General features: G+C 44.8%; 1 non-coding gene across 1 annotated transcript; it reads left to right on the plus strand.

Annotated features, from left to right (window-relative positions):
• Positions 1-110,253: 110,253 nt before the first annotated feature.
• LOC125621913 (U1 spliceosomal RNA) lies at positions 110,254-110,417 on the plus strand. The gene has a single exon (XR_007352625.2). It is a non-coding gene; the product is annotated as a U1 spliceosomal RNA (small nuclear RNA).
• Positions 110,418-144,179: the final 33,762 nt, after the last annotated feature.

Consider the following 144,179-nt stretch of genomic DNA (forward strand, 5'->3'; position numbering starts at 1 on the left):
CATGAAGGTGTGCCCCACACCATACTGTAGAGACATTTCCCAAAGCAGCATCTTCTCAGGAAGCATTAGATCCTGGTATGCTAACAAAAGTCATTCTGGAAGTGACATGGGCTAGCTTAAACTGTACGTGAGGGGTACAAAGCATAGTATATGTGATCACCATGTCCTGCGGGAGGCAGAATGTTTATTATCTAGCTTGCTTATTTCATTTTCACGCCTTTAGGCAGCAAAGCACTTCAGCATGTGCTTAATTTTAGCCTTTGAGTAGTCTTCTAGTGACTTTGAATGGACTCACTCATGTTTAAAATTAAGCCCACATTTAAGTGCTTTGCTGAATCAGCATCTGCCATGGGCGCTGGCTCCACACCTCACCTGAAAGGGTTAAGGTAGCTTGGAAGGGGCTAATTAACCTAGTACCTGGGGGAGAATAAGGCTGGATAGACAAACCCTAATGAAAGGTGGAGCTCAGCTGAGCAAATGCAGGCTGGGCTGGTACAAAGCTAGGAAACGAAGAACAGAAGGGGTTGTAGGGGAAGCAGACTGCAGTCGCTCCCTGGGAGTTGGACCCTGTGGTGGGCCAGAATACTGAGAAAGAGAAGGGAAGTAGAAAGGAACGCAGGGAAATAGCAACAGTGTCTGGGAGTAAGCAAACCATGGCTGCTGGATAGAGGGTTCCTGTGCTGGAATCCAGAGTAGTGGGTTTCAGCATAGGAAAAGTGGCATAGTTTTGATTTAAAGGATGGTCTGGAAAGGCAACCAGACAGTCAATTCAAGGAGACTTTGATACCACCAGAAGGGGAAAAAACATCAGGTGACCTGGCTGGAGGGCCAATCACAAAGCAGTAGTGCGCTGAGTCCCAGACAGTGAGAGGGGCTGTGGCGAGAGCAAATGACGGAAGGGAGCATCCCCTGAGCAGCCAGGCGGAGGAACCGTGGTGGTGAGTGAACCCTGTTACAGGATCTTATTTTTTCTCTAAGGGCTTGTTTACATGCATGAACTTTGATTTGTGTGCATTAAAATGACTTATGTACACTGAATGCAATTCTTAAAGAATACTAACTTGCCAGTTAATTCATCATCTATAATCCACTTTTGAAAATGTATTAAGTTCACTGTGTATTGTTAGTGTGGACTAATGCTTGTGTGCACACACAGCTCATTTGCACTAGTCTGGCAATCCTCCGACTGCTATCCCATGCTGCTTTGCACAATGCCAGGACTGACCTCTCTATTTACCCATGTGCCTTCTACTGCTCTGGGGTCATTTCACAACAGCCTTTCAACTGACTATATTCTAAAACTAACCCAATTCAACAGTCCTTATAGAACCACCAATATGCCAATAGACAGCCCCTCAATAAATAATGCAATAATAAAACAGCAACTACAGCTGCTCCAAATCAAGTGAGTTTTATCCCGGTCTGTCTCCCCAAGAATGCCCAGGGATAAAAGACGAGTATTGCAGCATGCTGAGAAGGTTAACAAATCTAAGCTCTGGAGGATCAGGTTGGATGGAAATTCTAAAGCTGAGGATTCTCTCCACAGAACGCCTTGCAGGGAGCCCCCTTTGGCAGGTTACACCACAGAGTTAAAAAATATAAGATAATTCAGAAAAGACAACAGTGTTACTGTTAGATGTGGGAACCTTAATTATTCTGGCCAACCTACTAACTGGTAGTAGGTTATCTGCTAGCTAATAGTAAATCATAATGTCCTTGTACTAATAGATTCCCCTCTGACATACTAGCTAATAGTAAAGCATACTATTATAATGCTCATAGATTCCCCCCCCACCCCCGCCCCTAGTATATTGTAGTTCTGGCCAATCTACTAGCCACTATCAACTCCCCTTTTTTTTGCTTTATGGAAATGAGATGGACTTGATTAGAGAGAGGACATGGTTCTATGAAATACTCTTAACCCCCCAAACATTGCAGCATTGTGTTGTTGACACACTTTCAGCTGCTCGTTTTGGAGGTACTTACTTTTCTAAATCTAAACTAGACCCTAGCGCACAAAGCCCTTCAGACCCACTGCATTCCCAGCTGTTATCAGCCACTAAACCACCGTGGTGCAGGTCCTAGTCCTGCCAGATCCATCACCTCTAACAGTGAGTGCAGCTGAGTCAACAAACTAAGATGGAAGGGAAAATTGACTAAGAGAGACTTTGAAAAAATCCAAACAAAGCAGCCGGCAAGATGGGCTGCTATCTGGTATGTGTGTTATTTTTCCAAACGGGCGAGCCAAAGTGTGAAATCCCCCTACATTCCCTGAGCACGAGCCTATTAGAGGAAGCGCTTTAGAGAAACGCAGTTAAGACGGTGAGGTTCACCATTGTTCCACCTCAAAGAATAATTCTTATTAGAGGAAGTGAGCTCTGGTGAGCCGAGAGAATATCACACTGTGCAATAGGGGGGAAGGGAGGCGAATAGTTTTTAAGCAGACCATATGGCGTGCTGGTGAATTTTGTTACATCATATAGGAAGATTGATGGGCCCGGAATACTCTGGGTAGGTTCCAAGCAAACCAGAGACCTGCTTGCCTCCTGTCTCCTAATAAAGGCTTTTGCTGTGTGAGAATGGCTATTCCTCCCTCTCTTTCTCTCCTAATGAATCACTCCTTTGTAGTCTTATGTGGCTCTTGTACTTAATGTGAACCAAGAGGCTAGTGCAGGAAGAAGGAGGAATGCACTCTCTTTCCATCTGACATGGATATACAGAGCCTGATCCAAAGTCCAGAGAAGCCAAAAGGGGCCTTCCCATTAATTTCAATGGCTTTTGGATTAGGCCTAGACCTGGCCAGGGGAAGGCAACATGTCCTTTTTTCCACTGCACCAAAAACCTAGCACCTTCCCCCACAGTTCTCTACTTGGTTCTGGGCTGGGGTAAACTGGCACTGGTGTCAGTGAAGCTATGCTGATGTACACCCGCCAAGGCTCAGACCTTTGGTCTTTGGAACAGACAGACATCTTTGGTTATAATTGGCCGTGTCTGGATTTTTTTTTCACCAGAGGATGTTATAAAATCTCTGAAGTTGAAAAGAGGTTCAAGAACCCTGCAATAGCAGATGTGGGGTAAAATGCCCCCTGCATAGGTCTCATCCTGATCTCTAATAGTTAGAGATTGGCTTATACCCAGAAGTGCAAGGTTTAATAGCCCTTCCAAATTTTTTGTTGTCATATGACACCTACTACTATGAAAAATTCACTAGGAATTTACAGTGTGACCAGATAGTCTTAGTAGCCATATAAATGTCCAATCCCTTTTTGAGTCTTGCTAAATTCTTAGCTTCAGCCAATTCCTGTGGCATTGAGTTCCATGGTCTAATCCCTGGTAGTATAAAAAACATTTCCTTGTATTCTTTTGAATTTCCCACCCTTTAATTATGTTGAATGTCACCTGAGAATTGATTGGAAGGGGAAGGTAACAGTTCCATTTGATAGAGTGCATACATCCTTTGATAAATACATCATTTTATGACTGTTCACTTTGTTCTTTCTCTCCCTGGAAGTTTTGTAAATTTGTCCCAGAAGCATCTTGTTAGGAGGCCTTGGCATGATACATCATGGGAGAGGCAGTCCAGCCAGGGAGCCTGGCTTAGAAAGGAGAAGGGGAGATGAGGCACTGAACTACAGCTCCCATGAGGCACCAGGGCAGTATTTACAAATTAAAGTATTTTAGCCAAAAACCTAAATATTTCAGTTTCTGGATTTATTTATTTTACCCAAAAAATCAATTTTTTCCCACTTAAAGCAGACACTTTTTGTAAAAAATTGAGTTTAGTCAACCCCCACCCCCCCAACAATTATTTTTCATGGAAAAAAACATTTTTGATGGAAAATTTTCAACCAGCTCTAATAGCAATGTTGGTACAGAAGAGCATTGGCAGCAAAACTCCATGGGAAAACTGGCACAGTGCCTCTCCCTCCTATTCCTGGCTTGTGTGACCGAGTCCCTCACTTGCATGGACATTAAAATCAGTTTGAGAGTGAGAAACGAGGTAGCTTCATATTCAATATGATTCAGTATCTAATAAGCAGTATAGCCAGCAGCAAGGCATAAAATGTTATGTAAGGCTTAGGGGAGTGACATTTCTTGCCCCGGCATTCTATGGTTAAGATGATACAGTTACTGAACTTGTATCTAATGCTGATTTTTGAAGCGGCATTTACCACAAGCCTTTCCATCCTTGAGGTTTTAAAGAACTCCACAAAACCGGGACTTCCTGGTTGACTTTTCAGCCTAATGACCCCCCCCCCCCCCCCAAGCTTTTCCTATGAGTTAAAAGTTAAGAGGTCAATTTCATATCCAGAATTTATTTACCCAAGAGAGCTGGGTGATTTCATAGATCATAAAAACAAAACTTCAAAAGTCATATTTTATTTCACAGCGGAGGTCTTTGCAGTGAGGTAAGGTCAGGTCAGGAATTCCAGGCCTGGGGGAGAGACATCAGTCCTTAAAGAACTGATTTGAGGTCTGCATTGGAACACTGCAGTGTTTCTGAATTCTCCCCATGTGGCAGCAGAAACAGTAATAGCAGAGTCTGAAAAACTAGCAGTCTGAAACCCTGGACAGAGAGCCTTTCTGGCATAAGGTGCAGCCACAGGGAAAAGCCAAAGCTGAGGCTGGAAGCAAGATGTAGGTTTCATTCTAGGAACCCCCTGAATTGTACCTGTGGGGAGGGAGGAATTCTCCCCTCTCCTGCAGCCCTCTGGCAGGAGCTAAGTACCCCTGGGAGGTCTCCTATGCTAGATCAGCCTAGATCACACAGGTGCTACAGGAAGCAGAGAAGTGATGGGACAGTAGCACATACCTGCCAAGTTTGGAGAGTTATAGGGACGCTGCATGGAAAAAGAATGGACTAGAATTGCCCTCTGGAGGGATTCAGTGGGCAAATGGTGACTCTTTTGCTAAAAAAATATAGGGCCTGTCAGTGGGGAGAGTGGACAGGTTTAATATGGGGGACGAGCCCCAAAGGACTGTGCTAAGCTGTGCTATGATAGTTCAGTACCCCAAAAGGCATATTGGCCAAATCCTGCTTTCTGAGTTGATGTCAGCGTGATGTCCAGGTGTCAATGAGTGCAGCGTTTGCATTAGGATAAATTCAGTGTGGCTCAAGAAATGGGAGGTGCAACTCTGCTGGAGTCATCACTTGTTCCTATTGTGAGAGCACTGGGGGTGTTGCTCACTCAGTGCAATAGCAGGCTTTGGTAAACCACAAGCATCTGGGTCCTGGAGCAAACGTTTGCGGAGTGTCTGGATTGACGTTTATATTCATGTTGGCTCCAGTTAGCTGGCAGTCAGTGATAAATGAATGATACCAGGAGCACTTTACAAGTTTCTTCATGTAAGCGGGGGAATAATCCCGCTATTGTGGGGAACTTTCCTGGCTTCTGCACTACCCCGGTGAAGTGGGTTAGCAAAAGGATCTGAGTCCTCACTCCCACTTCCTTTACCCAGTGTCCTCCCTGCCCTTGAGGACTCCCCTTCCACTCTTCTGGCTAGCAGAGTCCTCGTAACCCCAACAAGGCTGGGCCCAGAATTCCTGGGGGGCTCGACGCCCAACTCTGCTGTGGTCACCTAGGACGGGGGCTAGGGTGTCCCCACTCTGGGGTACTCTCTCTGCACTCTGACCATTACATACAAGTTAAAGCAAATGCAAGTTATTTAATCAACAATTAATTTTTAAAAGAATAAGGAAAAATGGGAAAGGTTAAAGGAAACACATCAACCCGCTCCGTGGCAGGGAACATCACAAACAGTGTCTCTGGAATGTCTGGGCAGTTCACAGTCTCTTCCTGGTAAGTCCTAGGCCTTCTTCTCAGGCCCTGGCTGAGCTGCAGGGATGCTGTGGGTTGGACACTTGCTCTGGTGGTGGCCACACGCTCTCAGGCTCTAAGTGGTAGGACCCTTCTTCCCAGTGTCGCGCCCGCCCTGTCAGGGTTACGATCCAAGCCTGGCCTGCAGAGCCTTTTGGCTGAGGCATCTCCCTGTGCTGGGCCCGCTGCCCAGGATCCCCCTCGGTCTTCCCAGCTGCTCATTGCACCCAGCTCCGGACTGCTCCAGCCCCAGTTGCATCACTCTGTCTCAGCACTGCTGCTGCTCTGCCTCCAGCTCCCTGGGCTGCTTCTTTGGCCCCTTTCCCTCTGGTTGCTACAGCTCTGCTCCCAGGACAGGGTCTGCTCTTTCTGGGCTGCTTTTCTGGTCCCTCTGGATCTGGCCCAGCTCTGCTCCCCAGCTTAGCTTGGGCCCCTGCTTTCTCCTTAGCTCGGCCCCACTCTGTCTGACCCAGGCAAATCCAGCTCACACGGAGGACGGGACCTCCCTGGCCTCCTGACTCTCTGATTAGCCTCCCCGTCCTGTCATTCAGGCTGACCTGGAGCATTGGCCTCTCCCCATTGTTCCTGGGGACTGTCAGTCTCAGAGTCCTAGTTTCCCATGGACCCTTCCCCTTTTAGTACTGGGAGCTAGCCAACCAAAACACCCCCACTGAATGTTAATAAGGGGGCAAAAGCCCCCTTACATTCAGTTATAGATCTGGTTTTTCCTCTCGTACAGCCACCCCTGCTATTCCTGTCCTGGGGCCTAACACAGCTCTTCTACCATACATCAGTCCTGACCTATTGTAGCTCCCGCTGGTGCAGCCCTGAACTTAGCACAGCTCTACCAAGGAACCTCAGTTCTAACCTGCAAAAGCCTCTCCTATTGCATTCCTAATGCATCTCTCTCATTACCAATAAAGCAGATTGAACCATGTAAAGGAGCTCTCAACAGGGGGCTGTGGGGCTGCACTGCTTACCCAAGCCAGGAAGAGGAGAGGGAACTCTATCTTTGCTCTCTAGCAGGGGAGGGGAGCTGTACTGCATGGTTCCCCTCCCCTCCATTAACCCCTGCTCATTACCTGCAGGGCCCTTCCTCTTCTAGCGCTAGGTTGCTGTTGAGCTGTGCAGTGCATTTGTGACACTTGTATATGGGGCTAGGATGAGCTCGCCAAACTCAGTGTTGATTGTCACCTAAGATTCCTCACCTCTTGTCTCTTACGACCAGAATAAGTGTTTCGAGATTTGTGATTTACTCTTCTACTCCTGCTTATGTAGCCAGGTCACCGTCCAGAGAAGAAACCCTTCCCCAAGTCTTGCAGCTGAGCTCCATTGCATTGCTCCTCTGCATTTTCCCTTTAGTATATATCTGCTCTTGAAAACTAAGGTGCTGTCTGCCTTAAACTAAAATATCTTATTTATACCTGGGCCACATGCAACAGCAACTCGGGGTGTCCTTAGGGTTGAGGTCTCCACACTAACTAGGAAAAACCAGTCCATGGGCTTTGCAGAGTCCTTTCAGCTCCATGTGGGTTCCTTGGGCAGATTGGTGAAGGCTAGATGAAGATGAACCTAAAAAAGGAATGATTGTTCCAACTGGGTTCTTTAAACAAAGGAAGTGGGAGGTAATGGTTAATTAACTTAGCAGCCAGCGTTGCTGCTGCCCCATGAAAATAATTATAATGAACCCCTGCAGCATTGGCTTTGGCCTAGTATTGAGAAGAAACTCATTGTAAATGAGAAGGCAAATGAGAAGAAAATCACACTGTGAGAAAAAGCTGCAAAAAGAACAGGTAGTGGTGGCTGGTGTATATCACTGGAAGTCCAAAGGCCTCGTTATCCGTTGCCCTGCACCATGTGCTGTGATTTACACCAGTCAAAACAAGAGCTAAGTGAGTGTAAACTGCTTCCATTCTGTCTGGGACTGTTCCTACAGTTATTTTGCACAGGTGTAATTGATAGAGCTGGCTGGGGAAAAGGGGGGTGGGCGGAATTGTAATGGAATCTCTTGCATTCTTAAAACTTTTGAAAAATTTGCCCCTCTGTATCAGAAAACAGGTGTGTGTGTGGGGGGGAGAATTGTGAAAATGTTATGAACACTTTACTTTATTCAGTTTATGAAATTTCATTGAAAAGTTGACATTTGAAAAATGTCCCAGCAGCTCTCATAACCGAGTACGCAATTGGGCAAGAAGGAGGAGAGATTCAGGCTCCAGGTGCAGGGCAGGTGAGTCAGGTTCCGGTTCTCTACTTCTGCATTCACATCGATCGAGTGGGTGTAAAACAGGACACGTTCAGGATGGTAGCATTTCACACCCACCTTGCACAGATGTGAGTGGCTGAGCAAGGTACACAAACAGTGGAGAATCAGAGCCCTGAGTTTGTGCTCAGACTAATACATAAATGACAAATGCTAGTTCACAATAGTAAGTGGAGCTGGTCAGGAATTTTTCAATGAAGCATTTTTTTTGGTCAGAAACTGCTGATTCCATAAAACTGTTTGTGGGAAAGGGTCGGTTTCCAAATAGTTCCCATTTCCAATTTCAACAACTTTCGGGGGGGAGGGGGAGTTTAGAAATTGTCCCATTTCCAAATTTTTTCAAAATGAAGAAATTCCATTTTTTGTTTCACATTTTCAGTGTTAATTAAATAAAAGGGTAAAAAGGCAGTGCAGACAAGCCCTTCAGGTCTCTTTGTCTTGCATTCATCGCAAGAGTGAAATGTAGTGCTGTTTTTAGAGTTGCAGTGGAAACAGCATCACACACCTCATCTTAAATATCCCAAGTCCACACTCCCTTTAAAGCATCTGATCCTGAAAAGCGGATGGTATATTTTGTTCTTCACATTTGCCAAAAAATGTTCTTCAAAGCCAAGCCAAGGTTTATGTGCCAAGTTTCAGCAAGAAGGGAACTTTTATCGCCATTATAAACCCTGAAAATATGGTTTTTATAAAGCAAGTGCCAACATAACCTTAAATATGGCCTGGCAAATGTAAGGTTTCAGTAACGGTCTTACCTGATTTCCAATGCACATCTAATGAGAAGTTCCCAAACAGGGAAAGGAAAACAACTAAGAATTTACAGTGTAAAGCCAGCCTGGTAATTGTATTAACAGTCTCTTATAAGCAGAATCAGGCTCCCAGCTGTAGCTGAAACCTATAAAAAGCACGCCATTAATTTTATTAAGAGAAGTAGCCATTTTAGTCGTCTGAAAGCTCTGGAGTCTGTAAAGATAAGGTGATGGACTTTTCTCACAGCTGAAATAGCTACATCTGGAAAACAGGTCTACCATTATACATTGAATCTTCAGGAAGCCCACCAGAAATGTATTCCAGCTAAATATATTAACCACAACTGCAGCCCTTGGCCATAAACCTACCTGTATTAGCATATGCACTTGGCATGGGAAGGACTGCATAGTTCCTCATCGGTATCAAAATTTTCCCCAGGTTCATCAGAAAGATCAAAACGATGGTCACTTTGTGGGTTGGGTCAGTGCAGGTAAATCTCTACATTGCATTCACATTGCCAATGAAGAGTTTAAAAAAAAAAAAAACACAACAACCTCCAATACCTCCCAATGTAACTTAGTTATTATCCAGCCTTGAGTTTTGGTTTTCCTGGCTGGCTAAGTGGTCATATATTTCATAAGCCCTGCTAATTTGCTGTTAAATTTGCTATTTATATGATCCTAGACTATTTGTTAGGCTTTATTGAATAGAATATATAATATAAATTTTTTTACTAGGAGCAAGTTCTTTAAAGGAGATGGTTTTTCACACCATCAAGGCCATTTTCTCAACTTATTGACAGCTTTATGAGCACTGCTGGAACAGGACCAGCTCACTTTCTTCCACAGCACTCCAGCTTTCCCTAGAACGAAAAAGCAGTTTTTAAATTAGGGCCTGGGAGCCTTCATTTCACTCCAGCATTCCCCAGGTACAAAGCAACACACTGGCCTTTCTATAGTTAATCACTTTTCCAGACTTCAGCCCACTAAAATTAGGTGGGCTCTTAGGTCAAATGTTTATTGGCCCACGGCCATCTTAGGAGTTTTATTTACGTCTACACATCTGTATTCGGCATGCATCTGCATTCTGGTTTTGCTCTGGAATTAACCAGGGTTGTTTAGAGTATTGAAAAAAACAAACAAGCTTATCCTTTTTATACAGAAAGGTCCTTTTTTCAACCTAATTCCTGTATTTAAAAAATAAAGTGGAAATCTTCTATTTATTCCCCTTCCCCCAGTTTATAGACGTATCTTTATTATTACTTTGTACTGGGGTAGCTCATATTCTCAGCAGCCCCCAGCTCACTTTCAAATCTGTTTATGGGAGTTTTAAAGTTTTGAATTTTTGTGGTTACATTTAAACTCCTCCTTGTCGTTATGGCATAGGAAGCCAATTCCTTCCTCTTTAAAGGGACGGTGGCTGCTTTATTCCTTTTAACATAAAAAGCAAAGGTATTCCAGTGGTGTCATGGGTTTGGCTGTCGTTCTGCATGGTGGAGTTGCCTTGTCTTTTTCTTTTGCTCTTTTAATTGTACTTTGCTAGTGAACTAAAACTGGGATTTTTAGAGCCTTGGGGAGTTAGGTGCTCATATCCCACTAAAATCCTGCAGGAGTTGTGTGAAAAGCGCTGCATACAAGTTGCCTGCCCACAGGCCAGATACACAGTCCACGCTCCCACACACCTTGATGGAGTGCTGACCTGGAGGGGCAGCCTCTGAGAGTGAGAGGGAAGATCAGTCTCCATAGACCATTCTGATCTTGGCCTTTCTGCTGATACTGCCAATGAAGGGGCCAGTTACAGTGGGTGGGGCTCGTCATGCAGATGATTTTCATGGGGATGTAGGAATTACCAGACTGGAGCAGACCTGGAGCCCATCTACTCCTGTTTCTAACAATGGCCGGAGTCAGCTGCTTCAGAGCAGGGAACAAGAAAGAAGATACAAGGAGGATGTGGGATAATCTACCCCCAAAGGAATCTTTTCCTAATCCCTCATGGGTAGATATTGGGGGTAAGCCCTGGAGCATGAGGTTTTAGCTACCTTCCGAAACCCTTCGTTTACAGCATTTATATTATAATTTTGGAATTGGACTGAGACCTGCCAGAGTGATGGACAGTCTGAGAACTTGCACAGAACTCATTTCACAGGGAGGTCACTGCACAGTGATCGGATAGTAAGGCACTCTGATGACTGCTGTGGACCTGGGCGGGCCACCCTTAACCCAGTCACCTTGCTTGTGGTAAAGCCTAGATGTGAATGCCAGTTCAGTGCTTTAACCACAAGCTCATCCATGGTCCAGGAGCATCTTTGCCTTTGCCTCTTTCCTCTGCCAGTCTCCACAAATGGGCTGACAGTCCCTTCTGGTGTGCTGTAGGCATGATGGAAAATGGTTCTGAGAAAGGAGGAGAGGTGAGCGGGGGTACAAAAGAAAAGGTGCCCATAGAGGGAATTGGAAGGAAGGAGGGTGTACGGGCATTTTAGTTGCATTGATTTTTTACCAAAATAATTCAAGTGTTCACAATTGCAATCTTTTCAGATCTCTGGCTGTGCAATTCATTTGCTTAAAAGTTGCTGATGACATTCTCCACCCACCCAGATAATGAGCAGACCCCCTTTATAGTGTGTCTGGGCCATGAAGTGATCACTCCTTCTCATCTGTTTGATGCATACAACTTGAGTGTGATGGACACAGTTCGGTAATTGAAGCAAGCTGTCAGTGACCCCAAATTATTTGTTTTAGGGATTAGAGCAAAAGTCCCACTATCTTCCAGTAGGTGGCAAGCATATTTTTTCTTTCTTTGGTGCTTTATACCTGGTATGCTAGAGTCAAATGAGCAAGCCATTAGCTGCACTCCAGCCTCCCCAGGGAAATGCACTCTGTTGCTTTATTTTTGTTTGAAATCAATAGCATAGCACAATGGAGTTTTGATAGCCACGCTTTCAGTTCCCTTGTTGCTGACAATGGCTGTCTGTCTCTCTCTTTTCCCACCACTACAGGACCAGACCCGTTGCTCTTCATTGAGCCTCTGGCTACCTGTTTTGTTTTGTTTTTTTGCTGCTGAACAAACCCCCATCATTCCCTCCCTTCAGCCTTTAGCATTTCGAGGATGCCTTGGAATGGACTATACTGAAAACCTCCATAGCTCCTTCCTGTCACAGGGCAACTGCGCCTTTAAGAGGGAGCGGGGTCCAGTGGACCTGTGGCTGGCCAGCTCCCTCTCAATGGGGCTTAAGAGAAGGCATCTGGGCTATAAAGGAGAGCTGCCTGGGAACAGATTGAAGGGGGCAGGAAGAGAGTTGCCCGAGAACAGATGAGGAGTTGGGAAGGGGCAGGCAGAGAGCGCAGGTGTGAGGCTCTCCCTGGGAGAGAACACTGGTTAGAGTGGAAGACTGGTGCCTAGGAGATCTCCCGGAAGAAAGGGAAGAGTTTAAGTTTGTGTTGCTTCATGCTTCTTTTGGACTTGGAGTGCCTGGCAGGGGTAGGACTGTAAGTGACCTCACCAGAGGGCTAAGTTGGGCAGAGCAATGGAAGAACAGCTAGGAAATTGAGGCACTGAGTGGTTGCTGCATGGCACAATGCTGCCAGGAAGTGCTTTGGTACGTACAGGCTATAACAATTCCCTACAAGAATGGACTTATTCTGGGGGCAGCTCTGAACATTGCTGTTAGCTGGAGGGGAAGTACACTTGCCACCAATGACTGAGGCAGCTTCTTTGCTGAAAAACCCAGCCTGGTTTCTGGATAAAGGCAATTCTTGTCTCCTAGATCCACTTGAAATATATTGACCTTGAGGGAAACGCTTTTGCCCCTTGCCTCCCTCTCTCAAAACAGTGAGCTCCCAGCCTGCCCAGAGCTGTGGGGCAAATTCTTCCTTACTGTGGCAGCTCACATCAGACAGAGGTCACCGTTTTATGGGAGCTAGGAGACGCTGTCCGATAAAGCGTGTATCGCTCTGGTCTGAAATGTGCAGGCGGAGAAACCAGAAGGAAATATTTCCCTCTCTGAGAGTTGTCTAGCCACAAAGGGCAGTATTAGTCAGGCAACATGACCTGGTCAGCCCATAGGTTTAGGGACCAATGTGGAGGGTGAGTTGGCCAGTCCATGGGTGGGGGCAAAGGTATGCCTGAGTTTTGTCCTGATCTGGGACATTTTTTCCCCCAAAATCTCAAAATGGTTGTGAGATGGAAAAATCTATTTTTTGACTGGTCTTGTAGCAAGACCCTACTTACACACCCCAGTTCATCCATGGTGTAATGGCTAGCAATCTGGACTCTGAATCCAGTGATCCGACTTCAAAGCTCAGTGCAACCTAAAAGTATAACTGGGTTCAAAAAAGAATTGAATAAGTTCATGGAGGATAGGTCCATCAATGGCTATTGGCCAAGACAGTCAGGGATCACATTCTAGGTGTTCCTAAGCCTCTGACTGCCAGATGCTGGAACTGGATAAAAGGAGATGGATTGCAGACTAATTGCCCTGTTCTGTTCATTTCCCCTGAAGCATCTGGCCCCAGCAACTGTCAGAAGACAGGATGCTGGGCTAGATGGACCATTGGCCTGACCCAGGATGGCCGTTGTTGTCCACGTTCATGCTCTTTGCATTGTGGTGTGGATGCAGCTGGGAGAGTGGGAAATGCTCCTGATAGGCCCCCTGCTCCTCCCACCAATCTGGTATGCTGGGATGGTGCAGAGATAGGTGAGGAAGGGGGTAGGGGAGGTAAGGTGGAGCTTAGCTGGTGTGAGCAGAGAAGTAAGATGAACCCTCTTTGGGCTATACTAAATTACTTCCTCTTGAAGCTGGGACTTCCTGAGTCACAATTCCTTCCCAGTGTCCCTTCTGGGGCAGGGTGGCTATGCCTTGGTCCATTCACAGGGCTAGGAGTTATCTCCATCACGACCCGAATGGCTTGTAACTCAGAAACCATTCAACAATTGTTTTTCAGACTTTGCAGAAGCATCCTCCTTTGCCAGCAGAGTAAATTTGGAAATCTACAGGACAAAACAATTCTCCAAGCCACCAAAGATGCAACCTTAATATGGAGAGGCTACTTTCTCTTCAAAATAATAGGCTAACAACCTGAACTCCTGGATCCAAACACTGGATTCTGGAGAGGTTCAAATCCTGATCTAATATGGATCTAACTTCTATCTCACAGAAATACAAAAGCAGACATTTGTGACCAATCCTGTTAAAGCTTCCTATTCCGAATGGGAGTTAATTAGATTCAATTTCAAAATGCTGGGCTGTAATTGTTGCGTGCAGAAAAGAGAGGCATCTCATTTTACTCCCAGCATAATATTAACGCAAAAGGGGTTTTCTGTTGTTTTTTGTTTCACTGCCACCACTAATGAATGTGTAAACACCTCCTGGCATAGATTTTCCAGTTTACTGGGGTCAGAGTTGACATCAATAACACGTGTCCCTGAATGAAGCGCTCCTTTCGTTAACCTTGTGCATCCACTAATTAGCAGGTCACTTGCAGGTCAGAGGTGTGCTTATGCTCTGCTTCTTGGATGTCTGTTGTGTTATTACAACAACTGTAAATGCCACATGTAGCAGACTTGTTGAGTGTGTTTGGAAGGCTGTCCGTATAATTAGGGTACATTATCCCAAGGCGGAGCATGCCAGCTGACATTCAAGAGGCAATAATAACTTAATTTTTTTTTCCCACCCTGAAACAAATTGATCATCAAGGAGAAAGTGTAGGATCGCCCTGCATTTTGCAACTATCTGGGTAGACGTCTGTTCCAGGGCAGGCAGCCCAGTAGCACAAATAAATAATCCTCCCCACCATGCAAGCTGGCCGCAATTGCTCAGCGCATGGGGTCGAATCTTCCTCAGTTATGGTATTGCCGACTGCATGTGTTCAACAGGCATGAATCAGACCCTCCCCGCCCCCTCAAAAGCATTAAATTAGTGTAGCAATCATGAGGTTTTTTTAAGATACATGTTGGATTCTGTGGTCTTTGGGCATTTAGGGTTCCGGTTTTCAAGTTTTTCTCAACAGCCAGGAGGAGGAGAGTTTTTTGGCTTTTTTTTTTTTAAAGAAAGCTGAGATTCTTACATTCTCACATGACTCCAGGAGCTGGGACTTTAAGAAAATCACTAACCATTGTAAGTGGTGTGTCTTTGCTCCCTACATAATGTTACATAGCTTGCAAACCCCCTGCGGGCAGGGACTGTCTTTTTGTTCTGTGTTTATACAATGCCTAGTGTAACAGGGTCCTGGTCTGTGACAAGGAATTGTAGCTGCTGTGGTAGTGCAAAGAATAAATTAAGAATATGAGGAAGCCACATGGATACAGCTGAGTTCCCATTAACCGTATTTACTAACTATATACAAACATAAAAAGCGTAGCTACATATGTGTGCACAGCTGCTCTGGCAGGGTTCTGGTGGCTTCTGCAATAGAAGACAACTTCTAACAATCTATTTAAAGGGATATTAATTAATTCTTATCCACTATAGCGAAATGAAGGACAAATTTACAAGATTTGACAACACTGTAGTTGAGTGATCTTCTTGTGCCTGGTTTTCCTTGTATCCATATTTACCCCACTGCAAACCATTAACATTTTGATGGGGCAAAAGCATTTTACAGTCCCGCAAATGGCTGGACAATGGAGAATTGAGCCCTTTTGCGTTTCATCTGCAGCAGCTACTGTGCTTGTAAATGGGGTGGGGGAAAGCCAGGAACAGAAGAGAGTGGGAATTCAAATTTTGTGGAGGAAAAATGCATAACATGCAGACAGACAGGAGGCTGAAATGTGAATATTTGAAGCTCCCTAAGGTAGCAAAGCTGTGGATCCTGTTTGGCTTGTGAAATGAATGAGAAAAGGAAAGAGGTTTATATTCTGTGCTCTCCCACAGGATCCCACTATTAATAAAATACATTTAAAAACAAAAACAAAAAAACCCCTGGAGGAACCAAAACTCCCCACTCAAGTCTGGCCGGAGGCCTCAACCCAGAGCCATCCAAACCGCGCAGGGCATGTTACTGGAGAGCTGGCCTGTGCAGAGGGAAAGGGATAGCCCACTGTGAATCCCAAAGGGGAGAACTTGTCTCTTGTGCATCCAGGAGCTGTGGAGCAGCTCGAACCGGTTGGGAAGTGAGAGGGAAGTGAACAGCTCAGAGAGTGGAGAGATTTGCTCCGTTATTTTCATTTCCGTTTTGCGTAGCCAGCCAGGCCCTGGAGCCAACGTGGCGAAATGACATGTTTTCCCGGCAAGCAGAAAGTGTTGGAAATCCTGTGAGAAAGCTTGCTCGTTAATGATTTCCAGCCCGGATTGTACGAAAGCATTGTCGGTAATGCAGATGAGCATCCAAACTTGGGGATGCTTTTGCATGCTGGTTGCGGATCTCTCTCTCAAGCTGTGCTGTGGCTTGCTGTGGAAAGCAGTAAAGAGTTCACACACTTTCTTACACCCAAGAAAGGTTTATTAAATAGAGGACACAGATCTGTTTTCCCCCGGGGAAGCCCAAACCTCTGTAGATCTTTCTAATGAAATGGGAGTTCTGTACTTCTAGCTGGAGAAGCAGCATGATCCAGTGATCTAGGAGGCAGAGATATTGATTCACCCTTCCCTAGTCTGCCGCAGACATCCTGAGTGACAAACCAAGTCACTTAGTCTCTCTGGGTCCAATTTCCTCACCTATATAATGGAGATAGCAGCAGATGTATTGTGAGGATAAATTCATTCAAGACTGAAGTGCTGGGATACTAAGCATATGGAGGCTACACAAGAAACCTTAGCTAACTGCACTTGATTGCACACATCTGATGAAGTGAGCTGTAGTTCACGAAAGCTTATGCTCAAATAAATTTGTTAGTCTCTAAGGTGCCACAAGTACTCCTTTTCTTTTTTTTTTGCAGATACAGACTGACACGGCTGCTACTCTGAAACCTGCACTTGATTGGTAGCTCGTGCAGCCAGTCAGTTCTTAAAGGTGCAGTACTAACATATCTCAGGTGTTACCTAGAACATTACACTCCCCATACTGGGGAAACACATGGACAGGTCGCTTACCCAGTATATTTACCTGTGTCTTCATGCAAGCATTCATTATTAGACATGTACCTGTCAGCTTGCTAACCAGGTACAGGTTTGTTTGGCTTCCATTTGGATTTCACTAGCATTCACATCTCACATTTCCCCAGGGCTATTTCTGACTTTTAGCACATTTCATCCAGCCTGATGTGTCAGCTTTTTTTAAGCTGTGAATTCAGAACTGCATAAGCCAAAGTAGTTAACAGGGAAGTGGTTGTACCACAAATAAGTGTTTTGTACATGGTCCTGTAGCACCAGTGAGTCAGATGATGTAACACCCTCCACAGAGCAGCAAGGTGTTCGTTTTTTTTCAAAGTGGAGTGTGACTCCACTGATGGGGTCAGCAAATAGGTGAAACTGTTTGAGGTTTATGGTTTTGAGTTGCACAAGGTAATGGAGCTGAACTTTTCCGAAGTCTGGAGAAAGGTCTGGGGCCATGGTTCTTGTTCTGCTAGGGAACGGCTGCCAATTCCAGATCAGGATCAGGATTCAAATCCTTTCTTACCCAAACAGAATCAGGAAGGTTTGATCTGTTGGAGGGCCGAGAGGTGGGGTGGAGAGATGAGGTTTGGGGGCCTGTTTCTGCCCATCATTTTCCTAGATCGATTGTGTTGAATATCTCCTCTCACCCATGCCCTGAGCAATGTTGATCTTCAAAATAGGGCAGAGTTTCCCATTCAAAGCAATTCACTGAGAAAAATAAAGGACAACATCTGGAAGGAAGGAAATGGACAGCACATTCCCGAGGAGTAGTCAGGCAGTACATGTCATCCCAAGCTGTTACTGTATCTGTGTTTTATGTGTGGGTTTCTAGTCCAATTCCATAAGAATATAAGGTATATGATATATATGACTGCCTCTTGTATGCTCTCTGGTATAGCCTGTTTCATGAGTTCAGCACCTGTCTGAGCACCATGGAGGCACATCAGCCCACATTAGATTTTCTACATGGTAAAATTTGTCAGCCAAAACCAAATATTCAAATGTGGGTCCCAAAGAGATAAAAGGAAGCTACTTTGCATCTCCAGCTGTCCTAGTAGTGATCACAGCAAACGCCTAGATGGAAATATAGGGCTAGAAGCATCCTTCATTTTTCTAGAAGTGAACTGCGGATGCCAGCCCATGGCTTATTGTTTTTAGCAACCAGGTAAGGGTGAGATCCTGGCAGGGGTTTGTTCTTCAAGTCACTGCAGTTCACTCCCCCTCCCAAAAGACATGTTAGCTTCAATTCAGATCTAAGGCACGTATCTTTCTGGTATCTAGGCTCTGATCGGGGTCCAGGAGAACCCTCTATTTTAACAACTGCACATTGCACAAACCATTAGATCCTGGAGCCTTCTCACCCAAACCTAGTGGATCTGAATCGAAGGCCCCAATTCAGCAAAGTAGTTAAGCACGTCAGCTGCTATAAATCCTCCCATGGCTTGGATCTTCTGAGAGGCAGAGGGGGCAAGTTGGGAGCGCACTAAACTGTGGCAATCTTTGCTGCCGAAATGATACTTTAGGGGCTCCTGAGGCTGCCTTGACTTGTGCTACAGGCTAGTTTGGGCCCAGGCTACCCCCAGCACTGGGGATGATGGAAAGTTGATTCAGAGCCCACTGGGCCCATTTTATCTAAACTTCCAAGGTATGACAGAAAATAGAAATATGTAACAATGTAGTGGAAAGTCAATGTCCTTTTAAATAAACCCCCCCCCCCCCCAAGAACATAACTCGAGCCATCCTTGCTAGGGTGAGTTCAAACAATCCCAAACTTCTGATCTTTGGTCCTTTCTGTGACTCAGATGCCATGTCTCCAGACAGTTGAACAACCTCATCAGCATCTCAGTAGGGTGTCTTCACAGCTGGAGAAGGTCAGATGTCCTAATGTTAATTGACTGTAAAATCAAAGTAAAAACTGCCTTTGACTCTTGCAAGGCATGCAAATTTGAATGGCAACTGGCTGGGGAATGCAGCAGGAGAAGGACCCCCTTCCCCCCCCCCGAGAAGCATCTTGCTCATGAGGGCTCAAGAAACAACTAAAACAAACGTCTATGCACAGAAGTTTTTATGCTTGAAACTCCGTATTTGAATGCCTTAGCCCTCTCTCTGCAGCTCCCCCCATCTACTGCTCTCTGCAGTACGCCATCTACTGGAATCCGACATGCATCCCAGGCTTGGGCAGGAAACTTTTGAGGACAGATCCTTAGCTGGTGTAAATTAGCTTAGTTGCACTGAAGCCAATGGAGCCAAGCCAAGTTATGCCAGCTGAGGAGCTAGCCCTCAGCCTCTGAGTTAATATTTCTGTCTAATTACACAGGTGCGCGCACACGCACAAACTGTTACTGCACCCTAGCAAAGTGCACAAGCACTCATGTCAGTAAACATGACCGGGAAGGCTGATCTTGCAACTTTAACTCAGCCCCTTGTGCATACATTATTATTCTATTCTGTGTAATGATAGAATCGCATTGTGGGTTTCAAATCATGCAGTGCAGTATGTGAAAGTCAAGGACGCAGGCCTACAGGGTGTTGAGCATAGGCGCTGAAATTTAGTTTTCCCGGGGGGGTGCTCCGCCCACGCTGCGTCCGAGGCCCCGCCCCCACTCTGACCCTTCCACGAGGCCCCACCCTTGTTCCGCCTCTTCCTGCCTGTGTTCCACCCACTCCCCCAAGGCCCCACTCTCGCTCTGCCTTTTCCCAACCCCGCTCAACCCCTCTCCCAATGTCCCTGCCCGCCCACTCGCTGCTCTCTGCCCTCCCGCAAGTGCCTCCCCCAGCCACCAGACAGATGACTGGCAGCACTCTGAACAGCTTGGTCTGGTGGGTGCTGAGCAACCACTATTTTTTTGCCTTGGCTGCTTGAGCCTTGGAGCACCCACAGAGTTGGCGCCTACGGTGTTGAGTGGCTTCAGCTCTCATTGACTTCCTACAAGCATCACACACGTGCACAGTGCATCTGCCTTTTGGCATGGTAAAGGGCTATTTGAAATTCTTTGTCCTAGAAACAGCTCAAATTATATAATGTGTGTGTGATTTGTAAACCATCACACCTTCAGCCTGGCTCTGAACAAGGGCTACATTTTCATAGAATTATAAAAATGTGGAAGTCAAGTCCAGCCCTCTGCACTGTGGCAGGACCAAGTAAACCTCACTGGCTGGTGTTTTTGTCCAACCTGTTTTTAAAAGCCTGCAATGACGGGGATTCCACAACCTCCTTTGGAAGCCTATTCCAGAGCTTTACTACCCTTAGAGTTAGAAAGAATTTCTTAATATCTAACCTAACTCTCCCTTGCAGCAGATTAAACCCATTACTTTTGTCCTACCTTCGGTGTGTTATACCAATAAAATAAAAACCAGCAGGATCTTATTAAAGGGGAAAAGGCAAAATACCATATTTATTGTGAATACAGAAAGAATCATAGTAAGCTGTTAGTTATAGCTATAACATTCCATTCAATCTCATATTTATTCACACATTCATTCATACAAACACACACACAGGTTCTGCAAGGTTGTTATCATAGTTACCAGCCTTAGAGTTGCTCATGCCAAGCCACTGGCCAGGTGGCCTGGACATGAGGAGGGAGCAGGGCCTTGTCAGATGCTCGTCTGATGCTCCTGGAAGTTGGTTTGCAGAATCAGACCCCAAAGTTCTCACTTTCTAGAGTCCGTTTTTATAGGAATGTCTTCCTATGCCAGTCTATGGGAATTGCTTCATCATGCTGTTGCTGAATCAGTCAGCAGATAGCACATTCCTGACAGCTCCGTGCTGCTAGATGTTATCTTGTTCTTTGGTTCTCCCATTCTTGAGGCTGTTGGGTGGATTCCAGTCTGCCCTCCGGGAGTCCTCTGGTTATTTCCACTTGACGCCTTCTTCAGCCGATGGACACTGGATTCTTAGGCTGGCACCTCCCTGATCATTCAGTTATTATCCACACCAAGCATCCATCCACATACATCCTCTATCTCTATTTTAATCACAATTGTTAATACAACAAAAGGGTGGGGAGTCTCTGGGTGCTGTTTTTGTTGTTACAGAGTATTGCTTTGAGTCTCTCTCTGTGTGAATTGCTTTGAGAACAGATTCTGTCTTAGAATGTACTAATGCAATTAGCAGCTTGCAAGTTTCACACACAGAGGGAGAGAAACAGTACCAAAAATCAAGAGAGCTCTTAATTAGTAATACCCTGGAATTTAAACTATGGGGAATCAAACTCATTTGTGATTTTAATACAGAACTTCTTTAATATGATCCAACAGGTCGACATGGAGAAGAAGTGACCACGAGCCTCTTTGTAGCAGACCTTAACTTATTTGACTGTTATCAGTTTCCCCCCTCAGTCTTCTTTTCTCAAGGCTAAACAGACCCAGATTTTTTTTTAACTTTTCCTCCTATCATTTTTATTACTCTCTCCAGTTTGTCCACATCCTTCCTAAGTGCACAGAATTAGACACCGTACTCCAGCCTCACCAGTGCTGAGTAGAGTGGGACAATTGTTTCCCTTGTCGTGTATATGATATTCCTGTTCATACACCCCCCCAAATGGTATTTAGCTTTTTTTCTGTCTGCACAGCGTTGTAGCCTCTTTCAGTTTGTGATCCGCTGCCATCCCCAGGTCCCTTGCAGCAGCACTACTACCGAGCCAGTTACTCCCCGTGTTGGAGTTGTGCATCTGATTTTTTTTTTCCCCTTCCTCAGTGAAATACTTTGCACTTGTCTTCATTGTATTTCATCTTGTTGACTTCAGACCAGTTGTCCAATTTGTCACGGTCGTTTTGAAATCTAATCCTGTCCTCCAAAATGCTTGCGGCACCGCCCAGCTTGGTGTCATCTGCAAATTTTATAAACACACTCCCCTCTCCATTATCTAAGTCATTCATCAAAATATTGAGTAGTACCAGACCCAGGACTGTCCCATGTGGAACCCCACTAGATATGTCCTCCCAGTTGGACAGTGAACCATTGAGAACTACTCTTTGAATGTGGTCTTTCAAACAGTTGTGCCCCCACCTTATAGTAATTTCATCGAGACCACATTTCCCTAGTTTGCTTATGAGAATGTCCATGTGTGACTGTGTCAAAAGCTTTATTAAAATCAAGAGACAGTATATCTACTGCTTTCTTATCAACTAGGCCAGTAACCCTGTCAAAGAAGGAAATTAGATTGGTTTGGTATGATTTGTTCTTGACAAATCCGTGCTGACTTTTCCTTATAATCCTATTATCTGCCAGATGCTTACAAATTGATTGTTTAACAATCTGTTCCAGTATCTGTCCAGGTATCCAAGTTCGGCTGGCTGGTCTATAATTCCATGGGTCCTCTTCTCCCCCCCGCCCCCTTACTGTTAAAGATCGGCACTATGTTTGCTCTTCTCCAGTCTTCTGGGTCCTCACCTGTCCTCTAGGAGTTCTTGAAGATAATTGCTAATCCTTCCAAGATTACTTCAGATATTTCCTTAAGTACTCTAGGATGAATTTCATCAGGTCCTGCTGATTTGAATACATCTAAATATTCTTTAACCTCTTCCTATTTTGGCTTGTGTTCCTTCCCCCTTGTTATTAACACTGATTGTGTTGAGTATCTGGTAACCATTAACCTTTTTATTATAGTCTGAAGGAAAATAGGCATTAAACACTTCAGCTTGCTTGATGTCATTAGCTGTTAGCTCTCCTTCCCTGCTAAGTAGAGGACCTACACTTTCCTTCATTCGTTTCTTTGCTTCCTCTGCTGCCCACCCATTGGCCCTTACATGTTGTGGAAGCAAATGGGAAGGTGCAGAGCCATGTGATAAATTGCTCTTTCACCACTACACTGGCCATCTGCCCACTAAGCCCTTTCTACCAGGATCACTTATAACAGCCAAACCACGCAGCGGCTTCAAACAGCCACCATTTTGAAAACAAAACCTGCCAGGGAAGCCTGCTTCCATTATGGCCCCAATGTGAAATTTCTTCCCAGTGTTACAGTGATCTGAGCCACAAGCAAAATCTAGCCCTTATTCAGTGCTAGACTAACGGTCTGATACTTTAAAAAATATAGATATCTAGATATGGGAGCTGCTTATAGCACCAAACATTTCAAATAGGCCTTTAACATAATAATACTTTCCTTGGCAGTTACATTAGCAGCAGGTTTCCCAGCCCTATGGAATTATGGAAACAGAGCTTCCAAACAGTTTCTGCCTCCTCTCCCCCCATGGTTGGTTTTCCACTATGGACAGTTAAATTGCAAAACATCCTGGATCCTTGTTGCATGAAAGGATGAAATCCAATCTTCCTCCGCCCCCACTCCCCAAATATGACAGAAGTTATTTGTAGCAGAAATGGAAACTGCTTAAAGAAAATGTGAAATGTGCTAAATATCTCTTTGCCAGATCACTGGCCACAGGATGACTAACTGTACTGCAGCAATTCCAAATGAGAAGAGAGCAACTGCTCAAGTGCACGTTGGAAATCTCTCATTTGTAGGTTCCTGGCTTCTTTTACAAGGGCCAGGACATTAGATGCAATTGGCAGATTCACAGCTTTTACGTGTGAAATATCATTTCTGTGTGGAGATGTCATTACAGCTGTGGGACCACCTGGCTGACCTTTCACTAGACAATATGTCACTCTGACACCCGCTGACTGAGATGGCAGCCCAGCCAATGAGCTGCATTGTTCAGAAGTTAACAGATGTGGTTGGGGGCAATACATACTGTAACAACTCTGGGCAGCAAACTCCTGGGATGGAGAAAGGGATGATGGGAGGAATGTGTCAGCTTTAACATGGTGGCTTATAAATAGGGGTGGCTACTGATGCATCCCCAGAGTCCAGGACATCCCCTTGGTTACATGAACTTCAGGAATGGTGTGGACCCTCCCTGACCTGTGTGGCCCTGCCCCCTGGTGTGACCTTGCTTGCACAGTGCGTGCAAAGTCACACCATATGCAGGACACCATTTTGCAGAGTGCCCATGTGAGTCCATGGCACTTTGCAAAATGGAATTCTCTGTGGATCCACAACGGTACCAGACAAAACCATGTCCAGTTTTTATCAGTACTGGACAGGGACAAACCTTAAAAAAGCAGGACAATCTGGCTTAAAACTGGACGACTGGCCTGCCTACTTATGACTCGAGGCCCTGGTTGGCATCTATAGGGAATTGCTCAGTAAAGAGAGGGATTTTCTAGGCACAATTAACTAATAGCCTTATTCAAGTGAATTCCACTGAGTGGAATTGGGTGAGGCCTAACTGGCTATTTGCTATAATCAATACTAGGACAGTTGGAAATAAAGGGGAAAATCCACATGCTAGTGCTCAAGCCTGCTAAGAGAGCTGAGTGATGGAGAGGTCTGCAAAGGTGAGGAATTCTCCTATCAGCACTGTGGAGTGGTTTGCAGAGTTGTTCCATAGAGGCTTATCTGGCCTAATGCCTACAGTGAAGCTTCTCTGACCCTAATGTATCCCGTCTGCAGGGGAAAAAGACCAGGGAATCCTCATAGCAGTAGCCCCTTCAATCCTGCCTTCCCCAAGTTTGCCCTTAACAGTGGCTCTCCTGCAGGCAGTTATCTCGGAGCTGGGCTTCTTCTGAAATCCTTGGGGAACAGAACTTCACACTAGTTTCCCCTGGGGAGGCTCTCTGCTCTGATAGAAATAAGTGCAGGATTTCCTCCAGATTGCACCTTGGTTTATATCTACATTGCACCGCAGTGGGAAATATTTCATTCTTTTCCATGCAAAGTAGCTTATGAAAACAGAGGCCCAACCTCTCTTTAATTAGCATGATCAGGTGACATGGAAAGGGGCTCAGGAGAACCATCCCCCGCCTGGGAAATCCACCTTTTCCCTTTCAATAAGTAAGATCGAAGATTGAACAGTTCTGGCACAACAAGTGAGAACAAAGAAATACCTACTGGACTGCCATCCTGTCAGCACAACCCTCTCCCTGAACTTCGCTCTTCATTCTCTCTTAGTTTATTATTTGACGTTAACTTAATTTGTGTTGAGCCACCCCAAAGAAAAAGCCCTAAGACTCCATGAAAAATAATCTATTTTAAATTATTTGTGATGTAGATTGCTAGCCCATAAATATTCCACTAGTACCTGGTGGGTTTTGCTATCGGAACTGTCCTGCTGGAATCAATAAACAGTTGATTAAAAACCTTGTTGTTTAATATATTCAGTAACCCTAATTTATTCATTAGAAACTTAATCACTTTCATGTCACCAGCTGCTGTGATGGAGAAAAGAGCTGTAGCTAATTATTAGCCATTTTATAAAGCTAATATTGAATTTCTAATGTGTCCCTGGTGGCCTTTACTCCAAGCAGTTTGTGTGTCCCACAAACGTGTTCTGGCACTAGGTAGGGCCAGGCATCCCGAACTCACAGCCTTCTGGGTAAACTTGAAACTTTAGTTATATTTGCAAAAGAAACACGTGCATACGGAGCTGGCTCCCAGCCAGCTTCACCAATGAAACTTCTTGATATTCAACAATTGCTGGCTAATGGACAACCAATCACATCTCTCCATTCCACCTGCTGTTCTGACCAAGATGGCAGGCTCCCAGCTGCTGAGAAAGAATGTGATCTAGCGAGAGGAGAGTTGTGTCCTTTGCAGGAGAACAGAGTCAAAGCTTATGCAATAAAGTAATGCTGATGCACTGGAGATGGGACAAAGCACACAGGGGAAAAGGTTCAGTGTGACTGGACTTCAAGGGTCAGGACACCAGGTCTATAGTATTTTTCTGCCCAGGTGGCACTTTTGCCCTCTACTGGTGGGACTGTTGGTCCTAAGTGAGTTATAAGCTTTGCCTCGGAAGGCATTCTCTCTGAGCTAAAGTCTGCAGTCCTTAAAGAAACACCATTAGCTTCAAAGCCACCTTTTCCTGCTGATTTTTGTAATAGTAAGTCTACAAGTATTAGTATTACTTATTTGTATGACAGGAGAGCCTATAGGCCAAGACCCCGTTGTGCTCAGTGTTATACAAACTTCTAACAAAGAGACAACGTCTGTCCTGGAGATCTTACAGCCTAAGTACAATGGATGGATACAACAGGGGGGAGCACAGGGAAGCAATGAAATTATACGGGTCAGTGTGAAAAGCAGGGATCACAGCACACCAGCTGCCTAGCCGTTGTTGAATTTTTGCAAGCGTCATGGCACAGAAGAGTTTTATCATTTCTAAGTGTGTTTGAATAATACCTGAGACCCTGTTCCTTCAACGTCAGTAACTTTTTGAGTGTGAGTGGTGCCATTAAACTCAAGACTGCATGCAGGCATGATGTCACCCCTTTCCATAAGAGTGGCCACTTCCCAATTTAGACTCAGTTGATATAAGTAGGCTTGGCAGAATTCAATGTTTATTTTTTGCTAATTTCAATGGATAATAATAATGTTTGTTTTTAAGCAGTTTTCTGATTTTTATTGATTTAAATTTTCCCAGTTGCTGAAATTTTGGGATGGGAATCAGACAATTATTTAATGACAGTTGACACTGAGATTCAAAAAGTTTAACTTTGCAACTGTTAAAATACAAGTTGTCAACATCTCATATCAAAACATACAAATAGCTGTAAATCAGACTAATAATTTCTCAAGCAGCATTTTTATTACTTTGCCTTTCTGTAAATTTCAATTATTATCAATGGAAATATTTTTTGTTGGTTTGTGTGTGTATGGTGAAATAGACGTTTATTGACATTGACTGATAAAAATCTTCTCCTTCCAAGCCTGTAAGCCAGGTGTATACCTGTTGAAATGTGTCTATGTGAATGGTTGGCAAAGGTTTAACTACACTGATGTATAAAATGTTTTCCTTAATCTGGTGCAACTTCTATGTATAAATAAAGTCTAAGAACCGTATAAATGAGCTAAGGAAATAATTGGTTTGGACATTTATAAGAACATCATCCAGATTCCAGAGCTATATAGTAAATTCTAAAAGCAAGAGTCTGGGAAGGCTTAGCAAACCTCATGCTCTAGAGAGTTTAAACCAATCTCTGACTACTGGGGATTAGGAAGAGACTCCCATGGGGGACAGATTATCCTACATCTACCTACTGTGAAGTTTCTTGCACCTTATAGAATCATAGAAATGTAGGGCTGGAAGGGCCCTCAAGAGGTCATCATGTCCAGCCCCCTGCACAAAGGCAGGACCAAGTAAACCTAGACCATCCCTTGTCTAACCTGTTCTTAAAAACCTCCAAAGATGGCAAATCCAAAATCTTTTTTGGAAGCATATTACAGAGTTTAACTATCCTTCAAGTTAAATTTTCCCTAATCTCTAATTTAAATCTTTGCTGCAGATTAATTGGATTACTTCTTGTCCTACCTTGAATAGACATGGAGAATAACTGATCACTCTCCTCTTTGTAACAGCTCTTAACGTATTTGAATACTGTTATCAGATCCCTCCTCAGTCTTCTTGTCTCAAGACTAAACATGCCCAATTATTTTAACCTTTCCTCACAAATTAGGTTTTCAGAACCTTTGATCACTTTTGTTTCCCTCCTCTGGACTCTCTCCAGTTTGTCCACATCTTTTCTGAAGTGCGGTCCCGTGAATTGGACACAGTACTCCATCTGACGCCACACAGTGCGGAGTAGAGCAGAACAATTACCTCCTGTATCTTACATACAATGCTCTTGTTAACATGCCCCAGGATGACATTAGCCTTTTTTGCAATTGCATCACATGGTTGACTCATATTCAATACGTGATCCACTATAACCCCCAGATGCTATTTGGCAGTACTACCGCCCAGCCAGTTATTCCCCATTTTGTAGTTGTGCATTTGATTTTTCCTTTCAAAATGAGGTACTTTGCACTTATCTGCTTTTGAAGCAGTTGGTGCTGGGCCGCTCTTGAAGCCTGGATGCTGACTAGATGGGCCGCGGGACTCATCTAGTCAGGCAGTTCCAATGTAAAATATTTCCCTTTATTATTGTCCAGCTTGTTTGCTCTGTGCCTTTCACAGCACTTGGTGACTCATTTACACCTGTGCCTGCAAACACTCACGCAGTTAGTCTCTCTCCCCTCATGAGTCAGTCCATTGAACTCAGTGGAACAATGCGCGGGGTAAAGCTGCTCATGTGCCTAAGTTTCGGTAGGATTGGAGCCTTTGGCGCTTCCCTTATTTGTGTAGGGTTTTCACACAGCAATGGGGTGGGAGAGAAACATTTTAAACCATAGGACAAGGGGATTTTAAAGTCACTAAAATTTCTGGAGGGACTCAGAAGCAGCTGTACACCACTTTTAACTTATTTAAATTGACCAAATTTCAAGGTGACCGTGTCTCTTTAAATCAGGAAAAATGCCCATTTCCTATTGAAGTCAATGGGAGTTTTGCTTGATTAAGGATGGTAGAATCTAGCCCTCTATTATATGATTCACCTTTAAAGTCTTCGGGGCTAGAGCCAGCTGCCCTATATGCTTTGTCCCCAGTTGATCGGACAGAACCTTGTTTTCATGGACATGCTGTGAAAAACAACAACCTGCAATCCCAGTGTGTTCTTCAGTTAGAAAGCATTTACATTGTTGTAAGCAGTGTCAGGATGAGCTCCACCCTGACATCTGGTGGTGAGGTGTGGCAAGTTGTGGAAAAGAACTTCAGGGGCCGATCTCATTTGCATAGGCACACCCACCCCGCCTAGAATGAGGCCATAGCTGCCCAAATGGTCACTTTGGCTGCTGTGGGATCCCCAGTGTCTCTGTTATTGGGGCAGGAAGAATAAATTGTTATTACCCTGATTATGGGAACTGTGGTTGGAACTGTACTTGGCCTTTTGTTATGATGGAGGGACTCACCATCAACTAAGTAGCACTCGCTAGGCAAGGGTCATGGGTTTTAAAACTCTGTGAATTGAGAGAGGCTGGGGACAAGTATTAATATTTGGTGGCATGGGCCCCTTGGTGAGGGCGTTACATGCTAATTGCACTTCCTCCTCTCTCCACTGTGGAATATCAGAGCTAATTTTGATTCCATTAGGAGTCTAGTTACAGGCTGCTGAGCTCACTTTGGGCTAATGGTGCACCAGCACTGAGGCTCCCCTACTACAAGCTGAATTCACCAAAGAGCTGAACTGACTAAGAGCTGAAATCACTGTGTTGTGTTAAGTAGTGGGGGAGCCTGAAGATATATTGTGGAGCAGTTTGCGGGACGGCTGGAGTGCCTTGTGGACAGGCTGGTGGAGCAGTTCGTAGGACAGCGGGAGCTGCTGGTGGGCTGCGGAGCAGTTTGTGAACCGGCTGGTGGAGCAGTTCGTGGGACGGTAGGAGCTGCTTGTGGGCCGCGGAGCGGAGCTGAGCGAAGGAGTTCGTGGAGCGGTTGGCAGAGCGGAGAGAAGCGAAGGCCTATGGAGCTGTGGGGCGGTCAGCTTCAGATCATGTAAGGTGCCTCTTACCCCCGTCCCATCTCCACCCAGGTTGGGAGGTAAAGCTCCGCAGATAAACTTTCAAACTCTGGGGATGCCCTGACCAGGGACAGAGACTTTTGGGTCATTGGACTTTTGGGACTTTGGGTGATTTGGGGTTGCTGGACTCAAGAACCAAAGGGAAAGGGGCATGCCCCAATTTGCTTGGAGTGGGGTTTTTTGCTCATGGGCTGTGTTATGAATCCTGTTGGTGATGTTTCCCCAACATAATGCCACATTGTTTCTCTCTGTTATTAAAAGGCTTTTTGCTACACTCAGACTATGTGCTTGCGAGAGGGAAGTATTGCCTCTTGGAGGCGCCCAGCGGGGGTGGTATATATTTGTCCCAGGTCATTGGGTGGGGGCTCGAGATGGTTTGCATTGTGTTATTGGAATGGATCCCCTAGATATTGAACCCGGCCCTTGTTGCTGCCAACTCTGACGGGCAGAAGGGTTACATTGTATTCTGGAAAATGGAGAGTGAAGGGCTGGTTTGTTTCCAGAGAGTGGCATGGCGGAGGAAGGCAAAACTGCAGTTGGGTGAATGAAAAGGCTTTCTCCTATAGGCTCCAGCTCTCTGAATGTCTGAAAGGGAGGCTGCCAGATGGAAAGGAACAAATCCTTAGATATTAAAAAACCAAACAGCCCCTCAAAAAAAAAAACAAACAAAAACCAAAAACCACCCAAACTCTTAGAAAATAGACTCATCTGCTCATTTTCAAAAATATGTTATTGAACTTGTTTTATGGGCTTGGCAAACTTCTGGCGGCATCTGGCTCAGCTGAATATTATACCTAATAGCCCAGGACAGCAGCGATTGCCCAGAGTGCTGTCTGCATTTATGCTGTGTGTGCTGTATTGGAGGGTTTTCATTTCATGCTGTGTGTCTACAAATTTGCTGCAGTAATTCCACTAAAATTAGCATAGAACTTTCACAAAAAATGCCAGGGAGAATAAAGAGAAGTCTCTCTCTAATATGTCTGCCTATACCAACATCTATCTATCTACCTTTTTTTTTGCTTTCCTCTTAAGATGCTGAAGACCCTCTTACAGTTACTGGCCACTACCAGAGGCAGTGTGCTAGTTAAGCTGGACAAATGGCCTTATCTGATTTATCCTCTGTTCTCCTTGAACTTGAGTTTCATTACACTGCCATATCACATTGAAGTCAATGGAGTTATATGGATGTAAAACTCATGTAATGGAGAATGACGGCCAATGTTTCAAGATGATATTGGGACAGATCCTCCACTGGTGTAAACTGCCATAGCTTCATCGACTTCAGTGGCTCTGAGGATCTGGTCCACTTTGTACAGGTGTAAATGGCAACTGTCAGGGTTCCCTCCCCACTCTGAACTCTAGGGTACAGATGTGGGGACCCACATGAAAGACCCCCTAAGCTTATTCTTACCAGCTTAGGTTAAAAACTTCCCCAAGGTACAAACTTTGCCTTGTCCTTGAACAGTATGCTGCTACCACCAAGCGTTTTAAACAAAAAACAGGGAAAGAGACCACTCAGAGACATCTTCCCCCCCAAAAATATCCCCCCAAGCCCTACACACCCCCTTTCCTGGGGAGGCTTGAGAATAATATCCTCACCATTTGGTTCTAAAATCATCAAAGACCCAAACCCGTGGATCTTGGAACAATGGAAAAATCAGTCAGGTTCTTAAAAGAAGGATTTTATTTTTTTTTAAAAAGAGAGGTAAAAATCATCTCTGTAAAATCAGGATGGAAAATACTTTACAGGGTATTCAGATTCAAAACACAGAGGATCCCCCTCTGGGCAAAACCTTAAAGTTACAGAAAACAGGAATAAACGTCCCTCTTAACACAGGGAAAATTCACATAAAACAAAAGATAAACTAATCCGCCTTGCCTGACTTACCTATATTGGTTGCAATACTGGAGACTTGGATTAGGATGGGTTGGAGAAGATGGATTTCTGTCTGGCCTCTCTCAGTCCCAAGAGAGAACAAGCAGGTAAACAAGAGCGCAAAACAAAAGCCTTTCTTCCCCCAAGATTTAAAAGTATCTTGTCCCCTTATTGGTCCTTTGGGTCAGGTGCCAGCCAGGTTAGCTGAGCTTCTTAACCCTTTACAGGTAACAGGATGTTGCCTCTGGCCAGGAGGGATTTTATAGCACTGTATACAGAAAGGTGGTTACCCTTCCCTTTATATTTATGACAACAACCAAGGTGTGGGGAAGTTGAGAATTAGACACTTGCAGTGTGCCCTACAGCAGGTGGTTTGGGGCCATGAGAAGAGGTACATGCAGGGACCCCTTTTCTTATGCTGTAATCCATGTTTAGAAATAGTGGGCCAGATCCATCCCTATGTTACTCTAATTTTAGGCTGGTGTGACTTCACTGAAACTGGCAAAGTCACACCCTCATAAAACTGGAGTGACCCAATAGATGGTCTAACTCAGTGCAAGACTTTAATAAGCGAGAATCAGATTGTGCTCTGCCCTGTACAGATGTTCAAGGGAGTATAAGGGCACTTTGAGACATAGCCTGGCTTCTTGTTTCACTGGCTCCTGCTGCCATGGCAGCACAGAGCAGATGGACAGCGATCTTAACCCGTTAGAGTGGGATTTGCCAGCATGGGAGAATCCTATGGTGTCATACAGCTGGCAAAGCTGGCTCCACCCCTCTCAGGTGACCCCCCTGGTGTAGGGAGTATGTCTGTGGTATTGCTAAGGGGAAGGGTGCTACTGTGCACCAACAATCCCCAGCTGGGGAAATGGCCTCTTGCAGGCTGTTACCACCTAGTGCAATTTACAGCAGCCCCAAGACTGCTCTAAGTTGTGCTGGAGGCCAAACCAGACCTCAGCCAGCCCCAGACTGGGGAGAAGGGACCTAACCAATGGAGTTACACTGGCATGAAACCATGCTCAATATTTCTTTGAACACTCCTGACCATATCATCAGCTGGGGGAAATAGGCCTAGTTCCATGGAGCTCTCACGAAGTTCTGCCTAGTTACCCCACCTGAGGATCTGGCTCATCTCCTATTATTGATTTATGCTGGATTAGCTGTTTTTCTTTTTTTTTAACAGAAAGCACATCTCCCTGTAAATGTGATTAGCGTGCGCCCTGCATGTGTGCCGACTCTCGTTCCCAAGAATTTAACACACTTCAGAGATTGATTTCTTAAAGAGGGGAGGCTCCTCTTTTGTTTGTCAGATCATCGGAACATTAAATTAAGTGAGTGTGGAAGTTCCCAGTGTCGCTGCTCTACACCATGGGCTGGTACTGGCATTAGAATATCCATAATCCCCTCTGACAGCCTTTCCAGTGCAATGCACTAAGAAAATGAGCTACTTACTTTCTTTACCCTGTGTATCTTTCCCTGTCTCCCAACCAAGCTGCCACTGTGGATTAAAAATCCCAGTTAGCAGCCCTGTTCATCTCATTATCTTTAGTAGCACTAATTGCTCAGCCTGGGACATGTTACTTAAAGACAGCGTCCGCCCGAGGAGCTCAGACGCTCCCCTGTGTCGTTGCTTCATGAGCTAATACTACTGAGTAGTGTGAGACGGAGTCCGTGAAATGCTGAGCACCTCCAGTAACAGGCTGAGTGTGCAGAGCACCCACAAAGAGAGCTCCCTCGTCAATGGACCAGCTGCCGGGTACTGCTGTGGTTGATCTGCATTGCTGTAGCAACACAAAGCAGCCACAGTGCAGGCTAGCTGGCTGTCCGGTCATAAAGGGAAGCCTCAGTTGGGAGAGGGACAGCGTTTTTGGCTCTGCACCAGCCTCCTCCCAGACCTCAGTGCAGCAGCACTCCCTAGATAAAGGAGACATGGATGGGTTGCCTTTACACCCAGGGATCCCAGATGCTGGAAAAGCCCTTTGGCGCTGGGGGCAGCTAGCTGGGCATAGTTTAGATTCCATTAATAGGCCCATGTGTTGTTTAGTCCCTTTCCTTTAGTTGTATCTGAGCTAACCATGAATAAGGACTCTGGGATCTGGCCTTCTGAATGGAGCTAGTCTGCAGTCTATGACACTGGGCTCCCATACCTTGTGAACTCACTGAAACCAATGGGAGTTTTGGGAGGTAAGGACTGAGGAAAAGGTGAGTAAGGTTTATGGTAGGTGGCCATGGGGCTGTGATACGAATTGCACCTTTAAATATCTAAGCCCCTCATCCACGCACAGAGATCAGCAGCCATCTTATTCTCTGAGCTCAGTGCAGGCTGTTACTGAGGAGACACCCAACATGTACTCTCTCTTGTGGTGATTTTCTACCCTGGTTCTTTTTGCTTTTCATATATTAATAGATTGTGAGGCCATGGGGAGATGGTCCACAGTCCACATGTTATACACCCAATTTGTCTCCGGAGGTGGAGGAAATGAATTGGGTCATGTGACTAAAACCAGGCCTCTAGGGGTTAGCAGAAGAGAGGCTTGTCAGTCAGGCTGAAGCAGAGAACAGATGCTTTGGAAAGATGCTACAGAGAGTGGCAAGGTTCCTGCAGGGGCCCTGAGTAACCAGGGGAGGGACGTGTTGGGAGCAGCAGAGCGAGATGGTCCGCTGACCTCTCGGAGCCACAGAGAGTTGGACAAGGTGGGCAGAGGCCTGTGGAAGGACTGCAGGTAGGAGAGGCCTAGGAATGATCACTTGGATTAGTTTGGGACTTTGAGGAAAGTTTGAATTATTTTGAGCTCTATGTTAATAAACCAGACCCAAAAAGGGCTGTTATTAGGAAACAGAAGGGGAGACTGAGGCAGGGTGCAGCAGAGCCACCCTTGGCAATGAGGGAAGCAGCCACCCTGTTACAGGCCAGAAAGGACCATTGTGATTCTCTAGTCTGGCCTCCTGTATAACACAGGCCATAGGACTTCCCTAAGTTAATTCCTTGTTGAAGTAGAGTTGTTGTTCTTGTAATGTACAAGAAATTCCATTCTCGGTCACATAACCCTTTTCTCTTTGTGCTTGGGGGGAATTTAACTAAAGACTTTGGCCCAGATTTACAAAGGCATTTTGAGTGGTTTGAAATGCAGCTATGTGCCAAGTGTGAATGATAAAAGCCCCTACATGAGTTAGGCACCTGAGTCAGGCGCCTTACCTGCTAAGGTGTCTTTCTCATTCCCAGCAGGCACATATCTACATCTTTAGGTGCCTAAATACCTTTGTAAATCAGGGCCTTCAGCATTTTTTCCCATATAAGGAAACAAAGAGCATAAACAGAGCAAAGTTCAGTTGATCCAGTATTAAACCACAATAGAACTGATCTCACTGTCTTCCCAAATGATATCACTCCTCAGCCAGAGGCTGTTACCAGGAGCAGAATGAGATATGCCAGTTGTAATGAACAAACGGTGGGCCAGATCCTCATCTGATGTAAACTGGAGTCGCTCCTTTGAAGATAAGAGATCTATACCAACATATGCCAGATGAGGATCTGGCCCTTTATCTTCAGTTACATTTTTATGGCTGATCCAGAATGAGAGGAGAGTATCCACTGTCAGATCATTGAGTTGCTGGGTGAAACTGAGGCAGCAGCCTTGTAATATGTGGGTTGGCCTCAGTAGATCCACTCAAAGTATGTGACTGATAAGGTGATAGCGCTCGTTAATAACGAGCTGCTCATGAGTGGTGGGTAGCATAGGCAAGGGAAGGCTGTGCCTCCCCAAACAGCCTGGCGTAGCCCTGCCCATGCTCTGCCCCCAGTCCTCCTCCTGCCTGCTTCCAATTCCCTTCCTGCTGTTCTGTGGCCAAGAGGTTGGGGCAGGCAGGCTGGGGCTGGTGCACACGAGGCCCAGGGCTGGGGGCTCTGGGACCGTGCTGCACGCCCAGTGCTCTGGGGCCGGGGGCGCTCTGGCTGCACCGCCCACCCAGCGCATGGGGGCAGGGGGTGCTCCAGTCGTGCCATCCGCTTGCCCAGCACACTGGGGCTGGGGCACTCCAGCTGCGCTGCCTGCCCACCCAGTGCTGGGGCTGGGGGCACTCTGGCCGTGCTGGCACTCCGCCTGTCCAGCACTGGGGCTGGAGGCATGCTCTGGCTGGTGGCCACGGAGGGGTGTGTGTGCTCTGGGCTCAGGTGGAGGAGAGGGGCATGGAAGGGGAAGGGTGGGGCCTCAGGCAGAGGGGGAGGGGACAGGGGCTAGCCTCCTCCAACAGCATGTTCACCCACCGCCCATGGAGCTGCTAAACTGGATGCAATTGCTGTGGCTCATCATTTGGTATAGAAATATTATGCTTTTATAGGTACATTACGCTGCTGTATTTTACTAGGCTGTTAAGATTGCGCACTTTCCCTTGCAGTAAATGTCAGTAAGGTTACAATAAAATTTAACGCAATATTATGAAAGTTGAAGTGCATCAGTATGGAATGATCATGTACATACACTAAAAATTCTTTACGATTGCTTCCTTAACCTTCTTTAGGAACTGCTTGTTTTAAAATACAGCCATTAAAAGGATCAAAGCGTAGAGGTCACCGTGCCTGCCTAGAGGTTCATTAGTATTTTCAGTTTAGATGGGAATTCTGTGACCCATTAGTTCAAGTAAATTAAACATTAACATTTCAACTTTGCCAGGGAAATTTCAATACAGCTGTGTATTATAATACAGGTGGTGAGGTCTCCTCGCGTTCACCTTAGCTTTCACGGAGCGGAACTGATTAGCAGATTGCTGGCCTCCTAAAAACAAGGCGTGCCCCATAGGGGTGCAGTTAGCATCAAGGGGTGGTGCACCTCACAACAAGCCCCAGTCCTTTCAGGGGGCTACTGTTAACATGACAATCCCAATCTCACTTCCCTTGAAAGCAAATCAATAGGCCCTGGCTCTTTCAGAAGAATTTCCTTGACCTCCCAAGGTCACACATAACAAGGTCAAGCAGCAAAGATCAAAGGCCCAGCTGAAAGATGCGTCCCCTTGCTGAGCTGGTTGCAGGGAGAGGAATCAGTCTTACCTTGAATTATTTCCCGAATTTAAGAAACTACCATTATTTACACATGCTCCAGTCACAGCTAAATCAAAATTAATCCTAAGAAAAGTTGAGTCATCGTGTTCCACATCATTCAATTCTGTAAGATGTTTGGGGGTGGGGGGGGGCAGTTTTCATGGAAAACTCAACACAAAACAGAGCTGGGTCTAAAAGGCAAATAGATTTGGGTTAAACATTCTTCAAAATCAAAGCTGTTTGGATCCAGGCACTGGATTAGGTCAAAAGAAAGTGGTATCCTATTTAGTGGTTTTTGTTGGATGCATTTTTTTTCTGGCCCTGTTGGTGCCACGATATTAGAGAGACAAGGTGGGTGAGGTAGTATCTTTTATTGGACCAACTTCTGTTGGTGAGAGACAAGCTTTTGAGTTTAGGCAGAGCTCTGTTTCAGGCCTGGGCTTATTTTCCCAGGTGCACTCAAAACTAGCATCAAGTATTTAGAAGTAACAGAATCACAGTTTACCAGTTTATCATGAGTTTCCCAGCTCAGTTCTGCAGAAGGTTTGCAGAGCCAGATCTGATGGAAGTAGTCAACAAATTCAGTCCTATTTCTGATCCGGAACTTCTTGTGAACCGATCATGATTTTTTCCGGTTCTTAAGTCATTTGTGAACTATTCATAACGAAAACTGAGGCGACTATATGGTATTAGGAATGTAAACTCTGACTAGTCATTTCGGTCAATAGGTATTTTTTCCTTTTTTCTGCTTGAGCATCCTCAGTGTTATAAACAACTTCTGATTTTATTTCATCTTGGAATTAATTTTGCTTTGTGATAAGTCAAATCTGCTAGGAGCCTGCAAATTAAAAGTTCGCAAACATTTGTATGGCCAGAAATTGACCATCCAATGTTTTGTGAACAGCAAATAACAAAGGGGGGGTGGGTGGATAAGCCAAATCACAAGCTAGATTCTGATTTGGCAATCTGTTCCTGAACAGGTTTTAATGCTCTTTGACAAGCTCTGTGCAGTTCAGATCAGCATCCCAATGCTTGGGCTTTTATCTGAAAATAGCCTTTTAAGGTGGGTGTCCATTACTAGTATCAGAGTAACAGCCATGTTAGTCTGTATTCGCAAAAAGAAAAGGAGAACTTGTGGCACCTTAGAGACTAACCAATTTATTTGAGCATGAGCTTTCGTGAGCTACAGCTCACTTCATCGGATGCATACTGTGGAAAGTATTTTCCACAGTATGCATCCGATGAAGTGAGCTGTAGCTCACAAAAGCTTATGCTCAAATAAATTGGTTAGTCTCTAAGGTGCCACAAGTACTCCTTTTCTCATTACTAGTATATTAACCTTGCAAAAATATACCACTGTATTGTGCAGTAAAGTCCCAATACATGGAGTATCAATATTCTATGTTGTTTTCTTGGGAGTGTTTCTGCACAATACAGTAGTATTTTTTTTAGGGTATCGTGTGAGTTAGTGTGAGCACAGACACACACACAGTATCAGTGTCCTGAAAGACACACATCTCTCACACCTTGTACTTGTGTTGTCATAAACCAGGTTCAGTATTTCCATTGGGTGTTTGCAGTGACATGGCCTACTGTATGATCTGTCAAGAAGTATGGAATTCAGGCATTTCTCATTCTGCTGAAAGCCCCAGCTGTGCTCTCTGTTTGAGGGGTGGGAGGGCACTGGACCTCTTGGGGGCAGTGACTGGAGCCATTCTGCCTGCAGGGAGTGATATGGGACAGAACTCCTCAGGCTCACATGGGGAGCACACCAAGGAGTAGTAACTGTGACACAGGGGCCAGAACCAGCTTCCCTCGCAGCACTGGCCCTAGTCCTGCACCTTGCATGGAAAGGGCAGGGTATGGCCACGTTCTCCCCCCTGCCCTTTTTGACATGGCTGTTTCATTTACTGCGTGCTGGATGATAACAAGAGAGGACTCCATGTTTCTAAAAACTAACCTGGCTCTTTGTTAAAAGAACTATTTACAGACATGCTGCTGCTGCTAGCATTCCAGCTATATACACACAGACTGACTTCCCAGTGCCTCCTCCAGATTCTTCCCTCCTGCAATCTGTGGTTCTCCAACCAACTTCCACGCAGGGTGCTACAATGGCTCGCTCTGCTAGCCATGCTAATGCTCCCTCAGTGCTTATGCTCACAGAGTTCAGGCAAGAGGAGGCGGACTGCTCCCTGTGCGAGTGTGCAGGGTGGGCTGGGAAAAATGTCCCGGCATCTACTCACCCCACACCCTTGCACATCCATAGAGCATAAGCTACAGTCTGTTGCTACATATAGCAACCGTTTAACAACAGGTACCAAGTGCTTTCTATGGCAGTTTTTCTGTAACGAGAATAGTCTGTGAGTGCCGACTTAGACTATTCATGCCCCTTGTTCATTACAGACGCACTGACAGTGTGCTCAGCACCATACTAAAAATGAAGGGAGGCACAGCCCTTGATTTGGGGGTGAGGGAGGGGCAGTGACGGACTTCCCCAGGCTGCAACCTGGAACTGGGGAACAGCTGAGCCCTCTGGCATACCAACCTGGGCTCCCTCTCATACTGTGAGGCTGTGACAAACAGCAGACCATGCCTGGTCCTGCACTCACACAAACTTTTACACAAGCAGGGACACACCCAGCTGCAGTTGCATGAAGGCTTGACCTCAGCCACTCATGAACTAACAATAGAAAGGCTTCAGCCAGATCCCCCCTAGCTCCCTTGCCTAGGACCCCAGAGCTGTACTGTCCTGCCCTAGTCAAAAGCCTGACCAGTATGAATTTATTACCCAGTCCGCACCTCCCTTAATGTGGAGAGGGCATGCACTCCACTGAGTAGATTTTTTGTTCACTGAGTAGATTTCTCATATACTTCAAACAGCACACTGTATTAAGTAAGAAATATAAAACATTATTAGGTACAGAAAGATAGATTTTAAGTGATCAAAGTAATAACGTACAGATCAAAGTTGGTTACCTAAGAAATAAACAAAATCGCAATCTAAATTCTATAAACTAGATATGGTTTGAATTAAGCAGCATCTCACCCTGATAAGAAAAAATGTTCACCAATCTTCCATACACAGGCAGGGCTTTCTTCTTTCCTGCCTGGGTCCCCCTTCCCCAGTTCAGACTTTGTTCCTAAGGTGTTTCCCAGGTGAGTTGTAAGGGGAGTGAGGCACCGTGGTGATGTCACTTCCCCCTTTTATAACTTCTTCCATGTGGAGGGAACTTCATTGTCCCAAACAAAGTTGCCAGCACTTTTTGTGGAAACATACAGGCACAAGATGGAGTTCAGGATTATGTCATCTGGTCAACTGCCCTTGCATGCTTCAATGAGTCATAGCAGCCATTACCCATATATTGGCTGAAGTGTCCACAGGAAAGCTAATCAGATGAGGCTAAGCTTTTCCTGTGGCCCATTGTTTTCACTGATGAGCCATTACCTTGGACAGTTACTTTACAATGTGCTGGCTAGACTGGATGTAAACTAACTTGTGGGAGTTACCCAGGAGCAAGCACATTTGAAATACAGGTGCATAGTCAATATTCATAACTCCAGATACAAAAAAGTTGCACCCGATGAAGTGAGCTTATGCTCAAATAAATTTGTTAGTCTCTAAGGTGCCACAAGTCCTCCTTTTCTTTTTAAAAATGATACATACACACATGGAGGATAATTATATTCAGCAAACCCTAACTTTTCTATTGACACCTCACATGACATCTTTTGTACAAGATGCATCGTAATTATATCACAATCATATCCTAATCATATCACTATGGTGAATATGGGGTGCAGAGCGTCACAGGGGCTTTTGGTTGGGCCTTTTTGCTCTAAGGTCTCTGTGTAACGTGGTGGCTTTGGAGCCAAGAATGACTAGTGACCTTGGGTACCCAACTTGAGACATCTCAAAGGGGTCTGCTTTCCCAAGAGCAAGGGGTCAGTATTTTCAGAGAAACAGGCCCCTTGAAGATGTCTCTGGTTGGGCCCCAAAATTGCTGTTCATTGTTGAAATCTTGGTTTAGGATGATGGATTCTTCCCTTTTTTCCCCAAGCACAAGTCAGTCTCAAACTGCTGTGAATGGTAGTTTGCTTGGATGAATTAGGTTCTTGTTTCTGTCATGTCTGCTTTTGGCTGTGCTTCTAAATCACAGTTTAAGAGCCTGTGTCAAGGATTTCATCTTTGGTAATTTACGAAGGGCTGCTGCATTTTCTGTGGCGTGATATTACAGATAGACACAGTTCAAAGTATCTGTTACCCTGTCCAGCCACTTAGTGCAGCGATGGGGGCTGCCTTTGTTTCCAGAAAGCCAGACAATGGGGCTAGGAACAGCAGCCCTACGAAATGGAAGAAAGGGGGAAAGGTTCAAAGGAAGGTGAAGGGATATAGGATTCCACTGGGGTGCACTGAAACAACAGCAAATAGAAGGGGAGGCTGGTGGAAGGGAAAACAGATGGCAATGAAGCCATTTCATTGTGCATTTCACACCTGTGGCATTCCAAGCAGAGCATCTCGTATGCGCACACACAGAAACACACGTGTGTTCATACACACACACACATGCTCATATGTGCATGCAGACCCACGAACATACAAATGTATGCCTACACGTGCCCACACAGAAACATACATATCTGAGTGCACATGCGTTTGTGCTCAGAAACATACATGTATGCATGCACATAGAGAAAAACACACACACACAAAATGACATCTGCTCCTTCTCCAAAGGAAATGGCTGTTTAAATACCTGCAAAGCCTGATCTCAAACAGAAATGAATGACAAAGTATGAGATGTCCTGTAGATGTTGCTCCCAATAGAAATTAAATGTCATTGAAAGGCCTTGTTGTGTTTGTCCTTTTCAGCCCATGTTTTCTGTTGTTTTTGAGGGTGCAAGGCTTGAGACAGTGCAGGGTAGTGTGGTATGTTAACAGCAGTGCTGTATCTCACATCAGTAGGGCTATTGCTCCTGTGATTTCCACCTTGCAAAGCACCAGGAAGGGTGTAGGTATGAGGGAGCCTCAAAAAGGCCAATGGCAAATTTGGATCAGATAAGCACCCTAATATTCATGTGTTGAACCTTGAAGTCCTTACTTTAAATGGCTAAAGGTGAGTAAGAACTTCAGGATATGGCCACAGTTACGTAGAAGATTTATCCAAACTTCTTGGCTGAGATTTTCAGAGTCCTAAGGTATTTAGAAGCTAAATTCCTATTCATTCATGTGGTGGGATGTTAGATGGGGTGGGATCTGAGTTACTACAGAAAATTCTTTCCTGGGTATCTGGCTGGTGAATCTTGCCCATATGCTCAGGGTTTAGCTGATCACCATATTTGGGGTCGGGAAGGAATTTTCCTCCAGGGCAGATTGGAAGAGGCCATGGAGGTTTTTCGCCTTCCTCTGTAGCATGGGGCACAGGTCACTTGCTGGAGGATTCTCTGCTCCTTGAAGTCTTTAAACCCTGATTTGAGGATTTCAATAGCTCAGACATAGGTGAGGGGTTTTTCGCAGGAGTGGGTGGGTGAGATTCTGTGGCCTGCGTTGTGCAGGAGGTCGGACTAGATGATCATAATGGTCCCTTCTGACCTTAGTATCTATGAATCCAAATACCTTGGATACTTGGATGTCTCAACACTCGTGTCTGTGAAACTGTTCTGTCTCATGGGGAAAGGCCAGCTCTGGCATTTGCTGCTACTTCTTGCTATTGGCTGGACTTGAGAACAGGTCCTGCTTTCTATTTAAATAATAAAAAGACTCTAAAAGAAAAGGAGTACTAGTGGCACCTTAGAGACTAACCAATTTATTTGAGCATAAGCTTTCGTGAGCTACAGCTCACTTCATCGGATGTTGCATCCAATGAAGTGAGCTGTAGCTCACGAAAGCTTATGCTCAAATAAATTGGTTAGTCTCTAAGGTGCCACTAGTACTCCTTTTCTTTTTGCGAATATAGACTAACACGGCTGCTACTCTGAAAAAAGACTCTAGGCACTCAGCCAGCTACCTACAAGAACCTCATTTCCACTACTTCATCATTGTGGGAAGCATACTCTTAGCTCTCTCCACAACCACTCTCAAACCCATTTGCAATGTGCCTGGAAAGTTACTGAATTTGGGATGTTTTGGACCATCAGGGAAGCAAGTTCCAGAGCCCTCAGAGAGACCTCGCCACCTCTTTTACAATGAGAGGGATCCCGCCTGAGAGCGGCTGCTGACCACAGTTGTGACACGGGGAGAGCAACAGGCCAGTCTCAAGCAGTACTTCTGCTCCTGGCCCCATCTGGAACCCAGGAGCGCAGAGGGAACAAGAAATTATGAGAGGAACAGGTGATTCCGTTGAGCTTTGGCTGGAGGTTGGGGTTTTTCTCATTTTACCTGCCCCAAGTTTCCCTCTCCCCATTCAACTGTCCCTTTCTGTAAATCATAGGCATTTTCTCCATCTGTGTCTTTGATTTGGCCTGATCCACCCTAAAAAATAGAACCTCTCCAGCCACCTGCATTGGAGGCCCGCACAGGAAGTGGAGTAGGAGCTGCTGCAGAGGCTCTCTATTCCACTTGGGGATTCCCATAGGCACTGGCACTCCTCCATTGGCTGGCAGAGCCAACTGTATGGCTGCTCTGTGCCATTGGCCAAAGAGGAACCAGGATCTGGCTCACTGGCTTAAGTGGAGTCACGGCTCATTACTGCTGCTGAGAGGTGGCTGGAGTTTTCTGAATTATCATAGAATCATAGACTTTAAGGTCAGAAGGGACCATTATGATCGTCTAGTCTGACCACCTGCACAATGCAGGCCACGGAATCTCACCCACCAACTCCTGTAACAAACTCCTAACTTATGTCTGAGCTACTGAAGTCCTCAAATCGTGGTTTAAAGACTTCAAGGTGCAGAGAATCCTCCAGCAAGTGACCTGTGCCCCACACTGCAGAGAAAGGCGAAAAACCCCCCAGAGCCTCTGCCAGTCTGCCCTGGGGGAAAATTCCTTCCCGATCCCAAATATAGCAATCAGCTAAACCCTGAGCATGTGGGCAAGACTCACCAGCCAGACACCCAGGAAAGAATTCTCTGTAATAACTCAGATCCCACCCCATCTAACATCTCATCACAGGCCATTGGGCATATCTACCACTAGTAGTCAAAGATCAATTAATTGCCAAAATTAGGCTATCCCATCATAACATCTTCTCCATAAACTTATCAAGCTTTGTCTTGAAGCCAGATATGCCATTTGCCCCCACTGCTTCCCTTGGATTTGAGTTGGCAATGCATTTTTTTTCATCAAAGATTCAATTTTTGAACAAAGCAAAACCCCCTGAAAAATCAGTGGAAATGTTTGTTGATGAAGTATTGGAGTTTTGACCAGCTAATAGATCTGGCTGAAATGTTTTGATTGAAAGATGTCTCCAACATTTTGGAAAAAAACAAAATATTAAAAAAAAAATCTAGCTAAATGTTGTTCTGGTGTTTTCCACCCGCTCTAATAGCAGTGCAAGTGGGAGGAGGGTCAGGCCCCGCTTTCCTATAAGGGGACTCAAACTCAACACCTCTAAACTATGGAAGAGTTTGGATCCGGAACCATTTGCAAAGTCCGCAACTCACACTTGTCTCTAGTTGTCCCATGAGTGTGTTGGGGAAGAGCAAAGCCACAAACGGTTGCCTTTGGAAACCCTTCATGTTTCTCTGCATGAGGAGTGCATTACGTCCTTCTTTTCCTTCCCCCCCCAACCACCAGCATGTTTACGTTTGAGACTTCTCTCTGCTCTCAGAGAGATCATAGTACTCTTGTTCCCCACGCCCTCACTCAGCCCTGTGGGGAATGTTTGCTATGTGAGTGTTAGCCAGCACTGCACAACAGTGTAAGGTGAGAGCTTTGGAACAAGGCACAGATGTCTTCTGTTACCAATGCTAATGGCTTGAAAGTGATTACACACAGGTCCCCATGTGAAGCCCAGAGGTAACATCTGACAGAAGCAGATGAAGGTGCATATGGCCTGTTCAGATGCTTTTCTGACACAGTAAATTCAACCACAGCCTTTCAGTACTGATAAGGATTCTGCTTATCGTAGAAAAGCCACAGTGGACACAAGGCTAGCATCTGTTCCTCTGCCTTTGCTGGTCCTGTGACCTGATGGCATGTTACAAAGCTGCAGGCACAACAGAGCTGGCCAACATTTTCTGGATTTCAAAACTTTGATTTTTGATTTACCTGATTTTTGATTTACCTGTTAATCATTCAAATGGGCTTCTGCGGGGAATATTCACCTCAATAAAGAGTACTATAATTGTGGAAGAAACGTGCTGTCCTTTATTCAAGGAATATAACTGCTGGATAAATAAAGAGTGAGAGCAAGTTTTAAGTGGTTACCCCATAAAAGTTAAAAGGGCCACTTGCAATTTGTGAAACTTACAATGACTGTTGTCCTCTTTACAGCCAACAGATGGAAATCATTTCAGCTATGGTGGATGTGAACTGGAATTGGCCTAAAGTAACAACTCATTAATGCCGGTGGGCCAGGGAACCCTTTTCCTAAACTGCTTTCATTGGGCATGTATAAGATGCTAAGGTTAGGACACAGAGCCATTGGCTATAAATGTTTCAATGAATATGACAAATCCATAATTACACAGAGACCTGTGAAGTGAGAACATTGACTGTGCAAAACAACAACAACAAAAAACAAAACCCCAAACTACTGCAAGGGTCAAAGATTTATTTATATAAAATTAGGATTTGTATTCATTTTGCATATTCTATATATGTGTGTTTCTATAGAATGACCAATCCATCTGCCTAATTCATAAATCATAAACTTCCAGACAGCAGTTGCAATAAAACTAGGTGATCATTAAAGTGGTATGCACTGGATATATTTTCCTCTTCCTGTTTTGGTCTGAGAGCTCATTAAAAGTCCACTTGCTTCTTGAAGTGTCTTGACACGAAAGGTGATGATGAATACAGTGACAAAGGTTGCTAATAATTTCAAACACTCTGTCAGAATGAGATGGTGACCGTTTAGGAACTTGTTAGAATGTAGTTATCTGTATTTATCGTATTCAGTTACTCCATAATGGACTTCGAATGGAAACAGAGCATTAAGCTGAGCAAGTATTTATTTTCTTTTTGGAAGTACATTTTAATTAAAAATGAGCTCTTTAAAAAATAAAGGTCTGGGCAGCTGAAAATTGCTCATTTGGCACCTCATGGCGCCCGTTCAGCAAAGCATGCTTAATTTTAATCACATGCTTGTGTCTCCTTTACTTCACATGTATTAGTGCTTTGCTGAATAGGGATGGAATTACTTATGCTCAAAGTCAAGCACATTCTTAAGTGCAATGCTAACTCAGGGCCTTCAAGACTGGAGACTTCTCTCTGTCTGTAGCACTGGGCAGGGGCAAGGTAAGCTTCCTTCTCTCACCCTGCTGCCCTACCAGGTCTCAACCTTGACATAGAAGGACCCTTTCTTCTGTGGAGATGTTCATTCACTCTCCATGGCCCATACAATCTCTACTGACACTGCCAATGCAAGGCCAAATTAGTGCTGGCTGCATGGGATTACTTGCCCTCTAGAAAGAAAAGGAGGACTTGTGGCACCTTAGAGACTAACCAATTTATTTGAGCATAAGTGAGCTGTAGCTCACGAAAGCTCATGCTCAAATAAATTGGTTAGTCTCTAAGGTGCCACAAGTCCTCCTTTTCTTTTTGCGAATACAGACTAGCACGGCTGTTACTCTGAAACCTGCCCTCTAGAGTGAACCCCACCAGCTAAGGGTGGAATTTCAAAAGCCCCAATATGAACTAGAGGTGAAACTTTCAAAAGCGCCTAAGTCCCATTTGCAATGATTTAGGCATTGACAATCAATGGGATTAACGACCCCTAAATCCCTTTTGAAAACAGATTTAGGCTTCTAAATCAGGTAGGTGTTGCAAAACAGCACAGCAATGCCTAAATGCTTTTAAAAATCTGGACCTAGGTGCCTAATTCTCATTTGCTTTTACTTACTGCAGGTTGGATACCTAATTTCCATAGGCTTCTTTGAAAATCACAGCCTGGATCTACAGTGGTCACAAAATGCTCCCCAGACCTAAACTAGATCTGAAACAGAGCCCTAGAGAGGAGAGGATTTCCAATCCCTTAAACCACCTCCCTACCACAACTGGTGTTTCCCTTTAAGAGCTGCAATGCTCTTTCATTAGCCTTGCATCTTGTCGGAGCAAGAATGCTGCTGCCTTCCTGAAATGCATTACTCATGCCATGTGAGCTCTTCATTTTCTTTCATTCGCTCGATGCTCTCAGATATAAAGTTACTATAAATCATGTTTTAAAATACGTTAGTGTAATGTTTCTAGAGCTGATACTAAGTAAGCTTTTGGGATCACATTGGCTCCTAAATCTTCTCTGAATTTCCCCATCCCTGAAGAATTTAAAGTATATTTCATCATAACACACATTTCTATCCTGAGATCCCAACCTCCCCTCTTTTTTTTTGTTCTATTGTTCATTTGTTTTTTTTAGTGGGTGATTGACGGCTTCTGGTGAACATTTGATGTCTGTGCAAGATTGCTCTTCTCTTTTACCACCTAACTCTGTAAAGGGAGCAGAAAGGAATAGAAAGGAAATGTGTTACATAAAGAAGTAGAAAGTGACAGCTGATCCCAGCATCTAATAATAGGCTGCAGCATCTCCTCTGGCGTTTGATCCGTAAAATACTTTTATTGCAAGGGGAGGGGGGGCAAGGTGACTGAGATGGTTCATCATTCGGGAAAGGAGCTGGGCACTTTTGTTTAATACCATGCACTAAAACAAGAATTTAACAGTGCTTTTTCTCCCTGGTTTACTTCCTGGTGGAGTGACACAATTGCAGGTCACAGAGAGCTCAGCGGTCAGTATATGCTCATAAAGAGAGAGGGGATATTTCTCCTCTGTTTCTATCAAATTTGATAGAAACAATTTGTTTCCATGCATAATGGTCTCAATCCTTCCCGGTGATGGGCACTCTGGCCTGATCCAGCCAAGCACATAGACCTGGGCTACGTAAAGATTTTGTACATGTATAACTATGTTGGTTAGGGGTCTGATATGAAATAGTTCTAATGGTATAACCTCTGCCGTGAATGCAGTTCTACCAGTAGAAAAGTGCCTTCTGCTGGCATTGTTTATTCCCCTTCCCATATGATGATATGGGTATAAGCACTTTTACACCAATGTAACTGTCCACATTAGTGGGTTGTACAGGTTTAACTATGCTGGTATCATTAAAGTGATACAACTTTTGTGAGTAGTCAAGGCCTTAAGCTTGTGCTGAACTTGAAGATGACTTTGTGATGGGTTTGATCACCCCTCTTTTGGGGTGCTACCTGATGTGCTGGGGTCCCACTGAACCTGTCCTTTCCACCAGCCTGGGTTTCCTCACCCTATTCTTGCTCTGCTAGGCTCCCAAGCCTTCTCTAGCACACATACAGGTAAGGCCACCCCCAGCTGCAGACACAGACTTCAGCTCTGTGTGGGAGGATTTAACTAGGGGATTTACCCAGTACTCACGTGCACACCACATTTGGGTAAACCCAAAATAATATTGTCTTGTGCTGTATAGAGATCTACATAGCGTAAACTCATGAAAATCGCCCTCTCTCTCAATGTGGAGAGAGATATGCTCAGCTTTTTGCGCCCTCCCCCCCCAGATATGAATTGCACAAACTGGATTTTGAAATAAACAAGAAAAAAGTTTAACAACTACAAAAGGTAAATGTTAAGTGATTATAAGGGATAGCAAACAGAACAAAGCAGATTACTGACCAAATAAAACAAAATACACAAACTAAGCCTAATACACTAAAGAAACAGGTTACACATAGTAATTTCTTACCCCAAATGTTGTTTTAGGCAGATTGTAGAGTTTGTGCTGCTCAGAGTTCCAGTTATGTTTCTTTACAGGCTAGACCCCTGTTCTCAGCCTGAACTTAGCCCTTGCCTTCCCCTAGCTTAGTTCCTGGGTTTTGTTTAGGAGCTTTCAGTAGTCTTCCTTCTTGGTCAGGAGGCAATGGAGAGCCCAGATTGCCTTGCTTCCCAGCCTTAAATAGAATTTACATAAGGCGGGAAGCCTTTGTTTCCAATGGAAAAGTACCAGCAGTGTCCAGTGTGGTATTTTGTATGGGGTGACATTATCACCTGACCTTGCAGTGTCAAAGCAACCATAAAACGAGGTTTATTTGCAATGTCCACAGGAAGAAACTCCAGGAAGATGGGAGATCCATATCTTCGAAGACTCATTGTCTTTTCCTAATGGCCTATCAAGGCTGATTGCTTACTGTCTGGTGGGCGTCTCCCAAGTACACCCACAGTTGTAATTGTTACATAGACAATATTCCTAATTTCAGATACAGAAATTATACATGCATACAAATTGGATAAACACATTCAGTGAATCATAACCTTTCCAATGATACCTCACATGACCTATCTTGCATAAAGCATATCTTAGTTATGCCATATTCATATCATAATAATGTTTCTATGAAGAATATGGGGGTAACGTCACAGACTTCAATGGGACTAGTCACATGTTTGAAATGTCATAGATCTGAAGGCAATATTATGACCATCTAACCTGACCTCCTGCATGGCAGTGATTCCTGCATAGCCTGGGATTGAACTAGAGTGTATCTTTCCAGCCCTGATTTGAAGACTTCAGATGATGGAGAACCTACCACCTCTCTTGGTACATTGCTCCAGTGGTTAATGACCCTCCAAATTCAGTGTGTGCTACAGGGTATTGCTGGATGGGGCCAATGTGCTCAACACCTGCCAGGACTGAGCCCAACATCTGCAAATTAACTCCTCTTTTAATAGAATTCTTTCTGTATTAGCCAGCTCTGAACTCTTACCCCCACTTGAAGATTTCTGACCTTGACTCACCTAGAGACTCTGGCAGAACACTGATTATACCCTGCCCTCCCTCCCGCCTACCTCCCTGCCCCTTACTTGGGATTGCTCTCTGCCTCTGAGCCCTGTCTGTTGTGTTCACAGCAAACACTCAGAGACGTTAGAGGAAAACATAAATACTCTTGCTGGAAGATTGCAATGTAGCACCGTTTTATTTCCTAGATTTCAGAACAATTATACACAAGAACCAAAAACAGAGGTACAGCTCTCTCCCCACCTTGCTTTAAGCTGGCTCTTTCCAGACCCACTGTGTGCTATGCTGGTTGACTGTGGCCCAGATTACGTGGCTTCCCTCAGAGTCCTCTAGTCTGCAGGCAGGACCAGGAAATCCCTCACACTTAAAGCCATAGCTTGCCATTATTAACCAGTTTCTAATATACTGCACTTTGTCTTCTTGTCAGCACACTCTTGTGTCTCACCCTGAACAATTTTTCCCTCACCACCACTTGCCTTTTCAACCATTGTCCTCTCTGCTCCTGTGCTTGTCTCTCAAATCCTTGTGCACACAGCCTAGTCCTCCTGCCTCTGTTTCTCCTCATTCATTGCTCCCTTTGCTGTTCACTAGTCCAGTTTCCACCCTCTCCACTCCACTGAATCATCTCTCCCCAACATGTCCATTGCAATCACTTCCTTGTAGCAAATTCCAAGGTGCACCTTGCTTCCCCTCTCTTCTTATCCTACTGGAGCTCTTGGCTGCTTCTGACACTGTCGATCACTCCCTCTTCCTCTGCTTTCTCTGGGCTCCTACAACTGTTCCCTACTGGTTCTCATCCTGCTTCCCTGGTGGCTCCTCTTTGGTGTGATTAGACCCTCCCATTTCCCACTCTCTTCAGCAGCCATTTGAGCAGTGACCCAGGGTCCAAGGTGGGTGGGGCAAGCCCGTGTTGCCACAGCTTCATGGCTGTTGTTACTCAAGCTATCTTGGAGTTAGAGACATTAAAGCTATCTAGGGTATGTCTCCATGCGCTGCTCACAGGGGTGTAGTAGCTGTGTCTGTCCCAGGATATTAGAGAGAGAAGGTGGGTGAGGTAGCTTCTCTCTCTCACCAACAGAAGTTGGTCCAGTAAAAGATATTACCTCACCTGCCTTGTCTCTTTATACAAGTGCTGTAACCACTCTTTCTGCGTGCACTGAAGGCATCCCCTGTGATGGATGATTACTGGATAAGAGTTTGATGATTGAGTGTTTCAACGGGGGGCCCAGCTTGAGACATCTTAAAGGGGACTCAGCTTCAGAGGGTGGGTGCTCAGCACTTTTTGAAAATCAGGCCCCTTTAAGGTATCGCAAGTTGAGGCAGCAAAAATCACTGGTTACTTTTGAAAATCTTGGCCAGTAATAACGTATCAGATGAACTTGGCCTCTTCTTGGGGTTTCCCGTGTGCTCTTGAAGATGGCAACGTTTGTCATCAGTTCGAGTTTTCGCATGAATGAGAAAACGTCTGGAGGTGGACTTTGTCGCTGGGTGATTTACGGATGAGATGACCGTGAACTAGCCTTCTGTTGCCCCACAGTAAGTTTGGTTCAGCAGAGCTAAGGGCTGCAGGTTCAAGGTGAACTAACAAAAGTTGTTATATGTCGAGACAGTCATCCCTTAACAAGATCCGATATGTACCTGTCATCCTGCCCCACTCCTGCCCTGTGCAATTTGAAATCTCTTAGAAGTGTATCAAAAAATCTCACATTCTTTCAAATTGGTCCCACAGGTTTCCCATGAGAACCCATGTCAGCTGAAGAGGCTGCATGATGGTAGAGAGCTGATACAGCCATTGAGTTTACTTCTGGGAGCTGAGAGGGGACCCCAAGCCCCTTGGTTTTACTTGACCTCCCTTGAAAATGATTGGCTTTGAGTGAGCAAGTGCTGCAATCTTTGCAATTTGATCCCAGAGCCTGTGATGGAAGTTTATGCAATATATAGAGTAAGCTGAGATAGGGATAACTCATAACCTCTGTCTGACCCTAGCTGTCCATCTCAAGTGAACAGGAGCTCTTTGTTTAAGGTTGGTGGAGCTATAGGAGGTGTATTTAGCTTCCAGTCATGAGCTGACGTTAAACATATGTGCCCGGAAGGATGCTTCTTCATTTATCTGCAAGTAAGTATTGATTAAGAGAAGAGTAAATCTGTGCAAGTATTGACCTGCTCTGTTGAACTGGTACCAAAACATCAAAGGTATTTTTTTTTTAAATAAAGCCCTTATTTGGAGGGGGGGGGACTTCAGATATTGTATATATAAGAAGTAAAGGGAACAAATAACAATCCACGAAAGAACCACCCAGCTGAAGGTGAGTTTGTTTTAGAGCACCCGGGGTATGTTGCAAAATTTCAAACTGTAGCGCTGACGAGGCGGAAGGAAGGTGATAGAAGGGAGACAGTTTTGGTGAGTATGCAGTGTGTTTAAATAAAGCCAAACTGTGGTAGAAAAACAAGCATTCATCCATGGAGCTGTGTGGTATCAGCACATTAGAACACCAGCCACATTAGAAAAGGGTTACCACTTACTGCAAGCGGTGGTCCCATTGTGCCACACTGAACCTGCTGGCTCCTAGCCTGGGATGCAATACACAATAGCCTTCTCTCTACTGGGAAAATGCCTTGTGTTAGAAAACATGTTAACTAGCACGTTTTACCTAGGATAATGTTAAATGTGATTTTGCTCTTTGAGTACATCTGCTGCTGCAATCAGAGATGTGACTGCAACACGTGTAGATGTGACCGAGCGAGCTTTGAGCCAGCTGGCTTGAATAACAATAGCAGGGAGGCTGTGGTAGCTGTTCTGCCCCAGAGCAGCCTATGCCTAGTGGCTAGGAGGGTGAGACCTATGTTCAGATCTCTGTTCCAGTGTGGGGATTTGAATCTGCGTGTCCCACATCTCAGGGCCCTAAGCGCTGGGCTCAAGGTTATAAGGGTACCTCTTTCTCTGGCCATTTTGTGAATGGCTCCAAAGTCGCCTTGTGAATCTAGCCTGAAAAAAAATCATTTTTGACTGAAACTTTTTGGCAAATTTGTGTCAGATGCACAAATAGTTTCAGGTTGAACCAAAAACTGCATTTTTTTGGTGAATAAATGATTCGTCTAAAAATGTCACCAAGCTCTAATGCACACATGCACACACACTCACACAGGCCCGCATGGATATATGCACACTCGCTGTCACACGCCATTTCTCACACACTAGGGATATTCCCCAGCAAGCTAGCAAGTGAGGGGAATGTTCCCAAATTCAACCAGACAGAAAGAGAAACTTAGCAACTGGCTCCGTTTTCAGACACATTTTATGGCTCAGTCAGTTCACGTCTCATAATTTGTGTCCGGTTTAGAGCTCCCAGACTGGAGGCCTGATGAGGAGGGTTGCAGGGTAAAAAGGGGATTATTGAGGGTGTGTCTGCATGATTTCCACGTGCTGGTACTTTTAATCCTTTGCATCAGCCAACAGCCTTAAAAAAGGGGGGAAAGAATTTACATGAGTAAACACTGCAACTATATCCCATCCTATTATATTAAAGTAGCTCTGGGGAATCCGAACATTTTCTATAAAAGGCAAGGTGCCTGGCACTAAAAATCCTTGTAAATGACTACCTTGCAACAGCCTCCAGCAGCTGTCCTAGCTGCCCAGATCCTGGTTAGCATTTGTGAATTAAAAAAGAACCAGACACGCTATTTGAAGCCAAACCACAGAATGAATCCCATGTTGTCAGAAGCGTTTGCCTTCCTTCTGATGGGTGAGGGGTGCTGTTGACTGGCTTGCAATTGACCAACAAGCTCACAGCAGAGAAAGATTGGTAAATCAGCTTTAGCTTGTTCATTCTGCAGTGCCTAGAGTGTGTTTGTATTCACCCCTCTGGGCTCCAGCGGGGGAGCAGAAGGGGTGGGGCCTCAAGCAGAGAGGGAGAGGCCGGGGCCTAGCCTCCCCCAAGGGCACGTTCACCCACTGCCCATGGTCAAGCCTCTGGAACTAGGATCCCACCTGTTAGGACCCAATGTGACGTCTGGCGAGCGACTAGAGGCGGACTCACTGTGCCGCCATGCCCATACACTAGGGGGAGTCTAGGTAGTGATGGGTCTGCACTAAACAATCTCTTTGATCCTGATGTAAAGCTGTCTATCTTTTTTTTCCATTGGAAGGATTTTTATAATTTATTTCTCCAGACCACCAGTGTTACTGGAAGCTGTCCTTTTCCAAAAGTGAGCTGTCTCGCATCTGGCTGCTAGCAGAAACTGAGCTCTCAATGGCTGCTTCCCCAAGTCTGCAGCCTTTTTTAGACTGTGACCATGGTAAAATCATTCTGGGTAAAATGTGTGTTTGTGCTTGACCCAAACAGCCAGTTTCAATCTGTTGATTGGTTTTTGTCCATTGGAATGGCTGGAGAAAATGGCCATGTATTTATCACATGACTCGTGTCTAATATCACATATGAACTGCATTTCATTAATACCCGAAAGGCCCTGTCAGGCTTGAAGGAACCCCACACAGTAGAGGAAGTGGTAGTGGGAGGTAAGGGTGGGGCAATACCAAACGATACAAGAGCAAAGGGGCAGAGTAAAGGGCTTAAAAAGTAAGGAGAAGCTTGGATGTGAGGCGGTGGAGGCTAGGGAGCTATTGGAGGAAGCCAATGAGTGGGAGGGGGTTTAAGTTCTTGCCAAATAGCATGAAATGTAAAATGTTACTTTTAATGAAAGGACCCAAAGGGCCAGATTCTCAACTGGTGTAAATCAGTGTCTCGTGACTGAAGTCGATGGAGCTACATGATTTACACCACCTGAGGATCTGGCCCAAATCCTGGTCATGCATATGTGCATCCAGCCACAAAGGGGGTAACCACTCTGACACGTCAACTCCTGCCATTCCTCTCCCATTAGAAGGGTTGCCTGTAAAGTTCTTTTCAGATTCCTTCAGTGGGTGGCTTTCACGGGGAGCCCAGCAGCCAGACGCTGTTGGGCAGTTCAGAGTCCGCTCCTCTCAGGTTACAGCATGTTATTAGGGGATAATCATGCCAAAATCACAGACTCCACAGAGTCTTTATCACGGGTGCTGACGTCAGTAAGCTCAGTCAGAGTAAGTTGGGGGTTGTTGGTTAAATATGTTGGGTGTCCCTGCTTGTTTATGAGCTCATGTTCCTGCATTTCCCAGGAGGAGCCATGTATGAGAGAAATCAGACCTCAGTACTTGTCCCTTAGCAGTCACTGGAGTTTGAGGCATGGTCAGATTAACACGGAGCATTTCCTTGCATAAAGAATTTTTTTTTTTTTTATTGTGCCTTGGTCACTGCTGGTAATATTTCTAATAATTACTTGTGACTCTATATGAAATCTATGGCCAGCATTTTGGCCCTGATTCAGCAAAGCACATAAGCATATGCTTAAATCTATCCCCATTGAGCAAACATTTAAGCATGTATATAACCTTAAAGCATGTGCTTACATCCCATTGACTTTGATGGACTTAAGCATGTGCTGAAGTGCTTTGCTGAATCAGGCCCTATGTAATTTCTTTAATTTTCTTTAGCAAATGGTAAATATACTAGCAATTGGCTCGACAAGGGCTGTCTGCCCATCTCTTTCTGGTGTGATAATGTAAAAATATCTAGTAATAGAAATACTTAGCCCTTCTCTAGTGTCTTTCATCTAAGGATCTCAAGACACTGTACAAACTCTTAGAGTAAGCCTGAAAATCTCCCTCTGAGGGATAATAAAAGATGAGATGAGTAGACAGAATTATCCCCCATGTTACTGATGGGGAAACTGAGGCACAAAGGGCAAGTGTCAGAATGAGGATTAGGATTTTTAGGGGTCGCTTGTGGCAATAGCATGTATGATACAGGGCAGATTAGCATACCCCGTTTCACAGGGGTGATATGCAATTTGTGAAGCGTTTCATATTTTGTAGATCGGACAAATGCAGGAAAATAAACCATTGGGGAGCATTTTACTTTGGGTTGGGGGGAATGGAGAGGGTGGCCTAACTGAGCTTTTTCATCTTCTCCATTTCATGGTATCCCTGTTTATTGCATCATTACCCCCAACATCATCCAGGGAAATGCTTCAAAGCTCAGAAAGAAAAGACGCCCCTTCTTCATCTCAGCGAGATTTTGGAACTGGCTTATTTATGATAATAGAATCTGATATTGGGAGCAAGGATCAAACTCCCATTTGGTGAGCACTGGAAAGCTTTTACTGCATAGAATAAACCTTTGTGATTTGGTTTCATTTTCTGAACACTTAGCAGAGCTGAAAGGGTCTTTATCTGAATGTGATAGACCTTGAAGATTTGCTGCTATACACATCAAAGGCTAAGTAGTTCTTGGCTCCAAGATATCCTGTACAATCTCACCTGTGAGTCTATATCCTTGTGTTTATAATTTGTGCTTTCTGGCTCATAGGAAAAGCAATGGGGGAAGTAATGGTTTAAGCTGAAGCTTTGATAACCCAAAGTGACTTCTTGGTGATATGCCGCAACAAAATATAGGCCTAGGAGATATACTTCCCCTTAGTTGGTTCCTTTTTGTTCCTAATCGGAACAGAGGCTGCATATGTATAGAAAATATCCCTTGTAAAAACAAGCTAAAATCACTAGGCTCTGAGTGTATTTAAGTGCTGAGAGATTTAGTAGTAGTTTGTCTGCCTGTCGTATGGCAAATTAGTTCAATGGCTGCATATAGCACTATTAACTAGAGCAGGCAAGCACCATTCAGAGGAAGCATAATTCATCCTAATAGTTGGCTAGTGTGCAGGTGTCATATCAGCAATAAATTAATATCTTGCATTATGGAATGATGGCAGTCACTTCACAGAGGAGATTGCAAATGAGGCTCCATTACAGTCTGCTGATTTCTCCAGATACTCCTCTAAAACCCACAAAAAAGCACTCACTGGGGTGCTCCACTCCTGCAGACCTCAGAAGGTCCATGGGAATGCACCTCTTGCCTTCTCTCCTCCCAGACCTCAATATTGCCCAGTCCCCATGCTCTGCAGTCCTCTGCGGGTCCAAATAGAGGGAGGCCTATGTGTGTATGTGGGTGGGGCAGGTGGGGAGTGATGGCTGATCACTATCAGGAGATAGTGCTGGTTGAAATTTTCTGAATTTTTAGATTTTGATCCCCCAAATTTGGTTTTGTTGGGGGGACAAACAACTCTGAAATTTTCAACAAAAAGTTTAATTGAAAATGTGTTTCTCTAGAGCTGTATGGAGGATTCCATTGCACAGAGGATTTCCATATTTCAAAACTTGGTTTTGTTCCAATTTGGAACAACCCCCCAATTTTTGAAATTCCCCCAGATGGGAATTGAGCAGTCCGCCTAGGAGGCTGCACGAGCACCGCAGACCCTGGAAACCCAAGGCCATTAGCCCAAGATCCATCCACATGGTGGGTTGTTCTGGAGCTGCAGACCCAGGAAGCTCTGGGGTCACTAACTCTAAGGCAGTCTGTGGGTGACTGATGAGCCTGGCAGGTGAGCTGGCAGGAAATCAGTCAGGTTCCTGATGAACCTGGCAGGCAGGGTTCCATTGGAACTCTGTGGAAATCGAACCATCCCCATGCAACTTTTCAATTTCAATGAATCAACAAAGTCCGATGAAACAATGTTTCATCAGAATTTTTCTGACCAGCTCTACTTATTGTTTAGCTTTCTCCGGCAATATTTATTTTTGAAAATTAACTATACTCACTCCTTTGTTTGGGACCCAAGTCAGATCTGAAGACAGACAATGCCAATTTTTTTGTCTGGTGCTGGCTTAGATCCTGTCAAAATCTTGGGAGAATCAGCCAATGGACACCACATCTGATACTTAAGGATTCTTCAATGATCACACAAAGGCATTATAAGAGCCAGTGGCTACAATCCAAAGCTAGAAACATTGAAATTGGAAATAAAGTGCAAATTTGTAACCGTGTTGGGATATCAACCGCTGGAACAATTTACCAAGGAATGGGGTGGATTCCCCAGGAATTGAATCAAGAAAGGACTTCTTCCTGACAGATATCCTCAGCTCAGCCACAAGTTAGGGGGCTCATTGCAGAATATTTATACTGAAATTCGATTACCTGTCTTATGCCAGAGGCCAGCCTAGATCAGTGGTTCTTAACTAGGGGTACATGTACCGTTGAGGGTATGCGGAGATCTTCCAGGGGATACATCAACACATCCAGATATTTGCCTACTTTTACAACAAGTGACATAAAACACCCTAGCGAAGTCAGTACAAACTAAAATGTTATACAATGACTTGTTTATACTGCTCTATATACTATACACTGAAATGCAAGTACAATAGTTATATTCAGATTGATTTATTTTATAATTTATGTGATAAAAATGAGAAAGTAAGCAATTTTTCAATAATAGTGTGCTGTGACACCTTTGTATTTTTGTTTGATTTTGTAACCAAGTAGTTTTTAAGTGAGGTGAAACTTTGGGGTACTCAAGACAAATCAGACTCCTGAAAGGGGTACAGTAGTCTGGGAAGGTTAAAAACCACTGGCCTAGATAAACAGTCCTGTGATGGGATATACAAACCCCACACTGGCCAGGAAAGGGTTAATGAGCTGCTGTGGGATCAGTCAGCCCCAACCCACAGCACCTGCCACAGGTATCTGACCTGGAGGGAGGGGTTAAAAGGGAAGTGCCCAGCTCAGCTGGGGGCTGGTTGGATCTCCAACCCTTGCTCTGTTGGAGAAATTGACTAGAGACTGCTGCCTGTTAGAGCACCCCGGAGGGAAGGTTGGTCTGATGCAGGGCTGTTGCCTTGGAGTTATTGCCGGTGACTTGCCTGTCATTGCTGAACCAGCCTGCTGCAGGTGGACCCCACTTGAAGGGGATGACAGGCAGATTAACCTCCCCCCCTAACCTTTTGTCTTGTCCACCTGAGTGGGGACACAGAAGTGGTTTGTTGTGAGCCCATGAGTCACCTGAGCCCAAGTCACTTCTGAAAATCTGTAAGTCTGAACCCAAACCTGAGCCCTGCTCTAGTCTGGAACCCAAACCTAATCCAGACCCCAACACCAGTTCTTCACCCAATGTGTACTAAAATCAACAGGGGAGAACAGACCAGTTTGTTTCATAAGCGGTAATTCTGACTTACACACAGTCCTCACAGATTCAGTACGGTTCTTAATTCTAGTCCCCCTAAAGTTCTGAGGTTCTTACTTTTAGATTCCATAGTTCTATGTTATCCTAGACCACACAGAGATCTTTTCTCTATGGTCCTTCAACCTAAACCCGCAAATAGCTCTTAAAGGTGATCTATTCTGTATCCCACAGAGCCCTTTCGAAGGTTATACGTCAGTGACCTGATTTTCAGCGGTGCTGAGCAGTCAGGCCTTTGGAGTCAATGAGTTCTCTCCTCTTCATTTTTCATGGACACAAAAAAATATGGCTCTTCAGTGTTTCTAATTACAGGATTTCACTCCTCTTTAGCTCTAAATTTATCACTGTACCTCACAGGCCTGGTGCTTAGGAGTGTTAATTACTGGCGTCAGGAATGCTGACTCATGAGACAGATCATTAAGAATGTCGCACAGGTTAAAAGAATAAGCCCTGCAATATTTCAAGCTTCTCCTTTTGCTATTGTTGCATTTGCTATTTCCCTGATTGGGGACTTTTATGGCACCAGCCAACGTCATACCTATGGAGTCTTTGGGAGATGGAAAGCTGTAGCCAAGACAAAAGGTGGAAGAGGTACATTCTTAGGCTCCAAATACCATTTTCAGTAGAGACTTTTTTAATATAGGAAAAACCGTTCATTGCAGGGGCAATGCAAATCTGCAGAGCAAATGCGTTTTCCAAGTCTGAAGATGATTACAGACGGTGGTAATAATACAGTACGCATATTGGGGGTTTGCTTGCTTTTAAGGGACACTTGAGGAATTCCTTTACATTCTCTTTATTAGAAAGACTAAAACAGTTTCTTGTGGCACATAGATTCCTAGATTTCAAGGCGAGATGGGACCATTGTGATCATCTAGTCTGATCTCCTGTGTAACAGAGGCCCCGGAACTTCCCCAGAGTAATTCCTTTTTAGCTAGAACAGATTTTTTTTTTTTTTTTTTTTTAAATCAATCTTGTTCTGAAAATTGCCTGTGGTGGAGAATCCACCATGACCCTTGGTAAATTGTTCCAATGGTTAATTGCACTCCTCTTTTTTTTAAAAAAAGCATGCCTTATTTCCATTTGACTTTATGTAGTTTCAGCTTCTAGCCAAATTTTAAAGGTGCAGGAATAATCCCAACCTTTGCAACTGCTCCTTTGGGATTTGAACCTGGGCCCTCTTGCACTAGAAGTGAGAATCATATTCCTAGACTACTTTCAATGCTTTTTCATATTGAATACAGATTATTCACAAGAATTCTTTAGTTGGGGAAGCAAGGTTGGGGGAGATGGGAAAGGAATGAAATTTAACTGTCAGGACCTTACCCTGAAAAAAGTTAGCACACCTAGGGGAAGAATTCTGCTGGTGTCCTAGAGTTCCTCTTTCCTCTTCATCGGTAAGGATGTGTGTAGAAAACACTGGACCTTCATCCTGCTGTGTGTCCCAAGAGAGCGCACCATGCAGGTTGGAGAGGGGAGTATGTACAGGAGGACCTTTGCACCCAATCCTGGACTGGATTCTTGCATAAATTAGAGCAGCCTGAAGGTTTGCAATGGCTGCCTGCAGCCCCCACAGATCTTTATGTCAGACAGGGAAAGGCATCATGGGATGAGTGTGGGGCAGGCTCTCTCTGCAGAATTCTTTTGGAAGGGTAGGGGGCCTCAGTTTCAGATTTTGCCCAGGGTCCCCCAAAACCTCTGTGTAGCTCTGGTACTATGTTTCTCAACCCTGACTCCATAGGAAAAGCACCACTCCAGGCCTCAAGCAAAAGCCCCATTAGCTTCACTGGTGAATTTGCCTGAGTAAGGACCATGTCAAGCTGCAGAAGTGGGGTATAAAGGACAATTTTGGGACTCCTCTGAAAACACAGTGCTAAATAGTGATTTTGTGTGTGCACCTGGGGAAGTATTTGTTGAGGTCTCCTTTCTCTCATGCGAGTATCTAGGCCCTGATTCAGCAAAGCACTTAAGGACCCTGGTTGTGGGGGCTGGGATTTTTCAAAAGCACCTGGGTGACCTAGGAGCACAAGCCCTGTTGAAAGTCAATAGGAATTGTACCCCTAAATCATTTAGGGGCTTTTGAAAATCCATAATGTTAAGGACCTGATCCAAAGCTTGTGAAAGTTGATGGTAGTGTACTCATTGACTTCTGTGGGCTTTGAATCAGGCCCTCATGCTATTTATTATAGACATTTCCTGGAGTTTTATCATTGTAAGGCAGTGATAAATGGGACACCACTTCAGTGTATTTTGTCTTGTAGTTTGTCGACTGACTGCACATGTGCTCTTTGTTGGAAACATGATTGACTTCCCCTAAGCTGAAGGCTTGTGCATGGACTCTGGAAATCTATCCTCCCACGCCCTTTTTTTATCCTAGTGATTTAATGCTCTTTTCTTCAATCTGGAGAGATTTCAGGTGCATTAAACACTTTCTGGTATGAAAATCTCTACATTCTGTCTTTCAGAGGGGTATAGACTAGCATAGCTTTCATGGAGACAGGCGGATTGCAGATCTGGCCTAGTATGCATTATAAATCCACCATGACTCATTTTAGAAGGCTTGATATTCTTTTTTTCTAGTTGAATTGCGGCCCATATTCAAATGTAACCAACATAAGCAGTTACACCATCCTGGGCTAAAACTGAGCGGGACAGTCTTTTTTGCAAATCTTTTTCTGAAGACAAAATATTCCTAATGCTTCCCAAGCCCCTTCCCTCCCTCTAAACCCGCTGAGGCATGAGTGTTATATTTAATTTAATAAAATATCTGATTTCCTTCCACCCCCCTCCCCCGCCCCGGCAGGCCTCAGCACCCTCTTCTTTCTGTTATATCCAATTGCTCCAGCACAGGAAACGGAGCAGTCAGGAAACTATTAGAGATCCCTCTGTAGGAACAGATGCCAGAGGCATTGACAGAAAACACCATGGATCCTCCATGTAAATCATCACAGAGTCCAAACTGTAGATTGTATCTAGCCAGAATTAAGTGTTTCATTGTGATATTTGCCATCCTTGGGGGAAATCCAATCTTGAGTTGCATGGGTGTAACGGAAGTGAAGTAAGTGGGGGTTGTGTGGGAATGACACATGGTGGAATTTGGCCCTTTATACCTTGAGGATGGATTTTGCCCTATTTTCTTTTACTTTAGAAATTTATTTCTAAAGTAGTTTTAGATCACCCAGCCCTTAGCTAGGTGAATTTCTTAATCAGTCCCACTTCTTTCAAGACACCTGTGCAATGGTGCTAGAATGTGTATTGAAATTTGCACCAAAGCCCCCTATGGAACAGAATATTAGACCTGCTCCAGGGTTTGTGAATCCGTCCCTCTCTAAAGGCTGTCCTAAAGAAGCTCCACTAATAATTCATCCAAGCGAGATTATCCTGAACTGGACAAGGCTTGTATTTTTGGAGAAGATCCTGTGGTTCTAGATCTGTTTACCGGTCGTGTGTGTGTGTGAGAGCACAAACTTGCTATCACTTCAACACATACTCTATCTAGAGTAATAGGTGAACCTCCAATGGATTGAAGGTTTGGGCCAAAATTTTCACAGCTGGGTTGCTAAAGTTAGGCTCCTAAATCCGTATTTAGGTATCTAATTAAAAGTGGCCTGATCTTCCAAGGGGCTGCATGTCACAGTGCAGGGCAACTGCACCTGTATTTCCCTTTAGTGGGCTAGCAAGGGCTTCCAACTCTCCAGCCCTTCAGGATGGAGACCCGTGTCTCTCTCCCTTCTGACCAGGGTATTTCCAGGCTGCGCAGTTCCCCACCTTCACTGTTTTCTTCCAAGCCCAGACAGGTTGCCGATTACACCTGCTTGCTTTCTCTTCATAGGTTAATATGTATAATTGCTACAGTTATAAGGTAGCACACAGCACTTTCTAGGTAAGCCTATTTTATTCTGAAGGTAAAAAAGCATTACCAAGAAAACATATTAAAACAATAAAAGAACCTCCACACATGCTGATAAGCTTACCAGAGATCATACAACCCTGACATGGGCTCTGGCAGGGCAGTCCTTCAGCACCCTGCCCAAGGGGATTCCTTGTGGTTACAAGCTTGTCACAACTTCAGCTCAGAACAAGTGCCCTGCCTTATGGGCCTCAATGGGCCAAGTCTTTGCAACCCTCCCCTAAGGATTGGGGTCCTCCGTGGACCAGGGGTTCTGTCCATTTGCTGGATCAGAAGGGAAGGTCTGTTTAAAACCAGGCTAGTTATTCAAAAATCCTTTCTTTGTCTGTTGGTCTCTGGAGAATCCAGTTTGACCTAGTATAGGTGCACCTCTTTGGGGGGGTGGGGGGGTTCTTCAGAAGGATGCCAGAGGCACTCCACTAGCATTCCCCCCTCCCTACTAGAGAAGGTAAAAAAAATGCCACAATAACACAATTGCACTTTTTAATTCAATGTATCCCAAAGGTATTACCCCTAATTCAAAAAGATTTACCTTAATTCTGTAAGTGTATATGAATTGCGTAAGGTTTGTTCAGGATATTGCCAGTTTCCCACACTGAAAATCTGCATCTTCTTTTAACTGCAATGAAAGCTGCTGGGTGCACAGGGCTTAGGTACCCAACTGTGGATTTAGGAGCCTAATTTTATTATTCTACTTCTGATGACCTGTGGCTATGGTTTTATGGTAAGAAAGAATGAGGGTGGATGAATGTGTATGTTTGATTTGTGTAGATCAGTGGGGGTGGCAAATGAGACTGGTGTGCAGCTGTGAGGGGCTATGTGTGTTTGGGATTATTGGGTGTGCTGGTTGGGTTGTTGTGTGGGACATTTTGAAGAAATGTGGCTGTTGGGGCACGTAATCCACTGTCTGTGCAGTCTCCCTCGTACAACCAAAGAAATTGTTACATGGGAATTAGCTGTAGAGTAAGTGTGGTGATTGGTTGAGCTACTTCTGACATTGTAAAGGTCCAAGACTCTTGGCATGGCATGGATACGTGCTTTACTGTAGAAATTGGCAGTAACAGTCTGTGAACCCTAGTGATAATTCAACTGGGTGATGTTCTAAACAAAGAGAGCTCTCAACCATGTCTGTAGTTGTTTCCAACACTTCCCTTTGGCTCAACAGACATTCTAGGCTGCAGAATGTCACTCTGTGTCAATCCTGGAATATTATTATGTCAATTTTTGAACATCCAGGTGCTCATTCTGCCCAAACTCCTTTGCTCTGGAATCTTTGATTTAAAAATCTTGCAAGATGAGGCTATTGTGGTTTCTGGTTCCTGGTTCTAACTGGGTTGGAAATGTGGAGGAAGAGCCCACTCCTCCTCCAAGCCATAACCTGGAAGGCTATGGAAATCAAACACAAACAACCAAAAAATGGACCAAACTTTCCTTATATTATACAGAGCTTCTAGGTCAGTTCAAGTTATGGATAAGGGTTATTATTTTACCTAACTTGTTTTTCAAGACATAACATACATGTAGATAATATGAATTAGGTTGTCATAATTCAAATTAGAATTCTGGCATTAAAGGGCCTAACTCTCTCATTTACACTAAGGCAACTTTCCATGCTAGAGCAGTGTAAATGGGCCTTAAATGGGAATAAATAATATTGACACCCACTTTAAGGTACCTTGCAGTGCTAGAATGGCATAAAGTGGTCTTAGTGTAAATGAAAATTAGTCCCCTTACATGCATAGGTGTCGACTTACTCAGATCCCAGGAGGTGATCGACCTCTGCTCCTCCCCAGGCCCCACCCCCACTCCACCGCTTCCTCCAAGTCCCTGCCCCGCTCCCACTCCACCCCACCCCTTCCTTCAAGACCCCACCCCGCCCTCCCTTTTCCCGCCTCTTCCTGCCCATGCTCCTGCTCCTCCTCCCAGCATCTCCTGCACCCTGTTGAACAGCTGATCATGGCAGGCAGGAGGCTGGGAAGGAGGGGGAGGAGCTAATTGGCATGGCAGGTGGGAGGTGTTGGGGTAGGGGAGGAGGGGGTGCTGATCTGCAGGGCTGCTAGTGGGTGCTGAGCATCCATTATTTTTTTTTGGTGGGTCCTCTGGGGCTGGAGCACCCACGGATTTGGTGCCTATGCTCACATGTACATTATGATGATATCATTATTTCTGTTGAAACCATGGAAGGACACTTGAAGGGTCCAAACTGCTAGGTAAATTTTATCTGTACTGATATTGTGGGTAGAGTTGGGAAAATATTTCCAGCGGGACATTTTTCTGTCATAAAATGGTGTTTTGTCAAAATCAACACTTTCCGTGGGGACCTGTTAATTTAGACATTTAAAAAAAAATTGAAAAACCTTTTGATTAGGTCAAAGTGTTCAATTTCAGCCTTTCCAGAAAAGAATGTTTTAATTTTTTGTTTCCAAATAAATTTCCAGTTAGAAATGTTATATTATAAATTATATAAAATTGTCTATAGCAATAATATAATATAAATTATCACATAACAATTGAAAAAGTCAAAATCAGAATGAAATTTTTGATTTTTTTGAAACATAACACTTCAATTGACCAGAAATGATTTTTTTCTAAAGTTCATTTTGTGGGAAATTTCTAATTTTGGTGTGGTTTTTTTTTCTGATTTAAAACAAAAAACAAATGTAGAAATGTCAAAATTGTCCAAGAAACAGAAATACAGTGTTTCAACCAGCTGTCATTGGAGTTCTGTAGTAACGAAGTGCCTTTGGATATGTGTAGCATTTTGACCTAAGCAAAGCAATCAACAGGATTAAACTACATTCTTTACTGAAGTCAACTCACAAAATACATGAGTTCCATTATCTGGCTTTGTATTTACCCCTCCTTCTCCAACGCCCCCCTCCCCCTTTCTTCACCTAAGCTCCCTCTAGTGCTCTCAAATATGTATTGCCTAGGGCTGGTTGAAAAATCTCTCCATAGAAACTTTTTTTTGGACAGAAGATAGGGTTTCAGTTAACACAATTTTTTTACAGAAAGTGTTCTTTCTTCTAAAACATTTGATTTTTCATCAGAAAATCAAAGACCCAAAACCAAGAATTTTCAACCAAAAACCAGTTTTGGTTTTGTAAGTTTTCAGCTGAGAGTTTTGGGTATTTTTAGTCACATTTTTCAGTTTTCATTTTTTCAATGAGAAGTGCAAATTTTCCACAGGAAAAAAAAATAACATTTTTCAACCAGCTCTTGTACTGCACTTTCTCATTTCTGCTGTTTGGCTCAGTATCGCCTCTAACTGCATGGACACAGTTTTGAAAGACTGTGGGAAAGGCAGAGAAGCTGTATGGTGCCCATTCACAAACCAAAGGCATTAGAACAGTCAATATTTCAGTCTCAAGCTGGAAAAAGACATGTCTCTCCTCTGTTTCAAACAATCTGAGTGATGGTATAAATCTGATTTCCTGGAATGTTCAGCTAATGAAGTCACTCTGTTCTCTAGACTTTCCAAAACTTTTCTTTTATGCAAAGATGCTGTCACATGCAGCCTAATGGACCATTTCAATGTGATAGCTGATGGAAGAACCTTACTGTTTTAATTTGGGAGGTAAGGGAATGTCAGACATCTGTGATGTTTGAATATGTCCCAGTTTCCCAGGAATGCTGCAAATTTAGTTCCCAGTGTAGGCAAAAAACAGTGTCCCAGCAATCATGATCTCATCCAGAGGGTTCATATAAGTGTATCCGAATAGGAAAAGAGATGCTGTGAGGCCCAGAGTATCATGGCATAGGAGATGGTGTCAGATGTGCACACTGAGATGAAGTCAGAGGAGGCTAGCAAGAGGCTGAATGTGACTCCTCAGCCTACAAGTGTTGTGGAGGAGTGGCAGTTGGAATGCTTTGGTTCAAGACTGCAGGAGGCTGAGCGGAAAACAGAGATATGATGATTAATGGGTCCAATGTGATTCCATCTGAGCGGTAGTAAAGACTTCAATTCATAGGGAAACTGAATGGATGACCCGCAGAACGAGCTCAGATTGCCAAGTGTGAGGTTAGGGGGAGGGGAGCTCCTATAAGCGAGGAAGTGAATTCTCCTTCACAATGGGTGATGACATTTAGAGCAATGGACAACTTTGAACTCCTTTGATCTGCTGCCACATCCTGTCTCAGGGAAGACTGAAATCTTGGCATTAGAAACAGTGTTTTGGAACATGAGGACTTGATCCTGATTAGTGTTGTTCATATGGCAGTGGGACCTAGAAGCTCAACCAGGGTCAGGGTCCCATTGTGCTAGGTGCTGTACAGACACATGGTAAGAGAAAGTGCGTGCCCTGAAGCGCTTACAATCAAAATAAGCCTGACAGACAAAAGGAGTATCGTCTCCATTTTAGAGATGCAACAAAGAGATTACTTGAGTTGCGCAAGTGCACAGAGGAAGCTTGTGTCCGACAAGAATTAAACTGAGAATGGAACCTAGCTCTTCTGGGTTCTAGTTCAGTTTCTTAATCACAAGACCATCCTTCTTGTCTAACTACAACACTCTGTGGGATCTTAGGTAGATTGTTGTAGCAATGTAGCAGCCCCATGCAGAGGGCCTAATTAGTGACTTTGTCGGGAACAATTCCAGAATACTTAAAAGTAGAAATCTGAAGATACATTATTCAATCTCACACACTCCTTGTGTAACTGTCTTGTTGACCCTTGAAGAACCAAGAAACCATAACTGGACAACACCCTCATCTCTCTGACGTGCACAGTGATCATCGTGAAACGTGCATTTCACTGCAAGTGCCTCAGTTTCTGTGCTTGTGCGAGCTGGCGGAGTAGCCAAACCTATGCCCATGTATCAGTGATAAACATTATGCCTGTAGAGAGACAAGGTGGGTGAGGTAATACCTTTGATTGGGCCCACTTGGTTGGTGAAAGAGACCAGCTTTCACACTTCTTCAGGCCTGGGCACCAACACATCTACAACAATTATGCCTGTAGCTCTCATAACATGTATGTAACTTTCATAGCATAGTTCCTCCTGGGATTAAAATCATGCACTGGATACCCATGGAAAGTTCCATGTGCTCACTTGCAAAGCAAATATCAGGAGTGGTGTATAACCATTACGTAACATCCCCCAGTCCCCACATAGACCTTGGGGCTCTGAGTCTAGGGGGCAGATAATGTTCTGGATGGATTTTTGTGCATGTTGAGATGCCTCAATACAAGGTAGTGAAACATGCGACCCCATCACATGGCGTGTCACTGTCTCAGATGCGCTTTGTCTTGTGTACAGGATGAACTCTCTTTCCAGTCTGATCCCCTGGTGCTAATGGCATTCCATATGGCAGGTACACACAGTTTTTAATGCTGTCTGGCCAACAGCTGTAAAGGAATGGTGAAGGTAGGGTTGTCACCCAACTCCCATAGGAATGAGCAGAGAAAGGAGGAGCTGTGGGAAGATCTGCATTGTGTTGGTCATGCCAGGGGATTAGGATGGGCAGTTTGGATGGCTGTGAGTGGCGGGGGGGACAATGTGAACCCATGCTCCAGGACCACCCACAGTCTCAAACATGACTTGTGGCAATGTGATTGAGGTGGAGCCCTATGAAAACTTTCCTTTCCTCCTGCAGAGATGAACTTTCTCTCTCAAGTGCCTTAAACTGAGAGAATGGGTCAGATTCAGAGGCTGTGTAAGGTGGCTTCAAGAAGTCTACAAGCTGGTGTCACATACGCCTCATCCCAGCCCCTCAGCCAGCAACCCACGCCAACTTCTCACGTACTTACATTACGGCCATTTCACACCACTCAGACATTGCAAAGTGGCCTTAAAGTGGGTTGCATCTATTCTAAGGCCGCTTTATGCTGCCAGAAGGGCCTTGTCTACATAGATTATAGGTTATAAACAACATTCCCAAGATGTGAATTTTAACCAACATAGTGATGCTAGTATACCCCCCAGTGGCTGCTCCCCTTCCCATATAAGAGGGACCTTCTGTAGTTTATCTTAGGTTGCTTGGCAAGGAGTTTAAGCTAAACTGCAAAAAGCCAGCTTTATACCAGAATAAAAGTGTCTCCATGGTGGGGAGGGGGGTGATATTGGTATAACTAGACCCATCTGACTGGTAATACTTTCCTGTGTACAGTCCTCATTTTCATGTATAGCCTTGTCTCATGGGAAAGTGTTACAAGTGGATTATGTGGGTCTGGTTATAATGGTATTTGCCCCCGACCCCAAAGTGGACACTTTTATTCTGGTATAAGGGTGGCTTTTCTTCAGCTTAACTTAAACCCTTTGCCAAGCAATATAAGCTAAATTGAAAAAGACAGTCTTGTACCACAGTAGAAGTATCCAGTGGGGAGTGTGTGTGTTGAGGTTAATATTAGTGTAAGAGTGGCTTTTTTTGGCTTAGCTTAAGCCCCTTGCCAAGCAATGTAAGCTATACCAAAAATAAAAAGCCACTCTCATACCAAAACAAGAGTATCCACACGTGTGTGTGTGTTAATAACATTATAACCCCACCAGTTTAAATTCACACCTTAGCTTACACCCCAAAAATCTTTGTGCCTGAGGCTTTGTCTACATGAGAATCAGGTTAGACTCCCTTATATGCACCAAGAGCCAATTTCACACCTATAACTGATACCCATAAGATATTGCCTCTGGATCCAGCCCAGTGTATGTTACCTGTACTCACTACCATTATACAGATGGACATCTCTGCTTTTCCCACCCCACTGGGTGCCTGGGGGACTTGGATATTTTTAAAGTTGTATATATATAATTAGGCTTGGAAGGATGAGATTTTTATCGGTAAATGTTGATTTTACCGTACATGTATGAAGTGACGAAAAATATTTCCATCAATAATCATCAACATTTACAGATAGGAAAGTACTGCTTGAGAACTTAATAGAGTTTGATTTAAGGATATTTACTTATTATTTTGACATGTGATATTGACAATTTCTGTTTTAATGGTTATAAAGCTTTAACTTCTTGAATCTCAACATTTATAGTCTATAAATAATTATTGTCTGACCCTCCCCTCATAATTTCCCACAACTGTGAAAATTTAAATTGATTAAAAAATGCTGAAAGATAAGCATCAATATTCTGTCAAAATTGTAAAAAAATAGAAACCAAATTCTGCCAAGCCTATAGATAGCAGAATGATTTTCCTATTGATTTTTCTCTCTGGATGTTCTCTCTAATATTTCAGCCACTTTAAGCTCAACCTCCTCTTTGCATGAGAATGAAAGGCTTTCTCAGGCCTGCCCAGTGAGAGTGAGTTTGCTTTGAGCTGTGTAATTTCTTCTGGGGCTGGGTGAGGAATGGTGGCTAGAGCTGCTGTTACAGTCAGAGGGGAAAAATAAACAGCAGAAGTTAATATTTGTGCCGTGCATCTGTCTGATAATAAAGTTAGCTGGAGACAGCATAGCGTGGCTTCTTTGCATGCATAATCTGGCACTCCTTTGCCCAGGAAGCACAAGGCTCCATTCTCCTTCTTTCCAGACAGGTTCTCCGAGGGTTAGTAGTGTTTTGTTTGGTTTTATGGCTGATGAGCTGAAACCCCCATTGGATTTAAAAAAAAAAAAGTGTTTGATTATGGCTCCTGGATCCTCTGACCTTCCAAAGAAGGTGGGGATGGGGTGTGAAACATTGCTCAAGGAATTCTATCTTGTCTTAGCTCAAACAGACCTCATCAGCATGTGACAGTGATTTATGGACCGGGCTTTGATTTCCTCCTTATAGAAGAATGTGGCAGATCTGCAAGTGGCGTAAATTGGTATCGTCCCTGAAAGGAATGGAGCTATGTTAATTTATACCAACTGGGAATCTTGCCCTACTGTGGACGACATGTCCTTCATCTTTCCCTGCTCTTCTTGCATATGATTCAAACGCAGGTTTCCTAGTAGATCCCAAATTGCACTTGCCCTGGGCTGCCAATGATCCTGAGGCCTACATCAGGTTGGGGAGGCCCCTCGAAGTCCATGGTTCAGCTGTGAAAGTAGCCTCCAAGCCCTGCAAAGCGCAGGCTGTTCTCCATGAAGCCAGAACTTTTCCTCCTTCACAGCCTGAAACATGTTGTGTGAAGCAACTTACACAATGGTTTTGCCAGCTGGCAGCAGCTGAGGACGGAAACCCTCTTGGTCAGGCTGCTTCCTCTCAAACTTACAAATATATTCTCACCACAGCTCAAGTATTTGAATCAAAACATTCATCGCTTGCTCATTCATCACAGCTTCCACCATCCATGGCTCAGCCCACAGCCAGCCTCCTGCTGATTAAACACATGCCAGGGCTAACACGGCTCTTTACCTGGAAATTCAGCTGCAGAGATGCCCTTTCCTAAATGCTTTCAAACCCCCCAGTTGTCATCACAGGAGAAATGTTACTTATTGTACAGTGAGGCTCTCAAAGCTGCCTAAGGGATTCAATTATCCAGTTAGTTTTTAATGGGAATTAAGCATCCCAGTCCTTTAAATGGCTCTGAAAATCTGTCTAAGGGCCGAGCCCTGTTCTGTGATGCCTAGGTGGTATAGGAGGGTTAAGCCGGGAATAAGGGTGGTACAGGGTGTCTCTTTCCCATCCCACAATTGTGTGTCTGGAAGGATGTCTGGATAATCCACCTACTGGCTCTTCATGGCCCCAAGTGGGCATGGCCTACTGGCTTGGGATGATAGTCAACTTCTAGCTGTTGTAGTCTGAAGTACTTGTCATATCTATCCTTTGCTCATCACTATGGTATCTGAGGCCTAGATACGCAAAGGTATTTAGGAACCTAACGCCCTTTGAAGGCATGAGTCAGAAGGCCTGTATTTTGATCTTCATCGAGATCCAAACTTTGCCAGTGTTTGGGTGGGCAGTTGGAGCTGGTATTTCAGTTCAGGCCCATCGCTGCTGCTGAGGGACAATATTTGGTCCAACTCCAGTACTTCTTAGCCATATTCAGATACAAGATGGCTGAATTTTTCTGATAAATTAAGAAATAGCCTTCTCAACTCTCTTAACTTCTTCACTCGCCCAAAACCCTCCTCATCCCCTTAACCAGCTTTCATCCTAAACATGATCCAAATCCAAAATGAACCTTTTAGAAAGACTTAAATGTCTCCATTAACATTTCCCCAGGTATTTTTCATTGCCATGAGACTCTGCAATGGTCTAGCTAGGAGTGGAAGGGCTGAAATATCTTGAGAGGATATTCTTATGGTGTTTTCAACATGCCCAGAAGAAGGACATATGGGATATTTCCCAAGAGCCTGACTTTGTGATATTTTCCACCCAGTTTTTCAGACTCAAGAATTTCAGAGAAGTTACCAAATTTTTGATGCTGAGCAGAACTGCTGGATCTTCTGGGTTTCTCACATCACTAATGGTAGATTTAGGCAACAAGACCTTGATTGCTTTCTTTTTATGCTTGAAAGATTGGCTCATGTACTTCTCTGTGAGTGTTAACTGGTGCACCACAGAGATACTTGGTTACACTAGATGGTTTCTAAAGGTGGGATTTTCAGACATACTCAGCATTGACCTAACTCTGCTCTCACTGAAGTCAAAGGACTGATGTCCGTGGGAGTGGAGTTACATTACCACAGAGTTGAAAATCCCATTTGTTAATGTCTCAATCAGGGCTAGCTGTATATTTTCCATCAAAACTTTTTGGGGGAGGTGGAGAGGAGTGGGGTGGAAAACTGGATTTTCAACTAAACTAAAATTTTCATGGAAAGTGTCTGCCGTTTTTGAAAACTTTCAGATGAAACTTCTCAGGTTTTGGGCAGTTTTGGACTAAAAAATTTTGGTTCAGATGAAAATTTTCAGTTTCTGTGTTTTCAGTTTTTCTTTGAAAAGTAAACATTTTCCACGGGGGAATAATGTTTTCCAACCAACTCTAGCCATGACAGCAAACTTGCTTCTCAGAATCAGGGTCTTTTCTCTTGTGAAATTTGTTAGTCTCTAAGGTGCCACAAGTACTCCTCGTTCTTTTTGCTGTTACAGACTAACATGGCTACCACTCTGAAACTGGTCTTTTCTCAATCACTCTTTTCTATATTCAGGCCTTATCCTTCTCTGTTCCTCTGAGTTCCTCATTTTGCCTGCTGATACCCTTTCCCTTCATTTGCTTAGCAATATTTGCAAATCAATTATGAGAAGTGGGACATTGCATTCCATGGTTTTGAGCCTGGCTCTATATTTTGGACTTGATAAACCAGCTTCTGATTTTGCATTTGTGACTGATTGAAATGACGAAAATGTGGGCACCAAATTAGAAGCCGGTTTTAAAAATAATCCCCTTCCTTTGCTATATGCTAGCACTTCGTCTGAAGAGCCCATCTTCAGCTGAGCAATAAGGCATGACACAGAATGCATGCCTGGGTGATTACAGTGCGGTTTGGGTGTTACCATACCCTGACAGCAGGATTGTCTGGCTATGTAGACTCCCTCTTCAGGCCCTATGCTACCAGCACTCCCAGCTATCTTCAAGACACCACTGACTTCCTGAGGAAACTACAATCCATCAGTGATCTTCCTGAAAACACTATCCTGGCCACTATGGATGTAGAAGCCCTCTACACCAACATTCCACACAAAGATGGACTACAAGCCGTCAGGAACACTATCCCCGATAATTTCACGGCAAACCTGGTGGCTGGACTTTGTCCTCACCCATAACTATTTCACGTTTGGGGACAATGTATACCTTCAAATCAGCGGCACTGCTATGGGTACCCGCATGGTCCCACAGTTTGCCAACATTTTTATGGCTGACTTAGAACAACGCTTCCTCAGCTCTCGTCCCCTAATGCCCCTACTCTACTTGCGCTATATTGATGACATCTTCATCATCTGGACCCATGGAAAATAAGCCCTTGAGGAATTCCATCATGATTTTAACAATTTCCATCCCACCATCAACCTCAGCCTGGACCAGTCCACACAAGAGATCCACTTCCTGGACACTATGGTGCTAATAAGCGATGGTCACATAAACACCACCCTATACTGGAAACCTACTGACCGCTATTCCTACCTACATGCCTCCAGCTTTCACCCAGACCACACCACATGATCCATTGTCTACAGCCAAGCTCTACGATACAACCGCTTTTGCTCCAACCCCTCAGACAGAGACAAACGCCTACAAGATCTCTATCAAGCATTCTTACAACTACAGTACCCACCTGCTGAAGTGAAGAAACAGATTGACAGAGCCAGAAGAGTACCCAGAAGTCACCTACTACAGGACAGGCCCAACAAAGAAAATAACAGAATGCCACTAGCCGTCACTTTCAGCCCCCAACTAAAACCTCTCCAACGCATCATCAAGAATCTACAACATATCCTGAAGGACGACACATCGCTCTCACAAACCTTGGGAGATAGGCCAGTCCTTGCCTACAGACAGCCCCCCAACCTGAAGCAAATACTCACCAGCAATCACACACCACACAACAGAACCACTAACCCAGGAACCTATCCTTGCAACAAAGCCCATTGCCAACTGTGTCCACATATCAGGGGACACCATCATAGGGCCTAATCACATCAGCCACACTATCAGAGGCTTGTTCACCTGCACATCTACCAATGTGATATATGCCATCATATGCCAGCAATGCCCCTCTGCCATGTACATTGGCCAAACCAGGCAGTCTCTACGTAAAAGAATAAATGGACACAAATCAGATGTCAAAAATTTTAACATTCATAAACCAGTCGGAGAATACTTCAGTCTCTCTGGTCACTCGATTTCTGACCTAAAAGTGGCTATCCTTCAACAAAAAAAACTTCAAAAACAGACTCCAACGAGAGACTGCTGAATTGGAATTAATTTGCAAATTGGATACAATTAACATAGGCTTGAATAGAGACTGGGAGTGGTTGAGTCATTACACAAAGTAAAACTATTTCCCCTTGTTCATTCCAACCGCCCCCCCGCCCCCACTGTTCCTCAGACGTTCTTGTTAACTGCTGGAAATGGCCCACCTTGATTATCACTACAAAAGGTTTTCTTCCCCACCTCCCTCCCACTCTCCTGCTGGTAATAGCTCATCTTAAGTGATCACTCTCCTTACAGTGTGCATAATAAACACCCATTTTTTCATGTTGTGTGTGTATATAAATCTCCTCACTGTATTTTCCACTGAATGCATCCGATGAAGTGAGCTGTAGCTCACGAAAGCTTATGCTCAGATAAATTGGTTAGTCTCTAAGGTGCCACAAGTCCTCCTTTTCTTTTTGTGAATACAGACTAACACGGCTGCTACTTTGAATACAAGACATGAGGCCAAAGGCCTAGTGGCTTTAACCATCTGACAAGGGCAATGATTAACCTGAAATGCTCGGCATGGGGTATCTGGCTGCTATTATGAAATGGAATTTATACATAAAAATAAGGCATACAGTCATGGGCATTTGCTGGACATTATAGACATGATGTCATTAGCAACCAGTCAGAAAGTTCCAATTACATGCAGGTTTCTAAAGCCGTAAATAAAGAGTAACAGCTGACAGGGTGATAAATAGCCCACACCTCCTCATGCATGGTAAGATGTCTCCAGCACCCGAGGAAGTGTGACTATCCATTCCCTAAAGCTGAGACTTCACTGACAACATGGATTACGCTCCAAAAATCTTTCCTTTTCTTGTAACACAATGCTTCCATATTCATAACTTTCCTCTCTTTACATACCCAGAACACATTCTTGTACGGCTTGTGGATTTTCCTTCCTGATCTGCTTATTTGAAGCCTCTGGAAACTTTTTGCAAAATCTGTGACAGCCGTCAAAATAGTGAAACATGCCCCAAGGTATAAAATTCAGAACTAGATTTCAAACGTTGCCAAGTTTGAAGGTATTTGGATTCAGGGGTTGGGTTTGAACCATTATAGTCATTGTGCTCAGATGTGACTTTCCAAGCTGGATCCAGATTTGGACTCCAGATGCTTCCAAAGTTCAAGGTGATTTGGATATTGGCCCATCTCTAAAAGTCTAGAAAACGTCACAGACTTTCTGATGGTAAATGTAAGTAGCCCTGAACCATGTAGTTATTCACCTCATAATCCTATTGACTGGAACAATTATTAGACAGTCAGATTGTTTCCTCTTTTTTTATTAGATAGACAACCTTAAATCTGGCATTTCCTAACTCTTGAGTGCTTAACTTTGCAACCTTGATATTCTTTTGATACACTTTATTTTGTTTGTTTGTATAAATACATATGTAATTGCTTATGCAACCTGCAGTTAATGCTCAGAAAAGGAAAAGATTTGGGGCTTTTTTATTTAGTGGTGGAAGTTTAACTAGTTAATAATAACACACCATATTCATGACCGTTTGCTTTTATTAACTGAAACACCCCAGGAAAAATTTCAAGTTATAACCTCAAAGGTAACATTTATTATATAACAGGAAATATTAACTATGTTAAAACAAAATCCTTACAAACCTGAGGTTTATTGAGTTAATTTCCCTTAAAATTGGCAGACAAAAAGGCCAATATAAACACAAGAGTCAGATAGGATGGAAAAATGCTTCTTTACTTCTAGGTAAGTGGACCTTTCCTGTTAAGTGTATGGACTGGTTGGTTGTGGAAGCTATTATTTCAGGCAGGAAATGTATCTTTCATCAGCAGAATGGAAGCCCACGGCTTCAGCTCAAGATGGTTTTAAAATGGAATAAAGTATTCAACTTTGTCCCATTTCCCCTCCCCACTAAGTTGAGAACTTCAGAAATTTCCATTCTCTCCCACTCTCCTTGTCCTGCCTGAGCACAGTCTACAAGGCAGGTATAGAACAGCAAGACTGGACAAACTCGAATGGAGTTCCTCCATCTTCTAGAGGAGGAGCAGTGAAGGTGGCGAGCTGGGTGACTAAAAATGGTAGCCCAGTTGAATTGGTGGATCCAGGAAACACCAAAGTCAGAAGCCAAGAAGGCCGTAAATGCCTGATTAAATCCATTACACAGAGCAGAACATAGAAGGGAAGCAAAAACTAAGATCTCCAAGGCCAACTAGGTGATTTAGAGACTCATTAAAATTAATGGATACCTAAATCCCCTAGGCAGCTTTGGCAATCTCAGCCATTGTGTGTGTGTGGTTTTTTTGAAAATCACACTCGCAGCCACTTTGGGTCTTAAAATAATTTTCAGTCAATACACAGAAAAACCCAGACTTCTGAATGGTTAGGACTGGTCCAAAATTTGTGGAAAAGGACATTTACTGAGGTAAAGTATAGATCAGGCGAAGTGTGATAATAATCAACCTGTACTGATTTAAACAAATACCTCTTGTTCCTTCTGGCCTGACTCAAACATCTTTCAGCTTTGTTTTTTTAAACACAGTAAAAGACAAAGTTCTTTATAAAAAGAAAAGGAGTACGTGTGGCACCTTAGAGACTAACCAATTTATTTGAGCATGAACTTTCGTGAGCTACAGCAAGTGAGCTGTAGCTCACGAAAGTTCATGCTCAAATAAATTGGTTAGTCTCTAAGGTGCCACACGTACTCCTTTTCTTTTTGCGAATACAGACTAACACGGCTGTTCCTCTGAAAGTTCTTTATGCAGCTTTCTCACTAATTTTGTTAGAAGCTGCAGTCAGTGCCTCTATGTGACAGGAAAGGAGTATGTTTTAAACAGCAATATTAATAATAATAGCAACATTAAAGTATAGGGAAGGATTACCAAGGTAATTGTGAGATCTTGCTCACTAATGCAGGCTATTAGCAAAAGATAATCACCTCTAAGTCAGTCGCCTTTAGCCCTAAAGTACTGTGGAGGAGAAATTATTCCATTCAGTACAAAGGTAATTTAGATAGTGATGGATGATCCTCAGAAGGTCACTGTTCCTATTCGAGGAAGCCTCCGGATATCCAGGGGACAAATCCTCGAGCTGATTAAAATGCATCATAAATTAGACAATCTGAAATCCAAATACAATAAAAATAGTAGTGTTATGCTGGAATTTTGGTTCTCAGCTCAGGCCCTGTGGGAAAGAACAACAAGCCCTCTCCCCATACATTAGAATGGTAGACTGAACGCATCACATTCTTAGCTCAGTTAAACCAGGAATCTCCCCACCAGCCAGCCGGGGGCAGGAGGCCTGAGTGTTGTTTTTGCAGTGTCTCCTGCCCCCTGACTTGTCTTGATCGCAGAGTGAGTGAGAAGCCCTTCCGCATGAAAAGCCTGGACACGACATGTCCATCAAAGGGCCCAGTCATAATCAGTAGCTCAACAGAGGGTGGTCTCCAAAGATCAAAAACCTTATACTGGGAATAGCTTGGGATGATTTAAAGTAGTTGCTTATACCTGGGAGGTAGATTGAGATATTTGAGGTAGCCCCAAGTGCGGAGATCACTACGCTGATTTATGTGTGAGATGAGCATGGAGTTTAAAATTGTCCCCATAGGCCCAGGATCCTATTACATGTAGGTCCTGGTGGCACTTTTGAGAGCACGGAGGAGCCCCAGACCCAACCTGCATCTATCTGCCTGTTACACCCTGCAAGTAACATAGTGCTCTATGCATCAGCATCCTGTTTTGACGTTCCTCAATCCCACACAAGTGCTTCATTTACCATTTGGAATATAAAAAAGGAAAGGGAGAAACAAGGCCAGAAGCCGGCTCTTCATAACCCTTCCTGAGTAGCATTTGGAGCCTCCTATATTCAGGACTGCCATTAAAAAGTCAACATACTTGCTCTTAGGGAAAATGTGGATTTTGACTACTGGAATCCATTCCCTCTGTATGGTATACCTGTTCCTGTATTTCATGTAAGTTAGTAAAGGGCAGCATGAATCATGTGGAACAGGCTTCATATGAAAAAGTGACCACCACATCTACCGGAAGAGGGATCAGAGGCAAAGGAAACTGTTAATAATGTGGGCATGGCCAGGAGGCTATTTATGTGCATAAGAAGCTTGAAACAGAAATCTATCTTTCTTTCTTTTCTCCCTCCCATCAGGCACACACCTTGGTTTATTACTGTTAAGTGGCTCATGGTTGCTAGAGTGCACATACAGATTTGTTATTGTAGGGTTGCTTGTTGGTGCTAGGCTGCTATTTTGTTTTTTAAAGGGTCATTGAAGTTTTATATGGGGGAATAATAACAATTCCTAGCTCTTATTTAGTGTTTTTCAGCAGCAGCTGTCACAGTGCTTTACAAAGGAGGTCCGTATTATTATCCCCATGTTAGAGATGGGGAAACTGAGGCACAGAAAAGGGAAGTGACTTACCCAAGGTCACCCAGGAGGCTAGTAGCAGAGCCAGGAATAGAACCCATGTTTTCCAAGTCCCAGTCCAGCACTTTATGCACTAGGAATGACCTGAACTTTGGAAACAAGCACCAGGAAAAAAAAAACACACGGACAAGCGCCAACCCTGCCCCCAAAGTTAAAAGAATGTTACGGGTGCAAAGTCAACCACTCAGAGGCTAAGAAATGCCAGAGTCACGTTGCCTATGTAACCTTAATTTGTCCCCCTGTGGGGGTTTAGGCTTAGTCTGATCCTGCATCCAGTGCTCTCTGACAATTCCCATTGACTTTGGTTCAAGGAATGCTGGTAATAATCGCTGCACCTGATGCATCCAAACGTTCATCAGTTGTCCTTGAGTCACTTCCATTCACAACAATGGGATTTACACACATTGAGCAAGGGGAGAAAAGGGAGCCTTGATACACATGCTTGTCTGTGACCCTTGCCGCGGAATAACAGAACATTCTGCAAAGGTTAATGGTTCTAGGACATTACAGCAGAATAAATATTTGGAAGCAAAACTGAGAGTCACCATGAGACAGTGTTAGTGCCTGTTAATCCCCAACACAGGGAAAAGAGACTCCATGCTTCAGTCCAGTACATAGCTGAATAAATTCTGTGGCTCTGTTTTATGACCCGTTTCTGTCTGCGAGGGGCCTCACCTGCTCATTCTTGCACTATTCCCATGCGGCTTTCCCTGGATGCCTACCTGCTTTGGCTTTACAGACAGGATGATAGAAGATCAGAGGGTGACTTACTCTGAGATATTATCACAGGGTTGGCTCCCCAAGGAAGCTCCAGTTACCTGTTCTCCAACCCAGGGGTAGGGATGAGGGACCAACTTCAGACCTGATGTCAGTGGATGCAACTCCACTGACTTTAATGGATTGAGCTGAGTAATTGAATTGAACCCTGCACCTTTAAGGGTTGGTTTTGGCAGCATTCTTTCTAGGGCTAGCCACGTCTCCTGGCCCTGAGGATGGGACTCTGAGAACTGATATCATAGGAACATTGATTTTCAGTTGGACTTGTGCTCCCTGTGGCTCTTTTGAGAATCTCCCACACTGATTCTTCCATACTAGGAGCTGCCCTAGCAATCAGAGTGGGAAAGACCTCTCACTAAAATGGGTTAGCATAGGATAGGGGGGTAAGGTTAGCACTATCTACTGGACTTAGGAAAGACCTCACATTGTGATCATTTAGCACAGGGGGTGATAGGATAAGCATTAAGGTTAACATGATCTATCAGAGAGAAGATCTTACATTGCAGTGGGTTAGTGGGGTAAGGGGAGGGGAAAGGAATTCAAGTTAGCATTAGCTATCAGTGACCTCATATGGGGGTGGTGATGGTGTGGGGGCTTAGGGGTCCACTCAGGCCTAATTTTATAGCTCAACCTGGACTCAAACATGATCCAAGCACAGCTGACCAGAACCTGACTCGAGAGTGTCAAGTCATTTACAGATCTGGCCTGACACTTCCCCCCCGCAACAAACCTGTGTCAGTACCACCGTCTCATCCTTGAGGCTTGGCCTGGTGGGGGCTTCCTGCTCTCCATGTCCGCCATCTGTCTCCAGCAGCCTCCTGCCCCTGGGGTTGCTGCAGCAGTTGTGCACCCCACTCTTGCTAGCTGTCACCTTGCTGCGCTTGTGTGGGCTGTGGAGTGAGAGGTGATGCAATTCACGGGCATGCTCACTGCGTTGTGCACACAGGGCAGCAAGGTGGTGGTGGTTGGCAGGAGCGGGACATGCAACCATTGCTGCGCCAACTCCAGGGGCAAGAGAAGGTGATCAGAGACAACCCAGTCTCAGCCCAAGAAGGTCAGATTTTTTTCAGACCCAACCTGAACCCGACACTTGTAGTTGGATCCCATCAGGTTAAGGTTGGGTTGCAAGGCTCTAGCGGGGCTGATGCTGCCTATCGGTGGCAGTACATCTGGGACAGACCTCACATGAGAGTGGGTTAGCCTGAGGTGATGGAGAGAGCAGCAAGGGAGGGAGCTGTACAGTTTTCTCTGTGCATTGTACAATTCTGTACATCAGAGAGTAGCTCTGTTTCAGTCCGGGTTCTGCCCAAAGAGTCTGGAAATTCTCCACCTGTCCATCAACATGTGCATCGTAAGGGAATCTGAACCACAAGTTTCCAAATATGAGATGTAAACATTTAGGAAACACACTGGGCTGACAATAACCAGAGCTGAAACCTTTCCATCCCCTTGCAGGTCAAGCCTGGTTTAGGCATTTCAGCGCATCAGTCGGCTTTCTCCCAAGGGTTGTTAGAGAGCTGCTGCAGGATCACAGCATGTCATTTAGCCCCGTAAAATGTTGCTCTCCCCACCCCCACCTTCATATGTGCAAGACCCTCTTGAAGAGAAAAACCATTAACGGTACTAAACGGAAAGCACCTTTAGTACAGAAAACTGCACCGAACTGCTGGAGTGCTACCCTCCAGGGCAAGCTCTGTGCCTAGCATGTCGCCAGCAGGTCCATGGAGCATTTCAGGCTAGAAGGTGCTGTTGGGCCCAAGAGGTGCTATCTAAACTGCACAACCCCATGAGGCGCTGTGCCTCAGCGACCCGTTTATTCACACTTCCTCACCTTCTTCCTCCTTGCTCTGGGGACTAGAGCAATTTGCTGCTGGCCTGTATAAGCAACAAATTCCAGCATCACCACACTGGCTCTGCTGCGCTGATTAATGAATGAGTGCATGGCGCCAAGGGCCAGCCACTCCCTGTCCAAGTCCTCTCTGGTAGGGGTGGAGTAAAAAGCTGTGTAGCCCTTATTTACTCAGACCTAAGGTCTGACCAGCCTGCGTAGGAGGTTCCTCCCTTACTACCTTGTGTAGGCATGTAGTTCACGTCACAGTTTAGCCCTTAGAATTTACCCCCTACTCAGTGTCTCTAAGGAAGATGTCTTGAGAACGTGGTTGACGGATGCTATTCTGGGGCAGAACCTCGGCTGGTGAAAGACCATAGACTTCAGGAGATTTACACTAGCTGTGGCTGTGACCCAGTCTGTTCATAGGGCATTGAAGGAGTTAGAAGGAACCTGGCATGTAGCATCAGCCCAACGCTTTACGTTTTGTTAAACGAGAGTTAACCAATGGAACAAGAATGGAGATGTTGTCACTGCTGTTTGAAAGATTTCTTTTTTCCTGAGTTGACATTATTATAAAAGTTGACAATTGTAGCTGAAAATCACTGCTGCTGTGGGGATCTATTCCGAAGAGGCAGGCTGACTCCTCCCGGCCCAGGCAGCCAACAAATACACCAAGTCAATAAACTCTAGCCCTTTGGGCAGGGCAGAGTAGGGTCAGGCTTTAGCCTGAGTCAGCCTCTTTGAGGGGCTACGAGCTAGAGACTATGCCAGGTGCTGCCCTGCCCAGGGGCCAAGAAGCCCAGACGGTTGTCTGCTTGCCTCTGTCAGACAGGCTCAGAGCTCTAGACTGCTTACGGCTCAGGCCCTCCGATGTGACCCGAACCTGAGGACTGAACCTGAACACAACGAAGCAGAGTGGCCTCCTTCCCCACTGGAGAACGAGGGAGCACTACAGCGCTGTACATACATATAGTGACAGACAGTTCCTCAGGGCAGGGACATAGTCCTGAAGAGAGACCAGGTGGGTGAAGTAATATCTTTTATGGGACCAACTGGTAACCACTCAGGTTTCTAACTGATTCAGGGTCAAATCCCTACTGTCTGTGCAAAACCTCTGTGCACCGCAGCTTGGTACAGGGGTTCTACAGATGCACCAACAGGAGGCAGTGTAGTTAGTAGCTAGAGCACTGGTCTGGGAGTCAGGAGACTGTTCACTTATAGTCCAGATTTTGTCACGCTGCTCTAATACTGGAAAAGGCAGATACCACCCATTAAACTCTGGTGCCACTGTACTAGAACCACTGCATTCTCTGGGCCTAGTCCATCCATTCTGATCAGCCGATCTCCACTGGACCCAATGGGAGTCCTAGGCCCTTTGGAAAACACGGTTGTGATATTTTTCTCAATCAAGAATGGGTTGCGCCTGGAGAGGAAAGTGTTCACCTGTCCCTTTTTATTATTCTTGCCCTTGGTATGTCACTGGCTGCCTTCCATCTTCTGTCTGGCAGCAGTTGATTCTAGCAGCAGGCAAGTTCAAAAGTCTTTGTCTCTGTGTGAGTGCTGACAAATTCCAGTGAGCTGCCACACAAATATAAACATCAAAGGGCTGGCATGTGTGTTTTCTGAAGCAGCTTTCTAGGTTTTACTGGGCTATAAAATACAGCAAGGAGGATATAAAAACAAAGCTGTGATGGACTTAGCAGAGAGCCAAAGCAAGCAGGGAGAGAAATGATGAAAAAGAGAAAACGGGTAATGTGCAAGGAAGGATGTCTCGGCTCTGTGTCAGGAGGAACAGATTTCTGAATAACTGTGAAAAGCATAAAACTGGTTTAGTCATTTTAAAAAACCCTGATAAAAATGAATAAAAGGGGAACTTCAAAGCATAAATTTCCTGAGTGTCTGACACTGATGTCTTGAACAGTTGTTTTGTGAGAGATAGCGGCAGCGATTTTAATGAACTTTAAAGAGTGGTATAAATAGGCACAAACAATGAAAGGCGATTGCATTAAAGCAGGGCTGTGTGGAGAACTAATTGTGAGAACAGGATTTAAATGACAGATTATTGGTTTTTTTATTTATATGTATAAAATCATTTGCATAAAAAAAATGACGAAAGTGCATCAATCCGGATTTTCCGGTGCACCCATCACGCTGTATTCCAAGGAAGCTCTTAGGAAAATACATGGGATGCTGAGCTGAAAGGCAGCGAGGTGGCTAAGGCAGAAAAGCAGGGAGGTGTTTTGTTGGACCGTAAGTAAAAAAGAGTATATTTTACTTTAATGCACAATCCCACTTTGATGTCTCAAATGAATTTCAGAGTGTGGCAGCTGGGGGAATCAGAGGATCAAAACAATCAGAAATGGGAAGGACCCCTAAGATAGGTCACCCTGCCCTTCACCCTGGTCCAGGACAGGATTGTTCCTTATACTTCGGGTTCCCAGGCTTGAATGTTTAATTTTCACTGACTTTTGGCAGGTGTTAAACGGGCATTGCTCCAATGAAGTCAGCGGAGGTGTGTCAGTGAGGGTGTGGTCCAAGGGTTCCATCCCCTTGAGACATGTGCAGAACCCTGCACAATGCCCCTCTATCCTGAGGCGTTGCATGGAGACTAGGGATTTCACCCTGAATTAGTGGCCAAGGCCATCAGAGAATCCCAAACTACTGAATTCCAGTCGGCCACTCTGAATGGCACCTACTTTCTGTAGGCCAAATCCAAGGACTGTTGAAAGCTCTCTCTAGGCCAATGACTACACAATTTTATATATAATTATTATAATATAAACTCGATAGCACTGAAACATCCATAGGAAACACAAGAAGCGAATGTACACCTTTTCATTCCTTATTGCATTTCCCCAGTGTATTTGTACACTTCCGATATCAGATAAATAGTCCCCTTTCTTCTTACAATAGAAGGAAAGCCATGGGGCTTGGAGGCCACTTTGCTCCAGCAACTTTCCTCTCATTATTTATATTTCAGAAACACCTAGAGCCCGCCACAGAGACTGGATGCATTTTGCTAGGGGTTGTGCATATGCATCATAAGAAATAGTTCTTATCCTGAGAAGTTTACAATCTAAATAGCCAAGAGGTGGGAGAAAAAAAGAATTATTATTGCCACTTTACAGATGGGGAACGGAGGTGCAGAGATGTGGAGTGACTTGCTGAGGGCCACATGACAATAAGTCATTGCTAGAGCTAGGAGTAGAAGCCAGTAGTCCCCATCCACTGCGTATGCACTGGATCATACTGTGTCTCAACTCTAATCCCTTATTCCAAGTGACCAAACTTTGTCAGGTAAGGAAGTCCACTGCCTATTTGTCTGACATTGCCATTGGCCAACTATAACCTAATCTGAGCTATATTCCAGATTATTCCCTTTCTGGATTTGTGTGCTCACCTAAAAGAGATTCTGCTCTCACCTTATTAGTTTGAAGGTTTTCAAGCATCAAGGTTGCTGCCAAACCTATCTCATGTACTACACGCTATGTGGACTAGAAGCCACCAGCACTCTGTGTGGTGGAACTGGCCCAGGGTGTTTGGAATGATGAAAACGTCCTGGCCTATATGATAAATGGCACATCTGGTCTGAGAGACTGGTGGCCATTTGAATTCATGATCTCTCAGGAACCACCTGGAAACTAGTTCTGCATATCACTGGAAAGCCAGCAACCCTACCTCCCAATGGCACAGACCAATTTTTCCTAACTCTAGACCAGGAACAGCTTTAGAGGGGGGGTTCATGGGTCCAGCCACATAAATCATGAAACTAAGGGTGCAAAAATACCCTATGAAGGGGTGGGGAGAGGCGGGGAGCTGCAATTGTTCCTTTGCATGAGAAACCATGTCCAGTTCCATGGGCCAGGCTAGGCAGGCCATTTGTCCGGTTTTAAATTGGACAGTCCTGCTCATCTCAAGTTTGTCTCCCATCTGGTACTGAGACAAAACTGGACATGGCTTTGTCTGGTATAGAACAGGGAACGCCATTTTACAGAGTGCACCATGCTGGCGGGGTGGGCCCACACCATTCCCAGAAGAACCGGAATGTGTGAGTGGCCACCCCAGCCCGGGCCCCATATCATGGTGGTGCCAACTCCCGGCCACGTCACTGCGATGATATCAGAGTTGTGTGCGGCTGTAGAGACCCAAAGGGCAAAATCTGCCACAGGGAGTGCTGTGGGGGGGAGGGAAAGGGGAGGATGCCCCGGCGTGTTCTGCTCACCAGGCAGCAGCAACACAGGGGTGGTTGCTGGGCTCATGTCCTTGCTCTGAACAGCCTCCCACACCACATGGGGTATCTCCATGCGGGACTCGCCCCAGGCACCCACATGGAGCAGAGAAGGCCTGGCACTGAGGCTAGACTCTCTTCCCCACCCCAAGTGATGCTCTTATTGTATCTCGCACTCATATTTATTTTGTTATATTGTTTTACACTGTGATTACACTAGAGTTTAATATAGTGCACCCACCACAGCTCTAGACATTCACAAGACATTGGACCTTATAATCACATCATTCTGATTCCCATCCTGCCTTTCCTCACCTCACTGACTGGATTAAGTGACATTTAACTCACCAACTCTCCCCGAGTCTCAACAGCAGCACCCATAGGACCAGCACATTAGGTGGGTTCTGGCTGTCGAGAGGAGGAGGCATGTGAGTTGTGGCTGGTGCTTGCAGCATGACATTCCAGCCTATAATCCATTCAGTCCACATCTTGGTGTGTTACTCCTTGGGGGTGCATGTGTAACACTGCATACAGTGCTGTAACCTGATGCCTTTAGCTCTACAGATTATTTGTCCTCACAGAGTGATGCAAAAGAACGTCATTGGTTGAACAACTGCAGCCAATTACTGGAGGGGAATCAGGAGTCTAGCATGGAATGTAACTCACATTTCAGGCCAGAACAGTAGAATCTGGAGAAAATCCAAACTGTTTCATTCAGCTGTTTTAATCACCTCCCATCATCGTCACCTTCATCAATCATATCAGTGAAAGTTTGGGTTATTATAAATGAAGAGAGACAAAAAAAAACACCCTCCAAAAAAACCAACCTTCGTGTTCATTTCAGTGAAAAATAATAGTAATCATGAACTTGACACCATATTTGTTTTAAATTAAAATGATGCTTGAAACCATGTGCTTTTAATGTACTTGTATATTTATTCTTCCTTGTGAGAAGAGGGACAGGCCAGAGACAAAGACACTTCTGAGCGTCTCAGATGACCACAAATTAGAATGACTTCAATTATCAACATTGTGATCAAGATCTTTGTGTTGAAGGAAGGAGGGAGAGATGAAAGGACAAGGAGAGAGGCTCAGAGAAAGAAAATATTTCAGTTCCTTAACAAGGAACCTAGAAGAAGCCCTACCAAATTCACGGTCCATTTTGGGCAATTTCTTGGTCACAGGATTTTTAAAATACTAAATTTCATGATTTCACCTATTTAAATCTGAAATTTCATGGTGTTGTAATTGTAGGGTTCTGACCCAAAAAGGAGTTGTGGACAGGGTGGTGGGGCTTGCAAGGTTATTGTAGGGGGGGTTGCAGTACTGTTACCCTTACGTCTAGCAGTGGTGATTCCTTCAGAGTTGGGCAGCTGGAGAGCGGCCATTGCTGGCCGGGAGCCCAACTCTGAAGGCAGAGCCATCGCCAGCAGCAGCTCAGAAATAAGGATGGCATGGTATGGTATTGCCACCCTTCCTTCTGCACTGCTGCCTGCAGAGCTGGGCCCTCAGTCAACAGCTGCCACTTTCCATTCGCCCAGCTCTGCATTTGGTAGAGCCCTGTGTATTAGCTACCGTCACCTGCCCTTTTTTTCCTCAAGACAAAGTCTAAAATTCCATGAGAAGCCTTTAATGTATATTTTTGTCTCCAAAGGAGAGGCACAATTTTTAAAGACAAGCTTGTTCAGAGGAAAAAGAAGGCCCAAAAATGTTGCCCATTTTTAGAAACCAACTCTGGAATGAATTTTGAGATTCTGAAAGGTTTAAATAACATGAGAAGGGACTAGTAGCCCTGGCTGTGGGGAATTTCATGAGACAGATCGTTATCTCTGGAGATGTCAAAAATGCCCCATTCAGACTTTGTTCTCTCTGCTGAGTCTGAAAACAAGGGTGTTAGTTGGTGTTAATGACATGGGTATTTGTGATATAGGAGGATTAAGACCACTTACTCATTTCATACAAGCCACTGAACAGTGAACAAATAGTAGTGACTTACGGTTCCTCCCTAGTATGGCCACACCTGAGGTGGTGACCTACAACAGAAAGGCTCTATGGATAATTAGCAGTCACCCCAGTCCTACAGTGTGCACAGGTGCTTGTCACTTGGAAATGATGGCCTTTTTCTAGTAAGGGGGAAAGCAATATAAACATAGCCACCTTATTACTAGAGAGCCCAAAAAGTTTGGGACAATGAAAGATTCAATGGTTTTTTTAGTCAGTGTTCACCCTACACTGGCAGAGTTAACTGGAGCCAGAGAGCAATTAGTGCACCCAGTTGCACCTGGAGGCTGAGCCAGGCCCAATTTAGGATTAGGCCCAGCTGGGGAGGAGCCAAATGACTAATGAAGGCAGGTAGTCCGGGTAGTAGAAGGGAAGCTTAGAGTAGGTGTTAATATCCTCTCTCTAGCAGGGAGTGCTGGTAAAGGGAGGGGAGAGAGACACTGGGAAGCTAGGTGATAGAGTGAATTCTGGTGGTGAGTCTAGAGTAAAGGACTAGACCTATGGAGGCAGCCCAAGGGCCAAGTTACAGGAGGAAACAAAGAGAGCCCTGGGGGAGGTAGAGAGGAAGAAAGCCCTGGGAGGTGTTACTTGGTACAGGTGTTAGAAAGAACTTTGCAGAGCCTAGGAAGGGGTGGAGTGTCAGAGGGGAGTGAGCTCAGAAAGGGGCTGGGGAAAAAGGCTGAGAGATAAGCTGTGGTAGGAAGTGGTCCAGGGAGGCAGTAAGGAGTCTGAGGAAGCAGACTGTAGCTGTTTGTTAGAGGGTTCCTGGACTGGAACTGAGTAGAGAGAGAGCCTGGGTTCCCCTACTGGCCACTGAGGATGGTGGCTTAAAAGCCCTCTGATGTAAGGGGTGTAGTGACCATTGGGCCCTGAGCTGGGCTGAATACCAGGTGTAAGGTCACTGAGCTACTGTTCCGTTGGACTCTGTCTTATCCCAGAAGGCATGTAACTGAATGTGACCTGGCTGGAGGGCCACGTCATGAGAAGAAGTGGCCTGCTGCAGGGCTGGAGCAGCTGTTGGCAGGGGGCACCTGAGGAGAAGAGCCAGCTATGTGATGCCCAGCCATGAAGGGGAGCACCAGCGGGTGAGTCACTCTTTTCTACAGGTTCATAATAGTAAAAGCTTGCCAGCCCTAGTGACTACATGTCGAGGGGACTGATAATGTGAAGAACACTTAGGTCTGTGGTTCTAAACCAGGCTGGTAGAGACTGAAAGTCAAACCCTGGGAAGGCTGTTTGGTTTGCAGAGAATGTTAAGTAATGTGTTGCGTTAATGTTGCTTTACATATGGGGTTGTGGGCAGTAAAACCTATGGCTAGACATGAGGCAGGGATTTGACATTGGAGGGCTCTGTAAAGACCCATTTGGTTAGTAGGAGCCACCAGGGAATATCTGTTCAAATGCCAGCAGTTGGGTGAGGACTGTTGGAGGGGAGAGTTGAGCTGGCTGGCTGGAGGTGGGTTGTTCTGGGATGCTGCAGAAGGTGCTAGGATGGGATCTAAGTTAGTCCCTACATGGTTAACAAACTTTTACTTTATGACTTGCAAGTCTGGAGTGGAGCTGTGGTGAGTGGGTTTTCGCACCGAGGCCTTGAAGAGCGCCTATGGTATCTATCAGGGAGCTCCCCGCTCCTGGGGATGGCCCGTGTAATAAGGGAGCACAGGGAGGGTGCGATGATGAGGTAAAATTTCCAAGTGTAAAGCCTGGTGGTGGAGCAGTTTCCTGAGCCCTGGGGCATAGGAAACCTGGGATAGTGTCAGGAAGCTCAGTGTAAGTCTCCTTGAAAGGAGGAAGAAGGATGACATTGTGGCAAATAGACAAGAAAGACACTCCAGAGACTTGGCTGCTACTCTTGGCACTGCTACAGACCTCCTGTGTGGACTGGGATGAGTGAGCTAGATCTGTGTGCAGAGGTGCCCAGTATTTGCAGTTCCCATTGACCAACTGGGAGTTGTGGGTACTCAATGCTTCCCTAAATCAAGCCCTAGGCCTCCCCTTGCCTCAGTTCTCACCTAGGTAAAATAGCAATAATGCTTCCTTGCATCATGAGTGGGGAGCGTCAATGTCACAGTGAAGGGTGCCATCCTTATTCTCCCAGGGGTAAGTTGGGAAGCAGAGGAGGAACTGAGACACTCTAAATCAGTGGTTCTCAACCTTTCCAGACTACTGTACCCCTTTCAGGAGTTGGATTTGTCTTATGTACCCCCAAGTTTCACCTCTCTTAAATACTTCCTTGCAAAGACATAAAAAGACGAAAGTTACTGAAAAATTGCGTGCTTTCTCGTTGTCTGTACGAATTTTTTGTAACTTCCATAGGACCCCACTTCACTGAGAGCACTGAACAACAGCCTGACGAAGGCCACCTACCACATTTCAAGTCCCTGCTCCGAAGCCTGGGAGCGCTAGAGCTTCTCCAAGAAAAGGTCTCTAGAAATGTTTTAACATGGGTAAAACAACCTAGTTTTTCCTCTACCCTCGTTCTCAGAAATGGCTGAATGGTTTTGACTGAAATCTTCCAATTAAAAAAAAAAAGCCTCCTAAGGCAGACATCCGGCATGTAAAACTTCAGCCCAAAGGATGAAAATCTGACAGTTAGCAGCAGCTGAGAACAGGGTCTTATTGTAGGAAGTGTTGAGCAACCTTAACAGTAGGCGGTGCTACCACCCCCACCTATAATTACATTTACAAAAAAAAAACAACGTACCAAAAGACTACGAAGGCTGCTAGGCAAGTACTGAAAAGTATGGAAATGTTAGGATTAAGGTTTCCTGTGCAACTTTAATTCAACCGTGATGTGTGTAGGCATTATGATCCAGCCTTTAATTACATTATCACGTACTACTTTTCCCACAAAAGCCCAGTTGCAGTATATTCTTGGGCTCTAAAGGGTTAAAACAAGAGCAGCCTGGCCAAAGGATGTGCTGGTGGATGTATATACTGCTCCTGAGAAACACTCCATAGATCACTGACAAGAATATGTCTTGGGACACTTTATCAGAAATGAAGCAAGCTCCATGTATAGCAAAACTCAAAACATATTTGATCTGCACCTCCAAGATGTGCATTCCCACCATTCATTGTCAAGACAAATCTGTCCCCAGAACTGACCTGAAGAATTTTCTTAGTTGTTTTTTGAAAAATCCTGGGTTTAGATCTCAGAAGCAGTTTTACGATTTTAAATGAAAGATGTAAAGATCCTAATCAAAACAAAGGTATCTGAAAGTCAAGATGATGATGCACCCTCCCTGGTTTTATCTGTTTTGCAGTGATCGCGATCCATTTTGTCCTATAAAGTGGGGTAGTGGCAATCTCCCAAGGGTTAAAAACACACGCCAACTTGAGAGAGAGCCAGCCAGCCAATGAGTTTTCTCAGTGAATTACTGCTAGGCAAATTAAAATGGCATTACAAATAAGACATCATAATAACAGTGCTGAGCACCCTTAATCATCTTTTCAAAATCCCTTGCAGCTATGTTTGTTAATAAGGAAATATGGTAGGTCAATGTTACGGTATGTTTTATTATAGTCCACAGCCTTTGGACCTGATCTTAAGCTAGTGTAAATTGCCTTTGTTGACTTACGTTTGCTGTGTATCTGGCTTCTTTTTATTTATTTTATTTATTTATTTAAATCTTTACCATCCCCAAACTCTTCCATCAGGAAAGGAAAGCAGATTTCAAGAATGCTGGTTCATTTCAATTAAACCCTGTGCATTAATCATACATTTGGCACTATAAATGTTTCTAATTAACATCTTGCTTAAAACCACATGTGCTTTAGATTACTTTCAAAAGATCTATCTATACAGGTAACCTCAGGAAAACCATTAACAGATGGCTGGACACATCTAAAATCGGGATTGACATGAGGCATTTGCCAATTATAAGCCTGAGACAGCAAAGCAGCAGTCGGGTTATTAACATTTATAATTTAAGGCACCTGTAAGGGTTGTGTCACTGAAAGCTGGAATGGAACTCTTCCTCATATAGATAGAATGGCTGAATTTGTTGCTGAGACACAGGCCTGGGACTCCAGGTTCAGCCTCACAGATTTCTTTTGTGACCTTGGGTAAGTCACTTAATTGCTCACTGCTTCAGTTCCCTATCCATACAATGGCGTTAATATCTCCTTTCTCCAACCCGTTCTCTGGCTTGTGTAATTAGATTGTAAGCTCCTTGTGGGAGGTTCTGTATGTGGATGCAGCTATCCCCACTCTTCCCTTTTCTTTCCCCAAGAGTTAGGGAGTAAAATATGGCCTCACTTTTTGCTGGAAAGCCTTTTGTTAACAGCTGTGAGGAAGTCACTTCCATAATCTCTGGTGTCTTGCAGAAGGGAGCAGAAAATGTTTCTAGTTTTCTATATCTCCTCTGTTGCCTTAGCACAATCATTCACCTCTGGGTTTCCATGGTGGTTTGTCTCCATTTTCTTTTTCCAGACTGTGATCACTGATTCTAGATACTGTATGGTTCTACTTTTTCCAAATCTCACTGTTAGCAGGGGTTCTGGTAACAAGAAAGTTTGATTAAGGACCTGTAGTGATCTGGTGGGCCTTCACTGCTGAGTATATTTCCTGGGGGTTAGTTTGTTCTTTTATACACAGGTGCCAACTTTCATTTTTCTGGGTGGGTGCTCTGCTCCCTCTCCCAAACTCGCTCCACCTCTTCCCCCAGCGCCTCCTGCCTGCCTCCAAACAGCTGATTGGCGAGTGGCTGGTGGATGCTGAGCACCTACTGCCCTCCCCCCCCCCATGGGTGCTCCAGCGCCTATGCTTTTATGCCTGTTTAGTATATTCTGTCCTGAGGGAGGTTGTTTGCTCTGTAATTTTGGAGGTCAAAGGTGTTAAGATCTGGGAGTTCTGTGTTGTCATATCCTAGCAGTCCTCTCTGAGCCCATCATTCCCTGTCTCTGGATAGATCCCATTACCAGGTCCCTGGAACTCAACAGTGGGATGAATCTTCATAGCTTTGCTGACTTAAGAATTTCCCTAACCTAGTTCCCTTGTTTATGTACCAACAGATACCTTTGTCCTTTGCTGAGAATCTCATGTCAGTTATGTATCAGTTATTGCCTATCAGCCTGGGAATGGGCACTTGCTGTACCTGTCCATAGGTTCTTGTCTGGATTCTTGAATCTCTCTTGATTCCTTTCTTTTTGTGTCTTCTTTCACTTCCCTCTATGGGCCCAAGTGGCCATGAGACTGTACCCAGCTGCTCTGCTCCTAATGTGACCACGGAAGACTAGGACGGTGCTAGGGCTTGTTCTCCCATGCAGCTCAGCATTGACCTCACAGTGCTGGGCTCTGTGCTGAGAGGGGGACATGGCAGGGCAGGGCTGAGATGCTCCTTCTGCTGCCTTTGGTTTGTCTCAGATTTAGGTGATAGTGTACATAGCAAGTATAGGCATCAACTTAATGCTCTCTGAGGGTCCCATTGCTGCCTGGTTTGAGCAGGTATTCCCTGTACCTGGAATGGGAATATTATTGGTACTGGCAATAGCTTACTAGTAAAAAGGGTTAACCCCTGAACTTTTAGAATATACCCTACGCGATTTGCTAGGTATAGTGTGGTATTCTAGTTGTGACACTGAAGAGTTAACTCATGCAACAGGCTTGGATGCTTTCGATATTCTTTCACTTTCACTGCTGTAAGTCATAAGTGACTCTGGAAGTACATGTGATGATACTGATGTAAAATTAATGTGAAGGAATATTCAAGTTCAGAATGTTCCTAATTAAGGGTGGCATTTTGTGGTCACTGATTGATTACAAAATCAAACATGTAGCATAAGAGCATTTTGGTTGCCCTTCTGCACATAGCTTTGGTAGAAAAAGATAACCTCTTCCGCAGATACCGATGAAGTTGATTCATATGTTTTGTGAGCCCAAATATTCAGAAAGGACATGAGTATCTATTGCTCTTAGTGAAATAAGGGGGTTTAATTTCTAAACAATCCACATGTGGGAATGAACAACCTTACCTCTTTCCTGTACTGATACCCTGCAATACCTTTATGATTATGATTAAGGCATTTTATTGTTTGTGGTTCCAGATAAATTTTAACTTTTTTTTTAAGGTACGTATTTTTTTTCACCCCTCATGGTGTCACTACAGGGCAGAGTTAAGATTGAGTGGTTTTTAATTATACATATGCATACTTCCATTATTAGATAGAAATGGTAGCATGATCAATAATGCAGAAAAGAAAGAATGTTCAATGAATATTCCGAATTGGGAGGGGAAAGATGTAGTTGTGTCATATATAACTCTGTCCATTCCATTAGTATCTTAGGAGAATGTTAAACAGCAGCTCCTAAAATTAGACATTCTTAAATCAGCAGGTCCAGATAACTTGAATCCAAGAGTTTTAAAAGAGCTAGCTGAGGAAATTGCTGAACAATTAGTGTTGATTTTCAATAAATCTTGGAACAACTGGGGAAGTTCCAGAAAGCTAGTGTTGTGCCAATATTTAAAGGATAAATTGGATGATACAGAATGATCTGATCACTGGAAGCTGGGTGCAAGCAAACAATATGCATTTTAATATGGCTAAAACAAAACGTAGGCCATACTTATAGGTTGGTGAGGAAACAATGATTCTGAAAAAGACTTGGGAGTCATGGTGGCCAATCAGTTGAACATGTGCTCCCATTGTGATGCTGTGGCAAAAAGGGATAATGCAATCCTTTGGATGCATAAATAGGAGAATCTGAAGTAGGAGCAGAGAGGTTATTTTACCTCTGTATTTGGCACTGGTGTGACTGCTGGAATACTGTGTCCAGTTCTGGTGTGAACAACTCAAGAAGGATATTGATAAATTGGAGAGGTTCATAGAAGAGCCATGAGAATGATTAAAGGATTAAAAAAAATGCCTTCTAGTGATAGACTGAGCTCCTTGAGTCTAAGGGGTGACTTGATTAGTCTATGAGTACCTACATGGGAAACAAATATTTGATAAAGGACTCTTCAATCTAGAAGAGACTAGTATAACATGATCCAGTGGCTCAAAGTTGATGCTAGAAAAATTCAGACTGGCAATAAGTGGTACATTTTTAATGGTGAGAGTAATTAACCATTGGAACAACTTGCCAAGGGTTGTGTGGATTCTCCAGTACTGGGAATTTTTAAATCAAAATTGGATCACTTTCAAAAAGATCTGCTCTAGGAAATATTTTGGAGGAGTTGTCTGGCTTGTGTTATACAAGAGGTCAGACTACAGGCACGCAATGGTCCATTCTGGCCTTGGAATCTATGAAGCCAATGCAATAGACAAGGAGTCTGTCAAGCATTGACGTTCAATCTAGCCTGTCATCATGGAACCTTTACAGAGCAGTGATGGTAGTGCCAAGTAATCTGCCAAATGAGTGTTCTTCACACATGTCCAATCTCGCTCATACAGTCAATAGAATTATTGTACGGAAACTCTCTGTAGAGAGAGGCTGCTGTTTGGTTGTTACCTCTTAAGTTATTTGAACCATTGACCAGACCTGCTTTGTAGCTTATATAATTGTAACTAAATATATTACAACAACCACTGAGCTAACTTATTAATTGCACCCTAATTTCTTTAAATATAGCCTGTGCTTAAAATTCCAATTAATTTTTAATTATATGGAAAGTTTGAAGAGTCTGTCATTTCATTTTTAAGATCATTTAGGACAAAGCAAAAACTGACACAGATGCTATATTCCTTAAAGGACCCAGTTTTTAGTTTAGTTTAACTCAAACTAATGGCTTGCTTATAAGTTCTCAGAAAATCCAGTCTGTACTTGAAGAAGAACATAGGCTGTAAGTTTGTGGAGGCAGTGCTGGGTTTACAATGGTGCCAGTGGCTCCATGGAGCCGGGCCCATGCTCGGAAGGGGCCCCAGCCTGCTCCGCTTGCACTGCACCCTGAGACCCTGCCCACCAATTGCTCATCTTGGCCTGCCCGTCAGCTGGCTAAGGGCTCCTCTCTGCCCCCTGGCCCCACTCCCCTGCTCCTCTCTGCCCCTTGGCCCGACCCCAGTGCACATCCGGCTCCAGGAAGTCTCTGCTTCCCACCACTTGTGGGGCCCCGCCTGTCTGAGTCGCCTGGGTCTGGTGCAGAAGCCTGGCCAGTCTCAGCCAGTGTCGGGGGGTGGCTTAGCTGGGTCCCTCCAGGCAAGTGGATCTTGAGGGAGCCCAGCCAAGGCAGGCCCTGGTCTGGCTGATTGCATCACAGTCACCAGGAGGCAGGGCGTGGGGGAGTGGGTCTCCTGGGAGGCTTATGGGGGGGGGGTGCTGGTCTGTGAGGGGGCAGGGAAGATGTGTGTGTTGGGAGACTAGGGCGTGGGGGTTCTGTGTGGGGTGCCGGGCAGTTGTAATGGGGCTGTGTGCAGGGGGCCATTGGGCAGGGGTGGTGTTGTGCAGGGTGCTGTGCATTTGTGTGGCGGGGCTTGGGGGGGGGGGTGCTGGGCATAGTGGGTCATGGGGGGTGGGGTCTGGTCATAGGGAGTTGGGGGGGGGGGGCTGCATGGCCCGAGCTGTGTGCTGTCAGCATGCCCCAAGGGGAAGGGGCATGCTGGTAGCACAGGGCCGGGTGGGCCACTGTGTCTCTGGTAACTGCCAGTTTATAAATAGTGCCCTCGCACTGGGCTGGACGGAGTGGGGCCGCCCCTGCCATGCCATGCCCCATTGCCCCTGGCTGGTTCCTCACTCTGGGGATTGACCTCCCCGTGCCAGGCTCCATTGCCTCCATGGGGGCCCACAAATATGTTTGGTGCCGGGCCCACAAAAGGTTAATCTGGCCCTGTGTGGAGGATATTTTCACACATGAAGAATTTGAATCCCTGCTTCACATGCCAAAGGAAAGTCAGCCTTAACTATTGAGTTCCAACTGACCCCTCTAAATATATGTACGTGAAAGTTGGAGGTCGGATTTAGTAGCATATAGTGGGCCTGATTTTTCCTTTCACTGACGCTGGTACAAATAAGTGTCCTTACTGGAGTCCATGCAGCTACCCGGGTGTAAAACTGGTATGACTGAGATCAGCATCAAGCCCCTAGTCTAGTGTCCAAGGATACAGAGTTTTTATAAATATGCAGGAATAACAGCTCTGGGCCAGATTCTTGGTACCCCTGTTCACATTAATTAGTACACTATTCCGCAAATTGTCCCACTGAAATCAACTGAACTACTTTTAAAATGCTACTCAGTGTGAACAGGGATGGGAGAATTTGAGTATATGAACCACATTGCGCTTATATTTGTTAACAGATAGGATCAGTGCGTCCTTAGTTTGGCGTAGAGACTTGCACCGATGTGTCCGATGCCCTACTCAGTGGGCTTTTGACTCTTGTGGAGTGGCCTCTGGGAAATTCCATTCTGGAGCTGAGAAACCTTCCTGATGGAAACCTCATTGAACCAGGCATGTCCATGAAACCTTTTGGTTCAAATGAAACCGTGCTTTCCTACTGAAGTTTCACTCAGTTTTTTTTGACCAGCTCTCCCCATTTGGCAATAAGGAAGTGTTTAAAAATGATTGACATTTTTACACACAATATTATTTTAATGAATCTCCATTAAAAGTGAATTTGACAATCTTGAAAGATGGTGTTGCACAAAAGTGCTTCCGTTCATTCACTCCACAGCCACTTCCAGCAGCTGCCAAAGATCTTACTGTGTCAGGAATAGGTAAATCTCTCCCATGTGCTAAATTGTCAGGTCTTGTCTTGTGGAACATGTCAGAAACATGCACCTGCTTAGTTGAGAAATTGCATCTGCAACTCCTATGCAAGTCAATGGGCATTTTATGTATGCAAGGAATGCAGGATTTGACCCTTAAAAGGAACATTTCAGGGTTGGCCCACAATTTTCCCTGCCTTTTTTTTTCCTTTTCAGAAATCCATATTACATTTTGGATTCTTTTTGCCCAAACAAATAGTCTCTTAAGAGAGAATCAGACAATTGTTGGTCTTCCAGGACTAATGGGCACTTCTGAACATCCTTCCAATAACAAACACCCCAGCATGTACACCCCAGCATGCCTGAGCAACTCTACAGTAACAAATTGGTGTGCATATGCCAAGAAGAGAGGAATTCTGGTCCGCAAACTGATTTTTGTTTTCAACTGCTGAGGTGTTACTAACTGGCTGGCATGATTTACCACTGTGACAACTAACCCTATTGGATGTACGGGCTATTAGGTATGTGAGGCTACTGCCCTCTACTGGATGGTGTCAAACTGACTCACTTGTCATAGGCCCTATACATTTTGTAGATGGCAATAGTTCTCCTTTAGTACTAGGGTTGCCAACTTTCTATTTGCAGAAAACTGAACACCCTTGCCCCACCCCTTTTTTGAGGCCACGTTCCCTGCTCATTCCATCCCCCTCCCTCTGTTGCTCGCTCACCTCCACCCTCACTCATTCTCTCATTTTCACCGGGCTGGGGCAGGGGGTTGGGATGCTGTGGGGAGTAGCGGTGAGGGCTTCGTCTGCAGGTACAGGCTCTGGGGTGGGTGCAGGAGGGGGCTCTGGGCTGGGGCAGGGGGTTGGGGTACAGGAGGGGGTGTGGGCTCTGGGTGGCGCTTACCTCAGGCAGCTCCCAGGGGCCTGCTGGCATCTCCCTCCAGCTTCTAAGTGGAGGCTCAACTGTGTGGCTCTCCACGCTTCCTGTGCTTGCAGGCACCGCCCCCTCAGCTCCTATTGGCCGCGGTTCTAGGCCAATGGGAGCAGCTGAACTGTGGGGAGGGGCAGTGTGCAGAGCTACCATGGCCATCCCTCTGCCTAGGAGCCAGAGGGAGATGCCAGCAGCTTCCTGGGAGTTGTGCAGAGCTGGGCAGGGAGTCTTCCTGTGCTGCTGACTGGACTTCTAACAGCCCGGTCAGCAGTGCTGACCGGAGCCGCCAAGGTCCCTTTTCGACTGGGCATTCCAGTCGAAAACCGGACACCTGGCAACACTATTTAGTGCAAGTGGTCAGAACCTTTGCCTTTGGAGCAGGAGCAGCTGAGTTCTAACTCAGCTGCTCTTGTGAGGGCCGGAGTAACCACGGTGTGCATTTAAAGTCCAAGGGAAACTGGTTTTTTATTGGCTATTACATGGTGATGCAGTAGGATCTTTCCAGCATCTTCCTGGCACCAACAGGAAGACAATCCTAAGAATTAACAGCGAGCCTCATGGTCACTTTCACTGTCTCTCTTGTCCTCTTTGTGGATGAGCCTAGTTTGGGCAAAGCCACTTATGGGTTTGAGCGCATCTGTGCTGTTGCCATGTGACGGTATTGTTAGAAGAGGATCCGAAACCAGCTAGCAACACACGCTGGAAAGGCTGTACCTCAGCTGATATCCAATGAGCTGATTATTGCAAAGGGAATTGGAAATGAGGGTTATCTTTCACCTTATGTGCCCACATAAATATTCAATACCCATTTAATAAGACTGTTTTATGAATTATTTAATTCTAAACTGATGGATAAAAGAGACCTTACACTACTGATCCTGAGGACTGAAAGGCGTGGGCAAAAAATCTAGTGAGCAAGACATTAAAGGAGATTTTGTATCACACTCATTTTATTGGATTATTATTTATACAGTAACTGTGAAAGGTATGTTAAAGGGACATTCGTTTCCACAGGTCCGTTAATTGTTTTAAGAGATCAGCTGAGAAAAAAGGGTAAAATCCCAGGCATTCTGAAATTAATGGCAAAACTCCCATTTAATTGAATAGGGCCGGGGATTGACCCATAATATTTTGCCCACATGCAGCCTTTTTCAAATGAAGTCATCCCTTGTGCTATAGGGCCAGAATCTGTTCTTTGAACTGTCAAGGTTTTCTTCCTCTCTTGCTTACACTAATGCAAATCAGGAGGAACTCAACAGAAACTGATTCGCTTATGCTGCTGTACAACTGATGTGAGAGGAGACCCAGGCTTAGAGTCTGCAGTGGGAATACTTTATTGCATAGAGTCTTAGAGACTGAGCCAAATATTTATCTTAACTATCCTGGTCCAGGGGAATGTTTTATGGTAAATTTCCCTGACCACTCAATTTTCAGCTAGTTTTGCCATCACTTGTGAAAAGCTATTTGCCAAGTCATTCCTTAAAGTAGGAATTAAGCACATTTTAGGCTGGAATGTTTGAAAGGACTCAGCACCCTCAACTGGATTCTGATTTTATTTTTTTCTTTCAGAAGATCTCTGCTCCCATTTAGGCATTTTAAATTAATGGCCATATTTTGAAAAGAGCTCAGCACATTGAGCTCTGAAGAATTGCCCTAAGGCCATGATCCATAGTCTACTGGTGGAAAGACTCTCTCTTTGACCTCAGAGTTTTGGCTCATCCCTTGTGGATGCAGTGAATATGTTCTGAGAATGAGTTGCTAAAATCTGCTTCAGAATCCCTGATCTTTCTTTGAACTCCTTAATGGTCTGACTTAGCTTCTGCAAAGGCCACCTCTTCATGTACGAGCTACCAAGGCATTTGCATGAACTGGGCCTCTTGAGGTTCAACGAATCTAGGGTGAGACATCTGGGTGTAAGTGCAGAGTCCTCGGCAGAGAATCTTCAGCTATGGAACTCCTAACCAACAATGATCAGGATCAGCATGAGTCTGACACAGCATATTGCAATATCCATCACTTTGTGCAAGCCTTCCCCAGTCTTGATGACTGACCAATGATAACCCAGCATCATGGATATTAAATAAGGTTGCCACCTGTCCAGGTTTTCCCATGATCATTCCTTTTTTGAGGTAGTTGTCCTGGGAAATCTGTCAAGGTGCTCAGGACACATTGCAACTGTCCAGTTTTATGAGCTCAAGAGCATCTCAGATGTCGCCCCCCCCCCTTTTTTTTTTAATCCCAGCAGGCAACCCTGGGATTAAAATGAATAACAATACCTCTCCAAGTCAAGGTTGGCTGTGTCTTGGTTTGGTGGAAAGCAGGGCTCTTTGGAACTAAAACAATGTGATTCTCAAGTTTGTACTATGGTGGTGGGTGCTTTACACATGTGAAAGGTAGGTGGCTATAGAGATGTGGAAGAGTCTCCTTACCCATGTATTTTTTAGCCTCTGAGACTACCAACAAGAATGGCAGTCCATAATAGCAATAAAAGTTGATTTTTTTTAAGTGAACAAATGCCTAGCTGGAATTTGATCAATTTCCCAAATTCATTTCACACACAGTTGCCCCAGAAGTGTCAGTCAGTAACAATTTCCAGTTGGTATTGATTGGTGTAACTTGGCAGTTTAGAACAAGAAACCAATCCCTGGAGCCATTTAGACATTAATCTTGCATTCCTCCAATAAGGGACTGTTTTTACTTGCTTGTAGCTGCCATGAAAATAAGTGGTTTATTATTTATCACCACAGATTAGGTTCTGTTGAAATTAGTTTTGGGGTAAAATTTTCAAAGGTGCCTAAGTTCCATGGAAAATCAGTGGGATTTGCATCCGATGAAGTGAGCTGTAGCTCACGAAAGCTATGCTCAAATAAATTGGTTAGTCTCTAAGGTGCCACAAGTACTCCTTTTCTTTTTGCAAATCACTTAGTGTTTTTGATATGTTTGGGATTCAGTAAAACTAAAGTACAATCTTGTTCAATTCACTGTCTGCTTGATCCTGCAAGGTGCTGAGCAGCAGGGCACGATACTCACTTGCTCAAGTGCTTTACTGCGTCAGGGCTCCATTGCTAAGCACCTTGAAAGGTTTGAGCCCAAGAGTAGTGGAGTTCCAATAAACAACCAACAAGTTACAGTCATCTATGCTGACTCTTCAGGAAATAAAAGAAATAAGAATGCAAGTACCCTTCCTATTTCAGTATTGAGTAAATAGGCTGAATGTACAACATTCTTCTAAAATTTTATAGAACTCTCTGAAGTAGATCACCCTGACACCCCTAAACATTGGGTAGTTTGAAATCCAAACCTAGATCTGAAACCCAAGTTCGCAGTGGCCCCTTATGTTCATAATATAGCCTGGATCCACATGCCCCCCAAGCTCTGGAATGCTTGAAATCTAGATCCAGATTCTGCAGCTTGGTCCCATCACTACAAAAACACAGGACTTGACTCTAATCTCAGGATAGTTTTACACCAATTTAATCTAATGATTGCAAAGGAATTCCTCTCTGTTTACACGAGAACAAGGCAATCGAGAGTGGAATCAGAACCACAGACTTGGGAGATATCAATTTATTAATTAAATAAGCCAGCAGCCTCTGAAACAAAAGCTGAAGGATTGAAAACAGGAAACCTGGATTTTCTCTGTCCAGTTTTTTCCCAGTAGCTGTCCCATTCTCACCCAGGGCAATCCTGGGGAGAAAGGATTAGCTGTAGTTTTCAATTTCACAGCAAGCTTCCCAAGCTCCATAGCAGCTCTGTGCAGGTTCTATTTCCCGCACCCCCCCAACACTCAGTGGTATTCCAAATATTATTTTATAGAGTTCTTTTTTTCCGAAGTGCTAAAATAAAAATAGTTTCTTTTTCCTGCTGCACTAAACTGATGCGAGCTCCGTTTTCAGTATTATTGGGTAACAAACCTATTAATCTATTTGGGTTTATTGGTGTTTTGTCTTACAAAATCTTTTTGTCCAAAAAAATCAGTCTTATTAAAAGACAGTCCCTCCAAAGGCACTCTTTTTTCGCTTACTATTTGGAAGTAAAATGTAAAGTTTAGTTTTTAAAGGGACACAGACCAAAAAAAAAAAAAAAAAATCAAAGTTCAGGTATCTAATTTACTTGCTTTTTATGACATTTCTTTACCATCTTCATTCAATAGCCAGTGAAACTAGATTGCTCAGTTTCATTTTCTGTGGATAGTCAGTTTCACTTTAATTTCTACTCAGTATGTGGATTTCCATTGCTTCTGGAGAAAGCTAAATTGCCTCTCAAAGAGAAAATCGCTGTTTGTAAGAGAAATATAAATAATCATCAGACACTTTCATTCATATTAAGTTTTGTAAAATCATTTAGCTAAACCTGTATTTTGAGGCTAATCTTCTTGATGGTCTCTTTAACCTAATACACACTGAAGCTATTATGAAACACATCCAATAACCTCAAACACATGAAAAGCCACAAAGAGCTAATTGAAAACTTTCATCCACGCTTTTTTTTTTCCTTTTGGGAACTTGGTTTTTGACTCAACTTCATATTTCCATGGAAAACTTTATTTTTTCTGTCTCCTCCCTCCCTCCTCCCCCCCCCCCAAAAAAAACCCACTCCAAAACTGAAATATTTCAACTTGACCCCTTCCTCCCAGCTTCCCCTGCATGACATGTGTGCCCCACAGCACATTGCAAAAATTCCCCAGAAGGCATTGCAGCATAGGCTGGTGCATGGCACACTGGAATACCTACCTATTCATGGTGCACTGCACTCTGCATTGACACAAGCATTCCTGGTCAGTACATGCAGCGCTGATGCAAGCAGCCAAGCATGCACATGCACAAGTGGTATACTAACTGCAGTTTCTTTACTCCGACCTAACTTGTGACAACCAAAGTTTGTGGTGTAGGCATGGCCTCACTCCCATGATTGGTGCTATTCAGGTACTATGCCATACAGTAGTAAATGTTTTTGTACCATATACTGTGGACACTGGAAAACACCATTGCTGATCAATGAAATGAGTATTGGTTGCATGCAGATTAACCTCTTCATTCAGATTTTGTTGATGAGCTAGTAGATACGCTCTTTCCCCTGAGCCAATGGCCCAGTGAGGTGTTATGGGCTACCATGCTAGTGTGGGGGTGAAAACAAAGTTTTATGGATTATTAAAAAGCCCATGGTGATTCTAAGAGTAAGGGGTGGGTGGGTGTGTGTGTGACTCCTGACATTCTGGCCATGTTCCAACTGGGGCAATTCAAACCCATCCATTGAAATCCCCTCTGCGGTTTCTGTTGGGTAACGCAGTTTCTCTCCCTTTGTGCTCAGTTGTTGCTTGCCGTTCAGCAAGGGGTGAACTGAATCTTGTAGGTATCTTTTAAAAGAGGAGGAGATTCTTTGCGTTGAAGGGTGATTTGTAAATGAGAGCTATATTATTTTTGCTGCATTTTGTATATTCATACTTCTGAATTTGGTGCTTATGTATCCCCCTCTGCCAAGTGGTGTTGAACCCAGCCCTTGTTGCTCCCAACACTTAGAGGTTCTGCGTAACATTACAGAACAGAACTCCCTTTAGTCACACAGTGAGGATAACACTTCATAACCTCTGTATGTCCAAGACCAAAGTGAATTTTAACCCAAATCGGCCATAACTGATCACTTTGGCAAAGCAGGTCTGCCAATCGCTTAGGTAAAGTAGGTGTGTCTGTGCAAATATGGTCTGCTCCTGAGGACTTTTCTCCCAGATGGCAGGGGAGAACTCATTCAGACCCTGGCTTACACTTGTACAGAAAGGAGAATTAATAACATCTGCATTTTCTCTTAGTATGCTAAATTGAGTCAGTGCCGTGTAATTAATGTGACCCAGCTTCCATTAGAGAACAGCAGTAAGAGGCACTGCCAGTTACCTTGCGTTAGTCAGGGATGTGTTACCCAAGCCAGAGAGATCATTGTCAAGAGAACACTACAGGAAAACGCTGATTCATGTGAGCTGAACAGTAGATTCCGTTGTGGCAACTGCATTGTTGTGGTCAGTTGAGTTAGTCTACCATTGCTTGTGCTAAACATGGGGACCCATGGAGCTATCACAGCTAAAGAAACCTCCATTCAGTCATTTCAACATCTCTGGCACCAGGCAAAGACTCAATATCTATCAAAACAGTGTTGCCATTTCTTGCAAGTCTCATGAAATTGTGCAATTTTCTTAAAGCCCTAGCTCCTGGGATCTGGTGGAGCCCATGCCTGGAGTAGCAGGGAGGGCTGCAGATCAGGAATGAGATGCACCGTTAAAATGGTGGGGGAAACTGGAACTGATAAAGCATCTCAGCAGTGAGCTGCTATGGCAGAGCTGTGTGACTATCTATTCTACATTGTCTGCCTGCACTGGGCCTGGCTGCTGTGTTGTTAATCCCTTCATAACATGAGCCCTAAATTCACTCTCAGAAATATTCATTGTGTGTTTATCTGAATCCTTGGGATCTTTATTTGTGGCTGCTACTGGGGAGCAGAGCCCGGTCTCTAAAACATGCAGAGCTCTGGGAGATAGCCGGCCACCATATGCCAAGATGTGCTTTACACAGGGCTGCCATATGAGCAGGAAGATAAATTTGCCTCCATCTAGACTGAATAAACGTAAGGTGGAGGAACAGCCCGTTTCGTGCTGCGGTGGCATTGCATTAGCAAAAACAGTGCCCGGCCCTGAAGGAAGTGGGTAATATTTTACTCAGAAAACCTGGGGGTGAGTGCTGTGACAGGTAGGCTGCCTTTTGAACAACATTGGATCACCCATCTCTGTTAGACCTTATTTTTCAGGGCTTGTAACTTCTAAGAGTATTGCCTTGAATGTATTTTCTTTGGACTCTGTCTGGTTGCAAAGGGACGTCATCTCAAAGGAGAGAGAATGGCATTCCTTGGACTTTCCACTCAGCACGTCTTTATTGAGAGGCTTTGACTGCCAATGTGGCCCAGAGAGGGCTTCATTGGTGCAGCCACTCTTTGGCCCTCTCCTAGGGGAGCAGGAGAATAAGCCATTTGTTTAGTGAAGTGTCTTCCATTGGATGGACTCTCGCAATGATGAACAAAATGATCTAAATCAGCATGCCCGATGCTCATGGACATCCCGCAGAAACGAGACAGAGAACAGACTCTCTAGTTTTCAGAGCAGATGGAAGGAGCCAAATATTCCCAAGTTGACGGACAGCTGGCCTCCGGAAATGTGGACAGTTGGCTGCTCATGAAAACCTTCAAGGTACTTTGGAGCATATGCTTCCTTTTTCCTGACATGTCACATCTCTTACACTTAGGTTTTTTACTGCTGGCCTCATTGCAGCATACTATATTGGTTGGCTAAGTATACAGGCCTGATGTTTATAACATGACAAATGAGGCAATGATTGAAGCTATGTACACTTTCGTTTCTTGGATATGTGCTAAGGGATATCTGAGCTGTAATGAGGCAGGTCAAGGCCTGGAAAAAAGGGCCTTGGCATGGCCGACTTAAGGAGCTCAATGCATTTAGCTTATTGAAGAGGAGTTCCAAAGCAACTTCATCGTGGTCTGTAAGTCCCTATGCTGGGAGAAGATTTCTGACATTTAGCAAAAGTGAAACAAGAGCCAATGGCTGGAAGTTAAAATTAGAAACATTTTAAAATAGAAATAAGACACAACTCCCTTACAGTGGAGAAAATTAACCATCAAATCAGCTTACCAAAGGAAGACACAAATTCATCATCGCTCTGAATCTTTAAATTGAGACTTGGCTGTCTTTCTAAAAGATGTGCTTTAGTTCAACCACAAGTAATTGGGCTGGGTAGTGTCATGCATCAGCGCACAAATAAGACTAGCAAGTAGTGCCCTGGAGCTTTTCCCAGGCTGGCCAGCCTAAACCAGAGGAGCAATGTGTGTCTAGACCTTACCACGCAAGAGGTTCATCTGTCCCATGTTTGGTCCTACAACAAAAGACATTAGTCACTCTGATGTACTATGGGGTTCTATTGATTAGAGCTGGTTGGAAAATGGGCTTTTTCCCCCATAGAAAACTTAGACTTTGTCAAAAAAAAAATTGAAAAAGTAACTATTTTTGGCTGAAGAACTAAGTACGTATATTGATTAAAAAATGCTATGATGGTGCCCCCTCATAGTAGCCGTTCATGTGCCTCCTTTTCCTCTGTAAGCTGGCTCCAAATTTGGATAACATCGCCCATGAAGCCCTATTGTCCCCCCTGACATTTATGGGAGGTGGTAGCAACATGGGAGTGCCTGGCTACAGTGCATCATGAAAGATGTAGTTCAGCTGGGGAGCCTGGCCCATTAAAAGAGAATGGGTACATGAGGAAACCTTACTACAAGTCCTGTGGGGCACCTTGGCAGACTATCCAAATCAAAATATTACTGTTTTTTGGCTGAAACATTTCAGTGTTGGGTTATTTAGTTTTTTTTATGAAAAATCAAAACATTCTATGGAAAGCCAGCACTTCTTTAAAAATATTAGTTTAGATGGAAAATTGGTTTTCCATAGGAAAAACTGAACATTATTGATCTATTATATTTATAGAGTGCCAACCACCATAGTGCCTATGGGCTGGAGCTCCATTCAAGATATTTGACCAGGACATTGGAACATCAAAAAAGAGACTTACCTCAGAATACATCCCATGTGTTACAGTGCGCACAGCTCAGTTCACAAGACTTTGAAAATTTAGTCAGTGTGGTGTGGATACCTGCTTTCTACAGACATGAGCAATAAATCCAGCAGTTATGTACCTCACCACTGCCTCAATCCAAAGAGCTCCTCATCAGCGGGGCCATAACTTTCAATCCTTTGCTATCGTGTCAGAGCCCTACAAAACTGCACAGCACTTTGTCCTTCAAGCAGGGATCTGCAACTGTTTCAATACAAGACCATTTTACGGTGTGCAGTATTTTTCTTCTGAAAGGCTTTGCAGAGTTAATGCAAGGTAGGCTATTGCATAAATCACCAACAAACAGCTAAAGGAAGGCTGCTGTTTTTTCCCCTCTTTCCCTGAGACATTGCTCTCAGTTCATCAGTTTTATAGCCGCGCCTTGGAATAGCTGAATACCTGACTCTACTTAAAAGTTTTGGATGCTCCATTAAATCTGGGCAGCTGCTGAGTCTGTCTGTCCCCTTTCTTGGCTGCGAGTCAGCATAAGGGATTTGGATAGTGTCATTTCATCTGAAGGGCTGTCTTGTTGTTCTGTTATACTGGACAACTTCTGGAAGCAGTTTTCCTGGGCTATCAAAAAGTTTGTAATAAATCTTAATAAGGCATCCATGCTATGATGAATTATCTGATTCTGTACTAGGATCTTGGCTTCTGTTCCCAGCAGAGAGAGGCGCAAACTCAAAACCCTGCTCCAGAACTGTTTAAACTATTACCTCTCTGTTTTATGATCTATCCAGAAGAAAGGCCATTACGTTTACAGGCTGAGAGCTCCGCAGGGTTTGTCAGCTACTTGCGCAAGTCAGTTCCTAAGGCAAACTTCTGCTCTTAGATTAGAGGCTTCGCGTCAGTCCAAATCTAAGAGTTCTAGGGAGCATTACTCCCTGAAAAGGAAAGTGGATGTAAGCTGGGAAGCACAACAAGGTCAGGAGAAAATGTGCCCCATACATCCAAGCTCAATTATAATGCTTTGTGGTTTGGCAGAGCTGCTCTATTATTTCTATTTCAGTAGCACCTAAGGGCTTTCACTGAGATCAGGGTCTCATTGTGCTGGTGTAACCCACACACCTTCTGGGTGTGGTGTTGTGTCCCATCTGGTGGCGCTGAGACCACTTAGAGAGATAAAATGAGTCTGCTCTACAGCCTTAGCTAACAGTCAGTTGGCTTTTAGTTCATGCGGTAGAGGCTCATACACTAAGATCCAGAGGTCCCAAGTTCGATCCCTCCTGCCAATGACCAGGGTCTGTCGGTGTTACACTGGCCCTGTACAAACACATAATAGGAGACAGTCCTGGACATGAGCTGCTCACGCTTTAAACAATGAAAGTTGTATAACTACCATTTTATGATGGGGAACTGAGGCACAGAGATTAGGGGTACATCTACACTGCAATAAAAGACCCGCAGCAAGTCTTAGAGCTGGGGTAAATTGACTCAGGCTGGGGTTGCAGGGCTAAAAATAGCAGTGTAGGCATTCAGACTGCAGCCCTGGCTCTGAAAACCAGCCATGGTCTCAGTGCCTGGGCTCCGGCCCGCGCCTGACCATCTGCACTACTTTTAGCCCTGCACAGCATGATCCCGTGAACCCAAGTCAGTTGAGATGGGCTCTGAGACTTTCTGCTGCAGGTTTTTCTTTGCAGTGTAGACGCACTCAAATTGTCTTGCCCTAGGTCCCATAGGGAGTCTGTGGTGGAGTTGGGAGCTGTACCCAGATTTCCTGAGGCCCAGTCCAGTGCCTTAGTCAGACAACCATCTTTCCTTTCTGCACTACGTTTTCTCAGCATTATTGTTGTAAGCAGAGTCAGGATGAGCTCCATCCTGACATCTGGTGGTGAGGTGTGGCAAGTTGTGGAAAAGAACTTCAGGGGCTGATCTCATTTGCATAGGCACACCCACCCCACCTAGAATGAGGCCATAACTGCCCAAATGGTCACTTTGGCTGTTGTGGGATCCCCAGTGTCTCTGTTATTGGGGCGGGAAGAATAAATTGTTATTACCCTGATTATGGGAACTGTGGTTGGAACTGTACTTGGCCTTTTGTTATGATGGAGGGACTCACCATCAACTAAGTAGCACTCGCTAGGCAAGGGACATGGATTCCAAAACTCTGTGAATGGAGAGAGGCTTGAGACAGGTATTCATACCTGGTGGCGTGGGCCTCTTTGTGAGGGCCTGAAACACCAATTGCACCTCTGTCTCTCTCCACTGTGGAATGTCAGCTAATTTTGGGTCTATTAAGAGTCTTGCTACAGGTACTGTGCTGAATTCACTTTGGCCTTATGGTGCACCAGCTCTAAGGCTCCCACTACTGAGAGCTGGAATCACTGAGCACTGTGTCAAGTAGTGGGGAGCCGGAAGAACTAGAGTGCAGTGGTGCTGTTCGTGGATAGGCTGGCAGAGTGTTCGTGAGACGGTGAGGTGAGCTGTGCAGAGCGGAGCCGTTTGTGCGACAGCGGAGTGTTCGTGAGATGGTGAGCTGAGCAGAGCTGTTTGTGAGACGGCGGAGTGAAGCGTTCGTGAGACGGCGAGCTGTGCGGAGCCAGTCGTGGTGGAGCAGAGCCGTTCATGAGACAGCAGAGCAGAGCCCTGTGGGGCAGTCAGCTTCAGGACATGTAAGGTGCCCCTTACCATTTTCCCCCCCACACAGGCACATTTTAGCCAGACTGGGGAGTAACACTCTGCAGATGAACTTTTGAACTCTGGGGCTGGACTTTTTGAACTTTGGGTGATTTGTGGATTGCTGGACTCCAGAGACGTTTGGGTTCTGGGACTCAAGAACCCGAGGGAAAGGATGTGGCCCAATTTGCTGGGGTGGGTCTTTGCTCATGGTTTGGTTAATGAACACTAGTTGTGGTGTTTCCCCAATTTAATGCTGATGTCGTTTACCTCATGTTATTAAAGATTCTCTGCTACACCGAGACTCTGTGCTTGCGAGAGGGGAAGTATTGCCTCTTTGTGTAAGATTTTCCCAGGTCACTGGGTGGGGGCTCGAGCCAGTTTTGCATTTGCTTTGATGAGAGGGAACCCCTGTGTACTGAACCCGGCCCTTGCTGCTATCAACTTGGCCTGGCAGAAGGGTTACATTGTGATGCCTCGTTTTTTGTTATCTGCTTCCAGCTGTGAGCAGACACGCTGATATACGTTCTTCTGGGGAGATTTCTAGTTGGAGAAGAAGCATAAAGTGGTAGAAATCCAGGAATTTACCAGAATACTCTGGTTCATTGAACTAATACTATTGTTGGTAGGGCTGACTGGAAAACAAGAATTCTTTCTCATGAAAACTCACAAGGTTTCATATTGGGATGACATTTGGCCTATCTGAAACTGTTCAGGAAAAACCCAAGTGAGACTTCTGCTAGAATAGTCCAGTGGTTTGGGGCACTCGGCTGGAATGTGGGAGATCCAGGTTCAAATCCCTGCTCTGAGTCAGGCAGTGCACCCTATACTGGTGGCTCTTCTTGGGCTGGTCTCTCACACTCTCCGGTTTTGGCTGGAGATTCCATCCTGGACCGGGACCTAAGAAACTGACACAAGTGTCATCAGAACAGATACATTTCTGTGAAAAGTTTTGGTTTCAACAAATCAGCATTTATTGTTGGAAAAAATCATTTCACTAAAAATTTCCCAATCAACTCCTTCTGTTTCTCAATTTGGTGATTCCTCTGTGATATGGCTGCCTCTGGAAGAGGAAATGCCAAAATACCATGGGAACGGCTAGTTTTGTAGCATGTTGGACCTTATCCAGAGTGTTAGTACTTTTGTGTTTCAGTGCTGTGCTTTAGTGTTTTGGATTTGGTCCTTCCTGGAAGCGCTATGTGAGCAGAGGGGGAGGAACATGCAGTTGCAACATACAGTAGCAATTTAGGTGGGAAAGTAGCCTGGCAACTTAGCTGGCAGGGGAGATACCATGATCACAAAGGCAGTTTTCCCAGAGTGAAGTGCATCCATTGCACTGCGGGTGCGCTGACCCCCGCGATTTCCGCAAATGCGAGAAACTCGACTGCATAATTTGTGGTAGTGGGGGACTGCATTCACGTTTTCCCCTGGCTAAAATTCAAAAAAAACCTAGTATCACTGCACTGCTGGAGTGTCTCCTGTTCGTGGCAGTTAACATTCCTCATCCCTGGGCCATCAGTGGGTGAGATTATGGATAGCCCCAAGTGGGCATTGGGGAGTGCTTCCTGTTGCTCTCTAGTGACTCCTTCTGGCCAATGCAAGAAGCATTGGTGAGCCCCAGAAGGTGCTGCCATCAGCCCTGCTACACCAAAAGCTGGGTGTTGTGATGATGGAGAGGGAGGCACAAAATATAGTGCAGGTTGGAGGCCAGCTCTGCTCCAGTCAGAGAACATCAGCAGTTACAGCACTGTCCCTCAAAGCACAACACTTGCAACGTGGGAGGTACAGGACCCTCACCAACCACTGTAACCCACGTGGATTTTCACAGCTTGCTGATCACACCTCCAAACTTGGTGGGTCAGCTGAACATTTTAATTTTCCCTGTCACTCCAACTCGGGGTAGGGGGCAGGTGGGCTTAGTCATAGCACAGGTTCTGAGCTACCTGCCAAATGTTAAAAGTACTGGATACGCCATAAAAGCTAAAGGCCTTGCAAGTCCCTCATATTGGTTTGGAGGGGGGAGGGGATATCATCCGGCAGCATTCTACAAAAGCAAGACCCACTCCTCTGACATCTGATGCGGTTTCGCTCAGTGCCCCTCAGCACTTCCCCATGAAACGAGCTAGCTGCTTTACAGCTTTTAACAGAGACAGGATCAGACAGCCTGGAGCGGCTGTATCATTAATGCGCATGCATTGCCTTGTTGCAAAGGAGGAGTCCCCAGAGAACGATCCTCCACTGCAGGATCCTTTCACCAGATGGTGAATAAAGAGGGACTTTAGTTGGCTCCAACTATGCCTGATTTACTGTCTCCCTCTAAAGAGTCCAGGATTGGGGATAAGCAGGCACACTTCATCCTATTGGAATGCACTTACTAAAGCCCCGTTAAATGGAAAAGGTGAAGGCCCAAGCCAAAATGTTTCAGCAACTTCAATGTGGCTTGAAACTGGTATATGTGAAAAGGCTGTTGTGGTTGGAAGCTTTTTTTATAATGGTTTTAAGAACACTTTGAAGTGAGCGGTTATGTCTGGTGATGGAGTCCCAGTGCGGTTGTCACAGAGATCCAAAGTCCTTTGGCAGTGATAGCTCTATCACTGGGGAACTTGGTGTAACTGTAGCCACTTGAGGCAGTAGATCCTGCCACTATGTGTATGGATTCTCCAGGATTTCCAGGTACAGGGGATTTGCAGGATTGGCCCCTAAGGGTCCCTACTGGTATGGCTGCTTTAGCCCCGTACTTATGTAGGGCATATTCCACTAAGGGACCCTAAAGCAGCAGCAGCACCAGGCGTACCTGGACTTTATCTGCTGGAGGATTTGGGGCAAACCTGCTTAAACTAGTTTTTTGGCCGGATACTCAGGCTTTTGTGAGATTTTTTTTTTTCCAGGCCTCCCACCAAAATTTCAGGATGGTCAATGTAACATGTAGGCCCTTATCTCTTCCAGCAGCAGCCCCAATCTGATATGTGACAGAGACCCAAAATAAGGGACACACAAAGATCATTCAAACAGGAAACTTTGAAAGGCTGTGGGAGGCCTCCCTTTCATGTAAATAACTCTGTCATCTCAATTTCATAATCCTTTATTTCTGAAGTAATGAGGAACAGTGTGAGGAGAGAAATAAGGAACAGCAGAAAAAGTTATTTTTCAAGCTCAGAAAAATACTTTTTAAATTAAGAGGCTGGAGCTTGCAATCCCTTACTCACAGGAGTGTTCCCATCAACTTCAGTGAAGCTGCTGCTTGAGTAGCACCTTGCTCACATCACTAAGGATTTGTAGGATCAGGGTCCTAGATAAGATTTTTTTTTTTTTAAAACTACATCAGAAAAGCACAGTGGGACAGACCCTCAGCTGGGGTAAATTTTCCTAGTTCTGTTGACTTCAGTGGACATTTACACCAGCTGAGGTGCCCCAAAGTGGATCCTCAGAACTCTAGAGTGAAATCCTGGCTCCACTGAAGGCAATGGGTTATTGCCATTCACTTCAGTGGGGTCAGGCTTTCACTCTAAACTCCCTTATTTCTAATGTGGAACTGTTTCTTTCTCACTGATCCCCTCAAGACTCCCAGCTCTCATAAAGGAAGTACGTGGGAATGATATTAAGAAATAGTTATAGAGTAGCACGCAGAAAAGCCAGCTGACCCATTAAAGGAGGTGGAGAGAAAGATTGGTGAATTGCATAGCTGTCAAGGGGCCTCCGTTCTATCCAGGACACCTTCTTCCTGCTTCTGGCGTGACTTAATTGGCAGCCCCAGGCAAGATTCTCTGCCTTTCAGTGTTTTCCCTGATGGAGAAAATCTGTCTCATTACATCAGTAGCCAGGTATTGCCAAGACTGGGCTTTGTTAGAAACAATTGGAGGGGCACTTCTTTTTATTCTTATTAGTTCAAAATGTAGCATGCAAAATGCAGACCCCCTATTTTTCAAGGCACACAGCAGATTAACCCTCTAATAAGTAGCTTTCATTTCCTTCTCTGAAATGCTACATCTGTAACATATAGCCTGGGATCCACATATAGGAAAAGAGTGGTGATGGATATCGGCAACAGGAGCATGTGGGATAATACTACAGGCAAGCAGCCTCCCAGTGCATCTCTGTGGTACTTTAATGTCCCATGTGTCATGCCACTTTCTTGCTGAGATCAGGCTGCCCTTGAATATTTGGTTTAGGCATGAAGCAGCTCTTGTTATGTCTTGGTACTGGCTTGACTGCCTTGGGTTATGGCTACACTACAAAAAAAGACCCCCTAGCAGTGAGTCTCAGAACCTGAGTCAACTGACTTGGGCTCAGTGCCTTAGCCATAAGGCCATCGTCCATCTTGGTTAGTTCGGAGTGCCAGAGTTACTCACAGCCTGAAGGATTGTGAGGTTATGTGAATAGCAGTGGAAATGGCTGCTGGATCCCATTTGGAAACCTTCTCCCTCAGAGCCCTTAAAAGAATTAAATAATGAAACCTTTATGGAGAAGAAGAGGGAGGTTCAGGAAGAGATGGGGGATTTCTAAACCTGGCACACAGAAGAGACTCCGTTATGAACGTAACTGTGGACATTGTGTTCCCCAAGTCTTCCAGAAGACAGAGAGCTCACCTCAGTGCCATCACGCCACCCTTCACTCACATCTGATTCATGGGCTATTTTTAGCCCCATAGCTCGAGCCTGAACCAGTGGACCAGGGCTCTGAGACTTGTTGTTGTGGGGTGTTTTGGGCACTGTAGATGTAGTCTGAAGTCCTCTGCTGTCCCGAGGACAGTTATAGCATGAGCAGAAGCTGTGCAAATTTGCCTCGGGCTGCCCTTGACTAAGTCTCAGCTCTGGCCTAGATGAGTCACCTAGATGAGCTGAGAAGTTAGATCATTCTCTGTTCAGATCCTTGGCTTCTTTACTGAAATCTCCAAGAAGGATACTAACTGTGCTTGGCTTTTCCCTAGTTACTAGCTTGAGACAAGTTCATTTCATGCTGGCTGCTGCCAGCCATCAGACAGTAACTTTTGGTAAATAGCAACCTGCTCTGCATTAAAACCTATGACCTGGAAGTGAAAAGTGACCAATTCCATTGCTCTGAGACCGCTAGACTCTGGCGCTGTTCATATTATTATCTATTATTTATATTATGCTAGTGGCTAGAGGCAACAACTGAGACAGAGGCCTCATTATACTAGACTCTGTACAAACACAAGGTGAAATCCATAAAGATCTCATTGGCTTCAACGACGCCCAGATATCTCCTATAGTGCTAGTCCCTGCCCTGAAGAACATACAACTTAAACAGAGGTGACAAAGGAAGTCGTAGTATTGCCACGGTACAGAGGGGGAACTGAGGCAGAGAGAAAATTTAAGGGTGGGGCTTTCAGAAGTGAAGCCAATGGGCTCAGAGTTAGGGCTATTGCTGAACTGCTTCGCAGATCCAGCTTTAGTGGCTGTTCCATGGTCACACCGGGAGTGTGTGGCAGAGTCAAGAATTGGGCTAACGGTTCCTGAGTCTTGGTCCAGTGACTTAATCATAAGGCCATCATCCCTCTCGGTTAGTTTAGAGTGCCGGAGTAACTCACAGCCTGAAGGATTGTGAGGTTATGTGAATAGCAGTGGAAATGGCTGCTGGATCCCATTTCGAGACCTTCTCCCTCAGAGCCCTTAAAAGAAGCATGCTGGTAATTGAATAATGAATCCTTTTATGGAGGAGAGCAGAGAAGTTCAGGAAGAGATGGGGGATTCCTAAACCTGGCATGCAGAAGAGACCCCGTTATAAACTGAACTGTTGACATTGTGCTCCCCAAGTCTTCCAGAAGATGGAGACCTCACCTCAGTGCCATCACGCCACCCTTCACTCACATCTGATTCATGGGCTTCCTTCTCAAGCATCACACTTCACTTCCTAGCAGCTCAGCAGCCTGGCCCTCAAATGCACAGTCTGACGCATTCAGTGCGCTCTACCCAGCATCCTGCCTCCAGGGGCGCTGGAACAATTTGTATGATGGGGGTGCTGAGAGCTGGTGAGCCCAACGGTAAACCCTACATGTGATGGAAACCATTTCCAGCCAGGGGAATGCAGCAGCAGCACCACCAGCATGCCTAGTTCCAGCACCTATGCCTGCCTCCCTCTCTCACAGCCCACGCAGTGCTGCTCACTCACTCATAGAGAGCAGGCTAAGGGCACTGAGCACAGGATCAGGCCTTCATCTGCAGCCCATTCTCTTCCTCTGGTCTCTGGACACTGGAGGAAATGGGGAAAGGGTGAGAGAAACTTCTTCCTATGGAATCAGAGCTGCTTTGTTTGGCTAATTATTTACTGGAATAAGAAGCTGGGGCCAGATCTTCAGTGGGTGTAAGTCAGCACAGGTCCATTGAATCGATTTACGCCAGCTGAAGATTTCAATTTAATTTCTGTTTTAGATTATTTTTTAGGCATTGTGAGATCCAGCCTATTTTATTCTCCCTGGTTATTTTATTGATTAGTGTCATTTCTGGTTGGTATATCACAGACCAGGTTGTTCTTGCTTTTCCCAGCTAATATCCTCTCCCCATAAATGGTCCCCAGTTCTAGAAATATTTAGAAAGATTTTCTAATTGAAATCACACTTCAACCGTGAAAACTGGTTCTGACTCTCCTTACAACCCAGTCCAACTCTGCTGTGAGTGACACCTGTGTAACTCCACAATAACTGCATATGTAGTCAGTGGAATCATTCCAGATTCACACAGTGGCAACCAAGGATAGAATTTGGACCAGTGTGTGTTCACATTTTTCACTGTACAGCACAGAAATCTTGTGGTCAAGGCACTAAATTGGGACTCAGGAGAATCTGGGTCAGTTTCCAGTGTGACCTCAGACAAGTCACTTGGATAAAATGTTCAGCAGTGCCTAAGTGACTTAAGAACCTCAGTCTCATTCAAAATTGTACCGTAGCCCTCTCAGTGCCTCATTTCCCATATGTGAAATGAGGATATTTCCTTTCTCCCCACTTTGTCTGACTTCCACCTCTGAAGGCTCAGATTTTCAGTGTGGCCTAAGGGGTTTGCATAGGCCCTGGAATTGAGCATCCATATTCACTAGCCTGCTTTGAAAAATCTCAGCCTTAGGTTGCAAGTTCTTTGGGGGAAGAGACTGGATGATTTATTTATTCTTCACTATGTATTTGTGCAGCTCCTAGCACAGTGAAGCACTGATCTCAGCTGGGGGCTCTAGGGGCTAATGTAATAATGCTAATGATTAATATGCTAATATGCAAATAATATGTTGCATAGGATTTAAAAGACTGTAATGCATTTTAAAAGCACAGTGTATGTTTGTGTCCTAGCTGAAAGAAAATCCTCCCTCCTTCGCTGTAAACCTCTGAGATAAGTGAGGGATGTACAAAGAGCCCTTCCCCTATGGCAGAAATGCAGCCACCTCTGAGGTGAAACACAGTAGAGAGCACAGCAACATTGCACAGTGCGTTAAGACAAGAAATGAAGACAACTATTCAATTGAAGCAGCTGGGGATACTTAAGGATTAAAGAACAGGAGGACTTGTGGCACCTTAGAGACTAACCAATTTATTTGAGCAGAAGCTTTCGTGAGCTTTCATCGGATGAAGTGAGCTGTAGCTCACAAAAGCTTCTGCTCAAATAAATTGGTTAGTCTCTAAGGTGCCACAAGTCCTCCTGTTCTTTTTGCGAATACAGACTAACACGGCTGCTTCTCTGAAACCTGTCATTAAGGATTAAAGAGTCAGAATGCAGGTACCTGAGCTGGAATTGGGCCAGTACACTGGAACTGAGCAAAAAGTACTCACAATTTTTTTTTCCTGAATTTCTTAGAGAACTATCATTTCCCCAAACCATGGTCTATAATCGTGTCAAGCACCTCTTGATGGCGGCAATGCAGGGACTGCACACCAAATTAATAATGGCTTGCAAAGTCCAAATTCCTGCAAAAAGTGACATTTTTAGGGAGATCTGATAATAAAACTGCTCTGGAGGCAGAGTTAGGATTTCCCAGTTCCATGTTTAATTAACTCAGTCTGACTTTTTTAGGATTGTGTGTTCTGTGTTTTCCTGTTCAGTAAACAAATAGCAGAAAATTAAACCAGGGCAACTGCCAATGAATAATAAATTGAATCGGAAAATAACAAATTGCCCGGGGGTGCCACAGGGTTTTGCAAAGATAAAGTTATTTATTCTGGAAAGCTTCCACTTGCATTTCTCAAAGCTTGAGAGATAAAAGAAACGATGGGAAAGAAATATGGGGCTAGATTTGGAAGGGCTAAACTAAAGCCTAATTCATCGTGCAGAGTTATGCATGGGGACTTTGAGTCTGGTGGAGGGAGGAGCTGATTTCCAGCACTTAGTGACAACTTTGCTCAGGAAAATAGTATGGCAAGAAAAGAAGATAAGTGGCTAGAATTTGTGAGGTCCAGATGAGCAGGAAGGAAAATCCTGTTAGCATCACAGGAGCTAAGCACAGGTTGCAAGATCTCACGTCTCACTGGCATTTTGTACATAGGGGCCGGGGGGGGGGGTGGAGAATAAGACTAGTGTTGAATGTTAGCAGAGGTGTCGAGGAAACAGTGTCTGGAAAAGAGAGGAGAGCGCTTGTGTTTAAGGGACAGCACCCTGTTGTTTTAGTCTTAGTACAAAATAATACGTTTGTGCTGCTGCTTTTGATCCTTTGCAGGATTGTTGCTTGAGCATAGACCTTTGATCTGACTGACTGCTCCTCGAGATAGTGAACAGTGATAGTGAACTGAGGGCCTGGAGCTCCAGCAAGTGCTCACTCACCCCTTTGTAGATCCAGAGTCACTCGGCGTTACACTGGAGTAATTGGAAGCAGCCCATTGTCTGGGACAATGTGGGATCTTACAGAGACAAAACACCCTCTTACTCACCCTCAGAAAATAACCAACCTTCTGTTTTTAATTTAATCCCCCCCATTTCATTGATTGCAAAGGTGCGTGCAGTGCTTCCCAGGAGTACCCAGTGATGAGAAGCACCTCACTACTCTTGTCTGTACCTGCCAGGGGTCAGCTCCCTGACTTCCCCCAGCCCCTGGCAACACAAGCACTACCTGCCAGGCCACCGCAGGCCCCGCTCGCTCTGTACAGGTTAGCAATAGGCACACACACCAGCCCCCGAGAGCATCTCTCTGGAGCGCCCAGTCCCTGTTTCCCCGGACAGTCACAGAACTCTCGGATGTCTTACTCCCAAAAGAATCATATATGCCAGTTTACAGCACTCATCTCACTGCTCTGCTTAACATCCAGCACTTAAAGATTCATGAGAGTAAGTAAGAATATTGGAAATAAATTGCTACTTATAAAACAAAATTGTGACATGCTTGCTAGGTGATCAAACACACGCTACACAGCGGTCCACCAGGGTGATAAGTGTCTCCCACCCCCTTTCTGAAGAGGTTTATCTCAAGGCATGCTATCTTGAAGGGTACTGCTACCCCGGAATAAAAGACCTGCTGGGGGGCCACTGCTGGCCTGAGCCAGTTGGCTAAAAATTGCTGTGTAAACGTTCAGGTTTGGGCTGGACGATGGGCTCTGGGATCCTCCCCCTGAACATCTACGCCACAATTTTACAGCCCTGCAGCCTGAATCAGCTGAGCTGGGGCAGCTGTGGGTGTTTACCTGCTGTATAGACATCCCCTGAGTGCTATGCCTTTAACTACACGGCCTAAAAATGATAACCAGTGTGACGCAGGCTTTCATTAGAGACCTTACATGACATTCTTTTGCTGAACTCAGGGGATCCTTCTGCCAGCTGGCCTCAAGAGGTCTTTAGGTCACAGAGGGAAAGATGCTGCTGCTTTTTTGCAACATCTGGGGTTTTTTGGTTTTTTTTTTAAGCTCATCATTTCACAAAGATTCCCATAACGGGACTGCAAATACCTTATTCACAGGCTTCCAGTATGGAGGGCTGGACACATTCTGAATTTGGCTGACGTTTTGAGAGCTCCTGCTTTTCATTTCAGTCTATTCTTATTTTATTTTTAGCATTTATAAATTGACATATGTTTCCATCTTTTAGATAATGAGATGCTTTCCACTCAGCTCAGTCTCTAGTTAATTTGATCCTGTATTTAATTGGATCCAAATGTCTGGAACCAAAACCTTATATAGTATATATACATAGAGAGAGAGAGCGCGCAAGCAACCTTTACTCTGATCATTTTTGATTACTCTAAACAGGAATTATAATTCAATCTCAGGCTCTAGAAACTTGCCATTTAATTATTAAGAAGGCCCAAACCCAAGTCAAAGGGGGGAGCCCAAGGAAGAGTCTTCATAATACAAGAGGACTAACTACATCTAAAAGCTGCATCATGTAGATACTGATATTGACTAGAAGCATTTCTACATGCTAACAAAAATATACTGTCACCGTGGGGGTTAGATGGAAAATAAAGATGACTTCTTTCAGTCAGAGGGTTAGGAATAGACTGGATTGGAAAGGCCAGCATAATGCCCCTTCTGCTAACAAAGATACAGGACCCAGTTTAATAAAAATTAACAGAAACTTTGTTTGGCCCTGGCCTACACTAGGAGTTGAGATCGAATTTAGCAGCGTTAAATCGATTTAACACTGCACCCGTCCACACAATGAAGCCCTTTTTTTCGTCTGAAAGGGCTCTTAAAATTGATTTCCTTACTCCACCCCCGACAAGGGGATTAGCATTGAAATTGGCCTTGCCAGGTCGAATTTGGAGTACGGTGGATGCAATTAAACAGTATTGGCCTCTGGGAGCTATCCCAGAGTGCTCCATTGTGACTGCTCTGGACAGCACTCTCAACAAAGATGCACTGGCCAGGTAGACAGGAAAAGGCCCGCGAACTTTTGAATTTCATTTCCTGTTTGGCCAGCGTGGCAAGCTGCAGGTGAGTGTAGAGCTCATCAGCAAAGGTGACCATGATGGAGTCCCAGAATTGCAAAAGAGTTCCAGCATGGACCGAACAGGAGGTATGGGATCTGATCGCTGTATGGGGAGAGGAATCCATGCTATCAGAACTTTGTTCCAGGTTTCGAAATGCCAAAACATCTGTCAAAATCTCTAAGGGCATGAAGGACAGAGGCCATAACAGAGACCTGAAGCAGTGCCACGTGAAACTTAAGGAGCTGAGGCAAGCCTTCCAGAAAACCAGAGAGGAACGGCTGCTCTGGGTCAGAGCCCCAAACATGCTGCTTCTATGATGAGCTGCATGCCATTTTAGGGGATTCAGCCACCACTACCCCAACCGTATTTGACTCCTTTAATGGAGATGGAGGCAACACGGAAGCAGGTTTTGGGGACGAGGAAGATGATGATGATTGCTGATGAGGAGGTTGTAGATAGCTCACAGCAAGCAAGTGGAGAAACCGGTTTTCCTGGCAGCCAGGAACTGTTTCTCACCCTGGACCTGGAGCCAGTACCCCCGAACCCACCCAAGGCTGCATCCCAGACCCACCAGGTGGAGAAGGGACCTCTGGCGAGTGTATCTTTTTAAATAGTATACACGGTTTAAAAGCAAGCGTGTTTAATGATTGATTTGCCCTGGCATTCGTGGCCAGTACAGCTACTGGAAAAGTCTGTTAACGTGTCTGGGGATGGAGTGGAAATCCTCCAGGGACATCTCCATAAAGCTCTCCTGGATGTACTCCCAAAGCCTTTGCAAAAGGTTTCTGGGGAGGGCAGCCTTATTGCGTCCTTCATGGTAGGACACTTTACCGCTCCAGACCAGTAACACGTACTCGGGAATCATTGCAGAACAAAGCATTGCAGTGTATATTTGTTGGCATTCAAACAACATCCGTTCTTTATCTCTCTGTGTTATCCTCAGGAGAGTGATATCATTCATGGTCACTTGGTTGAAATAGGGTGCTTTTCTTCAGGGGACATTCAGAGGTGCTGTTCCTGCTGGACTGTTTGCCTGTGGCCGAACAGAAATGTTCCCCACTGTTAATCACGGGGAGGGGAGAGGGGTTCGCCATGTGGTGGGGGGAGGCAAAATGCGACCTTGTAACGAAAGCACATGTGCTATGTATGTAATGTTAACAGGAGGAGAGGCGGTGGGCTGAGGAGAGGGCTGAAGCTGAAAGGTGGCAGCAGCATGATGAGAGGAGGCAGGATTCAATGCTGAGGCTGCTGGAGGATCAAACTAATATGCTCCAGCATATGGGTTGAGCTGCAGGAAAGGCAGCAGGAGCACAGACCGCCACTACAGCCCATGTGTAACCAACCGTCCTCCTCCACAAGTTCCATAGCCTTCTCACCCAGATGCCCAAGAATGCGGTGGAGGGGGCCTCCGGCCACCCAGCCACTCCACTCCAGAGGATTGCCCAAGCAACAGAATGCTGGCATTCAATAAGTTTTAAAGTTTTAAACTTTTTAAAGTGCTGTGTGGCCTTATCCTTCCCTCCTCCACCACCCCTCCTGGGCTACCTTGGCAGTTATCCCCCTATTTGTGTGATGAATTAATAAAGAATGCATGAATGTGAAGCAACAATGACTTTATTGCCTCTGCAAGCGGTGATCGAAGGGAGGAGAGGAGGGTGGTTAGCTTACAGGAAAGTAGAGTGAACCAAGTGGGGGGAGTTCACCAAGGAGAAACAAACAGAACTTTCACACCGTAGCCTGGCCAGTCATGAAACTGGCTTTCAAAGCTTCTCTGATGCACACCGTGCCCTCCTGTGCTCTTCTAACTGCCCTGGTGTCTGGCTGCGTGTAACCAGCAGCCAGGTGATTTTGCCTCAACCTCCCACCCCGCCATAAATGTCTCCCCTTACTCTCACAGATATTGTGGAGCACACAGCAAGCAGTAATAACAGTAGGAATATTAGTTTCGCTGAGGTCTAACCGAGTCAGTAAACTGCGCCAGCGCGCTTTTAAACGTCCAAATGCACATTCTACCACCATTCTGCGCTTGCTCAGCCTGTAGTTGAACAGCTCCTGACTACTGTCCAGGCTGCCTGTGTACAGCTTCATGAGCCATGGCATTAAGGGTAGTCTGGGTCCCCAAGGATAACTATAGGCATTTCAACATCCCCAATGGTTATTTTCTGGTCTGGGAATAAAATCCCTTCCTGCAGCTTTTGAAACAGACCCGAGTTCCTGAAGATGCGAGTGTCATGTACCTTTCCTGGCCATCCCACGTTGATGTTGGTGAAACGTCCTTTGTGATCCACCAGTGCTTGCAGCACTATTGAAAAGTATCCCTTGCAGTTTATGTACTCGCCAGCTTGGTGCTCTGGTGCCAAGATAGGGATATGGGTTCCATCTATGGCCCCACCACAGTTAGGGAATCCTGCAGCAAAGCCATCCACTATGACCTGCACATTTCCCAGGGTCACTACCTTTGATATCAGCAGATCTTTGAATGCGTTGGCTACTTGCATCACAGTAGCCCCCACAGTAGATTTGCCCACTCCAAATTGATTCCCAACTGACCAGTAGCTGTCTGGCGTTGGAAGCTTCCACAGGGCTATTGCCACTCACTTCTCAACTGTGAGGGATGCTCTCATCTTGGTATTCTTGTGCCTCAGGGCAGGGGAAAACAAGTTACAAAGTTCCATGAAAGTGTCCTTACGCATGCGAAAGTTTTGCAGCCACTAGGAATTGTCCCAGACCCGCAACAGTATGTGGTCCCACCAGCCTGTGCTTGTTTCCCGGGCCCAGAATCGGCTTTCCACCGCATGAACCTACCCCATTAGCACGATGATGCCCACATTGCCAGGGCCCGTGCTTTGAGGGAAATCTGTGTCCATGTCCTGATCACTCTAGTCACCGCGCTGACGTCGCCTATTCAACCGGTTTCGCTTTGCCAGGTTCTGGTGGTGCATATACTGCTTGGTAATGTGCATGGTATTTAATGTGCTCCTAACTGCCAAAGTGATCTGAGTGGGTTCCATGCTTGCTGTGGTATGGCATCGGCACAGAAAAAAGGCACAGAATGATTGTCTGCCATTGCTCTGATGGAGGGAGGGGCGACTGATGACATGGCTTACAGGGTTGGCTTACAGTTTACAGGGAATTAAAATCAACAAAGGGGGTGGCTTTACATCAAGGAGAAACAAAAACAACTGTCATACAGAATGGCCCACTCAAGGATTGAACTCAAAATCCTGGGTTTAGCAGGCCAATGCTCAACCCACTGAGTTATCCCTCCCCCTGGTATTTCAGGCAGGACTGAATCTCCACTAAACTTTTCAAGGTGCCCCTGACAGAGCTCACTGAAATGATTGTCAGCCATTGATTTCACACAGGGAGGGAGGGAGGGGGGAGCAAATGAATACAAAACAAATCTGGTGTATTTCTTGTTTTGATCCACTCCATCTATCTTTTTACACCTTTGGCTGGCAGCAGTCGGTGCTGTAGGACTGCTAGCCATCCTCATCTCCTGCCTGCTCGCCGGAAGACAGTACAATAGGACTCCCGGCAGGACTAAAGAGAATGACCTGGTCGAGTCACTCCTATTTTAGTCCCTGCGCCCATGTCTGCCCAGGCGCTCCTGACCGACTTTACTGAGGCAGCCAGGAGCACCTCGGACATGATGACAATGGTTATCAGGCCTATTACACCGTCTGCTGCCACAAGGCAATGGGTTGCTACTGTGTAGCAATGCAGTACCGTGTCTGCCAGCACCCAGGAGATGTATGGTGACAGTGAGCTGAGTGGGCTCCATGCTTGCCGTGGTATGGCATCTGCACAGGTAACTCAGGAAAAAAGGCACGAAACGATTGTCTGCCGTTGCTTTCACGGAGGGAGGGAGAGCCTGATGACATGTAACCAGAACCACCTGTGAGAATGTTTTTGCCCCATCGGGCATTGGGATCTCAATCCAGAATTCCAATGGGCGGTGGAGACTGTGGGATAGCTACCCACAGTGCAACGCTCTGGAAGTCGACGCTAGCCTCGGTACCGTGGAAGCACTGCACCGAGTTAATGCACTTAGAGCATTTTGTGTGGGGACACACACAATTGACTATATAAAAACGATTTCTAAAATACCGACTTCTATAAATTCTACCTAATTTTGTAGTATAGACATATCCTTAGTGACAGCAAGGGTTATATCCCATGCCTGCCACCCAAAACCTTCACAGCATGGAAATAAGATGGTTAGGGGAAAAGTGTCCTGAAATTCTTGTTGACTTTATCTTGCCGACAGTGCTGTCAGTAACACGCTCCACCCCTCCACAGGTCTTTTCACTTCCATCTCCAACAGATGCCAAAAAACAATATACACCCTAGCTTGTTCAAACTGGCACCTCAGTGCAAACTCTGGTGATTCGGTATCTTTTTGGCACATCTGATTGTCACATATCCAACTATTTGGGAACTTCATCTGTTTTAAAATTGCTGAGATTGCCATTAAGTTGTGCACACAGAGTGAGTGGACCGGCCTTCCCCCTAGCTAAAAATTCCTCTAGCCTGGGGAGTTCTCAGTGGTTGTACAGCCAATTTAAACAGCTCCTACACTACTCTCCCAATAGCTCCTAGGGCAGGAGACCTGTCGAGTGGTGTGTAGGGACAGGGAGGAGAAGGCATGACTGGAGCACAGTGCACATCAGCTAGGTTCAGCTGCCATATGGTCTCTTGTAGATCGTTGGCAGCTGGTGCAAGTTAATTCAGCCCCCAGGCTGCTCTCACCTGTGCAAGGGTCAAGCAGCGAATCAGGGAGCTGTGACCGTTTCCCTTATGAACTGCCCTGCTTTTCCTGCTAAGTGCAATCTTGACAAACTACAGAACCTAGCCGAAGGTCCCTTCTCATGTTGTCCCCTTCCCCTCAGCCTCCTCTGCTAGTGATGCTAGGCTCATAGACTTATTTGTCAGCTTCTCACACCAACATGCCCACAAATAAAATTGGAATTTCTGTCCTGCAGGAAATGCCAATGTTTTGACACCTGTTTTGGTCCCAAATTGGGACCATAATGCTCTGCAGTCATGTGACTCCCATGATGCACTATGGGACTCAGCCAGAGGGGAGACCACAGTGGAGACGTAATCCAACCAAGGAGCCCAGCTCATAGAGTGAACGGGGGCATGAAGCATCCAAACTACAGCTCTCATAAGGTACCACAATGCCATAGAGAGAGACAGCTTAATGTCAGACTGACTCAGAACAAAATGCCTTGGTTCAGTTCAACAAACAAAAATGTTTTGATTTAGGTCAAACCTATCCAAAATAAAATATCTCCAGTGGAAATTTCAGTTTTTTCCTCAACTGCATTTTTGAAGGAAAACTCCAACCAGCTCTACTGAATAAAAAGGCTAATAACAAGTCTACTAGAGATAGACAGGACCCTGTAGTCCTTTCTGGCTGTCTAGCTCCCTATCTGTGTTGTTGTACAGCATTCATCATAACCTTATCAGAGTGAGTAATTAAACACAGCCTATGCTGCTTAGTGGATTTCTGTAAGTCCTGGACTGGACGACGTAGCCATGGAAAGGACGGCTGACTTCCCTACGAAAACAAAGTCATCTTATATTGACAGCTCTGGGGAAATAAATAAATGTTATGGTCCCAACACTGGAGTCCAGAAGGGAGAATGCTGAAGGGAGAATGGATCTGCCAGAGTACAGGGGGAGCAGAATTCCAATGAATGAATTCTCCAAATTTAGGAAGTTTCTAAATAAATCTACAAGAAGTTAAAGTACATTCGTGGCAATTGCAGCTTTTGCTTTTTGGACACCCAGAGTGCATATCTGGATGTGATCCATACCTGTGGATTCCTTTCAATGTCTCTTTGTTGAATGCAGCTGAAGAATGCCACTCCTCGTAATGCATGTGAATTAATTTTGGAAGGGATGCCCATGTGAGAGAGATTAAATTTTGGCAAAGACAGGGAGTTTCACTCACTTTCCATTAGGAAAAGAAAAACTGTCTGGGCCAAGTGGAGCCAGATGGAAACTACTTCAGTGAGCAATTCTGCAAGTGCCAAAGGCAGCCCTGTTTCCACTGGAGCTGCAGCTCAAAGATACAGCCGACTGCTGTTTACAGGAGAAAGTTGCACCAGTTTAACTTTAAAGGGTGATTTTAAACCCTTTTTGTTAATCTTTTGCACCAGTTTAAGTGAACACTTTTGGCCTAATCTGCATTTGCTTATATATAAAAGAGCTTTTGCTGGCACAGTTTATACCGGTTTGCAAAATGAAATAAGCTATACCGACGAGCACTTCTGTGCTGATATAACTGTGTCTATCCTAGGGCTTTTGCTGGTATAGGAGTATAAATGGCAATTTGTGTTCCCTTGGAAGAGGAAAAAGCCTCTTTCCTGTGTTAGTTTGTGTGGTTTGTTTTCACAGCACATACTTCAGCATTGCATATCTGTGGTTATCCTTAGGTTTACAGGCTCAGCTGCCATTATTATGATTAATAACTTAGATAGTGCTAAAGATGGTGTCCATGCTCCAGATGATTTACAATCGAATAGCCCGATCCTGCAGGCACTTACTGACAGCCCAAAGCTTACTAGGATAAGTGAGCTTACTGACATGCGTTTGACCGATCATGGTCAGAATCGCTATGCTTGACAGCAAGCACTTGCTGGGTCAGGCCCTATGGTAAGATGAAAAGAGCAGGAGGTGTCAGCATGAGCAAAGACAACATGATCATAAACTCACTGGAAGTGAATGCACATCTCTTGAGGAGTGTAAGGGTTTTCAGAGGCAGCGTAGTCTAGTGGATAGGGCACTGGCTTGGGGCACAGGAAACCTGGATACCTCTTTTTGCTCTTCTACTCACCTGTTGTTGTGCAAATGTGGGCAACACATATCCCCTCTGTGTGCCATTGTTACACTCCCACCCTTTGTCTCCTTAGCCTGTAAGCTCTTTGCAACAGGGATTGTCTCTCACTATCTCTTTGTGCAGTGCCCAGCACGGTGAGGGGCTGATTTGAGTTAGGGCCTCCAGGGGCTACTGTCAGACAAATAACAGTGTATGTTTTATTGTGTGCATATGTGACTTTGAGTTAACTTATACCTTGCGGGTCAGGGAAGTATCAGAGGAGCGGGACCACCTTCAGCGTCTGAGTGCAGCAGAGGGAATCATTCTGACAAACATGTGCAACTGCAAAAGTTTTCAAGCATTTACAGTATTACGTTTTCCTCAAAAATGGGCCAATTTGCACTGAAACTAGTCAGTTTTCCTAAAAAAGAAATAAAAAAAAATTATTTGAGGATTTGCTAAAAATGCTCAGCTTTCAAGCAGTTCAGACTCCATTGTGGGTATTTCTAGCACCTCTCTCTCCGAACATTTTGGTTGCATGAAATTTGAGGGACTGGAGGTTCCATTGTGGTCACAGGCCCTGACCTGCCACTGCCGGAGTGAGCGTCAATGTTGCCGCTCATTTAATTGAGCACAGGATCAGACCCTGAATGAACAATATGCATATGCCAGTGCTAAAGGGCAAGGCTTCTATTCCCATCTCGCCTGTCTTCTAGAGACGTGGCAGTCACCTAAATGTAAACCTTCTTCCTGTTCATGCCACTGATGAAAAGTAATCTGAATAGAAGGAGCAATGCTAATGATCATAGCCCCTCTACTATTTTATTTCCAATTGGCAACTCAGGCAAGCAGCTCCATTTTCTGTTCTAATAGGAAAGTTTATGATGTACCAAATTACACTTTAATAGTCCTATTCAAGCTGCCCTGTGAAAGGTAAATGATTTTGATTTTTTTTACGATCATCATTAGCTTTATATTGTGTCTATTCCGTAGGAAAAAAGCTATGTTAAAAGATCCCTTAGGTTGCAAACTGGAGCACTCAGAAATGAGGAAATGCCAAAGTTAGGATTACTCAAGCAGTTGAAACTCTGCCTCCTTGTGCGTACGCATCACAATGGGGTCTTTTTATGACCACATGCTATTGTTTCTGCAGGAGGACTCCCTCATTTGGAGTCTGGCTTTTGGATCAGACCCTAAGTTTATATCAGTCTTAATCAATCCCCAGTATCAAATGCTTCAAGTACAGTGAGAAATACTAGGGCTGGGTAAAAAATGGTTTTCTTGGTTCATTGTCAATTTTGAAATATCAAAAAAAAGAGTAGGTCTGGCTTGGACTGAAACAGATTTTTAAACATTTTTTAGTGAATCAAGAATTTGGGTAAATAAATTGTTTTGGGTTAAATGAAATGTTTCAGTTAGGCAAAAACTGAAACATCTCATTTTGATTCTGAGCTTTCCAAAAACTTTTTAAAGTAAAATGAAAGGAAATTTTGAAATGACAAGTCATTTCAAACCAAAAATTCTGAATATTTTTGTTTGGAAAATGACAACATTGCCCAATTCAAAGTTTTTGGAATTCAAAAAAATGTTTTTAGAGAAACAAATTTGTGAAATCAACCCTAATTTGTGAAAGGTTTCAGTCTTGTCGAATCTGCATTTTTTGCAGAATAAAAATTTTGTGCGAAAAGTTTTGTTCAGCTCTGCTGAACTCAAGAAACCATTTGAAATGCATAGGAGCAGGGTTTATTGGGCCTACAAAACCAGGAATTACGCTACATATTCTTGAGCGCCATCTACCAGAATCTTCCCTGTTAACTAACTCTAAATATGTATCAATATCTCTCATTTATAAAACACTCCTGTAACACCCACCTCCAGTCAATGGAGTGAAGGAGTTAGGGATCCTGTGAAAGCTGCAGTCCCTTTCTTCAGGCTTTTGCCTCAGTCAAGAATGATTTGCTTGAGGAAGACAGGTGGCAGTATGGTTATTTATGGGGTTTTTTAATATCTTTTATTGAAGCAAAACCTTTATTGTGGTGATCGAATAAATCTTATTTCTTGATATTGTATTAATTTTAATGATTTAATTACATAATTTTTATGCTGCTTTTCACTGTAATATCTGAGATTCCCACATACATCAATGAATTTATGTTCACAACACCCTGTGAGATAGAGGGAGGTATCTTCATCCCTGTTTTGCAGATGGGAAACTGAAGCAAAAAAGCCTGATCCAGAGCCTGTGGCAACCAATAGAAAGCTTCTAGTTGAAATCAATGCGAGTTTGGTGTCTAAATATCTTTGAGGATCTATAACTGACTTCTAAAGGTCATACACATCTCCATGGTATCTGATCACATTTGTCAAAATCTGTGAATTTATTTTTGTACATGTACCTACACTTTTTAAATTAGGTGGTGCAGGTGATAAGTGGAAAATAAGGAAATTATGCGAGCTATTTTGAAACTTTCGGTTTTTCAGGGTTCAAAATGGACCCATTTTGGTTTTTGCTACATTTTCTACTATACTTTTTACGGCAAATTTTACTAAAATTTTCAAAGCTTTTTGTTTATCAATAACTCTGTTCAGGAAGAAAATGCCATTGTCAGTAAATGGAAAAAAATCATTAATATTTCTGAAAACAGGAATGGTGGATATGTCAATAAAAAGGTTGGTAAAAAATGTGATACATCAGAAAATGTCACGAGAAACAGGAAACTGACCATGTGAACAATTTTATGCAAAAAAGTTTTGGTTTGGAAAAAAGGCCCTTTTTATACTAAAAAAATGCATGTGAAAAATGTCAACGAGGTCTATTAATAATAAATGATTATAGTTGTTTTACACGGTAGCGTAACTACAAGACAGGAGTCAGACAAAAGGAGACAGCTGCCACATCAGTTGCTTAATTTCGTGACCCCATGTGTGGGGGACCTCAAGGACAGGTCCCAGCTCATTTAGTTGAGGGAGAGTTTAGGAAGCGGTGTGTAACACACTGCATGTTACGTATAAAGAGACTCTGCACCTGCCCTAAGACATAGTGGCAGCTTAGCTGGAATGCCGGGGACCCAGATTCCAGTCTCTTGACTTCCTCCTAGAAATGAATGGTTTCAGAGTAGCAGCCATGTTTGTCTGTATTCGCAAAAAGAAAAGGAGTACTTGTGGCACCTTAGAGACTAATAAATTTATTTGAGCATAAGCTTTCGTGAGCTACAGCTCACTCACGAAAGCTTATGCTCAAATAAATTTGTTAGTCTCTAAGGTGCCACAAGTCCTCCTTTTGTTTCTAGAAATGAATGCATTCATTGGCTTGCAGGCTTGTTTATTTAATGAATTACAGTATCTGGTAGCCTCTAGTGGTGCTTGTATGCATGTGAGAATGCCCAGTGTATTCTACATTCTGAGTGGTAATAGGTGGCAAGCACCTGCTAAGGATACACTAAGCTTAAATTCCAGACCTTGTCCCCTAACTGCAGGGGATGGCCTTTATAGGAATAGGAAATCATTTTCCCCATTTTCCTATATTCTCATTTTGAATATATTTCTTATTTCTGGCATTGGCCACTGCCAGACAGGATACAGGGCTAGATCGGCCATTGTTTTGAGCCAGTATGGCCATTCTTACATTCCGAAAGTTTGTATTTCATGTGGAGAACCTTGCTCATTAAACATCCCTGAGCCTCTGTGGGATATGAATACACCTGTCTGTCTGTCTGTCTAGGCTGAAATTTCAAAAGGGGCCCAGTTCCAAATGAAAATTAACAGGACTTGGGCGTCTAACTCCCCTAGGCAGTTTTGAAAATCTCAGCCCTAGCATTTATGCTTTGCTCATCATCTGAGTGCATAGCCAGTTGATCTCCATAACACTGAAAAGTGTTATGTTGACTAGTATGGTGCCTTCCCTTCTTCCTTCAAGTGAGCTAGGGGTTTGTTTTTAGTACCTATTTTGCTCCTTTCTCCTCCACCTGCCTCTCACCATCCATCAGTTCCCACGGTCTTGTCTGCCTGCTGATGATACCCCAACAACACCGTGGCATTCTGAGTTGGCACCTAGAACTGGCTGTTGGCAGAAGGTGACAAAAAGAATCAATGGCAGGTACATTAGCAGAGGCATCAGAGGTGGAGGTTGTACAACACTGGGTGCCTGAGGCTAGACTTCTGAGCAGTTTAATGTGTTGAAATTTAGACCCACATTCAGAGAGGAGTCTAAGCTGGTTAATCTGATCCCTCCTTACGGCTCATTGGCATGTAAGTTACACAATCTTAAACTTCCTGACAGTCCTTAGACTCTCCGATCACTGATGTCTCCTTACACCCCCGTAACTGACTTCTTGAATACTGCATACAGATGTGGTCTCCTCATCTCAAAAAAGATATACTGGCATTAGAAAAGGTTCAGAGAAGGGCAACTAAAATGATAGGGGTTTGGAATGGGTCCCATATGAGGTGAGATTAAAGAGGCTAGGACTTTTCAGCTTGGAAAAGAGGAGACTAAGGGGAGATATGATAGAGGTATATAAAATCATGAGTGGTGTGAAGAAAGTGAATAAGGAAAAGCTATTTACTTGTTCCCATAACAGAAGAACTAGGGGCCACCAAATGAAATTAACTAGGGGCAGCAGATTTAAAACAAATAAAAGGAAGTTCTTCTTCACACAGCGCACAGTCAACCTGTGGAACTCCTTGCCTGAGGAGGTTGTGAAGGCTAGGACTATAACAGGGTTTAAAAGAGAACTAGATACATTCATGGAGGTTAAGTCCATTAATGGCTATTAGCCAGGATGGGTAAGGAATGGTGTCCCTAGCCTCCGTTTGTCAGAGGGTGGAGATGGATGGCAGGAGAGAGATCACTTGATCATTACCTGTTAGGTTCACTCCCTCTGGGGCACCTGGCATTGGCCACTGTCGGCAGAGAGGATACTGGGCTGGATGGACCGTTGGTCTGACCCAGTATGGCCGTTCTTATGTTCTTAACCTTATACACCTCACCTTGTCCCTTGGAATCAGTTCGGATTGACTCCTTTGTTGTTGCTCTGTGGAAAAGGAGGGCCAAGAGTTTCCTTCCCATTTACCTGTTATCCTCTCCATTCTCCTCAATGAGCACAGTCACCCACATCAAATCACTTGTGCTGATCAGCTCATGGCAAAGAGAGCATAACATTAACTCAGTGTGTAAATGTCACATTTGATCACTTACCTGTGGGGAGAAGTTTAGCAGCAAAAGTCACTTCCCTCATTAAATGTCTCCCATTCAAGCCCTGATGTGCAGGCTGCTTCACTCTCTCCATACTGTTGGAGGAAGGAGAAGCAGAGACTAGAAGAGGGAAACCACTGGTCAGTGTTACATTAACATAGACTCTGATATAGTGCAAGCACTTAACATTACACAGGTAAGTAATTCCAGTGAGGGAAGGATGGTCCAGCAGTCCTGGTGCTGGTCTGAACCTTACAATAAGACCTGGGTTCATTTCCCAGCTACATCATGGACCTTCTGTGTAACCTTGGCCAAGTGCCTCAGTTCCCCATCTATAAAATGCAGGTAACTGTACTTGTTGCAAAGATAAATGCATTAAAGGTTTTGAGTTGCTCAGACACCACGGAAAGGGATGCCATCTAAGCGCCTTGGTGAGATAGGGCTCCTCATGTGAACAGAGGTAAGCATATGTCTGAGAGCGTGTGAGATAGGGGAGATCTTAGCAAATGAAAGAAATTGGTTAGGCAGCTGGTGCGCTGTTCCCATTGTTCTAAATCACCTCCCTGTTACCATGTTCTCAGAGTGTTTGTTATATCCACTCGTTGGCTGTCATCTTAACATGAGAGTTTTGCCCTACGCTTCAGTGCGGCCAGGATTGTGGCCTTGGTTGGAAGAGTTCTGGGGCAGAAACCATCTTTTTATGATATCTTTGTACAGACTCTAGCACAGTGAAGCCCTGATCCCAGACCGAGGCCCCTCAGCACTACCACCTCAGTACGGTGCAATCGTTATTGTTATTTATGTGGTGGCGATGGTGACGACGAAAAAGGGACAGCTATTCTTCTGCTCCTTCAGATTCGCTTTCTGTCAGAGATTCTGAGAGAAGTTTACTTGATCTTTCCCTGTAGTCAGTGGTGAAACTAATATCCCTGCCCCCACAAGTGGCCTTTAGGTGGATGTGTGATGCCTTTTCGGGACTGGAAAGTGAGCCCGCTTTGCACTCACCCAGCAGCGGTGCCTGCTGTCCTGCAGGGCTGGGCCCAGCCCCCCACTCCCAGAGTTGTGACATGGCACGTGGGGTTGCATGGCACTGGGACCCCATATTGCAATGTCATTTGCTCAAATTCAGCCCAGCTGCCCCTTGGTCATGCCAGAGGGGCTGGTTGGCCAAAGCTGAGCGGTGCTCTGACCCCATGTGCCAGATTGCAATGCCTGGAGTGGGGAGTTGGGCCCAGCCCCACAGGGCAGGAGCCACTACTGCTAGATGAGTGTAGGGCAGGCTTGCTCTCTGCCCCACAACCAATGGACTCATTGCCCCCACCCCCCATTGTGAAACCTGGCTCTGCCACTGCCTGTAGAGGGGGATTTAAATACAATTTGTGCCAGTCAACAGTTTGTGTAAAGGATCAACACCCCCCAGGATGCTGGTGTGATGAGAACAGGTGAGCTAGATTCTTCTCACAGCCATATTAGGACACTTTCTGCTGTAGCTTTTGCTCTGTATGAAGACCGCCATGCTCAGTGGTAGATGGCGGAGCAGCCTGGGAGCAGAGCTACCCATGTTCAGGAGCCAATAGGAAGAATTTGGCCTGCTTTTAAAATTTGTTTCTCCCTAGAGCTGTCCCAGCCACCGACCAACACTCTGCTCTGCTATTTTAGATACTGTTCTAATGACTCTATGTGGGTAAATCCAGGTCACGCTGTACTGCCTACACCCAGGCCAGGTAGGGTGTATTTCCTTACCAAGCCCTCTTAGAAAATTTGCGTTACTCGGCAGCGAAGAGCCGTCAGATGTAGTGACAATGGAACTTGTTGCTCTTGACATTTTTATGGTTTCATGCATTTTATAGCATCACCCATCAGGCTCTGGCAATCATGGTGTCACCTGTATTGGAATGCATGAGCCTTAACAAAAGAAGACAGGTTTAAGGGAGTTCTTCAATCATCAGTGCAGGTTTCCCACCTCTTGTTCTCCATAGGAGGTGGCTTGGCTTCATAGTGGATGCCAATGGGCAAATAGACAGAAGCCCTGAGTTCTAGTCCTGCTCTGATCTGCTGTGTGACCGTGGGGAAGTCACTTCACCTCTCTGTGCATCTGCTTCCCCTTTTGCCTTGTTGATTGCTGCTGTGAGCACATCAGGGCATGGGCTGTCTTTTACTATGTGTTTGTCCAGAGCAATGGAGCCCTGGTCTTGGCTGGGACCTCTAGGCGCTAATGTGATCTCAATAATAATCTTCTTTTTTTTACAAATCCAAGAATAAATGCCTGGGTTTCTAAGCATTTCTAAAAGAATTCTCATTCGTGAATGGATAAGGAAGCAGCTCTGTGAATGCAGAGAGGATGTGAATCTCAGGGATTGTCAGTCTGGTACACATCATGGACACTGAACTCAAATATTCAGAGCAGGCAGGAAAGAAGGAAAAATAGTCAGAAGGAAGGAGTCTTGTTCAAAAGTCCAGTTATCTTGGCAAGATCATGCTAAGCAAAGACAGAACCAGCATCCTTTTCCCCTTACCCAGTGTGGCCCTTTCAGACTGGTAGGGTCAGATCCACAGCTGGTGCAAATCAGCACAGCATCGTTGATTTCAATAGACCTACATTGCTTTATGCCGGCGGATGATCTGGACAAAGTCCTTTTAGCGAAAATAATAATTGAAGACACATTCCAGTTCCAGACCCAACAGAGAACTCTTTGGTTACTTTTCCCTATCCTCCCAATTTGCACTACATCTTGTGTTCATTTCCTCTCCCTAGGTGAAGGATTTTCCATTTACCAGTCCTCAATCTCCTCTTGTTGCTGTGGCCTGCACTGATCTAAACAGGCCAGTTTGCAGTTTGGTTCTGTCCTCCTGGGTGGTATTTGGTTTTCATCCAGTTTTAGTGTCATTGCAGTTGTGATCACAGTCAATTTGCAACAACAATCCTGACAAGGAAAGACGCCCCATGGGATGGAGAGAGGCTTTTTGAATGTAGGTTTCAGAGTAACAGCCGTGTTAGTCTGTATTTGCAAAAAGAAAAGGAGTACTTGTGGCACCTTAGAGACTAACCAATTTATTTGAGCATAAGCTTACGTGAGCTTTCGTGAGCTTCATGCATCCGATGAAGTGAGCTGTAGCTCACGAAAGCTTATGCTCAAATAAATTGGTTAGTCTCTAAGGTGCCACAAGTCCTCCTTTTCTTTTTTTGAATGTAGTTGGTCAAATGGCCCCTGGAAACCCTAAGAGAAGCCTGAACTGTGTTGCTATGAGCAGGAGGTGTCACTGTTTGAATATCAGTGGCTGAATTGCTGTGGCTGAAGTAGTTCCACATAGGGATGTGTCCTCCAAATGATTCATGGACTATAGTTCAAACCCACTGGAACAGCCCATCAAAGAAAGATGGAAGGAGTTAGGTGATTGGTCAGTTAGGGAGCCATATTGTTGTCATGATTTGGGAGCAGGAAATTGGGTGTATTTTTTTCTGGCCTTTGATTGGTTGTTACAGTCATTTCCCCATGTATTATACCTTAATTCACTATCAAATGAGTATTAAGATGACATTTCTTGGGGCTCAGCAACAATATTTGAAGTCAGGCAGATCTACTGCAGTGCTATAAATATGGATTAAGAACATACTGACTGGGTTTTAAGACCTGTGTAACTGATACACGTGGTATCATTAAGCCTCAGTAAATGTGTTTCTAATAATCACTATTTACTGAGGTTTAGCAGCTGTGCCAGAGGTAAGTATCTATTACTTTGTGGTCCAACCCCAATAAATGTATTTTTAATAATCAATTGGTAGTTCAATAATGTACAATTATTTTATTAATATGAATTCGGATGCATTTCACGTGCCATCCATTTTTAGGGCTATGAAGGAGAATATTATTGGTCATCTTAAAAGGACCCAATCAATATTCATATGTCCCAGATTAGTCTTTCTTTGATTTCACTATTTGTATGCAATACCATTAAATTCATTTATTTGTGTTTAAATCTCTAAACAAATATTTCAGTGCTTTCCTCCTATCCTAACCATAAGGAGCCTGGCACTCATGAGCAACCCTACAATGGCAATTGGTGTCTGCCTGTAATGACCAGTCTCATGGCTCATCAATTAAAGGTTTCCAGGGTTTGAACTGGGGACTTTCAGATCTAAAAGCACAGGTCCCTCTCCCAGGAACTAAAAGAATAATTCTACAAGCTGACAGCAGTAATGGGCTGTGATTCTCTACATACACCAGCCACAAGAGGGGGCTTGCATCCTGCACTTCACAGTGATGTTACACGCACAATGGAAGAAAATAGTCACAGGAGAATACTAGTATCTTCCATTGCCCTTGAGAAGGTGTTGAGGGTTGATGACCTATATAAATGAACTGATGGATCTCATCCCAGCTCCTCGGGGCTAGGTGTCCACACCAGAAACCATCATTGCGTGTTCTGGCACTGACTGGCATCCTTTTGGCACTTTCAGCAGTGGGGGCCAGTGATGCAGTGGAAATGAATGATGCAATGGAAGTAAACTCTCTTTTCATCCTTAGAGATGGGTCACACCAGATCAGGCTATGGCTTACTGGTGGGGAGCCTGTGCCTGCCCCCTGCCTATGTTGTAATGTTCTACAGATAGAGGGGACTTCAGTCTTCAGGACTGATAATATCTGCTTCTTCCTGGTCACTGTTTCGCTGTGGTTTCAGAAGGGCAAGTTTCTTCCTAGGGCTGGGCATGTGGTTCTGGTGGAAACTGAAACCCTCTCAAGCCAACTGCATGAGAGTCTGCTGAATCCAGCCTGAACATTGTGATTTGGGATCTGAAATGTTCTTGGGACAGCAAGAAGGAAAAGCACATATTCCAGAGGCCCATTCCTGAGTGCAGTGGGGAGGACAAGGCTGGCTGAATTGGAAGCATCTCTTAAGGATACCTACATTCCAGGAGCCTGTCTTTGGAAAGTGAGTCAGAGCATGTGCAGGTCACACCGTTGGCAGTATTTAGGATTCAGGAGCCCATCTTTGGAAAGAGAGTGGGAAGTTGAGGCCAGCACTTCCCTAGAACAGGCCAGAAAGATCCTGTGCTCTGGGACCTCATTCCTGGAACACAGATGACAGAGTGAGAGGCGAGCCATAAACCAGCAGAATCCACCTCCTTTCCGTGCTCTGGGACCGTATCCCTGGAGCACAGGCAGAAGGTGGCTAGGGGCAGTCAGTGGTAGAACCTGCATCCAAAATCCTCTGGAGTTCATCTGTGCCTCAGTGCTCCCTGATGTTAGATCATTTCAAAACTCTTTCCATACCATTAAGCTACTTAGACAGACTGTTCTCCAGAGGATCAGGAGCTAATTGTCCTTGCTGTGCAGGAGCCTGTGACCTGGAAGCAATGCTGAAGCTAAAGGCTAAGACCCAGGATCAGCTCATTCGGTTCCTTCTGCTTTAATACCCCTCGAGGAAAGGTTTTAATGCCAATCTTAGCCTGTGAAGCAGCTTTGAAACCTTCCCTTTCGATTGACCTTTCATGTTGAGCTGTGCCACCCCTCTGCTCAATGAGGCCTTCTGCAGAATGTCTGGCCTGCCAGAACCCTAAGTGAATGTGAGCACAGGTATGTAACTAACCACCACTTCACCGCTCCAGATCGCCCCAGCAGGATAAATGGAGGAAGCATGCTGCAGATGGTGCACCTCCACAAATGCCAAAGCCCCTTGAAATGAGAACCATCTGTGCACGGGTGTGTGACCAGGCTCCTTGCGTATGCCAGGTGTCACGTTGTATTAAGGCACTTCAAGGAATAACTGCTGCAGAGTTCAATGCCTTTAATTAGGCCAGTCGATGTCAGGAATTCCCTTCTGCAGGGTGAGTTTGGCTAGGGAATCAGGCTGATGGGTAGCCTTTGCTTGGATCATCAAGCCTGGGGTTTTCCACCTCATTTTAAGTCACTGTCAATTTTCAGTTTGCTGCTGACAGTGTTGTGGGGCCTCTTTTCATTCCAGAGGTGCATGGGTCAAACCATTGCAGGTAGCTGTGCTTTTAGGGAGTGTCCAATGGTCACACACTCCCCCTTGGACTCACTGTGTGGTGGACTTTGGGATGACTTTCCAAATCTAACAGAAACACAACAGATTGCCCTGAGCCTGCCCACCAAGGATGCCAATTAGTTCCCACAGTGATGGTGGTTTTGGTCCCTGGATACCTGCTTACTCTGAACTGGACTGCAACCAGCTGTTCTAGAATAGCAGAAGTCATATTAATAAATATTACAAAGAAATAAACAAGAGGAACATAAATCCTCTTGTTGCAGGGCATAAGCCAACCACTAGCTAATTGGGGTTGGGAAGATATGTCCCCTGGGGTCAGGTCATTCGTTCGCTGCCCTACGGCAGGGTTTCTTGCTTCTTCCTCTAAAGCAGCTGGTACCAGCCACTATTGGAGAAAGATAATGGGCTAGACAGAGCCCTGGTCTGACCAAATATGACAATTCCTCTGATCCTATTCAAAATCTTGGCCCAGCATATCTTTCTGGTTTGCTTTTCTCTTCTGATTATTAATCCTTAGGGGTTTTATGCTGCTGCCAATCACCATTGTATCTGAGCACCTTCCACGTAAATGGACTAATTTAATTGACTTCCCTTTTCTCTTTTCTTCTTATCCATTTGCAATGGCCTTGTCATTTAAATGGGTTTTCCCCTTCAAATTAAATGCTGTTCTTTTCTTCCCCTGAAACATAAACAGTCCTGTACTCACAAGCAACTCTACAATAACACACTACCCTACACATAAAATGGAAGAAGATGATAATTATTACATAGAACCAACAATGAATCCTAGATCTGCCTGGGAGCCAGAGAATGGTGATGAGTTATTAGTTTGCACTATAAATAATTTGGAAACCTTTGGGTGTTTGAGCTGTTTGCATAGATGTCCCATTAACTATACTTGGAAGGTGAAAGGCTGAGTTATTAGACTTGGTGTAGGAATTACTGGGTGAAATTCTGTGGCCTGTATTAAGGAACAGGTCAGAATGGATGAGCATAGTGGCCCCTTCTAGGCTTAAAATCTATGCAACTCTTGCAATTTTAGGGCCAAATCAATTGATGTAAATCAGCGTGGCTCCAGTGCGGTGAATGGAGCCACACTGATTTACGCCAGCTGAGGATCTGACCTTTCAAATCAATGCTGGTGAGGTATGTGGCAGATGCTGCTTTTAGTTGTGATTGAAGGCAACATACCTGGAATATTTTTGTGACTGAAGAAGTGCTTTGTCTTACCATTATTTATGATCTTCCCCACTCTCATTTTCTGGTGATTCTCATGTTGTGGACCTCGAGTTGGCATTTGGCTATGAGAGCATGCTAGCCCCACTGCACGGCAGAGTGGTGGAGCTAGACACAACAGTGCACTTCCTGTCTGCAAATTCTGCTCCATCTGCAATAGTCGTGATGAAAGATTTCAGGGCAGGCAGGCTGAATTGTTTTCTGAGCATGGCAGGTTTCCAAGTCACCTCCATCTTGGATATTATCCTTCACAAAGAATATTCTGCTATGCTGAGTCCTTCAGTCGGAACAGTATTTTCCTAGCAAATTACTCCAGGGTGCACCTGGGAAGGATTCGGTGATTTATGAGACAGATTTGCATAGAGGATATATGCCTGCATATATAAGGTGAAACCATACTAGAACTGTTTTCCTCCTCCCTTGTGTGCTGGGAATGACTCCTCCCCACTCCACTGGCTGCAGAATTGGGGGTAGACACTAATAGGCAAAAACTCTGCTATAACCATCCATCCATGGATGATGTGTTTCAGTGTTTAGTCAGGTGCAGCTCATCCCCCTGCCCCCAACATCTCATGTTATCTTACCTTAAATAAAACATTATTGGTATATGTCAGGAAAAAATGTCCCTGTCTCATCTACCGTGGAAGGGAAGTTTATTTAAGTAATTACCAGTGAGGCACTGGGCACTTCCTGAGGATTAATGGCTGGCTGAGGGCTGATGGCTTGAGGGGTATGGCCTGTGAGTAATCCTCACGAAATATCCTGTACCAAGGTCGTTACTGCTAAACTGAAAGAACAAACCCATGTATATGGATGGTTTTTACAGGTGACACAGGCTCAATGGAGATCATCAGAGCAGCTCTAGGAAATCAGACCAGGGATGTCAAAGGAGCCTCTGGGAGTTAGATGCCTGCAACATTTTCTCACCGTGTCCAGAACCATAGATCACAGTGTTGCTCCTTTGCCTCAGTGCAAGAGAGATTTGCTGATGCTAAGCAGTGTGTCAATTCCCTGCCATTTCCGGTCAGTCAGCCACCCAACAAACTAATCAGAACTCTGCCTGCCCTTACTTTGCCTTGCAGGTTGATACGTGGTGCACCCCAGTCTGCAAACTCCCCCTGTAGTGTCCAGCCCCTGTCACTGGACACTCTCAGTAATTGCCAGGTAAGCTGTTCCCAAAGAGACAGTGTACACGCAGCAGGAAGGTTACCACTTGGGCTCAGGTCCTTTAGAACCCCACAGCACTGTAATCTGCTTATAGTGGAAACAAATCTAAGTTAATTAACAGAGAGCAGAGATTCACAGAGTATTGAGTAAGGATAACGGAAATGGTTACAAGTAAAACAGAAGTATAATGTGCTTTCTAGAGACTAAAACTTAACTTAATAGACTGCAGCCCAGGTCTAAAGCAGTTTCTCACCCTCCAAGTCTTTCTGCCAAGCTTGCTGGATTTCGGTCAATCTAGGATCCGTTCCTTCACGAATCCCTGTCTCTGCCAAGGGTGTTCCCCAGTGAAACGGATCATGGAATGTCCTTTTGCTGCTTATGTTTCCTAAAGGTCATTGACTTTGTTCCCAGAGTCAGGATGACTCCTGCAGTTCAGACTCCAGCGTGCTCTGCCCTGTTGGTCTTACATCCCCAGTCAACTTGTTTTTCCTGTTGACTTAATATGCAAATGGGGCTTCCTTTGTGTTGGTTTCACAATGCATAATTTACTTTAGAGACAGGGATAGGTGAATAGACGTGCTTCTGTCTGGCAGAAGCACTGTTTGTCCACTCTGCCTTGTTCCAGTCTTGAAAACATAATTTTGGTATATATGCACAATTCCTTATACAGTGTCAGCACAGACATTTCGCCGTGCTATGAATGACCAGTGTCTCATTGCCTTTCATTTGATGCTTTACAGGACACTCTTTGGATAAAAGTACTATGACAGCAATATGTTAGGTGTAGTGAGTTTGTTTGGCCTGATAGGAGTTGCTGACACAGAGTAATGAACCACAAACTGGCCTCTGTGTCACAGCACCCAATGCTTATTGAATTTCAGTGAGATTTGGGTGTCTAATTCCCTTAAGTTTCTTTGAAAACTCCAGCCTTATTGCCCTATGTATACTGGCCACCGAGAGGGCTGAAATGCCCTCAGCATCCCACCAAGGGCCAGATCCTCAGCTGGTGCCAATCGGTGTGGCTGCAATAAGTGTTTGTTTGGATACTCCTGTACTCCTTGTCTGGAGTTTTCTCCAAGCTGGTTTGACACTCTTCCCTGTCCAGTTTTCAGCTGCAGAAGCAGAACTGGGTCAGGCAGAACCACTGAGTTCCCCAAGGCAATAAAACGGTCCAGGCTTTGTAAATGTTTTATCTGGTGCCTCCTCCTTTGCCAAGTGCCTGCCTTCAGGGCCCTCATGAGCCTAGCTTTACCCAGGCTGTCCCAGATCTCCGGGAAGGGGAGATAAGGTTCATGAGGCATTGCTGGCCAGGCAAGAGAGGAAATGTTGCATGTTCTAGGATGGGGAAGCGGGGATCCAACCTGCTCAGATGATAGACCCTGGTCTCCCCTTTGCACCTACAGCAGGGCCCAAACAGGGTGGGAGTAACATGGGTCAGAGCCTGCTCCACAGGAAAGCTCCTTTGTGCAGCTCCAGTGGTACAAAGGGACAGTAAAGCTGCCTCGAGGGGGACTCTGAGGTCTCCCCTGGTGTGGAGATATGGTTTGTCATTGGCATGCTGAGGGCAGGAGGGGGTAAAGCCCTAGGGGTCCATTACCGGCCATTGCAGTCTGGGTGCTGGGGCCTGAACTGGCCCCTGGTTGCTCCCAATTTTGGAGGGATGAAAAGGTAGCAGAAAGCTGTCTCTCTTCTCAGGTGCACCTGAGAACACAACCTCCTGTCGCCACCCTGCAGGGGAGTGCAGACTAAAGGTATGGGGGACCCAGATGGGCCCGGGGCAAGAAGAGCATGGGGTTCTGCAGGTCAGCTCAGGTGGAGGTGTGTTGGTAGTGCTGTTTTAGTGGCCGCGGGTGGCTCAGTAGGGAACCTGCACTACAAGATGGAGAAGCAGTAGCAGATCAGTGGCAGACAGTGCTGTGATAGCAGGGGGTTCTGTAGAGAGCAGGGGGTTCTATAGATCAGAATATTTTTTAAGAGTTGCCACCTTCCTGGGGAACCAACTTATGCATCAGAAGGTGGTGATGTGTGTGGTGCTGACAGTTATATGGGGCTCTTTCCAAGGCCAGTGTGTGCCATAGAGCTGTCCCCCTCACCTACTGCAAACTCTCCATTGCCGAAGGGGAAATGTAGCCTCACTTTGAGCCAGGCAGGAGCTGGCATGGCATCATTTAAAGGATCTGGGGAAGGGCGTCAGCTGGGAGAGTGTGCGGCCAGCCACTAAACTGACTCCCATTCAACTCTCCACACACAAGCAATGACTATTCCAGGCATTCCTCTGTAAACTCTCCTTTACGCAAGCTGTAAAACTGGCCTTAGAAAAAAGTCTCTTCTGCCTCCCTCTAGTCCAGAGAAACTGCAAACAGCAAGTTACTGTGGGCTTTTCAGGCTATCAGAAGATATCCCCTGGTCCTTGTTGGCTGAATTAAGCTGACCTGAAGAAGAGCTCTGGGTGGCACGAAAGCTTGTCTCTCTCACCAACAAAAGTTGGTCCACGGCCCCCCTCCTTATCTCCCTTTACTGTTCAGTGTCTTTGTTTTGCATCATGCCAATGGCCTGTGGACTGGTGTCCATTATATTTGAGGGCTAGGGTACCCTACATATCAACAGCGATGCAAATTAAGTTCAGGTTCCTGTTTGTTTGAAATGCCCGTTCTGTTTGCTGGCAGGCAGCCAGCATTATAAATTCATTTGGACTCTTTTAAGAAGGGCTTTTAACATTTTTGAATGGTTCCTAGCTCATGCCATAGAAATAAATCATACAGCTCCAAATCCAGAGGTACAGAATAGTTAGGGCCTTACTGAATACCTAGATACAAGAGACTGGGAGGAACTGGACGATACCTATATACAAGATACTTGCAGGATTGCTTACATGACTCAAATGCTAGGATTCTTTCTATTAGGCGGGTCCTATTCAGCAGCATTTTGGGTCACGGTGAGTGCTGGAGGCAGTGAGGGATGTGCCACTTGGGAGCCCCTCTTTGTTGTGGGGTGCTGGGGCTTTTGTTTGCAGAAAAGGGCAATGAGCTAAGAGAGCTGGACTCTTATTGTTCCCTGAGTTTCTCTCTCCCCCGACACATTGTGCAGTGCTAGGTCGCTGGACATGAGGACATCCACCTCCATGAATGGCTTATTCTCCAGGGGTGATTCCATAGGCCACTCATCCTCGGCTCGACATGAACTTGTTAATGGACGCTGTTGCTGCTGGTCTCTGTTTTCTCTAGATACAAACTGTAGCCGTTAGGCTGAGGTTGGGGTGGAGCCAGGGATTGCTGCCTGCTCTCCCCTTTGATTGGACTTGCTGCAGCAATCAGTCAGGTGGAAATGCAATGCTCACCAACACCCAGCAAAGGCCAGAGCTGTAGATTCAAGGCCTTCTGTAAGGTCAGTGGGTTGCGTAGGTGCAGGCTCAGGTTCTTGAACCAGAATGGCACGGGGTACCCACATTGGCTTCAGTGGATTATGGGGCGCTCAACACCTCTCATGATGGACCCCTGAGAGAACAAGAGGCTGTGCGGCCAGCCAACCGTGCCCCATCACTGAGCCCTCTGCTATTTGACATCCCCTCACTGTCATGCTTTAAAGCAGTGAGGTTCCAACCAGCACTGGTACTTCTGGCTCTTGGGGCTGGTATTCCCCTTTCTACCCTAGTGATGAGACCTTGACTGCTGCTCCCCACCTCCCAGTCACCTGTTCACACTGCAACTCATCCCAGAGTGGGGACTGCTCCCAACTTCATTCTCTTGATCTTGGAATGAGATCATGGGGAGTTGAATCATGGACGACTGACTAGGAGGCTGCGCAGGTGAGATCATAGCCTGCTCAGCAGCCATAGAGTACAGACCAAGAGCCAACTCCTTAGCTGGTGCATCTCAGCATGACTCTATTGAAGTCAATAGAGCT

The sequence above is a fragment of the Caretta caretta genome, chromosome 14 (assembly GCF_965140235.1).
Source record: "Caretta caretta isolate rCarCar2 chromosome 14, rCarCar1.hap1, whole genome shotgun sequence".
Classification (NCBI taxonomy): Eukaryota; Metazoa; Chordata; order Testudines; family Cheloniidae; genus Caretta; species Caretta caretta.